Source organism: Ovis canadensis, chromosome 16, assembly GCF_042477335.2.
Source record: "Ovis canadensis isolate MfBH-ARS-UI-01 breed Bighorn chromosome 16, ARS-UI_OviCan_v2, whole genome shotgun sequence".
Lineage (NCBI taxonomy): Eukaryota > Metazoa > Chordata > Mammalia > Artiodactyla > Bovidae > Ovis > Ovis canadensis.
Genome location: NC_091260.1, coordinates 75775971 through 75907526, shown reverse-complemented (window position 1 = coordinate 75907526; position 131556 = coordinate 75775971). Strand labels below are relative to the sequence as shown.

Below are 131556 nucleotides of genomic sequence, written 5' to 3'. Positions count from 1 at the left end.
GTGTTTCTCTGACTCTATACGCTCTTGCTTCCTTGGTGGCTCAGGCAGTAAAGAATCTGCCTACAATGTAGGAGACCTGGGTTCAATCCCTGGATCAGGAAGATCCCCTGGAGAAGGGCATGGCAACCCACTCTAGTATTCTTGCCTGGAGAATCTCATGGACAGAGGAGCCCAGCGGGCTATAGTCCATGGGGTCACAAAGAGTTGGATGCCACTGAGCGGCTGACACTTTCACTCACTTTTCCTTTTCACACACCCCTGGTCCTAGTATCAGGCCAGGTGGCTCTTGTGATATCTGGGAAACTCCTGTGTTCTCCTGGAGCCTGCAGATGGGCGTCTGCAGTTACATAAAGCAATGATGCTCCAAAGGCCAGGGCTCCCGAGGCCGCCAGCATCAGCACCACTTGGAAAACTGTCAGAAAGAGCTTCTCAGGCTGTCCCTGGATTATTCTCCTGCGATTTCTATAACAGGTTACCTGGATGGCTTCAAGCAGCTGAAATGCGTCCCCTAGTAGTTCGGAAGGGCAGAAGATCAAAATCTCCCATGCCTGCCCCCTTGAAGGCTCCACGGGTGGGTACTTCCTTGCCTCTTCCAGCCCCTGGTGGTTGCCAGCAGTCTCGGCTTGCGGCAGCCTCATGACCACATGGCGGCTTCCTTCTCTGAGTCTGTCCACATCTCCCCCTTTATGTACAGCCACTAGTCATTGGATTAGCAGCCACTCACCCTAAGCAAGTGTGGCCTCGTTGCAACTTAAGCGTATGTGCAAAGACCCTATTTCTAGCTAAGGGCACACTCACAGGGACTTGAGTTTGTGCTGACTCCAGGAAACGGTGAAGGACAAGGAAGCCCAGGGTGCTGCAGTCTCTGGGGTCGCAAAGAGTCAGACACGACTTAGCTGCTGAACAGCAACAACAGCACAGGGGCTTGGGGTAAGTCCTTTTGGGGGCCACAGTTCAATCTGCACCACCCAGTGGATGTGTCAGAGATGCTGAAAGCCAGGGTGTTCATCCTCCCTAACTCAGCACCCCGGCTGGGCGCTTCCTCAACACACACACGCTCTGCCGCACCTCTCTGACCACTGGCGCCATGTCGTGGCCATCCTCTCTGCCAACCCCTGCCAGCCCCCACTTACCCCTGAAGGCTAGAAGCAGGTCTCCATCCTGAGAACCATTCTTTGCATCCCTGCCTGGGCACCTCAATGGCCCCTGGCTTTAAACACCAGCTAGAGGCTGCTGATCTTTAGCTGTGACCTTGACCACCACCTCTAGCCTCAGTGGCCCACAGTTCAAAGCCAGCCACCACCTGTTTCTGCAAGTGTGGTTGTACTGAAGCCCAGCTCGCTCACTCAGCGACATGTCGTCTACGGAAGCTTTTATTCTACGGCACAGTGGGGCAGCCATGACACTGGCCAAGTGCCCACAAAGCCTCAAGTTCTGACTCTGAAAGCCTGCCGACTCCTGTTGGGCACCAGTCCAGGTGGTGGGTGTTTCTATCTGGGTGTGGAGTCGGCACTGAAGACCTCATGTACCCAGACAAATTTTTTTTCTTTCTTAAAAATGGAGACATAATTGACATAAAACTTTACATCGCTTTCAGGTGTACAACATAATGCTTCACCATCGTCGTTGTTTAGTCGCTCAGTCATATCCGACTCTTTGCGACCCCATGGACTACAGTGTGCCAGGCTTCCCTGTCCTTTGCTATCTCCCAGAGTTTGCACAAACTCATGTCCATTGAGGCAGTGATGTCATCCAACCATCTCATCCTCTGCCGCCCCGTTCTGCCGTCAATCTTTCCCTGCATCAGGGTTTTTGCAAAACAATCACTACCATATCTAGTTCACACTCATCACTACATACACGTATCTGTTTTTTTTCTTGTGATGAGATTTTTTTTTTCAGATTTACTACCTTAGCAACTTTCAAATATGCAATACAGTATTATTAACCGTAGTCACTGAGCTGTCCATTACATCCCATGACTTACGAGACTTACTATTTTACAGCTGGAAATCTGTATCATTTGACCCCCTTCTATTTCATTCACCCTCCACATCCTGCCTCTGGCAACTCCCAGTCCCTTCTCTGTATCTTATGAGTTAGGTTTTTAAGATTCCTCATATAAGTGAGAATATATATATTTTTCTCTGTCTGGCTTACTTCATTTAGCATAAAAGCTCAGACTCCAAGTTAAGTAAGTAGAGCTCTGAACTCTGACCCTTCTCCTGCCCCATCTCCACACCCACCCATTGGCTTCCCATTGGCTCTGAAAGCTCCTTGACTTTATAGAGGCCACACCCATGACCCAACAAGCCTTTCTATCCGGAGACTAAAAGTCTGGTGACAGCTGAAAAGTGAAATTGTTAGTTGCTCAGTCGTGTCTGACTCTTTGTAACCCCTATGGAGCGTAGCCCTCCAGGCTTCTCTGTCTATGGAATTCTCCAGGCAAGAATAGTGATGAGCAGGACCTGGAGGAAGCTGGAAACACACCCGGGGCAGCCACCCACCCGTTACGTCATCTGCCCAGGCATCGAGGAACAGACCTGCCATCTGTGGCTTCCCATCAGTGAGGGGGCTGGGGTGGGTGGCAACCAGTGCCTCTTGGGACCTTGCTGATTAAGACGCTGTTGATGGGGCACTATTTGTAAGGCCTCCCCAGACAGCCATTTTGCTTTTTTGCATTTCTTTTCCATGGGGATGGTCTTCATCCCTGTCTTGTGTACAATGTTATGAACCTCAGTCCATAGTTCATCAGGCACTCTATCTATCAGATCTAGGCCCTTAAATCTATTTCTCACTTCCACTGTATAAGGGATTTGATTTAGGTCATACCTAAATGGTCTAGTGGTTTTCCCTACTTTCTTCAATTTAAGTCTGAATTTGGCAATAAGGAGTTCATGATCTGAGCCACAGTCAACTCCTGGTCTTGTTTTTGTTGACTGTATAGAGCTTCTCCATCTTTGGCTGCAAAGAATATAATCAGTCTGATTTCAGTGTTGACACATGGTGATGTCCATGTGTACAGTCTTCTCTTGTGTTGTTGGAAGAGGGTGTTTGCTATGACCAGTGCATTTTCTTGGCAAAACTCTATTAGTCTTTGCCCTGCTTCATTCTGTATCCCAAGGCCAAATTCACCCATTACTCCAGGTGTTTCTTGATTTCCTACTTTTGCATTCCAGTCCCCTATAATGAAAAGGACATCTTTTTTGGGTGTTAGTTCTAAAAGGTCTTGTAGGAAGTGAAAGTGGAGAGTGAAAAAGTTGGCTTAAAGCTCAACATTCAGAAAACGAAGATTATGGCATCTGGTCCCATCACTTCATGGGAAATAGACAGGGAAACAGTGGAAACAGTGTCAGACTTTATTTTTGGGGGCTCCAAAATCACTGCAGATGGTGACTGCAGCCATAAAATTAAAAGACGTTTACTCCTTGGAAGAAAAGTTATGACCAACCTAGATAGCATATTGAAAAGCAAAGACATTACTTTGCCAACAAAGGTCCAACTAGTCAAGGCTATCGTTTTTCCTGTGGTCATGTATGGATGTGAGAGTTGGACTGTGAAGAAGGCTGAGCGCCAAAGAATTGACGCTTTTGAACTGTGGTGTTGGAGAAGACTCTTGAGAGTCCCTTGGACTGCAAGGAGATCCAACCAGTCCATTCTGAAGGAGATCAGCCCTGGGAGTTCTTTGGAAGGAATGATGCTAAAGCTGAAACTCCAGCACTTTGGCCACCTCATGAGAAGAGTTGACTCATTGGAAAAGACTCTGATGCTGGGAGGGATTGAGGGCAGGAGGAGAAGGGGAAGACAGAGGATGAGATGGCTGGATGGCATCACTGACTAGATGGACGTGAGTCTGAGTGAACTCTGGGAGTTGGTGATGGACAGGGAGGCCTGGCATGCTGCAATTCATGGGGTCGCAAAGAGTCGGACACCACTGAGCGACTGAACTGAACTGAACTGAATTGATGGGGGCGCTGGTGTTTAACTAGGAAGATATGTGATGAATGTGAAAACCAGCTACATCAGCTCCATAGAAACAGCAACATGGAAAATGCTCTGCGTCATTAGACACAGCCTGGCTCTCCTCCCAGAAAAGCATACGGGGAAGAAGACGCTTGGCTTGCTTAATTAAACCAAACAGAGACAGGCAGGTCCTAAGCTGTATGGGGAAAGGTCTTTGGAGACAGACAGACAGGGGTCTGGTCCTGGCTTTGCGGCATATTCGCTGTGATGCTGGCAGGACAGTCATTTTCCTACAGAACAACAGGTCCCCGTGTGAATGCTCCACACCCTGCCTGGTACCGCCAGGCAGAGGGGTGCTGGGGGCCACTCTGAGCACAGACTGTGTGCTGGTGACCTTGACTGACTGTCCTCAGGCATTCTCTGTCTCTTCTCTGCCTCCATTCCTGATCAGGAATGTCTCTCAGCACCCCAGTGACTCTCCATGAAAGGCAGATCAACATAATCAGGCCTGTGCTGAGGATAAGGTGAGACAGGGGTTTTCAAGGCCTTCTGGGTGCTCATATCCTCCCCAGGGAGAATCAGACCAGAGCCCTTCAGCTCAGACCCTCTGTGAGCCCCAGTTCTGGTGAGCTGCCCTGGACTGAGCATGGTCTCTGAGAAGGTGGAAAGGTGACCCACCTCCTAGTCCCCAGGGCCACACTGCACTCATGGCCTTTGTGGTTCAGTTGCTTAGTCATATCTGATTCTTTGTGACCCCATGGACTGCAGCACATTAGACTTCCCTATCCTTCACTATCTCCCAGAATTTGCTCAAACTCATGTCCATTGAGTCAGTGATGCCATCCAACCATCTCATCCTCTGTTGTCCCCTTCTGTTCCTGCCCTCAGTCTTTCCCAGCATCAGGGTCTTTTCCAACGAGTTGACTCTTCAAATAGGTGGCCAAAGTATTGATGCTTCGGTCTTTCCAATGAATATTCAGGGTTGATTTCCTTTAGGATTGACTGGTTTGATTTTGCAGTCCAAGGGACTCTCAAGAGTCTTCTCCAACACTACAGTTCAAAAGCATCAGTTCTTCAGCCCTCAGTCTTCTTTATGGTCCAACTCTCACATCCATATGTGACAACTGGAAAAACCATAGCTTTGACTAAACAGACTTTTGTTGGCAAAGTAAGGTGTTTGCTTTTTAATATGCTGTCTAAGTTTGTCATAGTTTTTCTTTCATGGCTGCAGTCATCATCTGCAGTGAGCACAAGAAAATAAAGTCTGACACTGTTTTCATTGTTTCCCCATCTATTTGCCATGAAGAGATGAGACCGGATGCCATGATCTTAGTTTTCTGAATGCTGAGTTTTAAGCCAGCTTTTTTACTTTCCTCTTTTATCTTCATCAAGAGGCTCTTTAGTTCCTCTTCCCTTTTTGCCCTTAGGGTGGTATCATCTGCATTTATGAAGTTATTGATTTTTCTCCTGGCAATCTTGATTCCAGCTTGTGCCTCATCCAGCCTGGCATTTTGCATGATGTACTTTCTATATTGGGCTTCCCAGGTGGCACTAGTGGTAAAGAACCTGGCTGCCAATTTAGGAAATGTAAGAGATGTGGAGTTGATCCCTGGATTGGGAAGATCCCCTGGAGGAGGGCATGACAACCCATTCCAGTTTCCTTGCCTGGAGAATACCCATGGACAGAGAAGCCTGGCAGGCTGGAGTCCATAGGGTGTCACAGAGTTGGCCATGACTGAAGCGACTTAGCACGCATGCATGCACTATGCTTATAAGTTAAATAAGCAGGGTGACAATATACAGCTTGAGGTATTCCTTTCCCAGTTTTGAACCACTTCGTTGTTCCATGTGCAGTTCTAACTGTTGCTTCTGCATACAGGTTTCTCAAGAGGTCTAGTGAACTCTATGATCTGGGCTTGGCTTCACTGCTGAGATGTCTGTAGTGCCCAGAATGGTGTCCCATACTGGCTGGGTCACCATCTTTCCAATGATGGTGAAAAGGAAGAAGGATAGTTCCTGAGGATGCCTTTCTCCCCAGAGCCTGTGTGAAGCCAGGCTAGGAGGTCCACCTCTAGGCCTCTGGGAGAATTTAGTACTGGATTTCCATGCATCGAAAGTGAGATCTAGTCTTTCAAGATTTAGTCCCTTTCACAATCTGGTCCAAACACCTTCAGGAGGAATGCGTTTCAAACTTCTCTTAGGGTTACCCATCCTGAAAGCACGACTAAACATCTCTGAGATGCCAAACAGGGTTTGACAAGCAGAGGACCTTACTGTTCCTCCAACTCTGGGGGCCATACTGGCTGGTCAGAGTGTGGGGATGGGAATGAGATAGTGGAGGATGGGTTGTGTAGAAATGACAGTGGAGTGTTCTGCTCTTTAAAGACTGGTGGTGAAGAGCATAGAACTTGGCATTAGATCGATCTTGTCTTTGCCACTTACTGGTTACGTAAATTAAGTAAATTTTGCCTCATCGTGTCTTAATTTCCTCATCTGCATAATAGCAATAATAAAAGCATCTACCAAACAGATTTGCTATGAGTACCTGGTAAGTAGTAAGTGTTTATTAAGGGGGAGAGAGGGACAATAATGGTGGTGATGGTGATGATGGTGATGGTAGTGATCATGATAACTAATTTAGGCTCAGAATCTCTTCCTGTGGGTAATCTGTCTACTTGGATGCTTTTCTGGTTTATGAAAAATAGTAACTTTGATTTAGCTTATATAGTTTGCTGCTGCTGCTGCTAAGTTGCTTCATTTGTGTCCGACTTTGTGCTATCCCATAGACGACAGCCCACCAGGCTCAGCCGTCCCTGGAATTCTCCAGGCAAGAACACTGGAGTGGGTTGCCATTACCTTCTCCAATGCATGAAAATGAAAATTGAAAGTGAGGTCGCTCAGTTGTGTCTGACTCTTCACGACACCATGGACTATAGCCTACCAGGCTTTTCCATCCATGGGATTTTCCAGGCAAGAGTACTGGAGTGGGATGCCATCGCCTTCTCCATTATATAGTTTAAACAAAGTGTTAATAAGTACCCATTTATCATGTCTTCTTATGTTCAGTTTATCTAATTGTCCTTGAAGAAAATAAAACCAGTTTTCATTCTTAGATATTGCAGTTTTGTGCCTGCAAAATAAAAATCTTTGATTTTGCTGTTGTTTCCTAGGAAAGTTTTTTTTTTTTCCCCTTGGAGATCTTTTTGATATGTTAAGAACCTCTATGAGGATAATTAAATAATTTAACATGAAAATGAAAGTGAAGTCGGTCAGTCATATCCTACTCTTTGTGACCCCATGGACTGTAGCCTACCAGACTCCTCTGTCCATGGGATTTTCCAGGCAAGAATACTGGAGTGGGTTGCCATTTCCTCTTCCAGGAGATCTTCCTGACCCAGGGAATGAACCCATGTCTCTCGAATTGTAGGCTGACACTTTACCATTTGAGCCACCAGGGAAGCCCAATTTAACATATGAAAGTAAAAAAACTAAGTATTAAGCCAGAAAAAGCTTTAGCTGTGAAACCAAAACAAAAAGGACATGGGGAACTTTTTTAGTTTTTTTCACTGGCACGATGGGCTTAGCATCAGCCTAGGGATGTTAAATATACATGATGTGACATTCTATGTAATTTGAGGGGGTTCCCTTATTATGCTTTATGGAAACCTGACTATGGTTACCCGAACATGTTTATTAGATTTTGTTTATGGGTTTTTTCTCCTCTTTTTTGGTTATTGTTTTCATTCAGAAATCCTTTCTACTCCTAAAATCTGCCCGACTCCTAAAATCTGCCCGCTTATGTCCACTTTGTACGTGGCCGACAGGTGGCGCTTGTCCAGATGTGGGTTTCTCACGCTGGTCCCATCGGGTGAGGACGGGTGTTCTCCCACAGTGCGCTGGTTCCCAGTCTGCAGGTAGATTGAGAAGATCTGGGAACCACAAGCACTGTGGTAGCCTTTCTGGTTCCGGTGTGATATATTGGGGGCTTGTGGATTTTGGTGGCCAGCATTGAGAGGAATCTCCCCCTAACTGAAAGCGCTGCTCATTCATACTGAGTGGCTGGTGTGGCTCCACGTGGCTTCCTGGGCAGTGATGGCTGCCTGACCAATCGTGCTTTTTGGAAGTGCCTGAACCTGAGAGTTTCTAGCCAACTGATATACAACGGCATCAGCATCCTTAGCACCAAGGGAGAGAGTCTGCTGATAAAGCACGTGACTCTTGCAGACTTGTTGCATCTCATGCAGTGACTTTCTTTCTTTCTTTTTTTTTTTTTTTTTTACATAACTTTTGCTGTACTCTGGCACTCTAGGTACCGGGTGCAGCTAAAAGTAGAACAAAGTGACTGAACGCTTTCAGAACCGAAGGAGGGACAGGATGGCAGCATTCCAGGTCTAGGGTCTAGGTGACGTCGAGTCCTAGTCTAGAATCTAGGCGGCGTGGTAAGCTTTAAGGGGAAAAAATGGCCACGCTCCCAAAAGTGCACACCTAGCCTTAGCCCTTCTGTGAGAGAAACAGGGACTTGTGGGAGGCGCTGCAGAGGGCTGGAGGTGAGAACTATGCCAGGAGACAAGGACACAGGATGAGAACAAAGGCCTGAGCCGAGGCGCGTTTTGCCTCCATGCGGGTCTCCCCTCCCCCACATCACGCTTGGCCGCTCGCTTGACGCAGGCGCTCGCCTTCCTCTTCCGCTTCCGTCTTCCCCTCCGCCGCTTGTAAGGATAACTCTGAGGTGAATCAGCTTGAGACACACACGATCTATTTTGGAAAACAGGCTGCCATGGTTTGGAGAGAAGTTTCTAGACCTCCTTTTGAGGCTATTAAATCAGCTGAGCCAAGAGCCTGAGCATTTGTCTCACCTGTCCTGAGGGAGAGTGCCGGGGAAGCCAACCAGAGACCGTGATCTCCACTCTTCTTTGTATCAATGACTGAGAAAACAGCCATTACAGTGTCGAGCAAGGAAAAAGCTTGCTTTATCTACAATTTTCCATTGCACCCAGGAGTGACTCTGCATCATAGCAATTTGATATCTTTTGCTCCAGGGACTGAAAAGCATACAAGCTTGGGTTACTTCAGCTGCTTCCACAAAACGTGCTCTGGCTCTGACACACATGTACCTCCCCCCTGCCGCATGATTCCAGGATGAGGGGAATCTGCCTTTTATTGTTTACTCGTATTACTATAAGAACAGATCACCGACTCAATGGACATGAGTTTGAGCAAACTCCGGGAGATGGTGAAGGACAGGGAAGTCTGGCTGCTGCAGTCCTTGGGGTTGCTAAGATTTGGACATGATTTAGCAACTGAACAACAAGGAGAACCCAACAAACAGGGTTCCCCAGCCTCCATATTGCTGATGTTTGGTCTGGATACTTTGTTTCAGGGGCTGTCCTGAATATTGAAGGACTTTTATGAGCATCCCTGGCCTCTACCTACAAGATTCAGCTGCTAGCATCTCGGCTTCCTCTCCAGTCCCCTGCTGTGACAACCAAATATATCCTCAGACACCACCCAGTGTTCTCTGGGGCTGACATTGCCCACTCCCTCCGTGAAAACCACTGCCCTTGAGATAATGAAGATCCTTACTAATACTCTAAAGCCTGCAATACATCTCTGTTCAAAGAAAGACCCAAGCAGGTTTCTGTTTAATTTGCACAGAAGCTGAGCCCTTGTGCTACAAAATGTGGAACTCTTTTAGGTGACCCTCGCCAGCACAGAATGACAATGCTTGTCATTGCAATCAAAAAGCTCACTCGGGGCTTCTGGATAGAGTGCTAAATCTTCTCCAGACTGTAACAGGTTATTATATCAGATCCTGTGGGTTCTTTTCCTGTTGACAAATTGGATTTTTTTTTAAAGCATGGCAGTTGGATTTGTAATAATATTTAAGATTAAGTGGGAAGATGAGGGAAAAATTATTTTCTCTTGTCGTGCATGCCCTTAATTGAATTTTAGCATGTCTGTTCAGAAGAGCAATTTCAGTGTTAGATAGAAGGTCACGAGGGTGCCACATGGTCAAAGTAAAAACAGATCCATGATGCTCCAAGAATTCCAAGAAAAATGAACTACCATGAACTCTTGTGATGGTCTATTTTATGTGTCAACTTGACTGGGCCACAGTGCCTAGATATTTGGTCAGATATTATGCTGGATGCTTCTATGAGGGTAGTTTTGGTTGAGATTCACATTTAAACCAGTGGACTCCTGAGTGAAGCAGGTTACCTTTCATAATGTGTGTGGGCTTGAATAGAACTCAAGATTGTCCTTCCCAGAGAAGAGAGAATTCTCCCAGCAGAATGCTTTTGGACTTGGATTGTGTTGGCTCTTCTCTGGGTCTCCAGCCTGCTGGCCCATCCTGAAGATTCTGGACTCATGAACCTCCACATGGGACTTCCCAGGTGGCTCAGTGGTGAAGAATTCATCTGACAATTCAGGAGACATGCATTCAATCTTTGGGTTGAGAAGATCCCCTGGAGAAGGAAATGGCAACCCCCTCCAGTATTCTTGCCTGGAGAATCCCATGGACAGAGGAGCCTGGTCCACCAGGTTGCAAACAGTTGGACACGACTGAGTGACTGAGCACTCAGTGAGCATGGGCCTCCAGAGTCACATGAGCCAGTTCCTTAAATCTCTTTTTCTATCCATCTATCGTGCTGCAGTCCACGGGGCTGCAAAGAGTCGGACACGACTGAGTGACTGAACTGAACGGATCCATCTATCTATCATCTGTTTCCTTACGTCTATTCTATCTATCCTCCATCATCTACATATTTATCTGTATCTATTCTATTTATCAATCTATCATGTACGTATTTCTTTATATCTATTCTGTCTATCCATGTACCATCTATATGTTTGTTTATATCTGTTCTTCCTGTCTATTGTCTATCTATCATCTGTCTACCTGTCACCTATCTGCTGGCACTGTTTCCCTGGAGAACCTCAGCTAATACAACAACTGAGGATATTTCAAGTACACAAAACTTTCTGGTTAACCGCCACCACCCACTCACTCCCCTCTGTGTTCTTCAGGAGCATATGGCTATAGATGTCTCCTGGGAGGATTATGAAATGCCTGGTTTTTAATTTTTTTGTTTGTTGTGTTTTCACTTTTACACTGCGGAGGCAGCAGGATGCCAACTCTTGGGGAAGAAAAGTTTACTTTGGGGTTTGTAGAAGGAAGCATACAACCAGCACAGCAGCTGTGAAGTTAGAAAAAGCTGCAGGGTTGCAGAACCCCGCAGGCTGCTGAGGTAGGAGGCAGATGTTTAAAAAAGAATTCGTTAATTAAAAACACTTTGGGTCTGGTGGTGTCTCCCACCCTGCAGGCTCTCCCTTGAGTCCTGCCCTTTCTCAGGGTGCCTGAGCCCGGTGCCCACTGGGGTCAGGTGGTCCCTCCCTGTCGGCATGGGCTGTCATACCTGCAGCCTTGCTCCTGAGCACACGCGAGCTGCTGGCTTGTGAGAGAGCCAGGACTGGGTCTGGGAGCAGGATGGTTCCAGGCTGGGGCACACTTGAGTCAGCTTTCAGCGGTATAACCTCCGAGAAGGTTCAAAACGCTCATCTCAGAGCCCGGTTGCCTTCGCACCTGCTCTTCAGCTCCCTCCTGGCATTGGCTTTAATTGGGCAGACTCTCACGATGTCTCTGGTCTTGCATCATCAATTAACAACCACCACAATAATGATGATAAATGAACATAGATGGCGTGCTCACACAGCCCCATCAGGGAGGTTCTGGAGGCTTCCTCTTGCGGGTGATGAAGCTGAGTCCAGAGAAGAAAACCCAGCTGCCCAGCTGGGGGAGGAGGGACATGGACTCTGAGGGCGCACTGCCCCTTTGGGATTTCGTCGGGGGTGCTGACCCTGACCCTGGTTTGAGGATGCAGCTGAGTGTCCTCTGAAGCAGATAGGCATTGATGCCACAGACATGGACCTGAGAACCAACCCAAGTTCCTTTCTCTGGCCCCAGACAGGAACTGTCCCAGGGCTTCTCATTCCTTTAGGAGGGCAAGTGCCCAAAAGTGAACTGGTCTTCCCAGGTCAGGCCAGGGAGCAGAGGCCCAGCGGGGACTTGGCACTAGGATGTCTGTTTCTTGATGCCCCAGGTGGGTCTCAGGTTCCAGCGGTGGCAGCTGGGCAAGCTGGAGGCACTGGAAGATGGCATGTTCCCCTCCGGTACCTCCTTGGGGCTGGACTCCCTCCAGTAACACCTGTAAGTTACAAGCGCATTTCTTGCTGAAACCATTCAAGGGCTGAGCTTTCTACTGGGGTGACATGAGCCCCAACAGAGACTGGGGCATAGCATGCAGGAGCCAGGGCAGAAGTCAGTCTGGTCGATCTCGGGGTCACATGGGATCCCCAGGGGGTCCTTTGGTCCCAGGGTGCCCATCCCTGCTCTGCGGGTCACTCGCTGAGCCTCCGGTCTCCTCCGTGTTTCCTTGCTGCTGCTCCCGCACAGCGTCTAGAGTGGCTCTGAGCCAACCATCTCCTTCTGGAATCTTCTCTCCCTGCTAACACACAAATTCAGCATTGCACAGTTCCAGCATGCTATCCATGTTGGAAACCCTTTTCTACTGAAACTGGTTTCCCTATTAACCAGGGGGTTAATGCCTGCAATTTTCTTTTCATCTTTTACCAAACTCTGCCTACACAGTGGCCCAATTAGACAGGTGAAGGACTGAGATCCGAGATGCTGATTGAGAAACTTCTCACCCCAACAGGGGCCAGGTTGGAACCAAGTAGGTGTGAGCCTGCCCCAGTGCAAAGCCAACCACCCTAACCCTTTCTTCAAACCCCTCATCGGAAGTGAAGGTCGCTCAGTCATGTCTGACTGTTTGTGACCCCATGGGCTATACAGTCCATGGGAACTCTTCAGGCCAGAATACTGGAGGGGGTAGCCTTTCCCTTCTCCAGGGGATCTTCCCAACCCAGGGATCGAACCCAGGTCTCAGGCATTGCAGGCAGATTCCTTACCAGAGCCACAAGTTCAGTTCAGTTCAGTTCAGTTGTGTCCGACTCATTGTGACCCCATGAATTGCAGCGCACCAGGCCTCCCTGTCCATCACCAACTCCCGGAGTTCACTCAGATTCACGTTCGTCGAGTCAGTGATGCCATCCAGCCATCTCATCCTCTGTTGTCCCCTTCTCCTCCTGCCCCCAATCCCTCCCAGCATCAGAGCCTTTTCCAATGAGTCAACTCTTCTCATGAGGTGGCCAAAGTGCTGGAGTTTCAGCTTTAGCATCATTCCTTCCAAAGAACTTCCAGGGCTAATCTCCTTCAGAATGGACTGGTTGGATCTCCTTGCAGTCCAAGGGACTCTCAAGAGTCTTCTCCAACACCACAGTTCAAAAGCATCAATTCTTCGGCGCTCAGCTTTCTTCACAGTCCAACTCTTACACCCATACATGACCACAGGAAAACCCATAGCCTTGAATAGACGGAACTTTGTTGGTAAAGTAATGTCTCTGCTTTTGAATATGCTATCTAGGTTGGTCATAACTTTTCTTCCAAGGAGTAAGCGTCTTTTAATTTCATGGCTGCAATCACCATCTGCAGTGATTTTGGAGCCCCCCAAAATAAAGTCTGACACTGTTTCCACTGTTTCCCCATCTATTTCCCATGAAGTGATGGGACCAGATGCCATGATCTTCATTTTCTGAATGTTGAGCTTTAAGCCAACTTTTTCACTCTCCTCTTTCACTTTCATCAAGAGGCTTTTTAGTTCCTCTTCACTTTCTACCATAAGGATGGTGTCATCTGCATATCTGAGGTTATTGATATTTCTCCCGGCCACCAGGGAAGCCCGCTATTCATCACCTTACAATTACTGGTATGTCTGCTCTGACTGGTACCTTCCTTAAGGATCCTGAAAGGAGTGTAAGCGTCCATGGGTCTATCGTAGTCACAGACACATGCAAGCATCCTCTCAGTTGATTTTATTTTTTAAATTAATTCTTTCTGGAGTATAGTTGCATTACAATGTTGTGTTAGTTTCTACTGTACAGCAAAGTGAATCGGCCGCACCTGTCCACATAGCCCCTTTTTCTTGGAGTTTCTTCCCATTCAGGTCACCGCAGAGCACAGAGTGGACAGGGGAGACTGAAGGGCTGCAGTCCTCGGGGGCGTAAAGAGCTGGATGCGACTGGGCGACTAACGCACACAGAGCACTGAGGAGAGGCCGCTGCGCCTTACAGGGCAGTTCTCATTAGTAACCTGCTTTCTACACAGTATCATAGTGCGTACACGTCAATGCTGACCTCCCAACTACACCCACCCCAACTCCTTTCCCCTCCTTGGTGGCCATATATTTGTCTGTCTGTATACTTCTGTTTTGCAAATAAGATCATCTATACCCTTTTTCTTCCCTGGTGGCTCAGACGGTAAAGCGTCTGCCTACAATGCGGGAGACCCAGGTTCGATCCCTGGGTTGGGAAGATCCACTGGAAAAGGAAATGGTAACCCACTCCAATACTCTTGCCTGGAAAATCCCATGGATGGAGGAGCCTGGCAGGCTACCGTCCACAGGGTCGCAAAGAGTCGGACATGACCGAGTGACTTCACTTTCCACCATTTTTCCAGATTCCACATATATGCATTAACGTGCACTATTTGTTTTTCTCTTTCTGACTTACCTCGCTGTGTGTGACAGCCTCTAGGTCCATCCTCTGTTGATTTCAGAACATTTCCATCATCTCAGAAAGAATCCGTTTGCTTAAGCTCTCACCCTTGTATCCTGCCTGCCCCCCGACCCCAAGCCCCGTGCAGTCACCGTCTCTAGATATCTCCCTGTTGTGGACATTTCATGTAAATGGAATCCTATGATACCTGGTCTTTTGTGACTGGCTTCTTTCACTGAGCATAATATTCTCAAGGTTCACTCATATTGTCCCATAGATCAGTATTGCATTCATTTGCATGGGCAAATAATGGAACGATATTTACAGTGGAGTAATATTCCATTTGTGTGTATGTGTATGTGTGTATATAACATTTTATGAATTCAGTCCTCAGTTGCTGGACCTATTTCAGTTGTTTCTACCTTTTGGCTGTTGTATATAATGCTACCCTAAACATCTGTGTACAAATTCTTGCACAGCCATGTGGTTCCATTTATTTGGGGTATATACTGAGGAACAGACATGCTGGGTAACACAGTAACTCTGTCTATTTGTTTGAGGAACTGCCAGCCTGTTTCCTAAGTGGCCTCACCGTTTTTATTCTCTGAATGAGTCACTGTGCACGGGTCTAATTTCCCCACGTCTTCATCAAGGTTCATTATTTGGACTTTTGATCCCTGCCATCTCTGTGGGTGTCAACAGGTATCTCACTGTTTTGGTTTGCATTTCTCTGGTGACTGATGATCTCGAGCATTCCTTGGGTGTCTATTGGCCATTTGTGTATCTTCCCTGGACCAGTGTTGGCTAACAGTGTTTTTTGACCCTGGGCACTGAGCTTCAGTCTCAGTCTTCCCATCTGTGAAATGGGCTGACTACCACCCGTGGAGCACTCTTACAGAAGATAGGATATGTGCTATTGACACACAGTGACTGACCTGAGGATGCATGCAGCAGAGAGCTGCAATCTCAGGAGCTACTAGAACTGGGGGTGGCCGGCCCCCCAGTGGCCTGGGTCACTCATCCCTTGGCACTTCTGCCTTGCTCTCTTCCCTGTCTGTCATCCCCCGCCCCCCCTGCCATCTCCACGGGTGTGAATGGGTATCTCACTGTCTCCATTTGCTTTGGCTGCTCTGTGACCAGCAACACTGTAACAAAATCTGTGGTGGGCAAAACTTTCTCATAGTAAAGCTCAGGAAACCAACTGACCAAATGAACAGCTATTCCAACACTGTGAGCTGGGAGCAGGGTTTCTGGCTTTTCATCATGTGGTTGAGTCCTGAATTGAAGTGTCCCCCCGAGAAGATAGATAGTTCAGGTCCTGATTCCCAGGGTCCATGAACATGACCTTATTTGGAATTAGGCTTCTTGCAGATCTGATCTGTTGAGGTGAGGTCATCTAGGTGGGCTTCCCTGGTGGCTGAGATGGTGAGGAATCTGCCTGCAATGCAGGAGACCTGAGTCCAACCCTGGATCAGGAAGATCCCCTGGAGGAGGGCATGGCAACCCACGCCAGTGTTCTTGCCTGGAGAACCCCATGGACAGAGGAGCCTGGTGGGCTACAGTCCATGGAGTGGCAAAGAATAGGACACAACTAAATGACTAATGCTTCCATTTTTCACACTGGATGGGGGTGGCTCTGGTCCAGTGACAACAGAGGCAGAGACCGGGTTTGTGTTGCAACAAGTCAATGATCACTAGGCGTTGCCAGCAGCCGCCAGGAGTAGACGAGGCCGGGGATGATAGTCACCTGCAGCTTCTGGGGAGGCGGCCCTGCCCACACCTTGACTGCAGACCTCTAAGCTCCAGGACCAGGAGGTCACGCATTTCCATTGTTTCCAGCCGGGGGTCCTTTGTCACGGTGGCAACTAACAAATGCAGGTGACAATGATGTTTGTGACAATGTGGAACGCCCTGGAGGGCAATTCTGCCCCGTTTGTTGTGTGCTTGGTATTTCTATTTGTGTATGTTAGTCACTCAGTTGTGTCCGACTCTTTGTGACCCCATGAACTGTAGCCAGCCAGGCTCCCTCTGTCCATGGGATTCTCCAGGCAATAATATTGGAGTGGGTGGCCATGCCTTCCTCCAGGGGATCTTCCTGACTCAGGGATCAAACCTGGGTCTCCTGCAGCTCCTGCGTTGCAGGCAGATTCTTTACCATCTGAGCCAAGAGGGAAGCCCAAGAATACTGGAGTGGGTGGCCATGACCTCCTCCAGGGGATCTACCCGCCCCAGGGATCGAACCTGGGTCTCCCGCATTGCAGGCAAATTCTCTACGCTCGGAGCCACCAGGGAAGCCCTTCACAGTTGTACAGTAACTGGATATAATCGCGAGTGTAATAAATGGGGGAAGACCTGCGGCTCTGGTCATTCTCAGGTCTGCTTAGACATAGGTTATTTTGAAAGACAATACAGACTTTGGAAGAAGGTAGGCTGCATTCTCTAAGTGGAGGGTCTGGGCCCTAATGAGTCATAGGAAGTGTTTGGTAACCTCCTGCCAACAAATGTCTACACAAACATTTCTCAGAAGGCTACGTGGCCTGGTAAGTCAATGCTATATACCTAGAACAACACTCTACCCAATGCACCCTCATTCTGTCCTCAACTTAGAAAGGGGGGGGAGGTGTGAAGGCAAACAGCAGCATCCAGAGGTGACACCAGGGGCCGGGGGGAGGCCAGGGGTGGGGACACAGACTCTGGCCGTACGTGCCTTCCCCTGGCTCAGGGCCGCCAAGCTGCCCTGTCCTTCTAGGGTGAAAACAGGTCCGGGTCCCTCCCAGCTCACATCTGTAGTCTGACTCTGGATCTCAAAGCTAATAATTAGGATTATTTTCTCATCCTGCTCATAAGGGTTGCAGGGGATCTTTGGATAAATTAGGTGAATGTCTTATTTGTCAAATGCTGCTCACAGCCACCCTTGGGCTTCGTACTAATCATTCTTCCCAAGTCTGTTCCCAAAGGACCTTCCGAGCACAGGGCCAGCTGCTCGGCCCAAGGAGTGCATTTTAATCCACTGTATTAAAGCTTTTCTACTTTATGATATTTCAAAGGAGGTGATTAGACTCGAGGTGCCAGGTGTCCAATAGTTTGGCTTTGTGTCTGGGAAACAGTTTGTGAACATACTCCTTATTTTTGCATGTTCGTATTTCTTTTGAAACCATCTGGCAACCCTAGCGAGATGAGAAAGAACAATCTCTGAGATATAAGAGAAAACAAACCACACAGGAGCTTCATTAGAATGATTATTCTTGAAGTTAACCATTGATAAATTCATTCAGGGGAACAATTTGCTTTCAGTGATCGGGAGCCCACAGATACACACCAAATGTAGCTAAAAGACAAGAGAAATGCACAGCACGGCGCTCCTGGCTGCAGCACTACAAGGTACCAAGGATGAGCCTTCATCTCTGCAGCGGTCCAGACTGACCCAGCGCTGCCTGCTCTCAGGATCCTTCAGAGATGCTGGCTCTGGGAGGTCGCCAGGAGGAGGCCACACACCCAGGTGGCATCTCCAAAAGCCAGCCTCTGTTTATAGGAACACCTCAGCGATTAAGAAATGTATGTGACTACGCACTGCCTTAAGGGTGAGACCCCGGCTCCAGAAGTCAATGAGAGGGGAAACCAAGTCGCCTTTAGGATGTGAAGCAGGGCTGGCTTTTCCCTTAGAGAGGGGCAAAAGCTAGGTCTGCGTCACCTTTACCAATCATGGACGTGGAGTTGGAAGGTGTCAGAAAGGCTGCGGGTGCCTGCTGCCCCCACTGCGGACCTGCTGCAGATACTGCCCTGGCAAGTGGGACAGTCAGGCCACACCAGCTCCCAAAGCATTTGCTCTGGGAGATTTGAACAACTGCTTTTCAGAAAAGCAGGGCACCCACTGCTGTGAGGCAGTAAGCAGTCTAGGGCAGCTCTGGGCAGGAAACCCGGGCAGAAAGCGTCGGGTAATCTGAGATGCCCAAATGAACGGTGCCCTAGGGCAGAGGTTGTTCTGACACTTCAGCTGGCTGACAAACAGGCTTTTCTAGCTCCAGTGGTGGGTGATGCTTCTACTCTTCCCTCAGGGAGCAAGGTCAGGTTTCATCCCTTCGGTCTTTCCCTGTGGTCAATGCTTTTGCTCTAGCGTTCCAGGATTAGCCGTGTGTCTATTCCTCCACCTGGTCAGGGATCACTCCGAGAACTCCAAAGCGATTCTCGAGGTGATCACTGAAAACAATGAAGGTTCGCCTTGATTTCCTGGAGAGCCTGTGTGGATGGTGGGGCCGTGCAGGACTTGGGACTCACACTGAGAAATCTCATTCTGGAAGTATTCCGTTTGGACAATATTTTTCAGCCAGATGACTGCTGGAATAAAAGAGCCTCTTCAAAGTGGTAGGCTCTTTTCTGGCTTTTCTGGGAGAGCTTGGTCGCCCTGTGCTCGGATCCCTCATCACACAAGGGAGGGACATTCAGTGATGCTGCTGTCTACCGAAGTATCCTCCCTACTCAAGTTTTCTATAATTAATGCCTTCATCTCTTTCTCTTCCCTCTAGGTGTTAAGATTTGATTGTCCTACTGCTCAAAAGCATGCAATGATTGAGCTTTCCCCTGACCTTAGTCTAATCCTCCCAGATCTGTGCCTGCTAATTTTTAAGACCACTGGCAGGGCAATTGATGAACCACAACTGAAGCTAAACTGGGAACAGTGTCACTTCACTCAGGTCTTGGTAAGTTCTGCTCAGGGCACAGAGAGAGGCGTGATGGTCCTCGAGTGACATCAGCCAGGACTCCCTGGAAGTGAGGTTTGGGGGTCTGATTCTAGTTTTAGAGCTGGAAATTGAAGGCAAAAGAAGGGGCGCTTTGCTTTGTCTTAGATTTCCCAGTGGGGCAGTGTTTTGAGGAAGATGCCAGTTCTCTTTGCCAGAGGAAATACCAAGTGTCGGGGAACCGAGGTGTGCCTGGTGAGGGCGCTGGGTTCTTGCCGGTCACTTGCGAGGTTGCTGGATGTGCTGGGTCCTCGGGGAGGGGTGCCTGTCTATGGAGGCGTGGGGCTTCTGGTGGGCCACCTGGGCGGCCGCTGGGGGGAAGTCCTTGTCGCCCTGCGGGAAGACACGGAAAGCACTGTCTCATCAACCGTGGACAGCTGGTTGAGTTTATGCACGCCTGTCTGCGCAGTCGCTCAGTCATGTCTGACTCTCTGTGACCCCATGGACTGTAGCCTACCAAGCTCCTCCATCCATGGGATTCCCCAGGCAAGAATACTGGAGTGGGGGAGCCGTTTCCTTCCTCCAGGGGATCCTCCTGACCCAGGGATCGAAAACATGTCTCCCGCATTGCAGGTGGATTCTTTACTGTCTGAGCCACCAGGGAAGCCTGAATAAGTTCATGAGCAAGACCCAAACCCAGCATTCTCTGGCTTCCCTGTGCGAGTGGGTGGGTGGTGGAGTGGAGAACTTGTTGGAAGGTGGAAACCCATCTCCTAGGACTGTGGGGAGGTCCTGAGGCTTTTGGGGGAGCTTAAAGGGGCACAGAGACCCATGTACCTTCCAGAAGGTGAGAAAGCTCGCCATCTCTGCCCCCACACCAGGGGTCAGGTACCACATGACTCACTCAGAACTAAGCTTGGGTGTTGGGGGGCTTTCTTCTGCTAGAGCAGTTCTTGTGGTCGTTTTGAATCCCATGGACAGAGGAGTCTGGTGGGCTATAGTCCATGGGGTCACAAAAGAGTTGAACCCGACTTAGCGATTAACACTTCACAGGTATTGCTGTGTAATTCTTATTTCAAATTTCTTCAACCATTAATAAGTGTAAAAACATTGTCAGCTCACAGATACCCCAGAAACCCGTTGGCCCGTGGACAGGCTGCTGAAGCTGGTCAAGTCTAAAGAGAAAGAGGACAGAAGAGGGTGGAGGAGGGGCAGGCGGGTGCTATGGGCTCTTCTGACCACCACCCGGTCTGTCCCTGACCACAGAAGCAACTTCCGTGGACAGGGGGGCAATTAAGAGCCTCCCCACCCCCCGGCTCCCGCGTGGATGAGTGCGGTGGAGTAAGGACAGGCGGAATCAGGAGATCGAGTGCTGAGACCCTGAAATGACCAAAGGGCTCTTACCCGGGCGATGACTCCGGAGATAAACACGGTCGGCTTGGGTGGACTGGAAGACAAGAAGGAAAAGACATGGACCACCACGATTCACAGAGAGGAACACGTGGGTGAGGCGGATGGGGAGCCCGACTTTGTGACCACTTGACACATAAGGAGCCCCCGGAAGGGGCGGGCGCACGCCTCTTGCCGTTATTTCATCACATGGACCTGATGGCCGCAATGCTCCAGACACCCCGGGGGTCCCCTTCCTCCTGAGGCTGAGCTCAGGCGGAGAGGGAGAACGCTGAAGCAGACAGAGGGTGTGTTGCTGAAAAGCACTCTTTTTGTTTTTGGGCAATACTTCAGCTAACTGTGGGCAAGCCCAGTGGTTTTGGTCTCAGCAGATTGTGGACCTGGGTGATCCCTGGAGCAGGGAAGGGGCAGGGTCACAAGAGAACAGGAGACTCCAGGCAAGGAGCCTCCAGTCCGCTGGGCTGCGAGGCACTCCCCTTGCCAGAGTCTTCGGCTTCCAGAAGCTTCTAACGGGGGAGATTCTCAGAGCCGATCGATGCAAAGCTCCTGGCCTTCCTGGGATGCCAAGTATCAAAAATGTAAGGTCCATGCTTTCACTGCAGGTGGCACGGGTTTGATCCCTCGTTAGGGAACTGAGGGGATTCCCTGGTGGTTCAGACGGTCAAGAATCTGCCCACAATTCAGGAGACTTGGGATCGATTCCTGAGTCAGGAAGATCCCCAGAGGAGGGCATGGCAAACCCCTCCAGTATTGTTGCCTGAGAAATCCCATGGACAGAGGAGCCTGGCAGGCTACAGTCCATGGGGGTCACAAAAGAGTCAGACAAGACTTAGCGACTAACACTTTCACTTCACTGTCTTAGGGAACTAAGTTCCTGCATGTCCCATGGTGTAGCCAAAAAAGAAAAAAAAGAAAAAGTAACATCCTTGTGAAGCTCTTGCTATTTCCTAATCTCTTTCATCATACTGAGCTGACCCACCCTGTCACCAATACTGAGGGAACAGGATTTAGGATGAAAGCAGTACAGGTTCATTGTTCAAAAGCAACAAGCCAAGCACATGAGAATCACTTGTAGTTCTACTACCTGGAGAGAACTACTGTTAACATGTGGGATGTCCTTCTAGCCTTCCTCTTTGTGGATAGAGAGATGCACTTGTTTCCTTATTAAATTTTCTTCTTACCCAAAGAGCCACCTTGTTTTGTAGTCTGCATTCTGCAATTAGCATCTGGTGAGCATCAGTTCAGTTCAGTTCAGTCACTCAGTCATGTCCGACTCTTTGCGACTCCATGAACCACAGCATGCCAGGCCCCCCTGTCCATCACCGACTCCCGGAGTTCACCCAAACTCACGTTCATCGAGTCGGTGATGCCATCCAGCTATCTCATCCTCTGGTGAGCATACTTCTATGATATTATAAACTCTTCTATGGGTTCAATCCCTGGGTTGGAAAGATCCCCTGGAGGAGGGCATGGCAACCCACTCCAGTATTCTTGCCTGGAGAATCCCATGGACAGAGGAGCCTGGCAGGCTACTGTCCGTGGGGTCACAAGAGTCGGACATGACTGAGGTTACTTAGCACTCACTCACATGCCTTTATAAAAATAACTGGACGTGTTATAGTTTAGAAGCATCAGAACACAGTTCCAGGTAGTACCCAGGTATGCACGCCTCTGAAATGTTTCAGTGAGAGATAAGGGGACCCAGAAGCCATTAGGTGAATGCAAGGCCGGTCAGTCAGGGTGGACAGTGGGGTGAGGGCAGCTCTCAGAACCGGGTGGCTTGGCTTAAGGCTGGTCCTGTGGGAAGACAGAGTGGAATCGTCACCTCTGAGCTGCCCAGCCCACCTTCCACCAGCTCTGCTGCACCACCCTGGAAGGAAATCACTCGTTTTAGCTTTCTTTTGCTGCAGGCAAAAGTCCCAGCATTCAGAAAGTTCGCTGTTTACATCGGAAGTTCAGTTCAGTCGCTCAGTTGTGTCCGACTCTGCGACCTCATGGACTGCAGCACGCTAGGCATCCCTGTCCATCACCACCTCCCGGAGTTTACTCAAATTCATGTCCATCAAGCTGGTGATGCCATCCAGCCATCTCATCCTCTGTCATCCCCTTCTCCTCCCATCTTCAGTCTTTCCTAGCATCAGGGTCTTTTCAAATGAGTCAGCTCTTCACATCAGGTGGCCAAAGTATTGGAGCTTCAGCTTCAGCATCAGTCCTTCCAATGAATATTCAGGGTTGACTTTCTTTAGGATTGACTGGTTAGATCTCTGACTAGGGATCAAACCTGGGTTCCTTGCTTTGGGAGCTCAGAGCCTTAGCCACTGGACCACTAGGGAAGTCCCCTCACCACTAATTATTTTATTTTTTGATAGAAGCCAGCCCAGTGGGTGTGATGTGGTATTTCACTGTGCTTAGATTTAGCAACTAATTTTAAGAATAAGCTTTCTTATGGCAGGGAATAATAAACATCTGTATTGATCATTCAAGATCTTTAGAGCATAAAATCCACTGCCCCCAACAAAGTCCTCTCTCCTCTAAAACACTGAAAAGGCCGTAACCGACCATAAGGACACATGGCAACTGCCTGTGCAAAGGTGACCGACTGAAGGCTAGCCCCTCGTGTCTTATCTAAGAGCGATCTCTGTGTTCACATGTCTGTTTGGCAGAGTGTGTGTGCAGTGCTGGTTTTCATCAGACTTGGTCTTTTCCATCTTCAGTTAATAGCATCTCAAACTGGTCAGGGATCGTCTATTCCCTTCCTGTAGTAAAGGCCCTCTCTAAACTCCTTGAGACATGGTAGCTTAAATTCACAAACCGCAGTAAAGCGTGTGCTCTCGAAGCTGTGCTTGCAAAAACACACTTGTTTAAATTCCATTAGGGTTCCACGTGAAGCATAACCTACATTTCCAAGATTCTATAAACTGTGAGAGCGGCTTTGAGGATTTATTTAATCTGATGAGAATCATTCTGACAGATGTTGGTTTGAAGAAGTAACATTACTTTCACGAAACAGAGACAGTGAAAAATATCGTTCCTGCCCTCCCCACATCCTTAGGCCTTTTCAGTCTTTGAAAACCATATTTATTTAAATTTAGGAACCACAAACCTGATGGAATTAGCAGGAATTAGAGCCCCTGTAACTGTCCCATGGAAAAGGCAATCTGCTCCAGCATCCTTGTCTGGAGAATCCTGTGGACAGAGGAGCCTGGTGGGCTGCTGTCCATGGGGTCGCACAGAGTCAGACATGACTGAAGCGACTTAGCATGCATGCATGCATTGGAGAAGGAAATGGAAACCCACTCCGGTATTCTTGCTTGGAGAATCCCAGGGACAGAGGAGCCTGGTGGGCTGCTGTCTATGGGGTCACACAAAGTCAGACACGACTGAAGTGACTTAGCAGCAGCAGCAACAGCAGCAACCCTCCCATACATCAGCAGAAACTGCAGCTCTCTCACACTTGGCCTGTGTAGCTGCCAAATGTTTGATGCATGTGGTTTCCAGTATCCACCTGTCAATACGTGTTAGGTGCTTAGTCGCGTCTGACTCTTTATGACCCCAAGGACTGTAGACCACCAGGCTCCTTTGACCATGGGATTTCCCAGGCTACAATCCTGGAGTGGGTTGCCATTTCCTTTTCCAGAGGGATCTGCCTGATCCAGGGATCGAGCCTGGGTCTCCTGGAATGCAGATGGCTTCTTTACCTGCTGAGCCACCTGGGAAGTCCGTTTTACAGGTGAGGGGACAGTAAATCAGAGAGGTCCAGTAAGTCACCTGATGCCTGCATAGTGGATAAGTACTCTGAGCCAGACTTGGAACAAGGGCAGCCCAGAGCGTTAGCCTGTTGCCCTCATTTCAGGGCTGAGAAATGGGTCAGGGAACAGCCTCTATTTTTAGATTCTGGATTTCACACATGAGTTAGAGATGCAGATTTGTAAAGTAAGTAATCTACATGCCGTCAGAGGATCCATTATCCAGGCAGATAGTACAAGGTATTCAAATCAGCCTTAGCACTTCCTTTCTGACTTGGTAACAGATTCTTTTTCCTTGAAAACCATCATTTATGTCTCTAGCACTTAACTAGGGCATGGAGCACTTCCAAATAAGGTATTAATGCACCTGATGCTCTTCAGCAGGTGTTTCCCTCTGTTACAGGTGAAGGCGCAGCGGCTAAAGAGGCTGAACTTTGTTTGTGGTCCTTGAAAGCACGGCCTGGAGGACGCAGGCCTGGAGGACGCAGGCCTGGACCCCTCAGCTCCGTGCTCTGTGTTGGTTCACGGGCCCCACCACTGCCCACGTCTCAGGTCCCAAGCTTCAGGAGCAAAGCTTGATTTCAAACTATCCATTGAGTCAAAATGCAGTCTACACAGTCTAAGAAGGAGGCCCAGAGGACGGTGGCAGGTGGATGCCAGCTGAGTGTGGGTTCTGATGTCAGACCATCCCAACTCTGCCAGTGATTGGTGGGCGGGCTGGCATCTGACCTTCTGAGGCTCAGTTTCCTCATCTGTAGAATGGGTGTCAGGGGACCTTCTCTCACCAGGAGCTACGCACACACACGCTGCTTGGCACACGGCAAGCACTCCGCAAATGTTAGGTGCTGGGGTGACGAGGACATCCCAGCCCTCCTACGTCTCCACTGCTGATTCACAGCTGGTTCAGATCTGTCTCATCTTCAGATCCCCTGGCCGTGTAGAATAACCCTGCTGATCCGGGACAGAGAAGCTTCCAGGTAAGCAAAAAGAGGATCTGATACATACATAGATGTCACCAAACTATGGACTTGAAGAAAAAAAGCCCTCTGGGTCCTCAGTCTATCTGATTCCTGTTTGACCCGATTGGAAAGGGCTCCTTGTTAGTTTCCCAGCCCACAGAAGACTGGAAGAAAGCCCAACAGTGATGAGACCACTTGAACTTATGGTGGGGCGGCTGCCCTGCTGCGGGCGGCTCCACCCGGCCCACCCGCTCCTCGTCCACCTGCAGCTGTGGTCACAGCACAGGAAGCAAGCTGGCGAGGAAGCTGGTGCGGACGCCGGCAGTGGCGGCAGGAGCACGGTCAAGTCGGCTACGTGAGGACCTGGGAGCCATCATCACGTGACGCTCCCGCCCTTCCCGGTGAGAAAGCGTGAGTGCTCAGAAAGGGATTGTACTCTTAAAATCTCCCTAAAAGTCAAAGCTGCCTGGGAATCGGGCAGCAGGGTTCTGATGAACGCCTGGACCCAGAAAGCTGCATCAGAGTCTCGATTTCATTTTCTGACAAGCGGCTAACACCTGGGTGCGGGGTGCGGGTGGCTGGAGTGGGGGTACTTTGTAGAAGGAAGCCGGAGCAGACCTTGAGAGGTGGAGTTTAGGCTGAGATCTGAGTGTGAGCGTGTGCACACACGTGTGTAACAGGAAGGCTTCATCTGCTGTCATCAGCAGAGTGCCTGGGGTCTAAGCCTCTCATCTCTTAGTGACGGAGGTGGGCCAGTTTGGGCTCAGATCCTGCGACGGACTCCTGGGAAAAGCCATCTCCTTGCTGGGAGGACTGAGCCTTGAGGTGGTCCAGAAGCTGAAGCTGTGGCTATAGTCTGTGACTCACAGAGTTTACTGAGAAATAGATACCTGGGGTGATGTTGAATAGATTTCCTCGTAAGTGGAAGGCAAGCAAAAATCCTTCCTGGCCACTGTTAATTCTTGAAATATCTTTCTGGCTTGGCATTCGCTTATTAAAGTTATTAATCTTCTGGACACCAAAATCCTAATGAGTATGCCTGGTGACCAGAGGGAGCCCTCGCACTTGGCTGTACCCAGGCATTGCTTTGTCTCACTCTTCAAGGCTTGGCAGTCCAGGTTGCCTCCCTCCTTCGGCCTGATGTCAGGCGCTTCGAGAACTCTCCCACAAGATGGCACTGCTGGCCCTCTGAGCTTGCGACATTCAGGCCAGCAAGGCTTTGTCCAGCTTGGCCAAGCCCAGGAAACTTCCCTCACAGGAAACTGGGGGTCCGCAGTGGGCAGGGGACACTGGCACCTTAGGGTGTGCCCCCTTCTCCCTAAGGGTGAGATCATTGCTCAGGGAGTCTGACTACAGGGAAACCAAGTACGACTCAAGTGCTTTAGGAGAAATTCTAGATCTAAAGAAAATGATCAGGAGTCCAACTCCTTCCAGGATTTGGCATTCGGAGTTTGCAAAATTCTTAAAAAAAAAAAGAAAAGAGTCTGCCTCAGGTCTTTGCTGCAGCACTCAGGATCTTTGGGGCTCACGGGGGACCTTCTGTTGTGGTACACAGGCTGCCCTCCAGCTGCGGCGTGTGGGCTCAGTAGCTGCGGAGCTTGGGCTGAGCTGCTTCATGGCATGTGGGGTCTTGGTGCCCCCACCAGGGATCAAACCCGCGACCCCTGCATTTCAAGGCAGATTCTTAACTGTTGGGCCACCAGGGAAGTCTCCTGTACTGTCTTTTTAAGGGCGTGAGCAAAGGTGCTGCTCTGGGGGCAAAGTCTGAGTTTGTGTTCACATCTTCGTTTCAACAAGAAGACCGAGCTTCAGCATCAGCCATGGTGTGTCTAGTTCCCTGACTCAGGCCTGCTGATCCCAGGGGGCCATGACTTTGGGACAAAGCCTAGCCCAGCCTGTTCCTCTGAGTCTGTCCTAGACACGAGTCTCCATGCCAGAAGATGCTCTTTGGAATTCCAAAAAGTCTGCCCTCCAGATGACACTCCGCCCACAGATACTGGACTGGTTGTTGATCCAGATGCCAGCACCTCACCACATGCTTATTTCGAGAAGACTGCCACCCCTAGCGCTGACTGTGTAAGGCGAGGATGGACTATGTATAAACAACTGTCCCACAGACACTCTAGCCACAGTGGCTGCTGCCTTACCAGGACCTCGGAAGCCCCTTCTTCCCTCTAGACACGTATTTTCAGAAAGCTACTCTAAGCTTCCCACCAGTGTCTTTACACATAGGACTGTCTCATCCTGTGATCTGACAGTGTTCTCTCCTCCGTCTTCCCTCTGCTCTCAACTTATTCTCTCTCTCGTTGGATGCAAAGAGGATAAGATGAACAGTACTGATTCTAATTCTTAGCTTGTATCCTAAGGATTTCATACACAGGTGCCATTCCAGGCCAGTGTGTGTGTGTCTGCATTCATCACAATACAAAGTGGTCACCATGTCTGATGAGGGAAACCTAGCCTGGTTGCCTGAGCGTGCTGGGGTGAGCCGAGCATCTGCAGGGCTTAGGAAAGCACTGCCTTCCCCCGCTGTCTCTACCAAGTGCAGTGAGGACTTGGCAGCAGAGAGCAAAGCTGTGTAATGGAGCGTTTGAGGGCTGGGCTTTGGAGACAAAGGGCTCTGGGTTCAAATCTTAGTTCAGAGGAGTAGCCTTCTTGAGCCTCTGTGTCCATCTGCAAAATGGGAGCAATTCCTCTTTTAAAGAACAGTTGTTCAAGTGAAATAATGTATATAAACTGTGCTTACAGAGGATACTGCCTCCACTGGCAAAACCAGCTGGTTACAACAGAGACTTGCTCTGAGCTTAAGCTGAGAACACTTCATGTAACTATCTGACAATCAGTGTAGCAATCATTCATATGTATTAAATATTCTAAATGTTACCATTTCAGTAAGTAGCACTTACAATGAACTAACCCATCTTCGATTCTGAACACATCTGTTTCAGTGCCATGATTTTGAATTCCAATATTGGGAAGTACTGGTGGCTCAGACGGTGGAGTCCGTCTACAATGCAGGAGACCCGGGTTCAATCCCTGGGTTGGGAAGATCCCCTGGAGAAGGGAATGTCTACTCACTCCAATATTCTCGCCTGAACAGAGCAACCTGGTGGGCTGCAGTCCATGGAGCTGCAAAGAGTTGGACATGACTGAGCAACTAACACTTTTCACCAGTGAATAGCTAATGCTGACTGCCGCTGCTGCTGCTAAGTCGCTTCAGTTGCGTCCGACTCTGTGTGACCCCACTGACGGCAGCCCACCAGGCTCCCCGGTCCCTGGGATTCTCCAAGCAAGAACAATGGAGTGGTTGCCATGTCCTTCTCCAATGCTGACTAGACAGGCGCTAAAAATATATATCTGTGGCCTATAGCTTGAAACCAGATCTCATTGGCTGTCTTAGGGGTCAAGGCTATGTTTTATACTGAGCTGGGGGTTCATGGTTCAAAGTACAAAGTATGTATTTTCTAGAAGACAGCTATTATGGCTATAAAAAGGAAAATGATTGTGTAAGTAGAAAAAAACCTGACAAGATGACTGTTAATAGAATTCCTATTAGAAAGAGGTACACACTGATGTTAAATCAAATACAGACACCAAAACCCTCCTCTGATCTGGGTCTACTGCCATCCTGGGAGGTGCAGGGGGCTGGCTCTGCATGGGACCAGCTCTCACTAGGCTGGTTCTGGGAGACCCGAGTCAAGAAAGAGGAGACCCAGATTAACTCTCTCCTGGGAGACTGTTAGCAGGTCTATCTTGGCTGTGGGAGCTTTGCCTCTCACAGAAGTCAAGACATGGCCTGGGAGGACCAGTCACAGCTCAGGTTAAAGTCAAGTACATGGAGAGATGGATGAGAGCTTTTGGATTTCTCTGCTGCTGGATTCCCTAGTAATTACATCCTTAATCCACCCTCCAAACTCACGGCATGGAGGGACTCCGTGAGCTGATAGCGGCCGTGGCTCTCTCCCCAGGCAGCCTGGTGCACATGATAAGTGATAAGCTGCGGTCCTCAGTGGTCTCCGGATTTGCAGATTCACCCGCTGCCTGATTAAAACCCTGCCTCTGTGGACCTCTTCAGATTGCACCATGCCCTCCTGCCTTTTCCAGAATTAACAGAAAAAGAGGCGCCGAGTCAAGTACACAGAAAACTAAATGCACTGCAAATTCTGCTGATTTGAAACAAGCCAACGCGTGAGTTAGGACAGCTTCCGTTCAGGCGGGAAGCTCCCACCCTGTCCCATGTGTTGAGAGCAAGCTCTTTGGAATACCCTGCTAGCACGCAGCGCAGGAGGACAGACCGTGTCAAGGTCACTCCGATCGTGGGGAGTGCACGCTGGGCGCTGGTCAGAGCCTTCACTCTCTCCCTGGTGGTGAATAGTAAGGAAGCTAAGAATCCCTCCACAGTCCAGGCCACTGTCGGGGGTGGAAATCACTGTTCGGGAACCTAAGGTTTAGTCTTTACTCATCAGTTTCATTTGTTGGGTTGTTGATGCATCAGTTTCACTGATTTATTCATTTAACAAGAATGTGTGTGTGTATCCACATACACACTCTAAGTACCAAACACGCCTCAGAATTGGGAAGGCCTCACGTTACATCAGATGCGTCTCCCACTTGCTGCCTGGGCAGCGGCTGCAAGGACCTCCCCCCACCTCTCATCACGGTCTTCCTCTCCTCCAATAACACCCACTGGGCAGCGCTCTGGGTTAGGGGCTTGGGAGGAAGATGAAAGTCCTTGGGGAGCTGGGCCCGGAGACCCCTCGAATGTCATCAGAAGGCCCACAGGGCACACCTGTGAGGTTCCCCAGATGCCAAACCGGAAAACAGGTCATCGCCATGTTCCAGAAATGAGTTCTCCTTATTTCAGAGTGGCCAGTCTCCATGACAACCACAGGGAAACCAAGCTCGTCCTCATTGACAGGAAGGAGGTCCACAGGCTGATCCTCCAATGGGGGTGGGACCCTCCAGGGCTGCTCCTGAGTACCAGCAGGGGGCTAGAGGTTCTCTCCGAACTTGACCAAGAAGGATTCCAAGTGGGGAAGGAAGGGCAGAGCCCCCAAAGCTCTCATCGCCACCCTCCCTTCCAGTGTCCCTTTGGGTACTGCCTTCCTGAAGGCCCTCTGCTTTCCATGGAGGCACCCAGATAATCTCCCTTTGCCACCGATGATGCATTCATGGTACCCGATACTAACATGTGAGGAGGGTAGCAGAAGGAGGCGGCAGAGGATGTTGGGTAGATAGCGTCACCGACCCAATGGACATGAACGTGAGCAAACTCCAGGAGACAGTGAAGGATGGAGGAGCCGGGCTATAGTCCACGGGGTCGCAAAGAGACTGAGAGCCAAACACAACAATAACAAGCATGGGGCTGGGAGAGACGGGCTGGCAGACAGAAAACATCCTCCCTGATGGCCAGGGAGCACCTGAGCCTCAGCGTCCTCATCTGAGATGAGGAGCTCGTCACCCCTGGATCTCCATCGGGGAGCGCCGTTTGTTAGGCATGCTGCATACGAGGTGGGACTCCAGGAGAAAGCCGTCATAAGGTTAGCGTGTGAATGAAAGCCGATTTATCCCCATGTCACCATGTGGATGGAGGACTGGATGGTGGGCATAGTACTCGCAAAAATTAAAGCAGAGAAGCATTCTTGTGGCTGGAGGATGTGTAACCTGTAACCATGAGGCAATACTTGGAGACCACGACGTGGATCGTGCCTGGAGGTTTGGGGGAAGAACTGAAGCTGAACCAGTGCAGCCTGGAGCTTCCTACCAAGCCTAGTTATACCCGGAGAGATGGTCCCACAGCCACAGTCACACAGAGGTCGGCCGTGATGAGACATCGGGGCTGAGCTCTCAGCAGGCTGGTGATGACTGAGCTCCTGGGGGTATTAGGGCTAAATGTAAGCTTGAAAGTGAAAGTATTAGTGTCTGACTCTTTGCGACCCCATGAACTGCAGCCCACCAGGCTCCTCTGTCCATGGGATTTCCCAGGCAAGAGTACTGATTGGAGTGGGTTGCCATGCCTTTCTCCAGAGGGTCTTCCCAACCCAGGGAGTGAACCTGGGTCTCCTGCATTGCAGGCAGATTCTTTACTGTCTGAGCCACCAGGGAAGTCCAAACGTAAACTCAGTGTTTAAGACATCAAAGAAGAACCTATATTTTGAGATGGCAGGCGTGAACACAACCTGCCCAGGGCCTGCCTTCCACCACCATTGGGCAAATAAACCCATACTGATGCCCCATCTATTCTGAGAGGGTGATGGAAACTGTGAGAACAGTGTGGCCACATTTCAGAGGAGCTGAAGGTTGCCCTCAGTCAAGGGCAGTTGTGAGTTACTGTCACAAAGGTAAAGGATTTGGGGTGTAAACTAAGGCTGGGAGAGAGAAAGAGGCAGGAGCCCTTTTCCTTTTTTTTTTTTTAACACTCAGAGGAAAAGGAGTTTCCTTAGGGTTGGGAGAGGCAGGCAGTTCAGTTGAAGAGCAGGTTCTGGCTGAGGAGCTGGACTTGGTGCTGTCAGGATCCAGGGTGGCAGAGATGTCTTGGGTATGGCAGATCCATGCACATGGGTATGTTCACCACCCTCTGTGCCTGGGCTTGTGTGTTGAATAAAACACTAAACAACGCCGGTACAGCCGGAGGGCTGAGTTCTACAGACCCAGCATCACCAACACAGCCTAACTCCGGAGGGTGGTCTGGGGCTCAGGACACATCTGACCTACGGGCAAGTGGACCCAGGGCCCCGGTACCTCTGGGTTTCTCTGGATCATGTGCCACAGGTGAGAGAAGCCTGCCATTGATTTGCACCTTGTTGAAAACTAGGACACACTGCCCAACAAGTAGAAACTCCTGTGTGACAGAGGGAAATAGTGTTTAAAACCAGAGCTCTTCCCGGGAATGTGGGCCACGTGGTCTCTGGAGCAGAGGGTACGAGTTGCCTGGGTTTGCACTGCCCACAGCCTCGGTTACTGCATCTGATGGTGGAGCTGTTATGATGGACATCAGAGGGACGGACCCTAGACTAAGAAATGTGACTCCCAGGGTGCTACCTGGAAGGTGTGGGGCACGGAGTCTGCTGGGGAGTGGGTGCCTGGCTGAGAATCCCTCACCTGGGGGAGTCAGAGGGCAGTGTTCCACGTGAGACCCTCGACCAAATACCCAGATAAACATCAGCGGTATCCAAACGTCTTCTCCCACGGAGGCAGGCGAGGATGGAATGGGAGTACTAACTTGAAACACTGGTTTTTGTTTTCTTTGTGGGTTTTTTGGTTTTTTTTAAATATTTCTGGAGCACAGTTGCTTTACAATGTTGTGTTATTTTCTGCTGTGCAGCACAGAGAATCAGTATATATATACATATATGTATATATATCCCTGTTACAGGAAAGAGCCATTGCTGACTCCACGTTGGAACTGTTTCTTTGACTTGCTTTCCGTTGCTTTTGTTATTATAATCACGCATAAAGGGCTGCCTCAGAGAATCCTGCCCCTCTGCCTGACCTAAGCCAAAGTGCTTTTGTTCACTTAGCACGCTGTCCTCAAAGTGGATGGCAGGAAGAAATTAACACCTCCCCTGCCTGAGGCTTGCCCTTCTAGGGGATATTTGCAAGACTAATGGCCCTTTTACTTCGCTTCCTCACTGCCCCACCATCTCTGATCCATAAAGGAACCTGGCATCCTGATCCTGATAAGACGCTTATTTTGAGACATTAGTCTGCCATCTTCTCCATCAGCTAGCTCTCTGAATAAAGTAATATTCCTTGCCTCAACACCTTGTCTCTGACTTATCGGCCTGTCGTGAGGTGAGCAGAGACGCCTGGGACTTGGTGACACTCTCTGCTTTGGATTTCCTTCCCATTTAGCTCGCCACAGAGAGAGCAGAGCTCTCTGTGCAGTAGGTTCTCATTAGTTACCTACTTTATGCTAAGTCATGTCCAACTCTTTGTGACCCCAAGGACTGTAGCCTGCCAGGCTCCTCCATGGAATTTTCCAAGCAAGGATACTAGAGTGAGTTGCCATTTCCTCCTCCAGGGAATCTTCCCAGCCCAGGGATTGAACTCATGTCTCCTTCATTGGCAGGCAGCTTCTTTTGCCACCGAGTCACTTGGGAAGCCCTATTTTACTCATGGTGGTGGTTTAGTTGCTAAGTCATGTCTGACTCTTGTGACTGTAGCCTGCCAGGTTCCTCTGTCCATGGAATTCTCCAGGCAAGAATACTGGAGCGGGTTGCCGTTTCCTTCTCCAGGGGAGTTGAACTTGGGTCTCCTGCATTGCAGGCAGATTCTTTACCGACTGAGCTAGGAACTCATTGTTCTCCCATAAAAGCCTATTTCATGCCCTGCTGCTGCTGCTGCTGCTAAGTCGCTTCAGTCGTGTCCGACTCTGTATGACCCCATAGATGGCGGTCCACGAGGCTCCCCCGTCCCTGGGATTCTCCAGGCAAGAACACTGGAGTGGGTTGCCATTTCTTTCTCCAATGCATGAAAGTGAAACGTGAAAGAGAAGTCGCTCAGTCGTGTCTGACTCTTAGCGACCCCATGGACTGCAGCCCATCAGGCTCCTCCATCCCTGGGATTTTCCAGGCAAGAGTACTGGAGTGGGGTGCCATTGCCTTCTCCTAGTAGTGTATATATGTCAATTCCAATTGGGATCGAAACACTGATTTAAAAGAAATAATCTGTATCTCCTATAGGAAACCCCAGTCAAAAAGGAGTTCTTCTTAAGCTCAAGATGTTCTGTTACGTTTCCTCAGCATTTGCCTCAAAAAGGCACTAATTTGAATATAAAGGAAAAAAAAAAGCAACATCTTTTTGGTTCAGTAACAGGTCTATGAATTCCTAAAACAATTACTAGTGACATAAATTCAAACATTTTCTGCATCACTGTTTTCAAAATGGATCACAAGGGCAGAAGGCATTGTATATTGTCCTGCTACCCTTTCTTGGAAGAAGAAACAAAGCAGCCACCTCCACCTGCCTGTTCCCTGGCCAGCAGAGAAAAGACCTGGGGACGGTCGCACGTCGCTGACCCCCTAGGATAGTCCAGCCTGAGGCCTTGGCCACAGTGCCGCTGCTACTGGCACCTCCTTTCATGCTGGAAGACACACCAGTCTAAACACGTTGCACGGCTGCTCCAGCCAAGACAGAATTCTAGAAGGATCCTCACCGTTACTCGGGCTCGTAGGAGTTTGATCGTGTGTGTTAGAAATTCTCGAACTCCTGCCCATGTGACCTGAAAGCCTGAGCCAGCTTCAAGGGTGGCTCACGGGTTTTCTCTCCATTGCTTTCCCTGCAATGACCCTTCCCCAGCTGTGTTCCCCTGAGGACTTCCCACGTATCGTGATACCACAAAAGTGCTTACATGCCCAGCGCCCCTGTAAGGTCAAGGTTAATGGTTGAATTTACACTGTCCCCAGCACCTGACATAGTGTCTGGTGCACACAGAGGCTCAACAGATGCCGTCAGCACCAACTGAGTGTGGCAGGCACAGTCTATAGTAGTGGGGGGCAGGGGGGTGAGTTGTGGCTCACGTCTTAGAATGCACAGAGCTCCTCTGGCACCAGAGCCTTGAAGGGCTTGCAAGGAGCAATTCAAAGCTTTGCTTTTGTTACCTACTAGTCTGGCTGGGCCAGATCCACTGGCGAAGGGGGTTGTGGTGGACCTGGTGTTTTCAATCAAATGGGCTCTTTCCCCAGCTTTTGCCAGAATGACCTTGAAGACTAATAAACAGTCTCTCCCTATTAAGACAGGGCTCAGGCTAAGAGGTACCTCTTAAATCATCTCATGCCAAACTGAGAGTGCTGGTGGAACAATGAGTTGAGTCTTAGAGGATAAGAACAGTTAGCCAAGGGCAGATGGAAGAGAAAGAAGGGGCGAGCACCTTACTGAGACCACTTTCCAGAGTCTACAAATTCAATTTCACAGGAAAAGAATCCATCAACTTTTTCTATGGCCATTCCTGGCAGATGTCAACAGATGGGTTGGATTTCTTTGCAGGACTCTCATCACATTTCCCTAAAAGTCTCAAAAAATACAGACCTAAGGCACAGGTTCAAAGGCAGCCAATCTTGTAAAGAAACTGGAGTCTTTTTTTTTTTTATAAAGTGTGACTTCACTTTACTGCAAGAGGGACCATAATGTCCAAGGCATTGTCTCCAGAGCTTGGAGAAGATGAACTTGGACACCTGCTACTCCAACTTACATCATGGACAGGTTCTTAAGTTCCATTTGCCTCTTCCCTTTGGGGCTTTCCCTGGTGGCTCAGACAGCAAAGATTCTACCTGCAATGCAGGAGACCCGGGTTCGATCCCTGGGTTGGGAACACCCCCTAGAGAAGGGCATGGCAACCCACTCTGGTATTCTTGCTTGGAGAATTCCATGGACAGAGGAGCTTGGTGAGCTATAGTCCATGGGGTCACAAAGAGGCAGACACGACTGAGCGACTAACACTTGCCTCTTCAGTTGGATTCTCAAATATGTGCATCAGGAGTAGTTGTCAGGAATTCCATTTTAGAATTTTGGAAGAGTCACCAAGGAAGGAGCCCAGTGACGTTAGCTCTAATAGGGATCTTTCCCCTAACAATTAAAAGAAATACACCACAGGATTATGAGGGCTGAGTAAATCATTGAACCATTAAGAAGTTGCTATAAATAAGAAGTGTTAGTTTGATCACTTAAAACAGACTGGTTCTACAAGACTTCCAAGGCTCATAAAATATTGCTGGCTCTTGGCGATAGCTAGCACCTGGGGTGTGGCTTCCCTGGTGTCTCAGTGGTAAAGAATCTGCCTGCTAATTCAGGAGACGTGGGTTTGATCCCTGGGTCAGGAATATTCCCTGGAAAAGGAAATAGCAACCCACTCCTGTATTTCCATTCCTGGGAAATCCCATGGACAGAGGAGCCTGGCAGGCCACAGTGCATGGGGTCGCAAAAGGGTCAGACACGACTTGGCAGCTAACCAGAAACAATGACGACCAGCACCTGGGGTGCATGCCAACAGCTTCTTTAACCCAGCAGCTTGAGTGTGGGGTACCAGGGAGCCTTCTCCGTAGCTGGCCTCCCAAGGTGTCCCAGCGGAGCAGAGAGCAGGGCCCTGTGCTGTGACGTGGGTCCCTGGGCACTGGCCGGCTGTGACTTTAAGAGGGAGGCAGGGAGGAAGGAGAGAGAGAGGGTCACAGATGAAGCTTCTCGCCAGGTACCGTGACAATGATGATTGTGACAGGGACCACCGATCTACAAGGTGTAGTGACCTTCCACCTGCACCCAGGAACAAGGCAGCCTGCGCTCCATGCCCCTAGCCCACGCGGGTAACGTTCATCTTCACATGGGCCTTTGTGCCTCAGAGTCTCCAGTATCTCCTCTGACCTCAAACCAAAACCCTTGGGGCCAGATAAGTTTCAGAATTCAGATTTTGTTGCAAATATTACAAAGGCACCACACTGCATAAATCGTGATTAATGAATATTCCCGAAGGGGTCGGGGCAGCACCCCTTAGTCAAAACCATTCATATTTTCTACAGCCAAACATGTGGAGGTTCCACCAAGTAGGATAAACAAGAACTATAAATAGCAGCACTTCAGTTTCTGCCACCGTATCAGTTTTACTGTGAAAATACGAAAGCCTCTGCAGTTTTCTGAGCCCCCTTGGAATGTGCACTTTGCTTCTCTGGGGACACTGGGGCACTTTCCGCTCTCTACCTCCTAGGAGGCTCCCTTTGCCACCAAGCAAGAGAAATAGATTTGAAATAAACAAGACAGTACAGCTGTTGAGGGGTAAAAAGAATCGTAGGCATTACTCTGGGATTACACAGAGAAACTGCAGTCAGCTCTGTACATTTATCTATAGACAGCAAAATCTGATTCATGCATTTAAGCCAAACCTTTGTCAAGGCAGAATAAAACAGATGCAACCAGGAAATTCCTCCCAGATTGGCAGCCCGCTCCAGTGTTTTCTGGGTTCAGACAACTTGCACTAATAACCTAGTCTCGCATTGGCAGCTGATCTCAGGGACCACGCTCCAGCCACTCTGCGAGGCGGGCAGGGCGGGCAGCACATGTGGAGCTCGCCCTCTTTCATACAGATGAGGAAGCCCCTAGTGACAGAGGAGACTGTCACCTGTGGTCCCCTGTCTGAGAGGAAGGGGGTCCCGACAGGAACCTGGGTCCTCAGATTCTCTGGCAAACTGTCCTCCTAACACTGGCCACATGCACAACCCTCAGGACTGTGGCCCTCAAACGTTCCAATCACTTCCAGTCTTTTTAAAAAAATTATTATTTATTTTTAATTGAAGGGTAATTGCTTTATAGTATTGTGTTGCCTTCCCTGGTGGCTCAGAGGGTCAACAGTCCACCTGCAATGCAGGAGACCCTGGTTTGATCCCTGGGTTGGGAAGATCCCCTGGAGAAAGAAATGGCAACCCACTCCAATATTCTTGCCTGGAGAATCCCACGGACAGAGGAGTCTAGCAGGCTACAGTCCGTGGGGCTGCCTAGAGCTGGACACGACTGAGTGGCTAACACACACACTGTGTTGCCAGATACCTCTAGTCTTGTAACGTGATTCGAGTAACCTTGGTTAACTAATTCTTGGAAACCCTGCTGCCCATCTCCTCCTCTTGGAGATTTAAATGTCCTGAGCGCATGAGGACCCCGAGATGTCGTAAGGAACCCAGATGAACTTCATTTCACACATATTTCATAAATGCATTTGAATATGAAATCTCTGGGGCAGAACTCCCATCGGCTCTGACACATTCAGGGACGCTGATTAAAGGCAGCTCCAGTTGTATTCCAGGCTGTGCATAGAGCTGAATGCGGCTGATGCACTTGGAAAGTGTTTTACCTCCAGGGTTGGAAGAGAAACCACAGTGATTTATCGGGAGACCCAAGTCTAGGGAACCCATTTTTCCAATCTTCCTTCTTTTCCTTCTCACGGCCAGTAATCCCCGGCCACATGCTGTTGGAGTCCTGGATGGACAACCCAGGCCCCTCTACTGCTGACCACGAGCAAGGCTAGGAATCCTGCTCACAGAGGCTTGAGCACCTTGTTACTCGTGGGGAGACACAGCACCCCGACGAGAGTTGAATGTCCTCACTGCCACACACTGTCAGTGCAAAACCTGGTGGACAATGGGCATTTTTCATGGTGAAAGGGGACCCATCTGTGGTCCAAGCCCCTGCCCTCCTCCAGTGTTCCTTTCCAAGCCAGCATACCCTTTCCTGGGGCTTCCCCGTTGGTGCTAGTGGTAACCTGCCTGCCAATGCAGGAAACATAAGAGATGGGGATTCGATTCCCAGGTTGGGAAGATTCCCCTGGAGGAGAACATGGCAACCGACTCCAGTATTCTTGCCTGGAGAACTGCATGGACAGAGGAGCCTGGTGGGCTGGTCCATAGGCTTGCAAAGAGTTGGACAGGACTGAGATGACTTTGCACACACGAACACACATAACTTTCTTCCTGGCTGAGCAAGGTGACGAGGGCAGAGCAGCAGATTTAAAAGCAAAGTGAAGTTACACTGTTGGCTCTGATTTTTCCTTTGGAATTTATTTGATCTACTGACATGCTGGGAAATTACAGAAATTATGAAATTCTTGGTCAGGTGGGAGAACTAGACCAAGTATCACTGGTGAACATTTGTTCCTGGAGCTGTAACAAAGCGACATTCAGGCGGTCACTAGGAATTTTACTCTCATTTGGGTAATAGTAAAACTGCCCTTGAAAGCATGTGAGATCCCTAGAAACAAAGCATTTTTCAAATATGTGCTATTAGGTGGGACAAGAAAGCAACAATTATTTCCAAAGATAGGATGGGGGAATTCGAGCTTTGCTCAGGGTCAGCACTTGTATCAAACAGTGGGACACTGAAGGGTAAGGGGAAGGTAAGGGTTAGTTGCTCAGTCGTTACCCGACTCTTTGCGACCCCACGGACTGTAGCCCTCCAGGCTCCTCTGTCCATGGGGTTTTCCAGGCAAGAATGCTGGAGTGGGTTGCCCTTTCCTTCTCCAGGGGATCTTCCCCATCCAGGGATCGAACCTGGGTCTCCTGCACTGCAGGCAGATTCTTTACCGACTGAACTTCTATAGAAGGGAAGCCCCGGGGACACTGAAAAGATGCCCTAAAACCTGTGAAGCAGGTGGCAGCGCCTGGGGCAGGGTGGACCACTGTCTCCTGCCAGCCTTTCCTGCAGACAGCATTCCACAGCCAGAACAGACCCCGGCGGCCCCCTGTGCCTTAATGTTCTAGAACAACGAGAGGGATCTCCTTACAGTGGGAGGACTGCTTTCAGCTCTAGGATTTTGGCCGTAAAGTAAAGGAGGTGAAGGGTCTGTTTCGGACATCCTGCTAAGAGCTAATGTTTCTCTGAGTCTGGGCCAGGAACGGATCCAAGTGTGGGTGGTGTGTTAACTCATGCAGTCTTCACAAGGGACCTGATCAGGTAAGCTCTACCATCAGCCACAACTGATCCACCGATGAGGACGCCAGGGCACAGAGAGGTTTAGCAAGCTGCCCAAGGCTACATAGCGAGCAAGAGGGGAAGCGAGGATCCACACTGACAAATCTGGGCCCTTCGGGGCAGGCAGTGCTTTTCAGAGTCCAAACCGCCACATACTTTAAGGTCTTTTGAGGTTGCGACACAATCCTGTGAATTCACCCAAATGTTGCTTATTTGATAAGAAAATCAAACCGTGACTGATGAGTTGCTAAGACTCACTCACTTTACTAATCGATGGCCAGGCATCACTGCAGCTCCATGTAGCAGGTGCCTCTGAAAGGGTGGAGTGTGCCAGGACACAGAAATGACTTGGGGCACAGACAGCCAAATTATAACTTAAGGAGAAAAAGCTGAATCTTCAGTTATTAATTCTCCAGTCTGCCTGATGCGAAGAGCCAACTCATTGGAGAAAGGTTGAGGGCAGGAGGAGAAGGAGGGCAACAGAGGATGAGATGGTTGGATGGCATCACCGACTCAATGGACATGAGTTTGAGCAAACCCCTGGAGATGGTGAAGGACAGGGAAGCCTGGTGTGCTACAGTTCATAGGGTTGCAAAGAGCCAGACAGGACTTAGCAACTGAACGACAAGTCTGGAACTGCTTAAACTACTCTCTATCGGACAGCTTTGATCAAGACCCACGAGAAAAACTCGGGTCATGTAACACCGGGACCCACTGTGCGCACACAGGCACACCTGAAACAAACAGCTCTGACTCTTACAGCCTGGGAGTCACTCACATGTTTTCTGCTTGATCCTAGTCCATAAAAAAAAAAAAAAATGCTGGTCTGTTTCCACCCACTGAACTGACTTCAGGACCTACCAACAGACTACAGCCTGCATTTGGAAAGTATGGTTTCCTCTGAGGAGTCACATGAAACGATAGGCCTTCCTGTGCCTCCATTTTTGTCTGTAATTATAATAATGCCTGAACATCACTGTAGGGTTTCACAGGGAAATGCCTGCCCTGCAGGGCGGTTACAAGAATGGGTTGGCAAACAGCTAAGGCTCTCTGACCAGGACACAGTGTCCTTGGACCAGATGGTGAGGCGCTGGAGGGTGGCTTGAGTGTGTTGTCAGGCGACTGATTTTTCCATTAGAGGAAAACCTTATTTAGTCAGATTTCACTGATTTGAAGTTTATATCCATTAGGAGACAGTCTGGATGAGTAGGCAACATAAACAAGATGGCAGGAAGGATATTAAAACCCCTTACGGAAGAAAGGTCTGGGGAAGAAACCCCAGACACTCGACAGTGAAAATATTATTTGTGTATCATCTATATACACAAATAGTGAATACATTTATTACAAAGAATTCTTACTTAGCCATGAAAGCACGACTCTTCTACGAGGAATTTTACTGGCAACACTCTTAATTAGACAAGCCTGAGTTACAGTATGGTTGCAAAAGCAACAATATCACATTTCTTTCTGTTTTCTAACTTGGAATTCTAAAAAGTGTATCCTGTTGTTGTTGAACAGAATTAATACGCACTGGTAAAGTTCTACTGCATGAGGTTATACTTTATAAGAGCTGTTAGGTTTGCTATTCAGAATACATACACGCATTCCTATAAACAGTCAGGCAGGGGACTGATGGCGCAGTGGCTAAGACGCCAAGCTCCCGATGAAGGGGGCCTGGATTCGGTCCTTGGCCAGGAAACTAGAGCCCCCATGCCGTAACTAAAGAGTTCGAATGCCACAGCTAAAGATTCCACATGATGTAACTAAGACCTGGTGCACCCAATAAATAAATATTTTTTTAAAAAGAGGGAAATTATCTGGGATGGCAGGTGACAAGTAAAAGTCCAATGAATTCCATTTGACCCCACATTAGTCTCCTGGAGGCTGTGTAGCTGTGACCACGGTGCAAGAGCCAAACAGAGCGTGCCCCAGAGAGGAACGAGGTAAACAGGCCAAGGGCTAGAGCCTTTCCACCTCAGAGAAGGCTTCCTCTCCCAGGCTATTGTGAGCTCCCCGCTGCCCCCTGCAGACGGCTGTGGACAGGCTTGGCAGATGTTGAGGCTGTACAGGGTGTGCGGTTTTCTCTATGCAGGGCCTCCCAGGCCAGGTCACGGCTCAGGTGCCCTGGGAATTCCCAAGAGGTGACCACGAAAGGCAGTGCTGAGACTTCTCTGACTGTGGGACTCTTAAAATTTCTGTTTTAAATTTTAGCTGTTTCCTTTAAAATAGAGTAGAAAGCATCGTATACACTCGCACCCAGCTGCTACAGCTCACATGCCAGCATTGCTCTATCACCTGTGCCTCCCCACTGAGCTTTGTCTCGTGGTGGTTTTTAAAGCAAACTCCTGGTGTCATTCCATCCATAAACACTTGAGCAGGTACCTCCAACAGACAAGGATTTTTGACAGAACAAGACAATACCATTTTAGTACACCCAACACAATTAACATTCATTTAAAAAGTAGTATGTAATCAATAATGTGTTCCACTTTCCTGATTCGCTGAAAAAAGATCTTTTTTCCCTTGGTTTGTTTGAAGCAGTAAAAGAAAACGTGGAACTTTAAAACTATTTGTATTAAAAATGCTGTCCTGATTGTGCCCTGTTCACTGGGCGGCCTGCAGGTCATTTCCTGGGCCTACCTTGTTCAGTGTGGGACCCGCTGTCTGCTGGGTAATCAGTGGGTATGGGCCCTGAGGCCACCCAGCGGGCCCCTGGTTCTCAGCCAGAGGTCTCTTGGGAGAGACTGCACAGGAACTCCAAGGGCACAGGAAGATGAAGAGGTGGGGAAATTGGGGCCACAAGACTCTTTTTATCAGGGTCCTGTATGGGGCTGGGCGGCTGGGATGAGCAGGCTTGAAAAATTCTGCACGAGGAATGCACCCACACCTCACAGCATCATCGAGAAACATGGCTAATGTGAAACAAGCTGACAGTTAGCTCCTTGTAACATGTCCCAGGGGGAGTCCTCGAAAGGCAAGCATGGCTGTCGCTGCTCAGCCTAATTTATCATGTGTCCCCTGTGTGCTTCGGGGCAGTGGCTCTAAGCGTGGGCCCCACACGGCAGCGTCAATTCACTGGGAAGGGGCTGGAGAGGCAGACATTTGCCCCCCCACCCCCAGATCTGATCAACCAGAAATGCGGGGTGGGGAGGGGGTGCAGGGCTGGCGATCTGTGTTTCAGCCACTCCCAGGAAATGCTGCCTTGACTCCGGCTGAGAACCAAGTTGTCCCCAAGGTCATGGTGCTCACAGGGAGAGGGGCAGCCCTGGAGGTCCACTCTCCTCCACTTTCAGAAACAACTAGGGGAACACTTGCTCCCACGTGTCGGGGCGCTGACCACAGGACAAGAGTGTGTGCGACGGCCGCTCGGCCGTGTCTGTTTGCGAACCTGTGGACTGTAGCCCGCCAGGCTCCTCTGCCCATGGGGATTCTCCAGCCAAGAATGTTGCAGTGGGTTGCCATGCCCACCTTCAGGGGGATCTTCCCGACCCAGGGATAGAACCCGGGTTTCCCACATTGCAGGCAGATTCTTTACTGTCTGAGCCACCAGGGAAGCCCCAACTAAGACAAGGCACAGGGAAATAAAGAAATATTTTAAAAAGCATTTTGGCCCTAACTCTGCACCCTGTCCCACTGCAGAGGTCGAGGGGACCCTCCAGGGTGCAGTCCCCCAGTTCCAGGTGGGCTTGGGGTGCCCTGCGGAGCAGAAGAGCTGGAGCAGGTGGTGTTGCAGGGAGCCCTGCTGGATGAGGACCAAGGAAGAAGATGGCGCAAGTTCTGTAATGAACCGTGGACAGTGCAGGTGGCTGAGCTGAGAGCCCTCATCACGCTACAGGACGTCTCATCAGTCCACCCTCGTTATGTTTGAAAATGGAGAAGGTACTCAGGACCAGCAGAGCTGCAGACCTGCTGTCCAGTCGCTTCAACTAAGCTGTGGGCCCTCCCCCACCAAACGGAGGCGCATATGGGGTGTAGAACCCTGAGAACCACGCCAGCACCCAGACCTTCAAAAAGTTGTCTGATGTGCCGGAAAATTAAAGTGAATTTGAACTTGAGTGAAAGATGCTTAGTTGTGTCCAATTCTTGGTGACCCCATGGACTGTAGCGGGCCAGGCTCCTCTGTCCATGGGATTCTCCAGGCAAGAATACTGGAGTGGGTGGCCATTCCCTTCTCCAGGGGATCGTCCCCACCGAGGGACTGAACCCGGGTCTCCTGCACTGTAGGCAGATTCTTTACCATCTGAGCCACTAGGGATGTTCTGCTATAACATGGCTCTAAGAGAACAAGGGTTCTTAATCCGAGGGGTCAGGAGATTAAAAAAAATCAGGCAATCCATGAACTAGGTCAGGGGAAAACAAACAAACCAAAACCAAACCGTCTTTTAATTTTCATTCTCTCTCAATGTGAATTCAGACAACAAGCCACAGTGGTGTGAGAAGAACCTGTAACTCTTAAGTCGCTCTTACATAGCAGCTACCTCAAAAAATGGTTTACGGTCATCACCACTTCAAAGTGACAGCAGCAATCATGCAATCTTGTGATTAAATTCTTTAAGTAAATGCAGCCCAGTTTAAAACAGGGCTTCCCTGATGGCTCAGACGTTAAAGAATCTTCCTGCAATGCAAGAGACCCAAGTTCAATCCCTGGGTTGGGAAGATCCCCTGGAGAAGGGAATAGCTACCCACTCCAGTATTCTTGCCTGGAGAATCCCATGGACAGAGGAGTCTGGCAGGCTACAGTCCATGGGGTTGCAAAACGTCAGACATGACTGAGTGACTAACACCCACACAATATTTTGAGAACTGCATTTCATACCTCTTAGCACACCTAAGAAAATTTGTATTAGGAGGAAGCAAAAACAAAATTAGGAAAAATAGAGAGGAAAAAATTCAAAAGGATTTGAAAAACAAGAAAACATAGATGGACAGATGGTAGGCTCTCTGTTAAGAGAGCAGGGGCTTCCTATGTGGGTCCTTCCGATAGCAGGAGTCTCAAATGTGGCCGTAAACTGCCCGGCACCCACTGTGGAGGGAAATAAGCGAATAGTTGCTGAGCTGCTATTTTTAGAGCCGGGAGAAGGGAGGACTCCCCGATCCCCGCCCTGCACCCCAAAGGGCCAATGCTGCGGAGCACAGTGAAAGAATGAAAATGAAAAGACAGGGTTTGGTTTTGGCTTGTTTGTCTTCCCCTGTTGCTGCTGCTGCTGCTGCTAAGTCGCTTCAGTCATGTCTGACTCTGTGCGACCCCACAGACAGGAAGCCCACCAGGCTCCTCTGTCCCTGCCTAGTTCAAATATTAAAAAATTAGATGAATGCCGTAGCCTGATGGCCTGGGTCTGCTCTGTGGAGGGACGCTTCTGCACCTGATACTAGGGAGTGTTTGTGACATGATGGGGATGACTCCAAAGATGGCTCTGAAGAACATGAGGAGTGGACTTCCCGGGTGGTCCAGCGGTTAAGACTCCAGGCTTCCACTGCAGGGGGCCTGGGTTCCACCCCTGGTCCGGGAAGTTCCCCAAGGGCGTGTGGTGCGGCCAAGAAAAGAGACTTACTTTAGGGACTTCCCTGGTGGCCCAGTGGCTAGGACCCTGAGCTCCACAATGCAGGGGGCCTGGCTTTGATCCCTGGTCAGGGAACTCAATCCCGCTTGCCACACTAAGACCCGGTGCAGCCAAATAAATAAATACTAAAAAAAGAAATAAAGAACATGGGAAGTCACCTCCCAGCCCATGGGCTGCCGACACTGCCGGCCCCTCCAGGTGACACTTGGACAAGCTGAGTCTGATGGCTGTGCCCTGGACCCTCTCCCCACAGGACATCAGCAGCAGCCAATAATGCGGTTCCTGCAGCAACAAAAAAACTCAGATAGTGATCTGCCTGTCCTTTAGGCCGTTTAACAGGCAGTTCCAGGGACCCCAGCAAAGGCCCCGGTGAAATGGTTGCTGGGTTATTTCCAGGGGGTGAAGAAGTCCCCTGGAAAGCAATTCACAAGTTTATCTGGGGAGGAAAGTGAAAGTGTTAGTTGTTCAGCTGTGTAGGACTCTGCAACCCCATAAATTATAGCCCACTAGGCTCCTCTGTCCATGGGATTTCTCAGGCAAGAATACTGGAGTGGGTTGCCATTTCCTTCTCCAGGGGATCTTTCTGAGCTAGTTGAACCCAGGTTTCCTGCCTTGTAGGCAGATTCTTTACCTGAAAAGCAATTCATAAGAGTTTATCTGGGGAGGAAGCAACAGACAACAGTGAAGGATTCACACAACTGTCGGGAAAGGAGGGGATTAGTGCAGGTTTCCAGGCAAACGGGGCTGTTTCTCCCATGCTGTGTAAAGAGCTGGGCAGCTGAGCAGGACAGGAGCTCTCCTGCCTTGTCCATCATCTGTGCCCCAGGGCCACGAAAGCTCACCGTGGAATTTTCACCAGGAGGCTGCACCGAAGCGTTTATCACTTTCTTTGCATGTCAGCTTGTCACATGTAACAATTAATTTGATGATCCCAAATTGGACCTGACAAGAAGCCTCTTGGTGATACGGCACGCCTGGTATTCGGCAGAGATGAACACCATTCTAATTTCTCCAGCAGAGATGCAAGGATCAGCCGGGGCCTTGATTCTAATTCCCAGAGCACCTGACTGGGCTCCGGCTGGCGGCTGTGTAGCCCCCTCCTCTGACAGCTGTGGATGATTTTAGGAAGCACCGTGTCCTGGGGTTGCTCAGTTTTCAGGATGTGAGGAGGACAGGCAGAGACTGAGTGCCACCGCTGGAGAATCAGTGGGAAAGCAAGGCTGAATAAACTCAGACAGCAAGTCAGGAAGGAAGAGCATTTGGTTGGGGAACCTGATTAACGATGAACTTTGCAGGAACCCATTAATGGCGCCAGGTAAACGCCCTTTGGACTAGACATCTGTGGGCAGCCATCTCATTCCACCTCCTCCCCTCCAACAAGCAGCCGCCGACTAAACCTGGTATGTGGGTCCCCTGCCCCCACCCCAGCGCAGATGCCCTGGTCCCCCTAAGGAGAATGGTTTAGGGAAAATATGTGTGCTAAGTCACTTTTTAGTCATGTCCAACTCTTTGTGAGCCCATGGACTACTGCCCGCCCAGCTCCTCTGTCTATGGGATTCTCCAGGCAAGAATACCAGAGTGGGTTGCCGTGCCCTCCTCCAGGGGATCTTCCCGACCCAGGGGATCCAGGGATTGAACACACTGTCTCTTATTGGCAGGCGGGTTCTTTACCACTAGCGCCACCTGGGAAGCCCAGGGGAAATATATCAGGGTCTAAATGAAGACACTTGTCCCCTGACAGTGATGCCTCTCAGCTCACACCCACCACCCAGCAATAGGCTTTCATGCTGACTCTTTCTGGAAATCACTATTCCCGACCTCCCTTTAAGGGATGCAGTTAGGAATGAGACCATAGAACCAAACATCAATCACAAAAGCTGCACAGCAAGACATTCAGTGTTCAATGTACTGAGAAACCCTCTTTACACGTCTTGTAGCCCCTGGCTGCTGCAGCCGCAAAGTCCTGGCCGTCAGAAGGTCAGTGGTCCTTCAGAATCACGCCCCTTGATGAAATATCAAAGCCAAAGAAATATGGTCAGACATGCCTTACACAGCTGCCGCCTCACCTCCTTCCTGCTATCATGTGCTTAGTCGCTCAGTCGTGTCCGACTCTTTGCCATCCCATGGACTGTAGCCCACCAGGCTCCTCTGTCCATGGGGATTCTCCAGGCAAGAATACTGGAGTGAGTCGCCATGCCCTCCTCCAGTGGATCTTCTCAACCCAGGGATCAAACCCAGGTCTCCCGCACTGCAGGAAGATTCTTTGAGCCACCAGAGACGCCCAAAGAGCAAGCAGTTTATGAAAGAAAACCAGCAAACTACTTCTCTCATCTGAAACAGTATTTATGACAATAAACTCTTAAGCTGATAGGAAAAAGAATACATTAATAGCTTATTAGATAACAAATAAGAATGTAAAAATAATGGCAATTAATTTAATCCCTTATATACACATCTTCTGTGCTCAGTCACTCAGTTGTGTCTGACTCTTTGTGGCCCTGTGGACTGTAGCCCACCAGTCTCATCTGTCTGCAGGATTCTCCAGGCAAGAATGCTGGAGTGGGTTGTCATTTCCTCCTCCAGGCAATCTTCCAGACTCAGGGATCTAACCCGCATCGACAGGCAGATTCTTTATCACTAGCACCATCTGGGAAGCCTATGTGTCTCCTATCCTATGAACATCGTTTGAGGTGTGCAAGATCCCTCAACTAGGTAGTGGTACAACTGGTCCAAATCAGGTCTTCCAGCTGAATCTTTCTATTCCACCTTGATACCCAATGAGAAAAGTTATGTGGCTACGAGCCCTAGACACAATACTAAGCTCCTCTGGAGCATCATAATGTTTATTGGTAAGGCCACGTCCTTGGGACATTTGGGGAGAAATAACAGATGAGAAATAGAGGTGCTTATAGACACAACTGTTAAGAATACTCAGGCAATTAAAAAAAAAATAACCAGGCAAGAAAGAAAACAACAGTTTTGAGTATTTTTAGTAAAGGAACAGACAGCATGCTACAGTCACTAACATACAGTGCTTTTCAAGGAGAGACTATTTTACAGGCTCTGGGTCAGAATAAAAGAAGAAATGTGTGAAAGCAAGCTCCCGCCTCATTAGAAGACTTGGTTTGAGTTGGCTCTACGTTTTACTAAGTGTCACCATCTTCTAACAGTCAGTCCTAAAGCAACTCCGTCCTGAATATTTACTGGAAGGACTGATGCTGAAGCTGAAGCTCCAAATTTGGGCCACCTGATGCAAAGAGTCAACTCACTGGAAAAGACCCTGATGCTGGGAAAGATTGGGGGTAGGAGAAGAACGGGGTGACAGAGGATGAGATGGTTGGATGGCATGAACATGAGTTTGAGCAAACTTTGGGAGATCGTGGAGGACAAGGAAGCCTGGCATGCTGCAGTCCATGGGATTGTAAAGAGTCAGACACTATTGAGCAACTGAACAATAACATCTTCCTCCTCATTATAATGCAGAGTCATCACAGTGCAGTGTTGATGGGGCTCCTAAGGATGCGTGAAAAGGAGGCTTATCCATCTTGACCTGCATCTGAAGAGGTCTGGCTGCCATCTGAGTGCATCTGCCATCCATCCATTTGGAAGATTATTAAAGAAATGCTGAAATACAGATGTGGCATCGTTCAGGGGCAGAAAGACACATATAGCACAAAAGTAAACCTGAGAGATTTGTTTAATGAGCCATTGAGCACAGGCAGCCCATTTCCCTGTGCTACCCTAAAACTGTCTTACAATAATTTTTAGTAAAAACTTAAAAAGATTTAAGAGCACAGCACCTCTCATCCTGTTTAAACCTGAAATGGTTTATAAATACCTACCCAGGAACTGGGTTGGGAAGATTCCTTAGAGGAGGAAATGGCAACCCAATCCAGTATTCTTGCCTGGAGAATTCCATGGACGGAGGAGCCTGATAGGCTACAGTCCATGGGGTCACAAAGAGTCGGACACGACTAAGCAACTAAGCACGCACAAGCACCCAGGAACTACTCTACCCCTAGGGGAATGCAGAGGACCTCAGTCCTCACTGAGCCGTCTCCCCAAGTTTCTGGAGGACAGAGTTATGTTTTCTCATCTCCTGTCTAGTGGAATTCTAGATACGTGGAAGTATCTCCATAACAACCAGCGACCGATATTAATTCATGCTGTGTTGTTAGTTCTCTCTCCTCAAAGCTTGCAGAGATTCACTGCCTCCTTCCGTTTCACTACAAAAGTCCAGAAAGAGAAATCAACTGGTCTATAAACCTTGTGCTACAGATGAGGAGACAGGCCCCAAAGGCCAGCATTCTACCTGGGACCACACAGGGGCCACGGGCCAGGACACAGGGAGCCACCAACGTCCACCACCTGCCCCCATTTCCTCCTCCCCAGCCAAGATGCTACAGGCACATTTCAGGAAAACGTGGAAACCTGATCCTTGAGGATGGCGTGTACCCAAGTGACTTGACTGCATGGTCATAAGGGTGATCGAGATTTAAAAAGGAAACTGAAAAGACCAACAGATAAACCAACAGATGAAAGGCCTGAGAGGGTTTCAAGGGGACTGTTTCTCTGCTCTGGTTCTGGGTCTCCCTAAGAAGCCCTTGTACTCAGCCCCGCACCTGGGTGTTCAGAACTTCTCATTCAGGATGACAGCCATCTGGACACAAAGCCACAGGCTCTGAGTGTCCAGAGATACTCAGGGTGGGATTCCCTCCCCTTCCCAGGAGGAGAGGTGGGGGTCAACAGACGCTTGCTGGCCTGAGCCTCACTCTGCCCTCAGGCTCCCCTCTGACTCCACGAACACAAAAATAGAGATTTCTCGTAGAAATCCACCCTGCAGGCTCAGCCTTGCAGAAGGTGGCAGCGGTTTGCATCTGTTTCTACCTATAATCACATTCAGAAGCTCTGGCAAAATGAAAACAGCCTCTCCCATTCTTTAACAGTATTTGTTCTGGGTCCATGTGGCACCACCCTTCCCATTTAGGCCATTATTCCTTTTTTCCACTTAAAGTCATAATGAATTTAGGAACCGTGAGTCACTGGTTTTACCTTGACACCAACTTCCTCTCATTTGTACTTCGGTCTGGTTTCCTTTCTTTCGCAGCTGACTTTGGAAACCTTGAATCTATGGCTTCTCAGATAGCGCTGGATCCAGTCTTGTCCAACCAGGGATTGAACCCATGCCCCGCCGTGATGAAAACACAAGGTCTTAACCACTGGACTGCCAGGGAAGTCCCAGGCTCTCTTTTCAATAATTTCTCTCCAACACCTTGTGAAAAGAGGGCCAGTTGCCAGAAGGCAAGGGCTGGGCAGAAAATTAGCAAGTCTTCGTTGTTGGTTTTGATTTTTTTTTTAATGTAATAGGAAAGGACATTAAAAAAAACTTTTTTTTTTATATGTGTGTATAGTTGACTTACAATGTTGTGTTAATTTCAGGTGTACAGCAAAGTGATTCAGTCATACATATACATGTATCTCTTCCTGTTCAAGTTCTTTCCCCATTTAAGTTGTTACATAATACTGCCCGGAGTTCCCTGTGCTGTACAGCTGGTCCTCGTGGGTCCATTTTAAATATAGCGGCGTGAGTCTTTGGAATCATAGGTTTGGGTTCAAATCCTACTTCTGTCAGTTTCTATTGGAATGACCTTGGGCACATCATTAGCCTTTCTGAGCAAATTCCCTCATTCATAAAATAAGGGTCCACCTTTCCTGTACGTTGGGAGGACAAAATAAGACTAAGTATATAAAGCCCTGGTTTAAGAGCGGCAGGTATTTATTATTATTTGACTTTCAGACTTTCTGAATGATGCTGAATTGCTTGTTTGATAGCAGGGACCATCTTCTAAACTTATTCCCTGAAGATTGATTAAGATGAGACATAGTCATAAATGCACCCAGCTGAGTGACAGATGCTTTCTCAATAGATTCAAGTCCCGTAGAAACAGTTCAGTCTTGCTCTCTGGACACTTCTCAGAGTGTCTGGCTCCTTCTCTTTGCAGTACTTATAAATATGGTGACCAATTAGGAAGTTATAACTACTTATGAACAGCCAAAAGGTAAATTGTTCATATAACATTTTCTACCTTTTCTAATACATGGGCTTCTCAGGTGAGAACCTTCAGTAAAGAACTCTCCTGCCAATGCAGGAGTTGTGGGTCCCTGGGTGGGGAGGAGCCCCTGGAGGGGGAAATGGCAGCCCACTCCAGTATTCTTGCCCGGGAAATCCTAGGGACAGAGAAGCCTGGTGGGCTACAGTCCATGGGGTCACAAACAGTCAGACATGACTGGATATACAACCTTTGGCATAGTGTTGATACACTTCTGACAAGCACATAGACTTCATCAGACAGACAGGGATGGGGTCTGACTGCTCTAAGTGTGGTGGGAGCAGGCAGCACCATGCCACCCTCCCGGAACCTTGGGCTCACCTGCCACACCACACCCCGCCCAGCCCATGGCATTTTGGCAAGATTCTCAGGTGATTCACAAGTGCTCTGAAATCTGAGAGGCTCTGTCTGCTCCTGAGGAGCCCTGCTGCTTGGCCGAGCACCGCTGGGCAAGTCCCACACTATCCACGCCTCCTCCCTCCACCCCACCTGTTAAACTGCAACCTGTAAAGGATCTGGGTTTTACTTTACCTGCCAGCCAGCCAGTGTGGGGGAAACAGGGAGATGTCAAGTACAGATATCATATATATATAGTCATATATATATATATGTATGTATGCATATATATGTGTATATATATATGTATGTATGTATTTATGGCTTCCTGATGGCTAAGCAGTAAAGAATCTGCCTGCTATGCAGGGGACTTGCGTTCGATCCCTGAGTTGGGAAAATCCCCTGGAGGAGGGCATGGCAACCCATTCCAGTATTCTTGCCTGGAGAATCCCATGGACAGAGGAGCCTCGCGGGCTACAGTCCATGGGGTCACAAAAGAGTTGGACATGACAGAACAGCACATATACACACACATATACTATTATATAACTTAATACTGTATTAAGAGAGTAGATCTTAAATGTTATCATCACTAAAAATGTTAATTATTTTGAGGGGGTGGAGGTGTCAACTAACCTTATTGCGGTGGTCACTTCACAATGTATACACCTATCAGATCATGTTGCATACCTCAAATTTATGTGTATGTCAGGAATATCTCATTAAAGCTGGGGAAAGATAATAAGAGTGGAAAACCTGGAGGGAATCAGGGTTTGGTGGAAGAAAATGATGTGTTCAAATTTGTAGATAATTTGAAACATTTTTTAGGATCGAGATATTCAATCTCTATATAATAGAGATTTAATAGACAATTACATATAACATTAGGATATTTTCAGTTCACTTCTTTTTAGACACCAGAAAGTGAACTCTGATTTTTTTGTTTACTTTAAATTTTGTTTACTAGTAATATTTGTTGACAAATTTCTACTGTTTTATGAACTGTCTATTCATGTTCTTTTTAATTCCCTGGGACTGTGACAGTTTTATGATCAATATGCTCCACATTCATTTTTGCAGTCCATGTTAGGTTTTTATTTATTTATTTTTCTTTTTTTTCCCCTCCCCCCTTTTTTTCTTTTTTTCTTTTTTTTCTCCATGTTAGGTTTTTAATCATCACTGGGCTGCTGTCTATGGGGTCAAAGAGTTGGACACGACTAAAGTGACTTAGCAGCAGCAGCAGCAGCTATTAAAAAATAAAAAACATAAGTATGGAGTTACTTAAAATGCTGGGGAAAAGGTTTAGACAGCCCAAGGGGCAGGCAAGAAAGACAACACTAGGAACTTTGATGGACCAGCATGCCTTTCCTTTCGCCTTGTTTTTCAGAACTTCAGGGAAATGAAATATAAATAGATATACAGAGTGATAGACTCTGGGCGCAAGAAGTTAAAGCAGTGCTACTGATCTATAACCTGACTGCTCTGTGAGTGTTCTTCAGACGGGTGACCCGCCAAAAGTCCAAGTGAATGGATATCATCAAAATCCCAGGTTCAAATGAACCGAGAGCCAGGAGGAACACATTCTGCCTGAAGGTAGGTGTTTTTGGTCACGACCCGCTGCAGCCGCTGGGAGAGAAACCCCTGTACGTGGAGACCTCAGGCACAGTGTGAGCGAGGAGAGGAGGGCATGGGGAGGAGGAGGCTGTGGGGAGACCCCTGTCCAGCTCACCCTCCAGCAGGAACATCGCTCACCTGACCTGTCCCCAAAAGCCCCTTAATGCTGTTCCCTGGCAGCTGCAGTCTCTCCCTACCTGTCAAAATTTCATATATGCTCCCAGGCTCAGAGTATCAACTCTTCATTGTTAACTCAACAGCAGGTTCAGTAACTACACTCACGAGTTAACCATCTTAGCTTTTCTCTCAACTCCCAGAACTTATCCAATATTGCAGAGTATCAACAGTACTTCCTCCGCAAAAACTGTAGATTTCAAAACTGTCAAAAAACGACTGCATCTGGTCCGCTTTCTACTGAATCCCTTTGTCGTAAAGCGAACTTCAGCAGCAAAGGTCCAGCTATTCCTTAGGCAGGAATGTTGTTAAAGAAAAGGGAACCAGTTAGTCCCCCTATAATCAAACTTAAACATCATACTCCACTGCCATCTTTGAAAACGGGCACCCAAACCAGAACTTGGCTGTCTCTACTCTGTCCTCTTGGCTTTCCATCCTTTCATTTTCAGGCCCCCCATGATGCCCCCAGAAGGGTAAACAGCAATTACTTCTCTAAATTTAGTCAGCCTGGCTGAAGACGCTCTGAATTTCACCACCATCACACTGAGGGAATCAGCTACAAAAGGAGCAACAGATGCTGTTTGGAATCTTTGCTTCCCCTCTTTTCATCTTCAGTCCTGACTTACACAAGTCCAGAGTTAGCCAGAATAAAAAGTTTGTGGTGGCGGTCCAACTTTTGGACAAATTCTTGGGGGTGCCAAGGATATACTCTTCTCGAACGTGCTGGGATGCTCCCCTGTGGGGCTGTGCTCACCTGAAGTGCCGGGAAGGAAGCCAACCACCCCAGCAGCACACCAACCAGCTGGTGAGTAGAACTGTGTAATGTCCGCCCTCTTGTGAGTGGCTTATTCCACTTGTATTCATTGTTTAGTCGCCCAGTCGTGTCTGACTCTGTTCGACCGCATGGACTGTAGCCCGCCAGGCTCCTCTGTCTGTGGGGTTTCCCAGGCAAGAATACTGGAGTGGGTTGCCTTTTCCTTCTCCTCTCCAGGGGATCTTCTTGACTCAGGGATCGAATCCACATCTCCTTTGCAGGCAGGTTCTTTCCCACCGAGCCACCTGGGAAGCCCATTTCACTCGACACAGGTTAATCCGTGCTGTGGCTCTGTGACGGGATTTCCTTCTTTCCTACGGCTGCCTCGTATTCCGTTGCATGTATACACCACATTTCGGCTACCTAGTCATCCACTGATGGACATTTAGGTTGCTCCCACCTCTTGCTTATTGCTAATAATGCTGCCACGGGTGTGCAGATAGCTCTTGGAGACACTGTTTTCCATTCTTTTGCCTATATACCCATACACGGGCAAAGGCTTCTTCTCAACATAAAAATCTCTGTGAATCTCTTCCCAATAGATGTTTTGCTTCTGGTATCTAGACCTTTCTAGGTCTTTAATAAAATCTGGCACCTTATCTGTCAGGAGCTCCACCTGGGAGAATCTGGATTAGGTGACCTCTCAAGTGTGTCCAGCTCTAAATCCAATGATTCTATGAGAATTTCTTGAGTATAATGCCATCCTCATGACTCTGGCCCACATTAATGACTATATGTTCCCCTACAAGACGTACACAACTAGAGATCAAAGTCAATCTCTCCCCAGAGAGAGCTGAGGGCTCAATGGAATATCCCAGAAGGAGGAAGAATTTTCTTCCTTAACACCGACCTTACCTGGCTCACCTCTTTCACCAGCTGGAAAATAAGAGGTAACCAAGTTACGAAGTTAATTAACTATTTACCTTTAAAGAATCAAATTCTAAGCTCATTATTACTGATTTACTAAGCATTTTCTGAGTGCTACGCATTCTAACCCAGTTGAAGTCAACAGAGTTTATTTATTTTTGTTTTCCTCATTCATTCTTTTTTTTTATTTTTTTATTTTTTTTATTTTTTTTTTTGATTTTATTTTAGTTTTTTATTTTTTAAATTTTAAAATCTTTAATTCTTAAGAGTTTATTTAAATAGAAGGCTTAAAAATTTCAGGCATAGTCATTGTAATGTAATAAACTCAATAAAGGGCTCTTGTTTCTATGTAGTTATTTTTCTAGGGAGCATTATTCTATGTCGTTATTATTACATATTGCATTCTGTAAAATCCAGCTGCTGGAGACTTGATTTAAATTCAGTTCCTATGTTTATGTAATAAGGAAACACTCTTGATAAATATTGCAACCCTCTGAGGAGCACCATAAAAACAAAAGAATTATCCGTTCCAAGAGGCTGGCTCCGGTGCAGACGCACAGGGCTGCGTCTGGAAATGGAAGCCGATAGCTCCATCTCCTTTCTCCCCTTCTTCCATCTGATGAAAGGTGGAGGGCAGCATGGCGGTCTGGTCAGGAGGCTGGGGGACTGTGGATGAAGGGAAGCAGATGCTCAGAAGTGCATCAATCACACCTCGTTTCCGCATCCCTTACGGTACCAGATGTTGGGTAAATACTGCCTCCAAGCCCATGACCAGCAGCGCCAGGCGCCAGAGGACAGTGGGGCCTATCGCGTGTCCCTTCTGAGCCTCACCCTGGCGGGGTCGAGCCAGGCTCCCCTGACACACGGATGCCCACATGCTTCCTCCCTCCACTGAACAGTGAGGTTCTGATTCACCACCCACCAGACCCCAGCCTGCTCAGGGCCCATCTAAGGGGAGCTCAGACTCTGAGTTCCTGATGACACCACTGCCCACGACTCCTGGGACACAAAGTATTCTGCATCCCACGCCAGCGGCTCTGTTCATCCCGTAATTCTGGGCAAAACTTCTTAATGTACCTCGTTGTGCTCCTCCCGATCATCCTAAAATACATGTAGTCATGGGTTTTGGAAGACATGGAACTACATAGAGCCAGAGAGGGGCTTCCCCGGTGTCATGGGGGTAAAGAATCTTCCTGCTCAGCGGTACATGGGAAGCCTGGGTAGGAAGATCCCCTTGAGAAGGGCATGGCAACCCACTCCACTATTCTTGCCTGGAGAATCCCATGGACAGAGAAGCCTGCTGGGCCACAGTCCATGGGGCTGCAGAGTTGGACGCGACTTCGCAACTGAGGACATGTGCACAACCAGGGAACTCCTATTGGAGACATCACGCATCAGTCAGTGACAAAGCCAGTCCTTGTCTCCAGAAGGCCACAGCACAGTAGGGGAAAAGGATAAACGTGCTAATTATTTTATTTACGTTTATCCTCTATCTAAAACACTCAAACACAATGAACTAAGCATCAGCGCTCTTCACTCACAGGGACTATTTTGCCTGTCTGCAGCTGACTGCCCCCGCTCCGGCCTCCTGGTCCTTAGGGCTCCAGATGGAGCAGCAGGGTCACCACCCGCAGGGCCCGGTGCCCCTTCCTTGGCTTCCTGTGTCTGACAACATACGCACGACACTGTCTGGTTAGTGGGCTAAGTAAATTCTCTAGTTCTACCTTTGATACATTTCAAGAACCTAGAACTGTGCTCAAATACACAATGAATGAATTTAAACTAACTGTGACAAGATGAGGGGGTTTCCCAGGTGGCACCAGTGGTAAAGAACCCGCCCGCCAATGCAGGAGACGTAAGAGACTCGGGTTGGATCCCTGGGTCGGGAAGATCCCCTGGAGGAGAGGACGGCAACCCACTCCAGTATTCTTGCCTGGAGAAAACCATGGACAGAGAAGCCTGGCGGGCTACAGTCCATGGGGTAGCAAAGAAGTGGACACGACTGAGCGACTTAGCACATACATGACAAAATGAACATGTGGCTTCAAAAATTACTGCAAAAAGAACCCTCCAGAGGCTGAGGTTACCACCAAGATAAGCACAATAAAAAAAAGAGACAAGCTCAAGCTTCTTGTCCTGGTACAAGTATTTCACGAACCACATTACAAACACCGAAGATCTAATTAGACTTGACAGGAAGCCACCCTTTCCCACAAAACCTGAAGTCACCAGGAAGGACATTAGAAATTTAGATTTACATCCTGAATCATTAATGAGAAACACTACCTCAAGGGTATTTGGACCTTGAGATATGAGCTAATGACTAAAAAGTCATAATGGTTGGCAGGACATTTAAGACATTGCTTATTTCACCTTGATCTCATACATTAATATCCATTTTGTATACATTTTACAATGTATATAACAGTAGCAAAATATGCCCAGTATAATTTAAAAATGAATATACAAATATGGGGGTGCAGGCAAACAGCAATTTTTAAATTGATGGGGGGACCTCCCTGGTGACCCAGTGGCTAAGACTCCCTCTTAATGCAGGGGGCCCGGATTCGATCACTGGTCAGGGAATTAGATCCCACATGCCACAGCTAAAGATTCCACATGTTACAACTGAAAGACTCTGCATACCTCAGTGAAAATCAAAGATCCTACGTGCCACAACTAAGACCCGGCACAACCAAGGGAATGAGTAAAATAAATGCTTTTTTAAAAAATTAAAAAAGTAAATTTGGGGGGGTGCACAGTCAAGATTTGGAGCCACTCCCCTGATACAGGGCACCCACCGGGATGGGAGGGGCAGACTGCTGCAGTGCTCAGCCTGGGCAACTGTACATGCTTGCTCAGAAGCAGGAGCCATTTGCCGTGTGAGACTCACAGCTGATAAGTTATTGTGCTGCTGTTCGGATGTCACTGAAGCCGGGCACTGCCAACCGGTGCCTCTTGCCATGAGGTGCTGAAGCTTGTTAACAGTTGAACTGTGTGTCCCTCTGCTCCCCCTGCTTCTTATGTTAAAGTCCTAACCTGCAGTAGCTCAGCATGTGGCCTTATTTGAAAATAAACTTGTTGCATTGTTAGTGGAAGCAGTGACAGATTTTATTTTCTTGAGCTCCAAAAACCACTGCAGATGGTGACTGCAGCCATGAAACTAAAAGACACTTGCTCCTTGGAAGAAAAGCTATGATAAACCCAGAGAGCATATTAAAAAGCAGACATAACTTTGCGGACAAAGGTCCAACTAGTCAAAGCTATGGTTTTCCGGGAGTCATGCACAGGTATGAGTTGGATCATAAAGATGTCTGAGTGCTGTAGGACTGATGTTTTTGAACTGTGGTATTGGAGAAGACTCTTGAGAGTCCCTTGGACTGCAAGGAGATCCAACCAGTCCACCCTAAAGGAAATCAGTCCTGAATAGTCATTGGAAGGACTGACGTCGAAGCTGAAGCTCCAATACTCTGGACACCTGATTTGAAGAACCGACTCACTGGAAAAGACCCTGATGCTGGGAAAGATTGAAGGCAAAAGGAGATGAGGGTGGCAGAGGATGAGATAGTTAGATGGTATCATTGACTCAATGGACATGAATTTGAGCAGAATCTGGGAGAAGGTGGAGGACAGAGGAGCCCAGTGTGCTGCAGTCCATGGGGTCACAAAGAGTTGGACACGACTTAGCAATTAAACAACAAGAATTAGTTAAGATGAGGTCATTGGGGTGGGCGCTGATGCAATATGACTGGCATCCTTATGAACAAGGGAAACAGGCCCCAGACACACACAGTAAGACAGCCGTGTGAACACTAGAGTTCTGCCACCTCAGCCCAGGAACCAGGAGGGGACCTGAAACAGATCCTCCCCTACTACTTTCCAAGGGGGCACAAGCCTGCTAACACCTTATGCACAGTATAATTTAAAATATGTACAGTATAATTTAAAAATAATATAAAAATATGGGGGGTGCAGGCAAACAGCAATTTTTAAATTGATGGGGGGACTTCCTTGGCGATCCAGCGGCTAAGACTCCCTCTTAATGCAGGGGGCCCAGGTTCGATCACCGGTCAGGGAATTAGACCAAAGTCTTTTAGCTGTAACGTGGAATCTTTAGTTGCGGCCTGTGGGATCTCAAAGTTCTTGGCCCCCAGGACTGTGAGACAATCCTGGGTCTGTGGCACTTTACTCTGGAAGCCCTAAGGAAATGAATTCACTGCTTCTTTGAGGGGAGGCAGGCTGCCTGGCAAGAAGGCCCTACTATAACCCAGGTGGAAACGCCAGCAGGTGCCCCTGAGCCTTTGCAGAATGAAGCGGAGAGGAGGGCTGCCTTGAGGAGGGGCTGCAGATGCTGTGATGCAGACAGACGCTCCCCACCCCTTGGCAGGCTCTCCCGCGCTACCCACTGACCCAGGCTGCCATGTGGGGACCCGGGCACCTGCATGAGCTGTTAACCTTCTGCAGCCCGAGCAGCTCCAGGCAAAACAATGACTTTCACAGCTCGCTGGCCGGCATACAAACTGTACCACTTCGTCCATGCCCAGGGGGCCTACAGACACGGAACACTGACCATTGAGCCTCCTGGGCAAACCTGACAGTGAGAGCTGCCCAGTATCAATGAGACTCTCCCCGTGTCCCCCACCAAGGCAGACAGGACTGTCTGTCACTACTTCCTGCTGCCATGACAACGTGCCTCACGCACCTTCTATTTGGAGGATCTTGCTGTACCTTCAAGAAGGCTCTTCCCCGGAGGCGGCATCTCAGTCCCCAAGCAGGTGAATAACCCGTTACCCCATCACAAGGACATCCCCTATAATTCAACACCTTCCTGTGGCTGAGGGCAGGGGTTGGCTGCCACATCATGGGTCCTGCCTGCTAACTGGGGCACCCAAACAGCACAGGAGTGGATGGCTGGCTGGCACTCAGCAGCCCTAGTCCACTGGCAACTCCACACATCATGTGGAAAGGGTTACAGTGTTTCTAAAAGATAGCTGACAACTGGCCTGGATATAAAAGATGATCCTATTGCAAAGTAAGAATGATGCTGAAATTGGCTCACAAGCCTCATTCAAGTTCATACATGAAGATAATGGCTTAAAGATAAAAATTCCCAGGCGCATAGGGTGTGCCATCTCTTAACCTCAATGTTTTCAATTTTCCATTTTCTTACTTAAGAATTAACTTGAACTGAAAGAACCATTAATAATGACCGCAGATTATAATTTGGCATCTATTAGGGATTGACTCGTTCCCCACCCCCAACTATGGGAAGCCCTTACCTCCAGGACCTCAGAATTTAACCTTTTATGGAAACAGGGTCTCACAGAAGTAAATGAGTTCAAGTGAAGCTTTTAGGGTGGGTCCTAATCCAATGAGTGGGGCTTCCCAGGAGGCACTAGTGGTAAAGAACCCCCCTGCCAATACAGGAGACATAAGAGACGCAGGTTCAGTCCCTGGGTCAGGAAGATCTTCTGGAGGAGGAAATGGCAACCCACTCCAGTATTCTTGCCTGGAGAATCCCATGGACAGAGGAGCTTGGCAGTTACAGTCCATAGGGTGGCAAAGAGTCGGAAACAACTGAAGCAACTTAGCATGCATGCATGATGTCCTTACAGAAAGGGAAGAGAGACACCCACAGAGGGAAGGTAAGACGACACGGGGAGAGGGCCAGGTGAAGACAGAGGTGACGTGCCTAGGACTTCCCTGGTGGCCCAGTGGTTAAGACTCTGGTGACGTGTCTAGGACTTCCCTGGTAGCCCAGTGGTTAAGACTCTGAGCTCCCAGTTTAGGAGGTTCATTCTCTGTTTGGGGAACTAAGAGGCTGAGGACTGCACAGCATAGACGAAAAAACGTGATGTTTCGATAAGCCAAAGACGGCCAGCAGAGGAACCAACCCTGAGGAAACCTGGCTCTTGGAATTCCAGCCTCCAGATCTGCGAGACAATACAGCTCCGCTACTTTAAGCCACCCAGTTTGTGCCATTTGCTACAGCAGCCCCATGGTAACTCCCCCTGCATCTAGTAACAACTGTTTCAGGCTGGAGTTATCAGTGACAGTGAAGAACAGGTGAAAGCTTGTTGTGAAACAGATACAGCACTTTCACGGTCATTCACAGACGTCCAAGGAGCAGCAACAAGGAACGTCATGGGTATGCAGGTTCCACCTGAGGTCCAACGGGATGACTCTCTGCCCCCCCCACCTTTTTAAAAACTGTATCCCTTTTTAAAAAAACTTTTAATTTTGTCTTGGGGTATAGCCAAAGAACTGATGCTTTTGAACTGTCTTGTTGGAGAAGACCCTTGAGAGTTCCTTGGACTGCAAGGAGTTCAAATCCTAAAGGAAATCAGTCCTGAATATTCATTGGAAGGGCTGATACTGAAGCTGAAACTTTAATACTTTGGCCATTTGATACCAAGAGCTAACTCCTTGGAAAAGACCCTGATGCTGGGAAAGATTGAAGGCAGGAGGAGAAGGGGACCCCAGAGGATGAGATGGTTGAATGGCATCACCCACTTGATGGACTTGAGTTTGAGTAAGCTCCAGGAGTTGGTGATGGACAGGGAAGCCTGGTGTGCTGTAGTCCATGGGGTCACAAAGAGATGGACATGACTGAGTGAATGAACTGAATTGACAGCCAATTAACAAAGTTGTGATAGTTTCAGATGAAGAGCAAAGGGATTCAGCCATAAATATACACGTATCTACTCTCCCCTCAAACTCCCCTCCCCTCCCATCCAGGCTGCCGCATAACACTGAGCAACTCTCTGCCTTATTTCAGGTCTTCTACTGTAAATGAGTGTCTCTTTCGTGGTCTCCATGTAAAGAAATGCCTTGCTTGGCAATTAATAAGTATATTGGGGGAAACAGACTGTACAAATAGCCCGTTTCTCCTTGAATTTTTGCCCTCTAATTGTAGCATCCCTCAGTGTATCCTGCCAACAAGAATTACCGTGGTGTTTGCCTATTGGTGATATTCTAGTTTACACATTTATTCATTGGAATTCTTCTACAAAGAAGAGCTGCCCCCTCTCATCTATGTATTCAATTATTTATATCAGTACGGACTCACGGCTATCTATTTTACTCTAGGGGTTATAATCCAATACTATCATTATTTATGTCATCACAAACTATTCCAGCTTTGCCACTCGGTGGGTCTTCTGGTTGGTTTCTGTGTTGTTCTGACACATCTCCATCCTTTTGGGGACACTTCCTTGTGTTTTGGCACTATAAGCTGTGCCATCTGGTACTTCTCCAGCCCTGGTTCTGGAATTAACCACTTCTCCAAAATACCTTTAATTGGGGAATGGTGTTTAGAAACCAAGGTCTTGGCACTAAGGGGTGCTCGTGGCTATGTGGTGACAGTTCTTTAATGCCCTGTCAGTGAACACAGCTCGGATGTATGTACCTCTTCCATTATGTTTATTTATGTATGTATGTTCCCATCTATACCTACTATCCATCCATCCATCCATCTATTCATCCAGTTAAGCTATGAGTTCGTACTGAAGCAAAGTGTTAGTCTCTGAGTCCTGTCCAACTCTTTGTGACCCTATAGGCTCCTCTGTCCATGGGATTCTCCAAGCAAGAATACTGGAGTAGTTAGCCATTACCTTCTCCAGGGGATCTTCTTGACCCAGGGATGGAACCTATGTCTCTTGCATTGCAGGCAGATTCTTTACCATCTGGACCACCAGGGAAGCCTGAGTTCATACTAATACCTCTAATTCTAATTAAATATCACAGTTATCTTAGTCTTCCCCTTTCTCTGACTGTGAGAAACTTAACTCATCAGCCACAACATATTTACTTTGTTCACTCTTCATGCACACATAAAGCAATTTCAGAATCACTAACCCAAACTCCTGTATGAAACATTGACTAACTGGAGTGTAGCATTTATGCACAGCTTTTTTTTTTTTTTTTTGCATTTCTTTTTTGTCTTTAGCCTTATAGTATCCAGTCAAAATAATGTTTACTGAAGATACTTAAATTAGGTCATTTTTTCTGCTGTACTCCTTGCAGTCGATAATGGTAAGCATTTGTGTTACACTTAGGGCCATCTGTTACTGTGTGTATTCCATCTTGGGTATTTCCCACATCCTGGAAGATTGGAATTGTTTGCTTATTTTGAGGGGGGAGGTATGTGAACATGAAACAGCATCACAGCCCTAAGTCAGTCCTGTACAAACTGTGGAGCTCAGGAAGGGCTGTTTCCTCCTGACCCCTAACACCCCCTTTCCCCTACCTCACTTCTTCTACCCCTTTCCAACCCACCCCCAGTCCACACCAAGCTTCCATTTCTACTTCACTCCTCCTGCCACCTACCTTTTAAAATACTTTCTACCCAGCTCGATTCATGCTAGGGCCTCAGCGCATGTTCGCCACTACACTGTATGTTAGTGGATTCTAATGACCCCTGAAGTCCATGCTATGTCTGCAGTTTCTCTGTTACATAATGAAACTGGACAGTTTGACTTAATATGCTCAGCAGATGGCTTTGAGAAAAAAATCACAGCTTTCCTTGACTGGGTCAGTTCTGAGATCAAATCTTGCACCCACTCAGGAAAGTATTAGCTCACAACAATGAAGCCTCTTACTTGTCTTGGATACAAAGGGTCGCAGGTAACCAGAATTCAGCCTGATGGGAATGTTTGGAAAACATTTTCAAATTTCTGCTACATTATTACTTTTTTAATAGCATTTTTAAACAATTTGGTGGTGTAAGGAATTATCTTTTTAATATCTGAAAAATGACAGGATTAAGATGTCAGAGTTGGACTGTGAAGAAGGCTGAGCGCCAAAGAATTGATGCGTTTGAACTGTGGTGTTGGAGAAGACTGTTGAGGGTCCCTTGGACTGCAAGGAGATCCAACCAGTCCATTCTGAAGGAGATCAGCCCTGGGATTTCTTTGGAAGGAATGATGCTAAAGCTGAAGCTCCAGTACTTTGGCCACCTCATGCGAAGAGTTGACTCATTGGAAAAGACTCTGATGCTGGGAGAGATTGGGGCAGGAAGAGAAGGGGACGACCGAGGATGAGATGGCTGGATGGCATCACGGACTCGATGGACATGAGTCTGAGTGAATTCCAGGAGATGGTGATGGACAGGGAGGCCTGGCGTGCTGCGATTCATGGGGTCGCAAAGAGTCGGACACAACTGAGCAACTGAACTGAACTGAACTAAAGGGGACAAAGGGTAACATAAAGATTTGCAAAAGAAAAGTACAAGTAAGACTGCTTTGAGGTTTTTTTGGGTCATACAACAACCTCTTTAATGCTCCAGTTGTTCATTTTCTCTGCAATCAGTATTTGATTTTCTGATTGGGAAAGGAAGCCACCAAGATGAGTCAGTAAATGCAAAGCCAGCTTTAAATATCTAGGAAGGAAAGCAGAGAGTTTTGCAAATGCATATCCAAGGAGGAAATTGGCATCTGAGATTATGCATTTATTTTCATATCTGGAGAATGCTTGGCTCAAAACATGATAAAATAGAAAACTTTAGGATGACGGTAATGTGAATTTTGAAGTCACATGCCATGACATTTCCAAAGAAATCAGTATAAAACATTACATGTCTGACTAATTCTGGAAATAACTATGGCCTTTCCATATGTAAAGGAAAACCAGCCCAGTGTCCCAAAAGCTTGTTATAAGCTGTAATTAGGCCACCTACTTTGGTGAGGTTGCATGGGTGGGAACCTCCCATGAGGAATATGGGAAAGGTCAAGGGCAACCCCAGAATCAATGTTTATTTTATAGAGGGATCTAGGACATCTCTCATGGCTCAGATGGTAAAGAATCCACCTGCAATACAGGAGACCTGGGTTTGATCCCTGGGTTGGGAAAATCCCCTGGAGACGGGAATGGCAACCCACGCCAGCATTCTTGCCTGGAGAACTGTATGGATAGAGGAGCCTGGCAGGCTATAGTCCACGGGGTTGCAAAGAGTCAGACATGACTAAGCTACTAATACTTTCTTCATTTTTCTGGATTTACAGTCTATATTGGTCCCAAAAATATTCTGTCAGTTCAGAGGGTTTCTGTACCCTATTAGGGACATGGGATTCCAAGTCAAGACAGAGTAGGGGCTGAATCCTGGCCAGACCACTGACTGGGACAGATAAGCTCACTGAGTCCAGGTTTCTTCATCTGTGTAATGGGTAGCTTTTAGGTGGTGTGAACATTAAACCCAATGGGAAGCACTTACTAAGTGCTCAGCACAAAACAGACACTCAGTTGGTACACACAGTCCAGGGGCTAAGAGTAGGGAGCTCTGGACCCAGCTTCCAGTCTGGGATGCTGGCTCTGCCCCTCACTTGCTGCGTGACTTTGGGAAAGTCACTTAACCTCTCTGAGCGATTGAAGTGGGAGTAGTAATCCAGAATGGGGATAATAATGAAAAGCCAACTCCCAAAGGGGGATTAGAATAGAGCAGTTGCAAGGATCAAGTGAATCAACATGGGCAGAGCCCCCGTTAGAACAGGGCTAGGTTCACTGCACTCTGTAATACCATCAGTGATCACTATTAACTATAATTATTCAATCAGCCCACTAGAAAAATGGAGGCTGCGTGGTGGTGGAAATGGACTATTACACAGAGTGCCAGGTCTGGTGGGGGGAGTTTGGAAGTTGTATTGGCAACATACACCGATAGCTGCAGTGTCTACAGAGGCTTCCTCGCCTCTATCAGTGGTGTTGGCGGGGAGTTTAACCCATAGCAGTGAGGAGAGAAGCTGTTGCTCTGAGGACAAGAGCCATCACCCGGACGAGCAACACGGTGCAACAGTGTGACTGCAGGGAACAAACATACCCTGGCTCATATGCAAACCCTGCCCTGTAGTTAGCCTGATTCAAAAATACCTGGTTCCAGAGCAAACCAGCCTTCAAGGTGGGTGAGAGACTAAAATCTAGGGTTCTGGGTGTCCCCCTTCTTTCTCTTGCAATTGTTCACCCTCTGGAATGTTTATTCACATGGTGCATCTTCCATAAATGCTATATTTCACCTCATGAGAAAACAAAAAATCAATAGAAAGAAAACAAATGGGCTGTTCTGTCTTTATTTCTAAACACGCTAAGAAATGATCAGCTGTCACTGTATTGACACTGCGCTATGCATGGAAGTAGCTATTTGTCCCTTATTCCACTTAAACTCATGCAGAAAAGCATATTTCATTAATTTCCCAGTTCCTCCCCCACCCACCTCGATACAGCTCTCTGTCTCATCCTCTCTCTTCCTTCTTAAGGAACCAGTGGATATGAAGGGAAATGACATTCCAGGTTTCTAGTGGAAGAATGTTATAGGTCACATGCTTTTATCCTCAGTTCCAAGTCCAAGAATGTTCTCAACACCAAACATTCTAACTCTTTTATGCAGGTAAAACTTACCCTGAACTGGTCCAAGTTTGTAAATCTTTAAAATGCATCTCAGCTGGTATGAACATCATACACAGATTCCAACAGGGCTGCTTGAGACCCCACAACAGGTACTGTATGAAATGCATATGGTCTTATTCTGCTAAAACCTGCTTCCTCTCCCAAAACATTAGAATTTCTGAATTCTGATATAAATTGGGCCCCACGGTTTTCAGATACAGGACCGTGGACCTGTAGAATTCCTGATGTGGTTATGTTCCAAACACAAATCTGTGAAAATAGCCAGTGGAAAGAAAATTTAAGACTTTTCTTTAAACCACATTCTTCTTTTCAAAAACCAGAACTTGAGCTGACTTTCCTGGTGCTGATATCTCATGATTTAAAATGGGCAATAATCACTCAGGAACTTCTCCCCAAATTTTGTCCTCCCCTCCAGGGACCACCCTAAGTGACACCCGATGTTTTACAGAAAATACCCAATGGCACAGCATATACATAAGCAGATATGTGGGGTCATCAAAGCCATGCACGTCCTTCTCGGAGGTGCCTGCTGTCAGGAGCTATTCTTTTGGAGCCTGACCTGCTCGGAACCCCAGGCTTGGGGTTCATTCCTACTCAGTGTGGCCAGCTCTGGCCTCTGTGGACTTCAGCCTCCCATGTGTAACCTGGGGAGCATTCCACCTGCTATTTAGGACTTTTGGAATGAAATGCACAAATATGGGCTGGCTGCTCTCCGCACTTCCTTTTCCTCTGGCTGAGACTCGGCTGGAGACGAGTTACATGGTGCAAAGCTCAGTGTTCACCTCCCTTTCTGGGGACACACTCAGAGACAGGTGGGCACTGGTGGTGTGTGGCTGTGTGTTACAGGTAGAAGGAGATGGGCTTGTAACAAGGTCTTTGGACAAAACTTGACATCAGAACTTGCAAGGAAAGCAGGTGTAAACAGAGCTGGTGGTGTTACAGGAAGGTGAGCTGTTGGGGACCTAGGGATCTGGGGGCAAAGACGTCGTTTAAGGGCACTCGGTCACTCATCAGGGTGTGGCCTCGATGATTCAAGGTTTGGCTGAAACTGGCAAAGCCCTAACACTTGTGAACACTATTTAAATTGGTGGTTCTCTGCCCTGACAGCCCAGAGACTCAACTAGAATGGCATTTTCAAAGGTCTGTGGGTGATTTCAATGTGGTGGTGGAGAGCTTCTGCCCAAAGATGGATGTATCCACTTAGATTTATTCGGAAAAAGGGAAGAAGGCGTGCTCTAGCTGTCCTGTTTCTCCTCTGTCTCAGGAACAGAACCCCCTCCTCACTAATCCGGAGAGGAAAAGCTCACAGCACAGGGCCCCAGGAGTCCAGGATTTATCGGAAGCAAGCAGCAGAGAACAAATGTTAATGTGTAACTGAATAAGGGTGACTTGTGAATCCAGAACTTTCTTACCTAGGGCTTTCCCACTCCTGGTCGTCCTTGTCCTTCTCTTCTTTGGTGTCTCCAGAATGTGGGTGTTTTTGCACAATTCGCATCCCACCAGCTTTCACTGAAATGAAGAGGAAGGTGTGTGATCAGTGTGGTCACGCAACCACCAGATGGCAGGGCATCTACTCAAAGGTGTGTGGCTGTCCCAAGGCCAAGTCCAGACCAGCTGGCAGTGACAGCTATTAATCACGGAGAATAGTGCTATTATTGCTGTTCTTGAGTCACTAGGTCACAGCTGGGTCTTTGCAGCCCCGTGGGCTGTAGCTAGCCGGGCTCTTCTGTCCATGGGATTGTCCAGGCAAGAATACTGGAGTGGGTTGCCATTTCCTTCTCCAGGGGATCCTCCTGACCGAGGGACTGAATCTATGTTGAAGCCCCAGTACTGCTGGGGGAGATTCAGTATGACAGGATGCTCAACACTGTCTCGTGCTCTGGAGCCACTTAGAAACTTTCCAAGGCCCATCTGTGTGCCTGGCCTCCTTTCAAGTTGGTAAGAGCAGCGGAGGTACCAGAGTACAAACCACGTGGAGAAAGCAGCCGCCGGCTTTTAGGTTTTGCAGTTTTGTGATGCAGCAACGGCCACTCCATCCCTGCCTGTGACATTTTCTCAAATGCCGGTGGTGCTCTGATGGGGGTACAGCCACAGGCGACACAGGCCATCGGCCGTGTCACAGCACAGAGCCTGCTCTGGTGATGGCCTTTTCCAGACTGCGCTGTGAAACCATGGGGTTGGCAGAAGTTAAATTTGTTTTTAAAAAACAGCCTTATTGACATATAATTCACAAATGATGTTGTCCCCCCAGTTAAGAGTGTACAGTTCAGCGATTTTGTGTATATTCAGAGTCACACAACTGTGGCCACAATCATTGTCAAACAGGATCATCACCCTCAACGGAAACCCATCAAGGGTCCCTCTCCAATCCGTCCTCTCCCCCAGCTCCTAGCAACCAGTCAACTGCACCGGCCTACTCTGGACACCTGACATAAATGGAGTCATAAAATCTTGGTGACGAGATCTTTCTCTTAACGCTTCCAAGGTTTACCCATGTTGCAGCGTGTGTCAGTACTTCATTTCTTGTTTCTTTTAAAGATTTTCTTTTTTGGATGTGGACCATTTTCAAAGTTTTTATTGAATTTGTTACAATACTGTCTTTGTTCTGTCTTGGCCTTTTGACCTCGAGAAACGTGAGATCCCAGTTCCCCAACCAGGATGGAACCTGCACATCCTGCATTTGGAAGGTAAAGTCCCAACCGCTGGACCACCAGGGAAGTCCCTTCATTCCTTTTCATGGCTGAATAATACTCCACTGCATGGATAGACCACATTTTAAGATCCATTCATCTGTGGATGGTCATTTGTACTTTTTTCCATTTTGGCTACTGGGAATAATGCCGTCATGAATGACTGTGTATGTACAAGTTTTGTGTGGCCACACAGACTTATACCCTTATTTCCTTGGTACATATGTAGGAGTGGAATAGTTGAGTGACATAGTAATCCCATATTCACCCTTTTGAAAGATCTTCAAATGCTTTCTAAAGCCATGGCACTGTTTTACACTCCAACCAGCGGAGGTTCTCCACATGCTTACCAACACTTGCTATTGTGTTTCTTTGTAAATATAGTTGTTCTAGTAGGTGTGGTGTCATTACGGTTTGATTTGTATCTCCTTAGTAATTAATATGTTAATACTGTTTTGCAAGAGAAAAAGCAGCAACAAAAATGGGAGATTCTAGGATCTAGCAAGTGTGAAAGAGCTAGGTTGAACAAATTAAGTGGGTTTCCTCAAGATAGATATTCTGCCTTTAGCATGCACTGTCAGCTTTATGTGGGCACACAGAGTGTGCCGTCTTTCCCAAGTGTATTTGAACACAGAATGTCCCTCCTTCCCCAGGAATGCTGGTTATCATCCGTTAGGACTCCTGTATTCCACGGGATAAAGTTTGGAAATGCCAGCCTTATATCCAAAAGCCAGTGTCACACAGCAGTTGACAGCATTGTGTTTTAGGGTCAGCAAGTCCCTCCATGTCCTCAGCTACATGGTCTCAGAATAGTCAGCTGCTCAAAGTCTCAATGCTTCATCTCCAGAAACAGGTTAAGAGCCACATCCTACGTTGGAGGAGTTTAGATGAGAAGAGAGTCTGTAAGTCCTCACTCCCAAAGTGATTCTGTTTGGAGGTGGGGCTTTGGAAAGTGCTTAGGTCATCAGGCTTCCCTGGTGGTTCAGATGGTAAAGAATCTGCCTTCATTGCAGGAGACCATTCAATCCCTGAGTTGGGAAGATCCCCTGGAGAACAGCTACCCACTCCAGCATTCTTGCCTGGAGAATTCCATGGACAGAGGAGCCTGGCAGGCTACAGTCCATAGGGTCACAAAGAGTTAGGCATGAGTGAGTGGCTTTCACTTTCTTCCTTCCTTTTCACTTAGGTCATAAGGGTGGAGCCCTCATGAACTGGATTAGCGCCCTCCTAAAGAGACCCCTGAGAGCTCCCTCACCCTTTCTGCCAGGGAGGACAGAGAATATAGTTGTCTGTGAACCAGGAAGCAGTACATCACCAGACACTGAATCTGCTGTTGGCTTGACCCTGGACTTCCAGCCTCCAGAATGGTGAGAATGGCCATTGTTTATAGCCACCAGTCAGTGGTATTCAATTGTAGCAGCCCAAACAGACTAAGATAGAGGTGCACAGCAGCTTCCCAGCACTAAATGGAAAGCAGAATTTGCTAACTGAGCTCACTGTCCAGGGTTCGTATGTGGGGCTCACAGCACTACCCACCCCTCAATCTACCCACACCCCCTCCCCCTCTACCCCAGGACGGCCACTTCAAGTTCTGCCACAGCCCTGCTCCAATCACAAAGTACAGCCAGCTGGTCAGGCCACCTCCTCCAGTGTTTCAAAGTAAGTTGTTCTTGCTGTTCAGTTGCTAAGTCACATCCAACTCTTTGTGGCCCCATGGACTACAGCATGCCAGGCTTCCCTGTCCTTCATTATCTCCTGAAGTTTGCTCAAACTCATGTCCATTGAGTTGGTAAAGCCAAATTTAAGCTGGACCCTGCTGAATTATGAAAGCTCAGGACGGCTTTCTTTGTGATGCTGTAAACAGGAAGGAGAATGTGAGACACCTTGAGGCTTATACACTTCAGGTTTATTAGTTTTCAATTTCCCTGGGAGAATTCAGAAAGCTGCGGATGGCTGCAGCATGGCCAGTGGTACCCAGAGGCACTCGCTCAGAGGAAGGTAAAGCAGAGGCATGAGAAATAGAAGGCTGTATTTAATGACGCGTCTGCTGGTCTGGGTTTGGGACGAGACTCTCCCTCTGCCACCACCCCTTCTTTTCAGTGTGGATATTCTATTTGTTAAGAAGGAAATATAATCCTGTCCAGTAATTCTCTCAAAAATCTGATTTTATCCTGAAATTTTTTGAAGTAGGAATAATTATCCTGTGTTTGATTCCAATCATTTTATCTTTTCATTTCTAGAGCATACCTCCCCCACCCCTACCTCAAATTCACCTGGTCTTTATTTGAGGGCATTTTACTTGTTTCCCATGTTTTTTATTCTTTTATACATTTTATCATTTCAGGCATACTTGTCTTATGATTGTATATCTAATTTTTTTAGTTTTAATTTTTGGTTGTGCTGGGTCCTAGTTGCTGCCCACAGCTTCTCTAGTTGGGGCTGTGCACCTGTCTAGTTGTGGTTCACGAGCTTCTCACAGGGGTGACTTCTCATGTGGAGTATGGGCTCAGGAGCTGCTGTTTGCAGGCTCCAGAGCTTGGCTCAGAAGTTGTGGGGCACAGGCTCAGTCGCTCCACAGAATGCGGAATCTTCCTGGGCCAGGGATCAAACCAGTGACCCCTGCATTGGCAGGTGGGTTCCTATTCACTGTACCCCCAAGGAAGTCCTATGTAATTATTTTACTATCAGGAGTCTCACTCTCACCGTTCATTTTTCTGAATCTAGCTCGTTTTGGGGGAACGTCTTCAGTGAGCCTCTGCCTGTGGGGATCCTCCGGGGGTGGTCTAGGCAGCACCCCTTGGAGAGATGCTATGCACACTTCTGTCAAACCAGGGGTAAGGGCAGCAGGAAATCCTTTTTCACATCTGATTTCTCAGGACAGGAAAGACCAAAGCGTAAATCTGAGCAGACTGCCCATGTAAAGGCAGATCTGCAGTTACAAATTCTCCAGGAGACTCAGTTCTCCATCTGGAGGCCAGGCTGAAACACACCAGCTTCCTCACCAACCCACTGTGCTGCTGGACACTTTTCCGGCACCCTTGCTCCACGGGTTTGGCCTCTGAGCACCCAGCTTGTACCTGGGGTCTTGAGTAAATGAGGCTGTGTGTGTATGTTGGGCAGGGGCAAGGGATTGCCTAATTGAACATGAGTGAAAGTTGCTTGGGTCATGTCCAACTCTTTTTGACCTCATGGACTGCAGCCTCCCAGGCTCCTCTGTCCACGGAATTCTCCAGGCCAGAATACTGGAGTGAGTAGCCGTTCCTTCACCAGGGGATCTTCCCTACCCAGGGATCAAACCCAGGTCTCCTGCATTGCAGGCAGATTCTTTACCATCTGAGCCTCCAGGGAAGCCCAACATGACTGGTGTTCTTATCAGAAGAGGAGACACCAAGTCACTTCCTGCCTCTCAGGGGCCCAAGGCTCAGGGTAACCGTTCTCAATTTAGTTTCTTCTTTGGGTGTTGCTCCTATAGATCGCCCTCAATTTGGGCTAAGATTTAAAGAAGAAAAAGAAAACAAAAATACCATTTTCAGGTGGCTTCTCAAGATTTCCAGGGTTATGAGCCCTGCCAAACCTTAAGAAATGGAGACTGAAAATTCTACAATTATGTTTACATTATTCTTTACCCACTCTCTTGAAATGTAAGATTATGAATGCTTTTGTTTGAATAATAAGGCTAGAATCATCCCATTAAACATTAAAAAAAAAAAAAGCATTTTCCTGCCCCATTTATCCCACTCCTATCCCATGTCCATAAGAAATGGACCAAAGGTGCTGTTATGAGTCGAACTATGACCTCCCCAAGTTCGTATATTGAAGCCCTGATCTCTGGAACTTTAAACCTGACTGGGTGTGAAGACAGGCCTCTAAAGAGGTGATTAAGGGGACTTCCCTGGTGGGCCAGTGGTTAAGAATCTGCCTTCCAAGTCAAGGGATCTGGATTTGATCCTGGTTTAGGAACTAAGATCCCATATGGTGCGGGAAAACTAAGCCTAGGCACCTCAACTAGAGAAAGCCCCCATGCTGCAACAAAGACCTAGTGCAGCTAAAAAAAAAGAGAACTAACTAAGTGAAAAAGAGGCTGTTAGGGTGGCCCTAGGGCTTCCCAGCTGGTGCAGTGGTAAAGAATCCACCTGCCAGTACAGGAGACATAAGAGATGTGGGTTTGATCCCTGGGTTGGGAAGATCCCCTGGAGAGGAGAATGGCAACCCACTTCAATATTCTTGCCTGAAGAATCCCATGGACAGAGGAGCCTGGCAGGCTACAGCCCATGGGGTCGTAGAGTTGGACACGACCGAGACACTTCATACTTACACACACACCCAGTCACACACTCACACAAACACAGGGTGGCCCTAATCTGATAGGACTGGTCTTCTTATCAGAAGGGGAAGAGACACCCGGGCGCACGTGCGCAGAGGAAAGGCTACATGAGGACAGAGAGGGAAGGTGGCCATCTGCAAACCAAGCAGAGAGGCCTCAGGAGAAACTACACCTGTTGGCACCTTGATCTTGGACTCCTGGCCTCCGTAACTGTGAGAAAATAAATTTCCGTGGATGGAACCACCCAGTCTGTGCTATTTTGTTATAGTAGCCTGCACAAACTAATACAGTTGCCCATTTAAAAATAATCTCTGAATCATTTCAACTTGGCAGACAAAACACCTTGACACTGTAAGTCCCGGGTGTATTCTATCAACTGGCTACAAGTAAAGAGGGTGCGCAACTCACTACAAAAGGAACAGATGATGAATGTCAAGGTGATGTTCAAAATAATCAAGTCTTGGGAAGCTCACAGGGAGCCTGTCCACTCCTCTCTTGAAGTAAGCACATACTCCCAGACCCACACCTCCATTTCAGCACCTCATTTAATCCAGTTTATAAAAACAATTAACTTCATCAATCTCTCACAGTATGGGTGGTGATTAATGCTGCAATAAAGTGGCAATAATAACTCAAGGCTGAGACAGATTCATTTTAACTTGCACGACTGCCAGAAAATATGCCAGCATATATATAAAACAGCACGACTGTTTTATCACCGTCACGGACTCTTCATTGGTCAGAAACACAAAGGGAGAGTTACTTCGGCAGAAACCTTTGCAGAATTATTTGCAAATGCAAGTATTTTCCTGAGACAGTAGTAAAAAACAAAACAGACTTTTGTTGTGATGGTTGTTATTCAAATGTGAGCTTCAAATGTAAATAACAAGCTTCCTCTTGGTAGGAGTCCTGAGTAGAAGTTAAGGTTTAGTTATGAATTCTGGGAGCCAGATCCCCAGGTTCAAGTGCCAGCTCTACATGTGTGTGTGTTTTTGTGTGTATGTTTTTGTGTGTGTGTGTCCGGGCAAGCTGCCGGCACTCTGCCGCAGGGTCCCATCTGTGAAGAAAGGGTGGCAATGCTCTACCCCCAGGGATTTTCTGAGGACTGAAGAGGGAGCCCACATGGAACGCCTCCATCAGGGTCTGACTCCCACAGGTGCTCAACTCCTGGCTACTCTCATTCAGCTCAATCGCTCAGTCGTGTTCGACTCTTTGCAACCCCATGGACTGCAGCATACCGGGCTTTCCTGTCCATCAGCAACTCCTGAAGCTTGCTTAAACTCATGTCAATCCAGTTGGTGATGCCATCCAACCTTCTCATCTTCTGTCATCCTCTTCTCCTCCTGCCCTCAGTCTTTCCCAGCATCAGGGTCTTTCCTAAGGAGTCAGTTCTTCTCATCAGGTGGCCAAAGGATTGGCATTTCAGCTTCAGCATCAGTCCTTCCAATGAATATTCAGGACTGGTCTCCTTTAGGATGGACTAGTTGGATCTCCTTACAGTCCAAGGGACTCTCAAGAGTCTTCTCCAACACAACAGTTCAAAAGCATCAATTCTTCGGCACTCAGCTTTCTTTATGGTCCAACTCTCACATCCATACATGACTACTGGGAAAACCATAGTTTTGACTTTGCTGGCAAAGTAATGTCTCTGCTTTTTAATATGCTGTCTAGGTTTGTTATTAAGCGGGTTCTAACACTGAGCATCCAGCACTCAGAGCACCCTGTGTGTGTGTCCTTGGTGGCTTATCACCTCCTCCCCAGTTTCCTCTGTGTGAAGTAGAGTGGGGGGGGCAGGACCTGAACAACAGATTGTTGAGTGAGCCATGCGCCCTCCATGGTGAGGGACTCCCTGTCCCAGCAGCTGACCACCGCCAGGGCTGTCCTCAGCCCATCACCATCTAAGGAAGCTTTTGGAGAGTCAAGGACCATGGATAACCCTTCCCACTGGATGGCCACGTGCCAGGCCCTGTTCTAACTACTGGCCAGTTACCACCCCACCCACTTCACCCAAACCCTATGGTGCAGACCACCCCCCTCCCCGCAATCCCAAGAGGAGGGGAAGCCACAGTGAGCAAGCTTCTGCCCTCCCCCGGCAGCACGTGCCCTTAATCTCACCCCACAGGCCTTTTCCTGCTTGAACATTCCAGGAAACAGAGCACCAGAGCTCCTCACAGAGATGCCTCCGGGTAGGTTCTAGGCCCAACCTGCCCGCAAAGAAAGTGTGTTTGATGTGGAAAGCTCTCTGTGAAGCAGCTTTTCCTGCCCACAGAGCAAAGCGGGCGGAGGAAACAGCCTCCAGCTCGGACTTTGTCAGGGGAGGACGCAACTGATGACAGTGCCGCCCTGGGGTAGGGCAGTCCCCGAGGTGCTGGGGTGCCTGGCTGTGAAAGGGTCCCCAACAGACGGCTCCATCCCCTCACCAGCAGGCTAGGAAGACCCACAGCTGCAGGCCAGGCAGGGTGAAGAGGAGGGTGTCCCCAGCAGGCTTGAGACAGTAAGAGCATCCGGAGCTAAGGAGGGGCCAGCCCTGGGGAACAGCAGGGCAGGACCCCCGAGCAGAGGCTTCCCTTTGCTCTTGCTGGGAAGTGCTATTGAAATGCGATTCAAAGGAAAGCAAACCCACCTAAAAGAAGCCAGGAAAGGCTTTGAGACTTGTTCCAGCGAGAACAAAAAGCAAGCAAACCAGAGACGCCCAAGGTGCAGATCAGGGGTGAACGAAATCCTCCCCAGGTAGAGCAGCACCGTGGCCGGAAAGCGAAGTGCGCATGAGACCGGACGGCCCTGGGATGGGGAGAGTGGGTAGCACCAAGGCACAGGGAGGCGGTTGTTCTCTGCGAAGAGGAGAGTCCCCACCAGAAGAGGGTTCTCCTTGGCCAGCAAAGAAGCCACGCCCATCCGGGGAGGCTGGCGTCCTGAGCGAGGGGAGCGCTGCAAGGAGTGGGAGAAAGAGGGGCAGCGACTCTGAGTTAAGAGGACCCCCAGAACTCCCCAGCCCTGCGGCCACGTTCAGTCAGTCCCCACACGGGCTTTCCACAACGGGTGAAAGGGATGCTTGCCTGAAAAGATGAGTCCCTGATAAACTGCTGAACTTGCACCCCTGATGGCTTCCTCTCTGAGAAAACAGAGAATGAAAGAAGGGAAGCTGCTATTCTCCGCTTAGAGACGAAAGGTGTTGGGGTGGGAAGGCCCTTAACTGAACCTCGCTCGCTCTCCAGAGGCGGGGTGAGCTTCAGAGACCTGGCGCAGGGGCTGGGACTAGAGAGGCCGGTCCGGCCTCATCCAGAGGCAGTGCGGGCTCCATCCCCCTGTGGCTGTGACCCAGAGGTCAGAGTGCCTGGTCATTGTTCAGTTGCTCAATCCTATCCGACTCTCTGACGCCATGGACTGCAGCACACCAGGCTCCCCTGTCCTTCGCTATCTCCTGGAGTTGGCTCAAACTCATGTCCACTGAGTCGGTGATGCCATCCAACCATCTCATCCTCTGTGGCTACTTCCACTCGTGGCCTCCATCAGAGGCTTTTCCAGGAAGTCAGGTGGCCAAAGTATTGGAGCTTCAGCTTCAGTCCTTCTGATGAATATTCAGGGTTGATTTCCTTTAGGATGGACTGGTTGGATCTCCTTGCAGTCCAAGGGACTCTCAAGTCTTCTCCAGGGCCAGAGTTCAAAAGCATCAATTCTTCAGAGCTCAGCTTCTGTGGTGACAGGGCCAAGACCTGCCAGACAGTGGCTGATCCAAAGCTGAGGAGTGGGAGAGGCAGACGCAGCTGAGTTCAGGGAGGCTGGTTTCAGAAAGCCCAGGGAAGAGCAAGATCCCTGCCTAGAGGTTCTCGGGGACAGGCAGCCTGACAGTGGTCACCGACCACAACCCCAGTCTCCCCTGCAGTGAGAGTGGGGCTGTTTACCTGGGTTGTGGCTGATTCCAGGGGAAATAGACTGCGGTAAGCTGGGTCATGCCCCTCTCCCCACCAAGCTGGCCACACTCTAGTCCCCTGCCTGTGAATACGCTTCGCAAGGAGGAATTAAGGTTGCAGATGATACTGAGGTTGTTAATCAGCTGACCTCAAAATAAGGCTATTCTAGATTGCGTGGCTGGGCAACCTGTGTTCACAAAGGGAACCTGAAATATGAGACAGGGACAGGAGCATCAGCGTGCCTACTGTGAGGAAGGCTGGACCAACTGTTGCAGGTGGAGGAAGGGGCAGTGCACCCAGGAGCGTGGGGGCGTCTGGAAAGTGGAAGTGGCAGAAACGGGGTTCTCCCCTGGAACCGCCAGATGAACCAGTCCTGCAAATGCCTTGATTTCTGCCCAGTGAGACTCAGTTTGGACTTCTCACCTCCAGAACTGTAAGACAATAGAGTGGTGTTGTTTTAACAACAAAGTCTGTGGTCCTTTGCTACAGCAGCCACGGGAAACTAACAGTGACGCATGTCACTTGCAGGTGGCACAAGGCCCCCACACCTCGGCCTGCACTCAGTCCCCTCCAAGGAGTCCACACGCTGGACAGGAGGGGCCTCGCCCTCTGCATTTTTCCGCCCAGGTTGGAGGGCCTCCTGGGAGAGAAACAAACCTTGACTTGTTCAGCCCCTGCAATTTGGGGTTGTCTGTTACAACAGTGAATACAATGTAATACAGCTGATATAACTGTAACTAATACAGGACCTGATACAAAAGTGGATAGTCCCTATAGAAACAAAAGTCGATGAAGCTGGGAAGGGGAGGCCATTCACAAGACCAAGTAAGAGTGTGCAGGCATCTTCTGAAATGAACAGGACACTCACAGAAGTGAGGAGGAGGAGGCATGTGTCAGCCAAAGTCTCAGAGCACAGAGGGGAAATCTTAAACATGTCATAGAAGTGCCTGGTGTACCCTAACTGGAAGCTCTTGAATAAAAAAGAAAAATGCTGACTAAAAGGGTCTCTCTTTTTTCTTGGCATCTCAGGAGCAAAGGTGGGCTTCCCAGCTGGCGCTAGTGGTAAAAAAAAAAACCTGCCTGCCATTGCAGAAGACATGCGGGTTCTATCCCTGGGTCGGGAAGATCCCCTTAAGGAGGAAGTGGCAACCCACTCCAGTATTCTTGCCTGGGAAACTCCGCAGACAGAGGCGCCTGGCAGGTTACAGCCAATGGCGTCAGAGTCGGACATCGGACATGACTTAGCAACTGAGCACACACTCGAAGGAGCAAAGGCAGACACCTCTGTCCTGTATTTTCAAGCACCGATCAGTGACTGGGTTGAGCACACTGGGGGTCGTGATTAGCACACCTGTGACTTCACGGCTACTACAATAAAAACCGAATCAGTCTTGCCTTTCTAGCAACAGAGTGGCCTGGATAATATGAAACTTCCAAAGGGAGGTAATTTAGGGGGAAGTGTCACCCACAACCTTCTAAATGCATCTTGAATGATCAGTAGAACAGAGAACTGAATTATTTTGAAATTACCAAAGAAAAACAAAATGGTCTCTTTTCCACTATAATGAATAGAATTATGTTTGTATTTCCATTTGACTCAGTTCTAGAAGGGACATAAAATCTACTCTTGAAAGGAAACCACACATAAGATTACTAACACTTCAAGCCATCACATACTAGATTTATGAGAACTTTCCTGATATACAGTTCGCATCCCCTGGGGAAATGGGAGGGGACAGGGGCTGGCAAAACGTATGTTATGAAGAGACGTTATTCCCACCACTGCCAGAAACTCACGGAAACAGGCAGGAGTGAGTCACAGTGTGGCTTGTCACCAAGTCCCCCCTTATGCTGGGGATCAGAGTTCTGCTATTAGATGAAACAGAACCTCACTCACTCTGTTCATCTGTTATTTGCAAGGATTCCCAGAAAAGCAGCAGTCTCCTCTCGTTTCTCCACAAATACTTGGTCGCCGAGAGCAGTGGCGAGCTCTCAAATCATGAAGACTTGGCTACTTTTACAGAGGAGCCAGCCACCAGCATATCACAGGATGCCAGGCAGTGCCCACCAGCCCTCAGTGGGTGGACTCTGTATTTATTCACACAGTCCCCTTCCTCTGAGGCTCTTTAGGAACCTCATTAACCTCACGTCCTGGGAGGAGGACCTGGTGAAGAATGGAGCCCCTTTGAGAAGGGCTGCTGAGGTTCCAGGAAGTAAAGCCCCCCACCCCTGCCCAGGGGAGCCCCCCTGAAGTCACTGACTTGGCGGTGTCCGCAACACTCCAGAGGGCTTGGCCAGGTTTAAAAATGGTGTTATCCCCTTGATCCCAACTGCAAGGTGACTGTTCATTAATGCCAAGTGCTAATAACTGACTGGTGAAGGGGAGCAGGCTGCCACCCCCAAAACCTGCCTCTTGGGCAAGTATGATTTTGAGTTGATTAAGAAACAGCACACAAGGAAAAGCTGGACACACAGAAGTCATCCTTGCCGGGAACTTTTACACTCGTAAGGGAGATCTCCACATGTAAGTATCTCTTTTTCTGTGTAACAGGAAGAGAAAGATGACTAAGTCACAGGAGAATCCTACCCTGCATAACGACCTTCCCCTGGCTTACCAGGCATTTCCTGGCTCCCTCCCACAAGGGGAACCTCCTCTCCAGGGCATGTTTTAGGGCATGTTTTATCATTAGTATGTAAGGTGGGGCTTGGGAGTCACTCATGTTTCTTGAGCATCTCCTATGTATACAGGAGAGATATATGTTATCGAACTGCTTCATTTTCATTATTAGTCTGTTCTTTATCATACGGGGGCTCTCAGCCAGAAACCTAGAAGAAAAAAGGGAAAGTGATTTTTCTCCCCTATACCCCACACCCTAAGCATGCACACATACTAAGTTACTTAGTGCTGTCTGCCTCTTTGCACCCCTCTGGACCATAGCTTGCCAGGCTCCTCCATCCATGGGATTCTCCAGGCAAGAGTACAGGAGTGGGTTTGCCATACCCTCCTCCAAGGGATCTTCCCGACCCAGGGATTGAACCTGCATCTCTTATGTGGTAGGCGGGTTCCTTATCACTAGTGCCACCCGGGAAGCACCCCACGCCCTGTAACACTCGGCAAATATGAGTTACGATTTCCATGATGCTGCTGCTGCCTAAGCTGGCTGAGAGTCCCGCCTGCACCACCAGGACACGCTGGAGACAGCTCAGCAGTGGAGGGAAGTTGTGGGCCTCGCATGCCAGGGAGGAAGTGAGAGGCAGTAAGAGGATCTGGAGAAACTCACAAGCTATTTATTAGGTATCACAGAGCCAGGCCCTGCTCATCAGCGGGACCCAGGCCCAGAAGCAAGGGGCACAGGCAGACAGGTAGAGGTTGTGGAGTGCAGAGAAGCATACCTGGTTCAGAGAGCAATAATGAGAAAACACAAAAGAACATGAAGAGAGTCACGGAGGAGAATTTTATTGTTTTCGATTGCAGGCTTAGGCACAAGATTTTGTCGTCCAACTTAAGCACTTAATGAAAGTGTTCCCAACGTTTCAAGGCTGTTATTTTGACTTAGGAACTGGGTTCTGGGCTATCCATGATGATTACCCTTTATTATAGTAGACGCTTTTTTTTCTTTTAACATCTACTCTGCAGAACTGTCTGTTCTCTGGTCATGCTGGAGTAAACAAGACCACCCAGACCTTTCTGCCAGAAAAGGCTTCCAGGCTTCCTCTGTGAGGTACTAAGTGAGAGGCAAGACACTGCAACCGACGAAAGGTCTCTTTCTAACCTGCACCCCTGGGCCAGGATGCCAGGCCCTTCCTCCAGCTCTGGCCAAGTGTGACCACCCTTGCGAAAGCCAGGATGAGTGACGGCTTCCTTAGTGGCTCCTGCTGGACTGGGGTCTCAAAGCCTTAAGAAGTCACTGCCCTGAAGTCACTGGAGTTTACCTGAGGCATTAACTGTTCCTGGGTTCCAATCCTATAGACAGTGACATTAAGCACAGAAAGGCAGCCCTGCCCTGCTACCTCCTCAGGGACCATCTGGCACAAACCTCCCATTTCACGGATTAGGAAAACCGAGCCCTAGAGAAGTAACCAGCCTCAAACTTAGAACTCAAGTTCACCGCTCTGCCAGCACAAATACATTGGTTCCCTTCTCCTTGGACATATTTAAGATACTTAATTCGTGATTCACACAGCTTAGCTGTTTACAATTCAGAAAAACTCAGAGTCCTTCATGAAATTTCTCCCAGGGAGTTAATAGCGACAGTTTATTCCTCCGATCTTAAAAATCTCCATATGGCTGCCTCTGTATGCAATTGCTGCCACTTTGCTTTGGTATCATCCCCACACGGACATTCCACTGCTACTCACTCCCTGGGAACAGGGGAGCCCCAGGCAGACTGCAGCTGCGTGGTTGAGGGTCACCAGTGTAAACAAAGGTGTTCCCTCCTGCCCCACTGCCCAGGTCATCAGGCAGCTGGGCATGAATCCGCAGTGGTAGGACTTACAGGCCAGAGTTATCATGAAAGGAAACGCTTTGAAGTTCTTTTTTAACTTAAAACTAATTCAACACAGAGGCCCCCAAAGTCTATTTTCCATTACAGTGGAAGTGTTTCCTAAAATCCCATGCCTCTAACAGCCCCCATGCATCGGTTAGCCATTTTTCTTTCCTGGTGCCTGTCTTGCTGTTGAGAGCTTGTTTCAGTAATGAAAACTATGATCTACTCTGGAATGCAACATGTTAAGGAACTGCTCTATTCACCGTGTGGAGACAAAGAATTAGTGGCCTATGGTGGGGGCGGCGGCAGGCAGAAATTAGGGAAATCTTTCCTTCAACAAGAAGATGGCATAACTGTTCCACAGAAAGCAGCCATGTTTGGCTCAGGCCTCTGTTACTAGCAGACTGAGTTCATACTCTTCACTGACGTTTGGAATGAAGATCCTAAAAAACCCACACGCCGAAGCGACTGGGAGTCAGTCACCTCTGATTCCCTCAGTGCCCTTCCATATGGACTGATGGTCATTTCAAAGGAGAGGTGAAAAAAGCAATCGACCCGTTGGGGCAGATTCGAAAGAGCAAACAGGAACTGTGCTCAAAAGGGGGAGGAGAAGATATGAAAATAAAGGCTGCTCAGAGTCTCGTTTTCGAAGAAAAAAACACTCCAGCATTTAACTTCCTTGCCTCAGAAGTTTAGGATGTACAGAAGCAAAAAGCAAAACGAAAACAAAAACAAAAACAAAATCACTTTTGAGGAAAAGCAGAATGCGAAAGGAACTGGAGGGCGGAAAAAAAGTCATATTCAGTGGTTAACGAAAGGAAAAAAAAAAAAAAGATTTCCACTCCTTTGGTTCTTTTTTGTAATGCTGTCAGCTTACAATTAATCATCGCCAAGACGCTGAGAACTCTGATTTGTCATTGTTTCGGCTCCTCGTTTTCCTTTCTAAAGCATCTGTGCATTCTAAGGAAGCATTCACCACCCAAACTTTTGGGAACACATTGTTCGGCTGGGCTTCTTTCAAGTCAGTCTACTCTGCACGCAACTCCACGGACTTGCGATGTTTTCGCGTAAAGAAAACAGGTGTCGCCCGCGCGGGGCTGAGTCTACCTCAGACCGCACGAGCGGACCGGCGGGCCGCCGCCTCCCAGCCCGGCGCCCCGCGCGCCCCGCGCCCCCCGCGCCCCATGCCCGCGGGTTCGAGCCCGCCCTCCGGACCCGCGAGAGGAGAGAAAGTGGGAACGCGTCCGTACCGGCGGGCGGGTGTCCAGCTTTCGTCTCCAGCTTCCCCTCGGGAGGCGAAGACATGATGCGAAGCCGGTTTCAGACGGACCTAGGCGGCGGCGGGCTCGGGCGGCCGGGAGGGACGCGCGCGAGGGTCGGCGCGGGGAGCGAGAAGCGCGCGCGTAGCGCTCCGGGGTCGCGCACAGGCTGACTGACCGCGGCCGCCGGGAGGGGGCGCGGCCGGCGCGCGCCGACGTGGCACGGTCCCGCCCACCAGCCCCTGCGCAGTGGCGTCACCGCGCTCGCCCAGCCCAGCCCCGCCCCGCCGGCCCCTCTGAGCCACCGCGCGCCCTGTAGACTGAGCATGCGCAGTCCGCGGAGCCACGTAGGACGCCAACGCTGGAAGCTGAGGAGGAAGAAGGGGGCGCAAGGAGGGCGGGGCATCGGTAGACGCCTGCGGTGCTGGCGAGGCAGGAGCGGGAGACTAGGTGAGCGTAGTCCAGCGGGAGTGTGTCACCCACGTGGGCGGTGCTCCGCCAACCCGGCAGAAGGACTGTGACCGTGGTGGGGTCTGAGCCTCCAGAGCTGGGCGCCCAGGCCGGTGGTGCGTGTTGTCGTCGGGGAACCGACCCGTCTGCCACGTGTCCTCCGCCCAGCCGACATCTGAAGCCGCAGTTAGGAAATGAGACTCCAGCAGGGACCGACCAGGGATACGAGAATAGCCCGGATTTATTGAAGTTCAGTTCAGTCGCTCAGTCGTGTCCAACTCTTTGCGACCTCACGGAGTGCAGCACGCTAGGCCTCCCTGTCCATCACCAACTCCCAGAGCTTACTCAAATTCATGTCCATTGAGTCGGTGATGCCATCCAACCACCTCATCCTCTGCCGTCCCCTTCTCTGGCCTTCAATCTTTCCCAGTATCAAGGTCTTTTCAAATGAGTCAGTTCTTCCCATCAGGGGGCCGAAGTACTGGAGTTCCAGCATCAGCATCAGTCCTTCCAATGAATATTCAGGGCTGATTTCCTTTAAGGATGGACTGGTTGGATCTCTTTGCAGTCCAAGGAACTCTCAAGCGTTTTCTCCAACACCACAGTTCAAAAGCATCAATTCTTAGGTGCTCAGCTTTCTCTGTAGTCTAACTCTCACATCCATACATGACTGCTGGAAAAACCATAGCTTTGACTAGGACCTTTGTTGGCAAAGTAATGCCTCTGCTTTTTAATATGCTGTCTAGGTTGGTCATAACTTTTCCAAGGAGTAAGCGTCTTTCCATTTCATGGCTGCAGAATTTATTGAAAAGATGCTAGAAACAGGACATTCGGAGGTATCCCCCACCCCTGAGAGAGGAAGAGGCAGTGCTATTCTGGAAACCTGGATAAAGGTCTTGGAACTTGAGCGTTTGTGCCCAGATGATGGCTTTGCAATGGGTCTTGATTCTGCCCAAAGCTGAGTTGGTCTCATACCCTGGATCACGTCCTTCTCACCTTCTCAAGCACGTTGCCACGACTCGTATCCTCTCCTGCACAGTCAAGCCCACTGTACTAAGGTAGTGTCCACACGTGTCCAGTGTCGTTTTGAAATGGAAACACTGCCACCTCTCTTGACCGTACGTCTAGCTTTGACAGCACAGCTGCTTGAAGACCACCTCACCCACTCTTACTCCTCAACCCACTATCTGTTTGTCATCCAGCTCCACAGAGGCTGCCACCCACCAGGAAGGTCCATTTATCAAAGTCACTCATGACCTCTCTGCTGCCCAGTCCAGGGCAGCACTTGACCTCACTGCCTGTGCCCCTCTTCCTCAAGTGACATCAGGCTTCGCTATCACTGCCTTGATATCCAGCGTTTGGACTGGGTACCTGCTGCTAACTCTCAGTGGGGTTGGTTGGCTCCTCTTGTAGGTTTCTAAACACTTGAGAATCCCAAGGCTCAATACCAACCCTTTTCTCCGCCTTGCCTTGGCTTCCCTGGCCCATGAGGCCCATTGTCATCTGTGTGCTTGTGGGTCACAAATCTGCAAACCCATCTTTCTACACCTGTCCCTCCACTAAGCACCAGACTCACACTCCACTGCTCCCTCAGCCTCCCTAACCGGAGGTCTCACCCAGTGCTGCCCAGCTCTTTGCTTCAGGGCATGTGTAGAAATGCGTACCCTACAGGTAGATCTGGAACTATCCCCTCATTTCAGTAGCACTACGAGCAAGAGAGCTGTGGGCCAGGCAGCAGTCATGATAGAGTTGTCTTGCATTCACATCCAAACTTGCAGACAGGTGTCAGCAGCTCAGAAGAAAATCCGAAATCAATAGTGGGACACTTTTAAGAGATGCTCCATCACTAACGCTATTGATAGAACATAGTGAGGAATACACAGACACTGACGATCTGGATTCTAAATAGACACTTGAAGGACATGTGACCAAATTAATTGTATGAATCATTTCCGTGAGTGCTATATGGTTAAAAACTTAAGTCTAAAAGAACCATTTCTAAGAAGTACAGGGAAAAAATTCTGGGTTAGAAAACACTGTGTTATAGTTTAACTGGACTCATTTTTTTCCCCTTCAGTCAGTCAATCCAGTCACTCAGTCATGTCTGACTCTTTGCAGCCCCATGGACTGCAGCACGCCAAACTTGCCTGTCTATCACCAACTCCCGGAACCTCCTCAAACTCATGTCCATTGAGTGAGTGATGCTATTTAGGCATCATCCTCTGACACCTCTTTCTCCTTTTGCCTTCAATCTTTCCCAGAATCAGGGTCTTTTCCAGTGAGTCAGTTCTTTGTATCAAGTGGCCAAAGTATTGGAGATTCAACTTCAGCATCAGTCATTCCAATGAGTATTCAGGACTGATTTCCTTTAGGATGACTGGTTGGATCTGCTTGCAGTTCAAGGAACTCTCAAGAGTTTTCTCCAACACCTCAGTTCAAAAGCATCAATTCTTTGGCACTCAGGTTTCTTTATGGTCCAACTCTCACATCCATACATGACTACTGGGAAAACCATAGTTTTGGCTAGATGGACCTTTGTTGGCAAAGTAATGTCTCTGCTTTTCAATATGCTGTCTAGGTTGGTCATAGGTTTTCTTCCGAGGAATAAGCATCTTTTATTTTTTATTTTTGTGGCTGCAGTCACCATCTGCAGTGATTATGGAGCCCAAGAAAATAAAGCCTGTCACTGTTTCCATTGTTTCCCCATCTATTTGCCATGACGTGATAGGACTGGATGCCATGATCAGTTCTTTGAATGTTGAGTTTTAAGCCAACTTTTCCACTCTCCTCTTCCACTTTAATCAAGAGGCTCTTTAGTTCCTGTTCACTTTTTGCCATAAGGGTGGTGTCATCTGCATATCTAAGCTTATTGATATTTCTCACGGCAATCTTGATTTCAGCTGTGCTTCATCCAGTCCAGCATTTCTCATGATGTACTCTGCATATAAGTTAAATAAGCAGGGTGACAATATACAGCCTTGATATACTCCTTTCCCAATTTGGAACCAGTCTGTTGTCCCATGTCCGGTTCTAGCTGTTGCTTCTGGACCTGCATACGGATTTTTCAGGAAGCAGGTAATGTGGTCAGGTATTCTCATCTCTTTAAGAATGTTCCACAGTTTGCTGTGATCCACATGGTCAAAGGCTTTGGCATGGTCTATAAAGCAGAAGTAGATGTTTTCCGGGACTCTCTTGCTTTTTTGATGATCCAGCAGATATTGGCAATTTGATCTCTGGTTCCTCTGCCTTTTCTAAATCCAGATTGAACATCTGAAAGGTCTTGGTTCATGTACTGTTAAAGCCTTGCTTGGAGAATTTTGAGCATTACTTTGCTAGCATGTGAGATGAGCGCAACTGTGTGGTAGTTTGAACATTCTTTGACATTGCTTTTCTTTGGGATTGGAATGAAAACTGACCTTTTCCAGTCCTGTGGCCACTGCTGAGTTTTCTAAATTTGCTGGCATATTGAGTGCAGCACTTTCACAGCATCATCTTTTAGGATTTGAAATAGCTCAGCTGGAATTCCATCACATCCATTAGCTTTGTTCCTAGTGATGTTTCCCAAGCCCCACTTGTTTTCACATCCCAGGATGTCTGGCTCTAGGTGAGTGATCACACCATCGTGGTTATCTGGGTCATGAAGCCCTTTTTTTTGTATAGTTTTTCTGTGTATTCTTGCCATTTCTTCTTAATATCTTCTGCTTCTGTTAGGTCCATACTATTTCTGTCCTTTATTTTGTCCATTTTTGCATGAAATGTTCCCTTGGTATCTCTAATTTTCTTGAAGAGATCTCTAGTCTTTCTCATTCTATTGTTTTCCTCTATTTCTTTGTATTGATCACCAAGGAAGGCTTTCTTCTCTCTCCTTGCTATTCTATGGAACTCTACATTCAGATGGGTATATCTTTCCTTTTCTCCTTTGCCTTTTGCTTCTCATCTCAGTTATTTGTAAGGCCTCCTCAGACAACCATTTTGCCTTTTTGCATTTCTTTTTCTTGGGGATGGTATTGATCCCTGCCTCCTGTACAATGTCATGGACCTACGTCCATAGTTTTCAGGCACTGTCTATCAGATATAATCCCTTGGATCTATTTGTAACTTCCACTGTGTAATCGTAAGGGATTTGATTTAGGTCATACCTGAATGGTCTAGTGGTTTTCCCTACTTTCTTCAATTTAAGTGTGAATTTTGTGATAAGGAGTTCATCATCTGAGCCACAGTTGGTTCTCAGGTGAGTGATTGTTTTTGCTGACTGCATAGAGCTTCTCCATCTTTGGCTGCAAAGAATATAACCAATCTGATTTTGGTATGGCTTTTTTCCCCTTAGTAGCACATAAAGTTGTATGTTAAGAGTTATGGCAGATTAGATTCAATGACCCATGATATTGTGAGGAACCCTGGAGGTAAGGAACCTTCTGAGGAAGGAATTAACTACCCAGGGGCCCTGGAGGCTCTGGTCCCCACTGGGCTGCAATGAGGACTGAGAGTGTCCATATGTTTGCCTGAGACCTGTTTTGGGACTACACTGATCAAGACCTTCTGGTGTAACACCTGTGCCTAGTTTTACACGTTGAACCTGAACTCCTGAGTCACCCACCTACTCACAGAGACTTTCCCATCTAAAGGAGAATCCAGACTATTCATTATGATGGGAGTACCTGCCTAATCCCTTGCATTTTACTGCAGAAAATACTGATATTTAAGGATTCGAGCATGAAAAAAAATACCCATATTTCCCTTGCACCTAGGAGTGGCCAAGAGACAGTTCCGGCCATTGAAATACAAGTGGAGGTTGACTGGGGTTTTCTGGGGAAGTTTCTAGATTTTTGATATGGGGCCCACTCTTCTTCCTGTTGACTTCATTGTTCAGATGCCCTTGAATTCATATAGAAGGTGGAAGCCAGAGTGATTGTACTGCACCCTTGAGGCAACCAAAGGCATATAAGCCTTATGCAAGAGGTGGCAGAGCAGGGAGGCCGATGGCGGTGGGGCTTTGAGATTCTGCGGAGGCTTTGCAGAGCAGCTGACCCTGCCTCCAGACTGTTTTATGTTGTGGAAAACAACCTCCCCCGTTAGATCCAGCCCCTGTGGATGGTGTCTTTACATGCAGCCAAATGCAAACCCTACCCGGTGATGGGGCCCTCCCTGCCTGTCCCTAGAAGCTCCTCTGTAACAGTGACTCTGGACACCGGCCTCGCTGATGTTCCTCCCATGTGACAAGCTAGTCCCTCCCTCTGGGCCTTAACATTAGCTGTTCCCTCCACCTAGGATCATCTCCCCTAGATTCTTGCATGGCTAACATTTCCCCATTCTTGAATGAGGGTTTGAAAGGGCCTAGCCTGACCTAGGGAAGGTCCTGGTCTAGAGAAGGCAGCCCAGGCCCTTGACTCTCACCACTTTGTCTTCATCCTCATCCATAATCTCTCTCCCTGGGCATTGCTGTCTTTCTCCTCTGATGCACAGTCTGTCCAGCTTGCCCGCTGCATTCTCAGCACCCAAAACTAGGATGGGCGCAGATAGACATTCTCCCCCATCATTCTGGAGTGTAGATACATTTACTTTCTCACAACTGTTAGATAAATGAAGAGCAGCAAATGAGGTCTACACACAGAATGAAAACTAAACACAGTCATGGAGGATAGAGGAGCCTGGCGCGCCGCAGTCCATGGGGTCGCAGAATTGGATGCAACTTAGTGATTGAACAGCAACTACGAATGTAGATGGCCTGAATTCAGGTGGCCATGAATCTTTTCTGATACTTTACTTTCACTCATAAGTACATTTGTCTCTCTCTGTGTGTTTATGTGTTCATGTGTGTATTCATGGGTGTGTGTGTCCAGGCACACAAGTCCTGGATCCTGAGGATAAATGTCAGACACAACTCTTTGGAAACTATATGGATGTGCACACAATAACTATGAGAATTCCTGAGTGAATAATCTTACAAGCGCATCATACCTCTGGGAGTAAGATAGACTAACCCATTTTTACCAAGAAAAAAGGCAAAAAAAAAAAAAAGGGGTGGGGGGAGAAAGGATTGTTGGACTTATGTGGGACACAACCCTGTTGAGTGCATCCTGGTACCAGAAACCAGAGCATTAAGCCCCAAATCCATTGCTTCCCACCACTGGCTGCCTTTTGAAGTAAGTTTTGGCAGCTAATTTTCCCTTCCTCTCTGAAGAAGGCTCTCTTGTCATCCCAAATGATTCTGGAGAAAATGGCACTGAATCTAAGACACTACTTAGTATGAATGCTGTAAACATTGGAAAAGTATTCAAAGAAGAAACAGAAAATGCAGATTCTTTCCTCCGTGTGTGTGTTTTGTGCCCTCAGTTACGTCTGTTAAACATTCCGAACCTCAGTTTCCTTATCTGCAAGTTGGAGATGTGAACGCTGCCCTCCTTCAGGCCTGGAGAATCCAGGGCCTTCCCAGTGCCCCCTGCACACCTATATAGCTCTCCATCATCTGATGTCCATAAGATCCTGAGATACCAGAGCTTCTCTGCCCTCAGGGATGAAGGAGTCGAACCTATGAAAGGCCAAACTCGGGCTGGTCCTCAGAGATGTGAAAGGCCAAGCACAGGGACTGGTAGCTAATTGGGGAGACCCGGGAGAGCCCAGCTCTTGCCACAGTCCTGGATGCACCTTTGAAAGTGCTAATTTATAAGTCGAATATACTACAGGATGTACTGCTATTACTGCAGAAGGAGTTCTCGTTGTTGTTGTTCAGTCACTAAGTCATAGACCAACTCTTTGCGACCCCATGGACTGCAGCATGCCAAGCTTCCCTGTCCTTCATCATCTCCTCAGGTTCACCTTCATTGAGTCGGTGATGCAATCTATATGCAGTTCTTATTCAGTTCAGCTCAGTTCAGTTGCTCAGTTGTGTCTGACTCTGACACAACCCCATGGACTGCAGCATGCCACGCCTCCCTGTCCTTCATCATCTCCTGGAGTTTGCTCAGGTTCACCTTCATTGAGTCGGTGATGCAATCTATATGCAGTTCTTATTCAGTTCAGCTCAGTTCACTTGCTCAGTTGTGTCTGACTCTGACACAACCCCATGGACTGCAGCATGCCACGCCTCCCTGTCCATCCTCAACTCCCAGAGCTTGCTCAAACTCATGTCCATTGAGTCGGTGATACCATCCAACCATCTCATCCTCTGTCTTCCCCTTCTCCTCCTGCCCTCAATCTTTCCCAGCATCAGGGTCTTTTCCAATGAGTCAGCTCTTTGCATCAGGTGGCCAAAGTATTGGAGTTTCAGCTTCAACATCAGTCCTTCCAATGAACACTCAGGTCTGATCTCCTCTAGGATGGACTGGTTGGATCTCCTTGCAGTCCAAGGGACTCTCAAGAGTCTTCTCCAACACCACAGTTCAAAAGCATCAATTCTTTGGCGCTCAGCTTTCTTTATAGTCCAACTCTCACATCCATACATGACCACTGGAAAAACCATAGCCTTGACTAGATGGACTTTGTTGGCAAAGTAATGTCTCTGCTTTTTAATATGCTGTCTAGGTTGCGTTCATTAAATACAAGAATTATCCCACAGTGTTTGAAAATAACCCCACCTATCAATCAGTTTGGTGAGCATTGCTTTTTCATTTCGTGCTGACCCATACCTCTATCTTCTTGTGCTGTTGTCTGATGGATGAGAATTTTTATATTCTTACTCACCTCACAGTATTTCTCTTCCATTGTTGATTTTGCTTGGAAGGTGAGGGCAGCAGCCACTCTGAAATTTGCTTTGTAACATCCAAGATGTTTCTCACTATATTATGTTGTGGGGGTTTAAATAATATTTATTTAAGTATAATTTCTTTGACACCCACAAGTCATATACAATACTTGAAGATAGATAACATGTCCCAAAGCCAAATAAGAATGGTGGACTATCTCATTCCCTTCCTCCAGCTCTCTCTCTCACTCTCTCTCACACACACACGGAGTCCTTCAGAGTTTCATTGGACCCCAACTTGTCAGTTAGTCACAGGGTAATTGAAAAGCATTTTGAGGCATTTTGCAAAAGTAATTCAACAGCTGGTAGAGGACCTGAAGTTCAGTTTTCATCACATCTGAGGTCATCCTTTAGCTAAGGATATTTGAAGAAAAAAAACAACCCAGCCCGAATCTCGGCAAAATATCCCTCTTATCTTTATTTGGAAATTGGAAAATAGAAACTGCAGAAAAGATGGGAATACGACAACCATGAATACTGATTTGGCACAGAATTGCAAATGCTATGTAAGTTCTTTATGAAAAACGTGTTTTAGCAAGAAATGGGGGTGGAGGGTAGGGATAATTTCGTTTCTGGCTGTTTCACTGAGTCATTATTTGACCTTGCGCAAGCTACTTCCACATTCTGTGATTATAGTGGAGGCAATAACACACCTTTCAGGCGGGGATTCGAATAGTTACTCAATATTATGTCTTAGCATTTATCCCTTGTATAAAATGTCCTACAAGGGTATATGAATTGCTATAAGTACAAAAAACAAACATGACAAAGACATCAAGAATAAAGAGGCTTTAGGCAGGATAAAATCATCTCAAGGGAGTATGAAATCTGAAATAGAAGAACAACATACTTTTGTTAGCTTTTTTATTTTTTTTCTTTTTAAAGAATCTAGCCAGGTTCCCAGATAGCTCAGTTGGTAAAGAATCCACTTGCAGTGCAGGAGACCCCGGTTCGATTCCTGGGTCAGGAAGCTCTGCTGGAGAAGGGATAGGCTACCCACGCCAGTATTCTTGGACTTCTCTGGTGGCTCAGCTAGCAAAGACTCTGCCTGCAATGCAGGAGACCTGGGTTCGATCCCTGGATTGGGAAGATCCCTTGGAGAAGGGAAAGGTTACCCACTCTAGTATTCTGGCCTGGAGAATTCCATGGACTATACAGTCCATGGTGTTGCAAAGAGTCAGACACAACTCAGCGACTTTCACTTTCATCCAGGTTTAGTGGTACTAGGACATTATTTTACCCTTTTCTTCTTAGTTTGTGTGTGTGCGTGTATGTGAAAGGCTTGTGCGTATGTCACATTTAGAGAGCTTAAGTGAAAGATGACCAGCCAAAGGACACTTAAGCTTCACTCCTGTCTCTTCAGGCCCAGGAGCCTCAACTCAGCTTTCCATGTGAAATCAGTCTGAGGAGGAGAACCTGTGAATGACTGAGGTTTGAAACTCAGCCTTCTCACACACGGAATGTACAAACATCAGAGAAACCATCCGCTGTGTGCCTCAGCTCCCTCACCTAAAGGTGGGGATCGTACATGCCCCTCTAGAATGTTCACAGAAAGTATTATACCCATGACACCACATTGAAAGTGCTGGCTACACTTTAAAGGGCTAAACATGAATTTAGCCAAAGCACATTACTTGTTAGAGATTTTAGATCAACATCCAACTAGGCATTTATTTTAAAATACAAAACAGACAATGAAGGTTCTAGGACAGAAAGGAGATTCCCACAGGTTTGTGGGTGGGTAGGAGTAGTGCTAAGGAACAGGTTTCAGGGGAGGGCGTGTGTGGAATGGAACCTTCCTGGTGACAGAAGGCAGCAGGAGGGCGTTACCTGCTGGTAACGTGGAGGGACCAGCAGCTCACGTGCCAGAGGCCTGGTTCGTCTGGCCTGACTTGAGGTGGGAGTAATGACGGACCAGAAGGTCCTGGTTTAAGTCCTGCTGAAGAGACCGCTGGGTTCTTATCTCTGCCTCTGCATTCAGTCTCTTGAAATATCTCGTCATGTAACCTCTGGAAGGGAGAAGGGCATGGCAGCCCACTCCAGTATTCTTGCCTGGAGAATCCCATGGACAGAGGAGCCTGGTGGGCTGCAGCCCATGGGGCTGCAAAAGAGTCAGACACAACTGAGCAACTAACACACACACAACCTCCGGAAACTTCCTTGTACACTTGAGAGAGAATAAGAGGGGGGAAAGAAAAGCAAATAACATTTCAGTAGTATTTAAAAACATTCGTTTTGACCTCACAGATGCCGTGGATAGATAGAAAACCTCCAGGGACCACATTCTGAGAACTGCTGTCCTAGATCAATCTTTAGACACTTGTTGATTTAACAATAAGAAAAATATTTATGTTTGGATTAAGATACAATCACCACACTGTAGTCAGTGGTAATGTCAACCCCATAACCGGCCAGGATTGCAATGGCTGGGGGTGTTGCCCCCGCTTGGCCCAGGGCAGCAGGGGACTTTCAGAGGCTCCCCTCTTTTAGGCTGACTCACTGGCCTTGAGCCAGCGACGTCAGCTGGGAGGGAAGTGTGAGGATGGCCTCCAGAGACAGAAGCAGCCCCCACTGACTGGGCTTCCCCACTCATGACAGCTGTTTCTGGATTCACACAACTCACCCGCTGTGCTGTTTGCCTTTGAAAAGGCAGTCTGAGCAGTCTTCGAGTTTCAATAGTGTCGCTGACATGATTTTTCAAAAGGGCTGCCTTGCACAGGCTTGAAAAATTGAGATGTAATTGATATACAGCATTGTGTAAGTTTAACACTTATGATGTGTTGATTTCATACATTTATATATCAAAGGATGATTACTACCTTAGCATTAGCTAACACCTCTATAATGTCATATAATTATCATTTCTCTCTCTTTCTTTTTTTTTTTTTGTGGTAAGAGCAATTAAAATGTAGTCTTCTAGGAACTGTGACGTTTAGAATACAGATACTATAATCACTATCCTGTGTGTTAGATCTCCAGGACATTTTATCTGCTAGTTCTGGGGGCTCAGATGGTAAAGAATCCACCTGCAGTGCCGGAGACCTGGGTTCGATCTCTGGGAAGATCCCCTGGAGAATGGAATGGCTACCCACTCCAGTATTCTAGCCAGGAGAATTCTGTGGACGGAGGAGCCTGATGGGCTACAGTTCCTGGGGTCACAAAGATTCAGACATGACTGAGTGACTAACACTTTCACTTTCCAAATTTGTACGTTGAGTAAGATTTCTCCCATTCCCCACTCCCCCCTACCCTCACCATTCTGCTCTGTTTTTATGAGTTTAGCTCCTTTGATTCCGCATGTAAGCGATGTCATACAATATTTATCTTTCTCTGATGTATCTTACTTAGTATAATGCCCGTAAGGTCTTTCCCATTCACAATACCAACAAAAACGATAAAATAGGAATACGGGTAACCAAGGAAATGAATATGAAAACCATAAGACTTTGATGGAAGAAATTGCAGAAAACACAGGTAAATGAAAAGATATTCCATGTTCATAGATTGGAAGGATCAATATTGTTAAAAATGTCTGTAATACCCCAAACCACCTTTGGATTCAGTGCAATCCCAATCAGAATTCTAATGGCATTTTCCACAGAACTAGAAAAACCCGTTTTTCACAGGCTTTTAAGTAAGGAATGGCAAAAACCTCAAAGAGGATACCCTTGGCCACATTTTTCTCTTCCAGACTGCACCGTGTGCTGGCAATCTGAATGTCTTGACTGCTTCCAAGAAATACTTTCTATGAATACATTTTGAAAAATTACAAAAACAATATACCTTGGAAAACCTAAATAGCAGTATTCTCTATGTCAAAAGGAGAAAGTGAATCACTGCATATCAATAGTCCTGGAGGCATTGGAGTCTATCATTTATTCTTTGTATGTTCCCTCAGGCTTCCAGGATAAAATAGATAAGGATTTTTGCTAACTATGTCATCTTGTAAATTATCCTTCAGTTTATGTGTGCTTGTTGTTTCATTGTTAAACAGAGGTTATGAGTTTGGGGATGGAAGGCCATATAGGTGAAGTTTCATTTTTATGTTGATGATGTTCACCCAGATCACCTCCCTGATAGAAAGGGTTTTATTAATTTTTATTTATTTTTGTCTTTTTTGTTACTGGCTTTAAAAAAAGTTATTTACTTTAATTGGAGGCTAATTACAATATTGTAGTGGTTTTTGCCATACATTGACATGAATCAGCCATGGGTGTACATGGGTTCCCCATCCTGAGCCTCACTCCTGCCTCCCTCCCCACTCCATCCCTCAAGGTCATCCCAGTGCACCGGCCCTGAGCACCCTGTCTCATGCATGTCAGCTGGGCTGGCGATCTATTTCACACATGATAATATGCATGTTTCAGTGCTGTTCTCTCAGATCATCCCACCCTCACCCTCTCCCACGGAGTCCAACAGTCTGTTCATCTGTGTCTCTTTTGCTGTCTCGCATACAGGGTCATTGTCACCATCTTTCTGCTGCTGCTGCTGCTAAGTCGCTTCAGTCGTGTCCGACTCTGTGTGACCCCATAGACAGCAGCCCACCAGGCTCCCCCATCCCTGGGATTCTCCAGGCAAGAACACTGGAGTGGGTTGCCATTTCCTTCTCCAGTGCATGAAAGTAAAAAGTGAAAGTGAAGTCGCTCAGTCGTGTCCGACTCTTAGTGACCCCATGGACTGCAGTCTACCAGGCTCCTCCGTCCATGGGATTTTCCAGGCAAGAGTACTGGAGAAGGGTGCCATTGCCTTTTCCTTACCATCTTTCTAAATTCCACATATATGTGTACTGGTGTTTTTCTTTCTGACTTACTTCACTCTGTATAATAGGCTCCAGTTTCGTCCACCTCATTAGAACTGATTTAAATGTATTCTTTTTAATAGCTGAGTAATACTCCATTGTGTATATGTACCACAGCTTTCTTATCCATTCATCTGCCGATGGACATCTATGTTGCTTCCATATCCTGGCTATTGTAAACAGTGCTGTGAGGAACACTGGGGTACACGTGTCTCATAAAGGGTTTTAAATATGGTTATTTTATAGATTTATAAGGATTCCCAGGTGGCCCAGTGGTAAAGAATTCACTTGCCAATGCAGGAGACCCAAGAGATGTGGGTTCATTCCCTGGGTCAGGAAGATCTCTTGGAGTAGAAAATGGCAACCTTCTCTAGTATTATTGCCTAGAAAATTCTATGGGAACAGGAGCCTGGTGGGTTATAATCCATGGAATCACAAAGAATTGGACACAAGTGAGTAAGCACAAATGTTTTATAGATTTAGATTATTTTATTCATGAATTCAGCTCTTTATTAGGGATCAGTGTGAACATACACTAAATTTTTTATACCCTAACCTTGAATTTGCCTAAAAACTGATAATAGTCTATATTAAAAAGTGTATACCTGGCCTTAATTCTGGAAGATAACTTTTGAGCTCTTTCAATTGCAGTTTTCTTCTCTCTCACAGTTCTGGGGTTAAAAATAGCAAGTACTTTCTTCTACAAATTTAAAGCCTATTTTTCCTGCTGGTTACCTTGGTTTCTTTTTAAGCCATCTTTTTATCTCAGCCAAATAATTGATTAGTTATTCCATGCAGGCTAAAGTATCTGTGTGTGATTTTTGTAGACCAGAGAAGTCTGTAAGGGATGACTTTAGCCAGTATTCTAGCTCTTACCATGTTTGCAAGAAAAGTCAGCTCAACTGTTGCTCAATGTTTAAAAAAAGGTCTGAGCTTGGGAAATATGATTGCTACTAATTTAGATAAGAACATACCCTGAGCCCATCCTTCAGATTTGGAGGGACCGCCGGGGCACCATTCAGAACTTTTCACTGACATAAATTAATAAACTGCCACTGATTATAGAAAAGATAAAAGAAAATATACAACTTTCAGTAGCGTGCTGGAAATTTACAATGTAACTGTTCATTTCCCTACCTGGTGGCTCAGACGGTAAAGCGTCTGCCTGCAATACGGGAGACCTGGGTTCAATGCCTGGGTCAGGAAAATTCCCCTGGAGAAGGAAATGGCAACCCACTCCAGTACTCTTGCCTGGAAAATTCCATGGACGGAGGAGCCTGGTAGGCTACAGTCCAAGGGATTGCAAAGAGTTGGGCAAGACTGAGCAACTTCACACACACACACACACACACACACACACACAAAACAAAGAAAAACAAAGAACCATGGAGCGTTTGGGTAAGGAAAAGTTACACTTAAGCTATTCCTTGCAGGGTCCACAGAAGAGCTAAAATGTGGTGTGATGTCACTCTGGCAAGATGGGAGAGTAACTGCTGGGCCACACCTGGGCTGGATTTGGCTTATTCGCTGCTCCCTTTTCACTTAAGGATGTTATTGTTCTTTCCTCTCCTCCCCCTCCCACTTTCTCTCCCCTCCCCTCCCCTCTCCTCTTCCTTTTTCTTCTCAGAAAGAGAAACCAACTCTGAGTATTTACTAGAATCTTGTAGAATACTGGAAGCATTCAGGGAATTAAAGAGAGGGCTCCCATAGCTTCAGGAAGAAACGTGGACCAACACCCGAGCTTCTGTCTCTACAACACCAGCAGAGGATAACTCCAGGCAAAGGCTCATGCTTTGTGTCTACTTGGCTAGGCCATAGCACCCGGGCATTTGGCCAAATAGCACTGTGGATGTTTCTCTGAAGACATGTAAAGAATGAGATTACCATTTAAATCAGTAGACTTTGAGTAAAGCAGCTTACCTTCCATAATGTGAGTGGACCTCCAACCAGTTGAAGGTCTTAATGGGGGAAAAAAAGACCTCCCATAGGTAGTGTACTAGTCAGGGTTCTCCTGTTATTTGCTGCTTACTCATTGGGAAATGTAATCCTTTAACCCCGTTCCTTGTATAACACCAAGTCATGAAATATGTTTAAGAGAATTGCATCAAGTCCTAAACCCACACCTAGTGAGGAGTAGTGTTAGTGCGTAAATCACGCCTACTGTTAGGAACTCAAGCTGCAAAAGCTCCCTGGCTTTGTGTCAATTTAGCTCACCACCATAGATTATATATCTTAAGTCAAATCTCTTGCTTGTTGGAAGATTCTCAGACTTTGGGGTCTAGTTTTTTCTCCTTCCATGCTTGCAGGTTGCAGATAAATAAAAAGTATTGTCTCTAGTGGATCTGTGACATAAATAGAAGGTTTGCCTTATACCCCATTCTTCCCTTAGCCACTCTCTTTTTGATACTACCTTGCTGGAGTTTCTGGTGCTAAAATCTGCCCCATCCCACGAGACACAGTGTTGGTTCCAGGCTCTCCATCAGCTGCCCAAGCTCTCTGCTTTTATCCTGGGCTCCTCCCTGGTGTTCTTCACAAGCTTTTCCAATGTTCACTTACATGGCTGGAGAACTGAATGGTCCTTGAGATTCCAGCAGGATCCTCAGCTACTGTAGCTGAGAAAGAGGAAGGAACCTTGTCCTTATCACCCACTCACAGGGAATGGTCCTGGTACACATATGCTGGGCCCAAGTCCCCCTCCTGAAAGCCCTGTCCTTCCTACTGAACCAGAAGGGAAGAGGGCAAGGCATAACCTTTAAAAGAATGACATTGCTGTTAGGGATGTGACATAAGCTGGTTAGAACCAGCTAGGTCCAAGACGGTGAAAGATCTGACTTCCAATAGCCTATATCCCTTGGACAAGGAGATCAAATTGGTCAATCCTAAAGGAAATTACCCTAAATATTCATTGGAGGGACTGATGCTGAAACTGAAGTTTCAATTCTTTGGCCACCTGATGTGAAGAACTGACTCATTGGAAAAGACCCTGATGCTGGGAAAGCCTGAGGGAAGAAGGAGAAGCAGGCAGCAGAGATCAGATGGTTAGATAGCATTACTGACTCAGTGGACAAGAATCTGAGCAAACTGGGAGATAGTGGAGGAGAGAGGAGGCTGGCATGCTACAGCCCATGGGGTCAGAGCTGGACATGACTTAGCAACTGAAAAATAACAACAAACCCCTGTTATAATATATTAGCATCTAATGACATGCCCGCCAGTTGACAGTTCCAAAGCCAACCATAAAAGGCCAAAGAGCGGGTGATGGTCCAATTCCTGGAAATTCCTGCCCCTCCTTGAAATAGTTGGAATAATCCTCCAATTCATTAGCATATGAAATCACCCAGCCCATAAAAACTAACCATACAGTATTTCAGAGCCTCCTGCCTTCAGAAATGGCCCACACAATGTCTGTGAAGTGTGGTTCTCCCAGGATCACTCTTGCTCTTTTGAGAAGGACCACATTCTGTCTATGGATTGTGTTTTCTCACTAAGTGAACCCATGTACCTATCACTTAGCCTCTCACCAAATTCCTTCTGTGCTGAGACAAAAATGACAACAACAGCAACAGCAGCAACAACGACAAAAACCAAAAAAACAAAACAACAACAAAAACTGAGCTTCATTAAGTCCTGAGATCAGGTGTGTGATTTTAATTAAAAGATGGTGGATTTGAATCCCAGCCTGTGGGTTCAGGTCCCAGTCTGGGTTTTGGCTGGGTTTGAGTCCTATCTGAGTTGTGCGGTTTTGCTACCATCCCAGGGTTATAAGGGCAGGAAGAGGGAACCACAGTCCCTTCCCAGACTCTGAGGACAAACCTAGAAATCTCAAGACTAGAAAGGGGTTTCCTGATTTTATAGACAGACACCTTTGAGGACCTACTCCATGCCAGGCACTTTTCTAGAAATTGAAGATAAATTCTCAGCTTTTGGGGGGCTACTTGTGGCTCAGCTGGTAAAGAATCCGCCTGCAGTGAGGGAGACCTGGGTTTGATCCCTGGGTTGGGAAGATCCCTGGAGAATGGAAAGGCTACCCACTCCAGTATTCTGGCCTGGAGAATTCCACAGACTGTGTAGTCCATGATGTCAGAAAGAGTCGGACACGACTGAGCGACTTTTCCTTTCACTTTTCTCAGCTTTTTTAGAGCTTATATTCTGGATGACTGGAGGCTGAAAGGGTGCAAGGTGACAAGTGACAGAGGTCAGCTTCTGATATTCTCCTCTAAACCAGCTGAAACCCCCACCAACTCCCCAGATCCTGAAGCTTTGAGATGTTAACATGCTGCGTTGTTTGTGCAGATGTACTGAACAAAGAGTTCCTCTGGGACACATTTTAAAAGATAAAATCCAGGTGTGATGGTGTTTCTGGTTCTCTGTTCAGGTCAAGCGAGACCCTTCAGGAAGAAACTGTGGATGTGGAGGGATTTATGCCTTTCAGATGTAGCTCAGACCCTGAGAGCCAGGGCAGGTCTGGTGGTGAGAGTCCCTCCTTCTCTGGGGCAGGGATGGGCACACTGCAGCCCATGAACCAAGTCCAACCTGCCTCTGGTTTTAAATAAAGTTTTATAGACACTCAGCCATGTGCATTCATCTGTGTATTGTCTAGTTACTAGCCATATGCTGCAGTGGTGGAGTTGAGACACGGCAGATATGAAGGAGGATGCAGAGCCTAAATTTTATTATTTGAGCCTTCATAGAAAGTTTACAGACTCCTTCAGAATAATGGATCTGTGCATGAAAAATGTTGCCTGCCATGAGTAAATAAAGGAAGTTGCAGACTTCAAGCCACTGCAGCTGTCCCCAGTGGCGAGCCCTGAGGGCACTCAGGACGATCCACGCAGGCTGCCTCTGTGATTGCAGCCACCACCAGCTGCGCACCCTGAGGGCATCCGGGTGGGAAAGAAGAGGATTCAGGCCCCAGAAGGTTGAGGGCAGATCAAAGGAATGATTTCAGTGAGCCCAGAATCTTTCATCTTTCCATGCACAGTTCAGCTTAGTTCAGTTCAGTCACTCAGTCGTGTCTGACTCTTTGCCACCCCATGAACTGCAGCACTCCAGGCCTCCCTGTCCATCACCAACTCCCAGAGTTTACCCATTCTCATGTCCATTGAGTTGGTGATGCCATCCAACCATCTCATCCTTTGTTGTCCCCTTCTCCTCCTGCCCTCAATCTTTCCCAGCATCAGTGCCTTTTCAAATGAGTCAGCCCTTCAAATCAGGTGGCCAAAGTATTGGAGTTTCAGCTTCAACATCAGTTCTTCCAATGAACACCCAGGACTGATCTCCTTCAGAATGGACTGGTTGGATCTCCTTGCAGTCCAAGGAATCTCAAGAGTCTTCTCCAACACCACAGTTCAAAAGCATCAATTCTTCGGTGCTCAGCTTTCTTTATAGTCCAACTCTCACATCCATACATGACTGCTGGGGTCCAGCCCCCCCAGGATCCAGGGAAACCCGAAGGAGAAACGGCCGCGGCGATTGCGATTTATTTAGAGAGAGAGAGAGATAGTTAAGAATGTTATAGATAAGAAAATAGAGGAGAGAGGAAAAGAGGCTGATGTTCCTTGGTTTATACAGAAAATCAATAAAGTCTCAAGACAAGAGACTTGCACCATCTACATGAGGCCACAGGTGCCCTCCCGGTCTCCCGAAGGAGTGAAGGCACAGGGCGCCTTCCCGTTCAGGTCTTAGAAACCCAGGCAAATAAGTAGACATGGCGGATCTCTGTACTCCAGATGGGAACTAGCCTGAAAGAGAGAGTAAGAGGAGGAAAATGATTGACATGAGGAGATCAAGCTGCTTTGATGAGCGAGATCCATAGCTTTATTTTTAAACGGTGCTTATATACTTTTTTTGTACATAGAGGGAAATGAAAGATGCAAGGTCATACAGAGTCAGCCCAACATTCCAGCAGTTTTGCCCTTATCGAAACCATGATTTTTTCTGCATACCTTTCTCACAAATGATGTTGTGTACAGTATCTCCTGGCCTTGGAGTCCTGTGAACATTTTATGACCCTCTTTTAATAAAGGCTGCTCAACCAGAAAACTTATTTTCTCTCAAAGTGTTTTTTCTTTATATTTCTAATCTATGTCAGCCTCAGAAAATGCCAAACAGAGTTACGTTTTTCACAGAGCAAAGGTGCAGCGAGTTATAAGAAAGAACCAATTAGCTCAAAAGTCCTATATGGTTAAATTCAAGGCTGCACATGTTTTTCTTGCACTCTCACTATGTTAACTAATGCATTCCCAGGTGCACAATGGATGAGAGATATGGGAACTTAGCAACAAGCATTGGCCCAATAATGAAATCCTACACCAGCACAAGCACTACTCTAATAACTTTTAACTCTTTCAAAGGCTCTATGTTTTAGGCTTTCCATGCTTCTCACAGTTGCTGCTGCTGCTACATCGCTTCAGTCGTGTCCGACTCTGTGCGACCCCATAGACGGCAGCCCACCAGGCTCCCCCATCCCTGGGATTCTCCAGGCAAGAATACTGGAGTGGGTTGCCATTTCCTTCTCCAATGCATGAAAGTGAAAAGTGAAAGTGAAGTTGCTCAGTCTTGTCTGACTCTTTGCGGACCCCATGGACTGCAGCTTCCCAGGCTCCTCCGTCCATGGGATTTTCCAGGCAAGAGTACTGGAGTGGGGTGCCATTGCCTTCTCCATCTCACAGTTGGGAAGCTGTAAATAATTGTATGCATAGCTGCAAGAGTCTGGATATACCTGCCAAGCAAGCTAGAATGCTAACAGAGGGGGTTTGATTTGAAATATTCCTCTCATGTCCAGGAGACTTATTAGCTATAGCCCTAAGTTGATTTTCTCCAGAGAAAGGTGGTCAGGGTTAGCCCCCTGTTAATGTCAGAGGAGTTGGTGAAAGTCATGAAACAGTAAAACAGACAGATTCTGATTTGGGGGTAGATGCTCGAGAAAGCCTAGGGAGCCCCTTGAGTTCTGAAGTCTTGCTTAACAGTTCTCTTCCACATGACCTTGTCATAGGTGGGATCTCCCGTGGCAGCTCCTGGCACATGACTACTGGAAAAACCATAGCCTTGACTAGATGGACTTTTGTTGACAAAGTAATGTCTCTGCTTTCGAATATGCTATCTAGGTTGGTCATAACTTTCCTTCCAAGGAGTAAGCATCTTTTAATTTCATGGCTACAATCATCATCTGCAGTGATTTTGGAGCCCCCCAAAATAAAGTCAGCCACTTTTTCCACTGTTTCCCCATTTATTTGCCATGAAGTGATGGGACTGGATGCCATGATCTTAGTTTTCTAACAGAGAAATTCATTAACTCAAGTTAAATTCATTAACTTGAGATGTCTGGTTTTCTTTGTTTAACTGTAACGTTTTCATGTTCCAACTACCTGGTCTCTGTTGCAAATCTCCTTATATATCCTGGCTCTTCCCTTATCTTCCAGAGCAATCACTCAGAGCTGTCTGAGAGGCTGCTTCCCAGGCCTAGGTCCTCAGTTGTGTCTGCCAAACAAAACACAATTCTCAACTTTTAGGCTGTGGATCTTTTCAAGTCAACAGGTTGTGTCAGTTTGGGGGCTTTTCACTTTGCTTACTCCTGGTTTCTCCAGGTGACAATCTTGCCTGCTCTTTTGTACTGTTTAATTCTAGTACCTCGCTCATGAGCACTTGGACACCCCCAAACTCAGGGAATTTAACTCTGTGCAACAAGAGTTTCTTTCCCTTGGAAATCCATGTCCCCAGCTCCATGATGTTTCTTGGGTTCTGTCCCAGCCCCCCAGGCTTACCCTTCATGTGCCCAGGTTCCCAGAGCTCTGCCTTCATGTCCTTCCTGTTCACCCTCTTATCTGTATCATCCTTAATCACCACTTCAGTTAATGTCTCCACCATCAGCACAGTGAGTGGGGTTTTGACTAGTGGATAAATGGAAAGAAAATAAGGAAAGGAAGAGAAGGGAGGTCTCCAAACATTCAGAGATGCAGAATGCTCCTCTAATTTTTATCTTGTGCAATTATTTTCAGTCTACAGTTCTCAAAGTGTGGTCCCCAGACCAGCAAGTGCCTGCATCACCTGAGACCTTGCAAAAATGGAAGCTCTCAACCCTAGAGCTACTCAGTCAGAAATTCTGGGGTGGGGCCCAGCAACCTGTATTTTAGCAAGCCTTCCAGTTGAACCCCATTCATGCTAAAGTTTGAGAACCATCAAACATTTGACTTTTTTTTTTTTTTTAATAATTTTTCCGGACCTACTAGGAAGTCAAAATCCCAAAGCAGTCTTTGAATTCCTGATATACCCTTATTTTTTCATGTGATTGTTAAGAAAGTGAATGCTGCATGTTGAGATGCATTGGCTGAGACATTTTAAGGGAGACATCATATACAGTAATGGCATTACTGATTAAGAACTGTATTCACCACAGAAAGGATCATTAGCTGATTTTATGACACTTACGAAGGCTAATGTTTAGCTCACTGATTTATGAACATCGCATCAGTGTCTCTTTTAAAAGTTAAATCTCTTTAGTTTTTGATCACAGTTGAGGAGAAGACATTGATTGATTATGTGTATTAGTGCTCCGTGACTACAAACAACTCCCCATATTGTCCCAGAAGGCTGTGAATGAGTCTCATTACAGGTTCCCATGTAAAGGCAAAGAGTCAGACATGACTGAGCAACTGAACAAAAGCAACAAGAAAGGGAAGGCAATGGCTGCACCCTTCTTGCCCTGGGTAAGGTTGATGCTGCCCCTAAGGCTGCTGACTCTTGCCCACTATTACCCTCTTTTAAAGGAAAAATCGCCCTGTCTCTTGGCACACTGAGTTTGAATGTTTGGGATTTCCAGAGTGTAGTCTAAATGAGGAAATGGAAGAGTGAGCACTGGAAGACTTTAGACCATTGTTTGGAATATTTCCCTTGTTATGTAGATGAATGATGAGTGAAAATTTTGCAAGAACGAGGACCCCTTCCAGGGTCCGGGAGTGGCTCTTACCTGTTGTTTAGTTGCTAAGTTGTGTCTAACTCTTTGCAAACCCTTGGACTGCAGCACGTCAGTCTTCCCTGTCCTTCACTATCATCTCCCTAAATTTGCTCAAACTCATGCCCATTGAGTTGGTAATGCCTTCCAACCATCTCATTGTCTGCCTTCAATATTTCTAAGAACCAGGATCTTTCCCACTGTGTTGGCTGTTTGTATCAGGTGTAAAGTATTGGAGCTTCAGCTTCAGCAGCAGTTCTTTCCATGAGTATTCAGGGTTGATTTTCCTTTCCAGACCAGCATTGACTGGTCTGATCTCCTTGCAGTCCAAGGGACTCTCAAGAATCTTCCCCAGCACTGTGATTCAAATGCATCAATTCTTCTGTGCTTAGTCTTCTTTATGGACCAACTCTCACATCTGTGTGTGACTACTGAAAATACCATAGCTTTGAATATATGGAAGTCAAGGGCCTTAGGAAGCATCACTATCAACAAAGCTAGAGGAGGTGATGGAATTCCAGTAGAGCTATTTCAAATCCTAAAATATGATGCTGTGAAAGTGCTGTACTCAATATGCCAGCAATTTGGAAAACTCAGAAGTGGCTGGAAAAGGTCAGTTTTCATTTCAATCCCAAAGAAAGACAATGCCAAAGAATGTTCCAACTACCACACAATTGCACTCATCTCACACACCAGCAAAGTAATGCTGAAAATTCTCCAAGACAGGCTTCAATAGCACATGAACAGTGAACTTCCAGGTGTTCAAGCTGGATTTAGAAAAGGCAGAGGAACCAGAGATCAAATTGCCAACATCCACTGGATCATCAAAAAAGCAAGAGAGTTCCAGAAAAACATCTACTTCTGCTTTATTGACTATGCCAAAGCCTTTGACAATGTGGATCACAATAAACTGTGGAAAATTCTTCAAGGGATGGGAATATCAGACTACCTTACCTGCACCCTGAGAAATCTGTATGCAGGTCAAGAAGCAACAGTTAGAAATGGACATGGAACAACAGACTGGTTCCAAATTGGGAAAGGAGTACATCAAGTCTGTATATTGTCACCCTTCTTATTTAACTTATATGTAGAGTACATCACATGAAATGCCAGGCTGGATGAAGCACAAGTTGGAATCAAGATTTCTGGGAGAAATACGAATAACCTCAGATATTCAGATAACACCACCCTTATGGCAGAATGTAAAGAAGAACTAAAAAGCCTCTTGATGAAAGTGGAAGAGGAGAGTAAAACTGTTGGCTTAAAACTCAACATTTAAAAAAAAAGATCATAGCATCTGGTCCCATCACTTCATGGCAAATAGATGGGGAAACAATGGAAACAGTGACAGGCTTTATTTTCTTGGGCTCCAAAATCACTGAAGATGGTGACTTCAGTCATGAAATTAAAAGACTTGCACCTTGGAAGAAAAGCTATCACCAACCTAGACAGTATATTAAAAAGCAGAGACATTTCTTTGCCTATAAAGGTCCATCTCATGAAAGCTATGGTTTTTCCACTAGTCATGTATGGATGTGAGAGTTGGACCATAAAGAAAGCTGAGTCTTGAAGAATTGATGCTTTTGAACTGTGGTGTTGGAGAAGACTCTTGAGAGTCCCTTGGACAGCAAGGAGATCCAACAAGTCCATCCTAAAGGAAATCAGTCCTGAATATTCATTGGAAGGACTGATGCTGAAACTGAGGCTCCAATAGTTTGACCATCTGATGTGAAGAACTGACTCTTTGGAAAAGATCCTGATCCTGGGAAAGATTGAGGGCAGGAGGAGAAGGGGATTTTAGAGGATGAGATCGTTGGGTGGCATCACCGACTCGATGGGCATGAGTTTCAGCAGGCTCCAGGAGTTGGTGATGGATAGGGAAGCCCAGCATGCTGCAGTCCATGGGGTGGCAAAGAGTTGAATAGAACTGGGAAACTGAACTGAACTGATATGGACCTTTGCCAGCAAAATGATGTTTCTGGTTTTTAGTATGCTCTCTAGGTTTGTCATAGCTTTCCTTCCAAGGAGCAAGAGTTTGCAGGCAAATTCTTTACTGTCAGAGCTACCATGGAAGCCAGCTCTTATCTAATGCTCAAAAATGAATTTTCCAAGGAATTAACACACTGACAAAGCAAAAGACATCACTGAGAAGGAACACCGAAGTGGAGAGTAGTAGGGTCAGGGAACCCAGGAGGACTGGTCTGCCACACGGTTCACAGTCTCAGGCTTTACGGTAATTGTCTGATTTATGGCTTGTCTCTGACCAATCACTCTGACTCAGGGTCCTTCCTGGTGGCACATGCATCACTCAGTCAAATGGATTCCAGCGAGAAGGATTCTGGAGGTTGGTAGAACACACACACTGAAATCTCCTCTCTACTCTTAATCTTTCCCAAATTCTTCCAGTTGGTGGTAGCTTGTTAGCTCCACGCTCCTTACCAGGACATCCTGTCATAAGATAACTAATGTAAGTGGTTACTACTGTGCCTGGCCACGGTGGGCAGTTTGGGCCAGTTGTTCCCCTAACAGAAGGATTCCATCAAACTTCCTTGATCTTGTGATAATGGCCAGACTCCTGTTTCCAGGTGCTCAGACTCAAAGGGGCTCCATCACCAACCTTCTTCCTCCGTCTTCACTTTAGGTTTAGTAATTACCATCATGTGCTTTTTCTTTCATCTGTATCACCCAAACACATAGGATTTTCATGGACAGCACAATGTTTTCCTGTTATATCATTAACCAAAATAAATAAATAATACTCCTCTTCTAGTTGATTTCGTAGAAATTCATTATTAGAATGGCAAAGGGAGAATATCAGGTAATTTCAGGTCTTCCCACGCTCACCCTAATGATTCAACTGTCACACAATTTGAAAAACAGCAAGAGAATTCACCAGTTATATGTCCTCTGCTTGCATGGTGATTATCCTTACTGACTCAATATGATTTGCATCTGTTTGTGATGAAGCATTTTATACATGTGACCAAAATACCTTTGTTAGAAATAGGAACATACTAGCGCTACTGTACACTTGCTGCTAATTTTTATTTTATTCCCAATTAGAATGTAGGCTACTCTCAACTGAAGGTTTGGCTGACTACACCTGTGAACAAAATTGTGCCTGATGCCTGCTGGGTAAGTAAACTTTTATGGGAACACAGCTATGCCCACTCTTTTACATATTACTTAATGCTGCTTTTGTGCTCTCATGGTAAGGTGGAATAGCTGGGACAGCTATTAAATAGCCTTTAAAGCCAAAAAAATTTACTGTCTGACTCTTTGCAGGAAGTTTGCCCATCCCTGTCAACTGCATCACTTAATGACACTAAGAGAGACAGCCTCACAGGGTTAGGCAGAGACTGGCTTCTTTATGAGGTGGAATCAGGTAAAGGATGCTTCTTTCCTGTTTCAGCTCTGCCGATGTCACCAAAGTCTTGGCTCCCTGTAACTGATGCTGAATAGAAACACAGAGACAGAGTTTGGAGGGAATGAAAGATGGCTTTATTCCTCTGCCAGTCATAGGGGGAAGAAACGGCAGGCTTTCATCTAAAGAACTGTGCCCCACCCCCAACATGGGCAGTCGGGGGGATCACAAAGGTGGAGCTCACGATCCGGGGTATATGGTAAGGAATAAAGCAGTGAGAGTCTTGCTTTCTTCTTTTCTTGCCTTTTTTCAAAACAGTTAGAGCTGCTGTCAGGTAGCCCAGTAATCAGGTATGTTTGTCTCTGGTTTATCAGCCTGTGATCTTTCTTCTTAAATGTAAAAAGCTACAAGGGGTGGTCGGTTACAAGCGAGCACAGATTCTCTTCCTATATAGGTCATTACAGAATATTGAGTAGATTTCCCAAGTGCTATACAGTAGGTTCTTGTTCATTATCTATTTTATAAATAATAATGTGTGTATGTTAATCCCCAGCTTCTAATTTATCCCTCCCTCCCATGTTTCCTCTTTGGTAACCGTAAGTTTGTTTTTAAAATCTGTGAGCCTATTTCTGTTTTGTAAATAAATTCATTTGTATCATTAAAAAATTAGATTCCACATATGGGGATATCATATGATATTATCTTTTTTACTTTTTTTTTTTTTTTACATCTTTTTCCTTAAATGTAAAAAGCTACAAGGGGTAGGGCTTCCCTGGTGGCTCAGAGGTTAAAGCATCTGCCTGGAATGCGGAGACCTGGGTTCGATCCCTGGGTCGGGAAGCCCCCCTGGAGAAGGAAATGGCACCCCACTCCAGTACTCTTGCCTGGAGAATCCCATGGAGGGAGGAGCCGGGTGGGCTACAGTCCATGGGGTCACAAAGAGTCCAACATGACTGAGTGACTTCACTTTCTCTTACCTTTCTCTGTCGGGTTTACTTCACTTAGTATGATCATCTCTAGGTCCGTCCATGTTGCTGCAAATGGCATTACTTTGTGCTTTTTTAATGGCTAATATTCTATAATATATATGTACCACATCTTCTTTATCCAGTCATCTGTTAATAAGTAGCTACATTATGGGGACGATTTATTATGCAGCTATAGATAACCATTACACAGGAGGAAAAAAAAAAAAAAAACAACTCCAGAGCTGAATGAGGGAATGGTATAGCTTTCACCTTGATAGAACTTGTTCAGTCTGCTTTACTTAAGTTAAATGCAATTGGAGAATATTATGCAGCTATTAATAAATTATCCCCCTGTAGAAGCAGACTGTTAATTTGACATGAGTTCAGGCATCCCCACCTATTTTCAAACACATGCTGGGTCTCTTTGTCCTCTCATAGGTTTGCATAGTGTGCTGGGTCCTCAGCTATCTTTATGCACAGACCTAATATCTTAGCTCCTGCAGAAAAATGGCCTCATACATATGAACTGGCTAATATTCATATGAAAGAAAATGCCAGAAAAATGCCTACTTTGTATTGAGCTGCTGCTATTTCTTTCTTTGAAAATGAAACTATGGCACATCACAGATACAGGTTTGGACTTTGCAAACATTCCCGCTTTGACCCACGTTCACTTGGTGGAACAGCTGTCGTGCTCAGCAGCTTCTAGCACCTGTGCTCTGCAGAGGAGCCGCGCGCAGCAGGCACTGGGCAGCTGCAGCTGGATCCTCTCACCCCACTGCCCCTCAGACCTCTGGCAGCTACCTGGGTGGCTGTCAGCCAGAGCTGTGCAGCCAGCGGGAGCAGGACTCAGCTGCCAGGGCTGCTTGGCCCAAGATAAGCTGCTTCTGGAAAAGACGAATCAACTCAACTCGTATGCTCTACTTTTCTTCGGTCATTCTCACCGGCAGAATCTTGGAGCTATTTTCTGAACATGGGTATATGCTTAGAAAGCACGCAGCCCTGGACACATAGATACACACGCAGACGCACATGTCTGTGCAGACACCTTCATTCTCATGTTTGCTTCGTGTGGATGGTTAACAGAGCTGAAGAGTCCTCTAGAGCTTGTCCATCCGGTGCCTTTAAACTGACCATCCCTTGCTGTACCTTGGGGGTGATTTTTAAATGCAGATTTGGAGTCCTGTCCTGATCTAGTTGAATTAGTTGCTGGTGTTGGTGCCCAGGAGTCTGTATTTATGACAGATGGTGGTTTGTCCATAGCCATCTCCACCCACCAAGCGGCCATAGGTGTTTGGTGAGTGGTGACCTGTTCTAGTTTGTTTATGCTGCTGTTAACAGGCTTCCCAGGTAGCGAGGTGGTAAAGAATCCACCTGCCAACGCAAGAGAAATGGGAGACGTGGGCTTGATCCCTGGGTTAGGAAGATTCCCCTGGTGGAGGAAACAGCAACTCACTTCACTAGTCTTTCTTGGGAAATCCCATGCACAGAAAAGTCAGGTGGGCCACAGTCCATGGGTTGCAAAGAAGCAGACATGACTGAGCAACTGAGCAAACACGCTGTAACAATGTACCACATAGACTCACGGGCTTAAACCAGAGATGTTGAATGTCTTGTAGCTCGGAAGGCCAGCAGTCCAGACTCAAGATGCCTGCAGGCTGGTTCCTTCTGAGGCTGGGAGGGAGAACCTGTTTTCAGGAGTCTCTCCTCAGCTTGTAGACAGCCACATTCTCCGTGTCTCTCACAGGGTCTTGCCCCGTGTGTGTCCAAATGTCCCCTTTTTATAGGGACACCCATCTTATTGGATTGGGACCCACACTAATGACCTCACTTTAATTTTATTACAGCCTTGAAGACCCCCTCTCCACATACAGTCATGGTCTGAGGTACTGGGGTCAGGCCTCTAACATGTCTTTTTGGGGGATTCAGTTCAACCCATTGAATACTTTGAATGGTAAAGGATCCAACTTTTACTTTTTTCCAGAGTTTGGAGTTTTACCCTTCACTTCCTCCAGAAGCTCCCTGCCTCAACAGTCAGTAATGAGGTGTTGAGAAACCATGGGTTGCTGGGTGGCGGTATTATGACTATATGGCCATATTATGACTATTATGGCCATAGCCCACAATAGACAGTATGTCCTCAATTTTCCACAATAATAACATGATCATGGCTATGTTTGTGGGCACTTACTATCTGTGCAAAGTGTCTTACATGCATTATTCTATTTTAACTTTCACAGTAAACTTTGAAGAAATTGCTGTCATGTCTCCTAATTTAAAGATAATAAGACTGAGGCATAAGGAAATTGGGTAATTTGGCCAAGACCTCAGAACTAGGGCTTCCCTTGGGGCTTAGCTGGTAAAGAATCTTCCTGCAATGCGAAAGACCTGGGTTTGATCCGTGGGCTGGGAAGATCCCCTGGAGAAGGGAAAGGCCACGCACTCCAGTATTCTGGCCTGGAGAATTCCATGGACTGTAAAGTCCATGCGGATGCAAAGGGTCAGACACGACTGAGCGACTTTCACTTTCAGAGTTAGTAGATGCAGGTTAGGGCCCCAGTCCAGGTCAGAACAATTCTAGAAGTCATGCTTTTCTCTCTCTCTTTTTTTTTAAGAGTTTTATTTATTTATTTTACTTTACAATACTGTATTGGTCATGCTTTTCTCTGTGGTACATTGTTATAAAGTTCTCAGTTCAATTCAGTTCAGTTCAGTTGCTCAGTCATGTCCAACTCTTTGCAATCCATGGACCACAGCAAACCAGGCTTCCCTTTTCACCAACTCCTGGACCTTGCTCAAACTCATGTCCGTTGAGTCAGTAATGCCATACAATCATCTCATCCTCTGTTGTCCCCTTCTCTTCCTGCCTTCAATCTTTCCCAGCATCAGGGTCTTTTCCAGTGAGTCAGTTCTTTGCATCAGGTACCCAAAGTATTGGAGTTTCAGCATCAGCATCAGTCCTTCCAATGAATATTCAGGACTGATTTCCTTTAGGACGGACTGGTTGGATCTCCTTGCAGTCCAAGGGACTCTCAAGAGTCTTCTCCAACACCACATTTCAAAAGCATCAATTCTTTGGTGCTCAGCTTTATGTTTTAATTGTTACCAAAGCCTCTTTGCATTTAGCTGGTCTTTCTTCCCTATCTCATTGGTCTAACTTTTTTGTCCCCCTTCTGTAGCCTGAGTGACTACATCCTTTCCTTGTTGTCAGATGCTTCCATAAGGCTTCTAGGCCCTTTTGAGTCCTTAGTTTTCCAGGGTCCACACCCCTGTTCTTTCCTTGGGTGCATGCTCAGAGTCATCTGACCACAGTCCACCTCTTGGACCTTCCAGTTTGCTGATACGCATCTTAACATGTTGTCCCAGTGTAGACTGGAGCTAGGTTTACACACAGTCTTGCTATAAATGAGCTGGCTTATTATGCTCAGAGTAAAGAAACATCTCCCAGTCAAGTGTGCTTGTTGTCCCATCAAGACAGATCACACAGCTTCTGTTCCTTCCATGTAAGTACATCAGAATATGGGCTAAGCACACATTGTGGGCCAGGACTCTATGTATACATCACCCTAAGAAATGCATTCCCACTGTGTTGACCAGGGCAAAGTTACAAACCAAGGCAAGTGAGCCTCAGTATTCCAGGGACAAGACCCTACTGTTGGGGCCATTTCTGGGGTTTCCAGCTCACTGAATAGTGCTGACCACAAACTCCCCTCTTAAGTGGGCTTTTCACGGTTGCAATTATTTGGAATTATCCAGGGCTTATTCCAGCCTCTGGAACTGGGAAGGACTCTCCTTCTCGCCCTCTTACTCTCTTTGGTTTATACAGTTGCCCTTTAGGTAACCTTGGAATCCTAGAGATGGTCATTGTCTCACATCCATGGTTTTGTACTTGGCTTGCTGAGTATGGAGGAGATTGATATCACCAGCTTGTGCAGGGATGTTCAGCGTGGTTGATTTCAGCATCTATTATGGGATAAGAGCCAAGCTGCTAGCCCTCCTTCCTCTCCTCTCTCCCAAACAGTGATGAGCTCTGGCTCCAAGGGTTCTAGATTCTGGGGACCCTGCAGCTGAACAAGACACATAACGTTCCTGCTCTCAGAGGCATTCTAATGGTGGATTGACAGGTGAAAAACAAGTAAACCCATGAAGTGTGCTCAGGTTGTGTTAACTGCAACGATGGCAATAAAACAGGATAGCAAAGGGTGTATGCGTGTGTGTGTGTGTGTGTGTGTGTATGAGTGTTCTTCTACCAAGTTTGTCCAAAGCTCAACTTTCCAGCTTCTAATTTTTGCTTTCTTAGCAGACCTACAGTCTCTTGATACATCCTTTGTCAGTACCAGCTCACCTGTCTCAGCCCCCTTCGTTTGTCAAGTGAAGTTCTGCAAAGTGATTTTTGAATTTACCCCAATAGTGGAGTTAAATTAAATATGCAATCAACCGATTTAAAACTACAAGGGGTTCCTGCCAATGTTTTCAGTCAGCCTAGCACGATTCTAAACTTCAGATATGATATGAACTCCTCGACACCACCTCTATTTTGTGAGAGTCAGTGGAAGCAGAGCAGAGCCCTGGAGAAATTGCAGAGTCCAGCAAGATGGTCTTTGTTTCCTGTTCCTCTGCCCTTTCAACTCCTTGGCAATGCCCCCATCCACTTCTCAGCCCTCTTCATCCTGGATCTTCTCCACTAATCAAAACAAGAAACCATTTATTCATGGTTAGGAGGAAAATCAGGGTCACGGTTACCAGGCCTGAGACCCTCTCTTCAGGAATAACGGTGCATTTTTCAGTAACCTCCACAATTCTCATTCTTGAGGACCTCCAGCTTTGCCAAGCAAGTTCTAGGTCAGGGACCCTGGCAGGTCATCACACAAGGAAAGAGGAGCTATGAGGCCAGTGCTGGCCCCGCCTACATCAGTAAGGCCCAGACTAGCAGCCAGGGATGGGATCCATAACAGAATAAACACTGCCTTCCATGGAGGCCAAAGGCCCTCAAGTCCTGGGAGGGAGAGAAGGCTCTTTCAGGCCTTTTTCCTGAGGTTCGACAGGACAGAGCTGATGGTCATATAGAGTGTCCTAGAGCCCCTACTTGGGCTATAACTCAGGGAAAATGATCTCAGGCTGTTTTTTTAAAGTAACATTTTAGGAACCACTCTGTTCTTGTAGAGTGGGAGGTCCTACCCTCTTTAAATGACATCTCAGACACGAGCCACCTAACCTGCCTGTCTGCTGGACACTAGGGGTGAGGTGGGAGTCTGGGTGCTGCCCTGAGCCCAGCCTCCGGGTCTCTGGGAGACCCCGCTCTGGGTTGGAGCAGTTCCCAGGGCGACTTCCCAGCCCGCTTCTGAGCAGTCTATGGATGGGGTCAGGTCATCTCGGTTACTTCCGGGCTACTGACGGCGTAATCCAAGCAGGGGCTGGGGCATCTGGGCTCCCCCGGCTGCAGCCCCAGGCCCGAGTCCACTCCAACTTCCTTGGAGTTCTGCCCTGTGGGGTTACCACCCCTCTTCCTGGCCCTCCCCACTGGCTCCCTGCCTTTGCTGCCTTCACAGAGGCTGGGGCTTCTTCTCCCTTCATCCCTCCCCTTCCTTTAGCCTCTGTTCTTTCCTCCTCCTGCGCAAAGATTTTCAGCTCCACGGAGCTCAGGTCCTGAGTATCATCTGTCCATCTTTGCACTAAGTCTCTGCCTCTAGGCACCGGAATCTTGGGCCAAAACTGGAAGCCGGAAGTGGAAGTGAGAAGCCGGAAGCGGCAAGGGGGGAGTGAGAAGCAGGAAGCAGTTGTTTCTGCTGCTTCCAGATTCCTTCCTTTGGGGCCCAAGAAACTTCATCCTGGTCAAGACCAGTGAGATTAGGGATGCAGAGAATCCTGCCCTTGGGGCTAAACTGTAGAAAATATTCAGGAAGATGGTTAACCAGGATGCTGATTTCAGCTACAAAGCAAGGTGAGATAAGAAAACTTATCAGGGAGCTACTGCAGAAATGATTTCAATAACTATCATATGAATGAGTGACATGATCTACGGCTACTTGTCACGGGGTGAATAAACACTTATGCATATCAAAAAATGTCAACCTAACTTTGAGGCAAGTTTTCATTAATTATAGAGGCAAATCCAGCTGATATATGTCCCACCTTCCTGGTGAATTGCTCAGGTAGAATGGTTTAAAAAACAACTAGAGACATTGGCCTGTAATGAACATGGTGTGGACACCTCACTGTGAACATTTTATCAAATATGCTACTTGGGTTTCCTTCTTTTCAGAGTTGACATGTCATGTAAAAATTGAGTGCAAATAAAACTGTCCTGTCATGTAGTATTTCAAATGCTCTCTAAGATCTGTTTCTAAAGCATGCACTCTAAAGGGGAGTAATTCTGCACTCAAAGGGGGGTGAAAAATCATTTTTTAATGCATCATTTATATAGCTTTTCATGAACGAAGCACAGATATATAATACATAAGTAGATATACAGTATGTCTTTAGTATTAATATTTCATTGGGGAGTGATTAGGACAAAAATATCTAAAAAGAATCTTTGAGGGGTAGAGATGATAAAAAAATGAATTGAGAAACATTACTTTAAATGGATGATACTTTTGTGAAGTATCTCTATTTTAAAGTATTATCTTCTAGTTAATTTTTAAATTAGAGATCCAGATTTTCAGATCTTGAGCTGCTTAAGACAAGACAGATCTATAGCAAGTCACTTACTGCTAGAAGGCAACATCCATCCCTCTTTACCACAGCATGGAGTCCCCCAGGAGAGTCTTCCAGTCTAGAAGTCTGTGCCATGCTGTTCTAAAATAATAAGGCTGCTTATTGTCCACAGCCTGTGAAAGCAGTCTCATTATTGTTTTATGGTCAGATCTCTTTGGTAATAATAGTACTGATAATTACAAAACCGTGTTTCATCAAACCAAGACTCAATTGATGGTAGGATGTGCAGTTAAAGTTTGACACAATGCCAGGATGCTGCAGACTGTCATATGCATGGAAGAAATGTTAAACTGTGGGAGAACTGGATCAGTGAAATGTAGAACCAATAGCTGACAATCGGTGAACCTTCACCACGTGCCTGGTGTATCTCACTGAATAATTTCACAGTAATGCCGATTACATATGATGATACTTATTACCACCTCTATTTTTCAGATGAGGATAACTGAGATTCAGAGAGGTTAAGTAACTTGCCAAGGATTGTACAACTTCAAAATGGTGGAAAAAGGAATCAACTAGAGGACTCCAGGACCCTCATGCCTTGACCTTTGAGGAACACAAGGCCGCATCTTTTCCTGTTCTATCCCCCGTTACCTGGAAAAGCAGATTCACCTCCATTCATTCACTGTCCAAGTTTCTGGAAAAATGTACAAGATAGAATGCTTGTAACTTTCAAATTCAAGAGGTAGAAGTTATTTTATAAAGAAATGTTTTGGAAAGAACGCTTTGATAAGGTGGCATCTGCATGCCCTCCTGACCTAATTTAGCTTGAACTTGGGGTTGGTCCTGACTCCTACCTCCTACAGTGAAATTGTGGCTGGACATTCACCTCCTTGTGTCTGAGTGTCAGTCCTAAAGTTTGAGCCTCATAAATCTAGGCTCTGATAGTCCAACAGTGTCATTAATAAGCTCCTGGAGGATGAGACATTAAGCCCACATTTCTAATAGGTTTACAGTCTTCTGCTTGGGGTTACTATCTGGGGGTGGTGTTCTGTTTCTATGTCTTCTTTGCCTTCATTCAGATTGCTGTTCTGTAAAGGATCCTGGCTGTCCAGAGTATATTTAGCTCATTTGGCAGGGAGACTTTCTTAACAGTATAGAGATAACCAATAGTATAGTTTATATTGAAATTGAGGATTTTGCCTCCCTCAAGAATATTATAATCTTAACTACTGTTTGAGGCTCCATTGCTTTTAGATAAATACAAAAATGTGTTTTCTCTTCCCCTATTCTAGTGAGTGGTTTTTCAAATGGACTGTAACCAAGGCTTTCTCTGTTTGCATTGAGAGTCATCTCAGGTTTATTTTAAAAACCTAATAAAAATGTGAGCTGCAAACAACTAGGCCAAAGCAGAGGAATGAAAAGAATTTGTTTGATGAGGATTTTGCCGAACAATGGGACAAGGCTGTCGCTCACAGGAGGACTTAGTTTTTTTCTCAGGAGGGGGAAGTTTACATCTGCCCACCCCAACTAGTCACTCCAGAAGGTTCACATGACCCTTCACCCTTCATACAAAGCGATCCCACACATCTGAGGCAGAGACTCCTTCCACATGACCTCAGTTAGATTGGGGTGCCTTTCTAGTAAGTTCTTTGCTGACTTTGTGCGTTATAAAGCCTTTTGAAGTTATTTTAAACCAAAACAAACAAAAATTTCCTGAGATGATGTCTCCCTGAGCTTACGCTTACCTGGTGATGTTTATCCTGCCAATTTCTAGACTGAAAAGCATCCCACCTATGTTAACTATTTTTATTGCTGTTCAGTCACTGAGTCACGTCTGACTCTTTGCAGCTCCATGGATGGCAGCACATCAGGCTTCCCTGTCCTTCACTATCTCCTGGTATTTTCTCAAACTCATGTCCATTGAGTTAGTGTTAATTATATATTTTGGCAAAAGTCAAAAGGACTATTTTTCCCCCTAAGGTTGATCCCTGGTTTTTGTTTACTTCAATAAATATTGTCAGTTGAATAAATAAACTTTGGCCAGCAGCTGGGCTGGTGTTTTGGTTCTGTTTCTTGCGAGGGTTGAGTACTCTGGTTTTTTTAACTTGCATTCATATCACCTGTGATTCCCTGGTACCCGAGCAGAAGGGATGCTCATCACAGCTGATGCGAGGAGTCTCTTCCTGACCACGCTTTCAGTGACATCATGTCAGGGCCTGAAACTAGCATCAAGGGAGCATTTACACCCCAGAAATTGGCAAGCTCTACAAATCATGGCAGGTTTCCCTGGTGGCTCTGTGGTAAAGAAGTCACCTGCCAAGCAGGAGACCTGGGTGAGTAGAGATTGTGGACAGCTTGTGGACTTCACGCTCCGCCAGGCCAGCTGCGGCCCTTTGTGAGTACTTCCCTGTACAAGAGGGTACCTCTGGGCTCTGCTGGGGGTGGGGGTGGGTGCGTGAGAATCTTGAAAGGCAGCGGGAGATCACCACTGTCATCCCCCAGGAGTCGCTGCAGAAGGACAGGGCCCATCTGAGAAGAGATGCAGAAATGTCCCAGGTGCCTGGTGGGCGGGGCTGCTTTAGGCCCTGGATGTGTGTCATCAGTGGGCACTGTGTGGGTGTCGGTGAAATGAACTGAAAGCCCATGGCTGCCGGAGGCCAGGTGTTTGAGCCCTCCATCCCCACCCTCACCCCCCAGACCTCTCAGAGCCATCGCAGGGCTAGAGGGAGACATTTACCTCTGAGAGGATGCCTCCCTAAAGTGAAAGTGAAAGTGAAATTTGCTCAGTTGTGTCTGACTCTTTGCATGCAGTCCATGGAATTCTCCAGGCCAGGATACTAGAGTGGTAGCCTTTCCCTTCTCCAGGGGAATCTTCCCAACCCAGGGATTGAACACAGGTCTCCTGCATTGCAGGCTCATTCTTTACCAGCTGAGCCACCAAGGAAGCCCAGGAATACTGGAGTGGGTAGCCTATCCCTTCCCCAGCAGATCTTCCCAACCCAGGAATCCAGGTGCTTAAAACCTCCATCAATTGATGAACAGAGCAAGGAGGGGTAGACAGCCCTGATGGTGGCAGGGGCAGGGGCGGGGAGCACCTGCTTGACTGTCTTCTACGGTTTGTTTTCCAATCTTGCCTCTTCTAAGGAGTCTAACCTCAGCCCGGATTGAATAAAGCCTTGGTTGTGCTCCTTTCCTTAGCTGGAATTGCTTGTTTTGTTTGAGCATGGCTGTCATTTTGCTGCCTGCCTGTGAAAGGGAATATGCTCAAATTTTACAAGTTCATGAATTTCATATAGTTTCGATTTTCAGCAGGGTCTCCAGGCTGATTCCACATCTCCCTCCTGGCGACAGTTGTTCCAAAGACAGCAGTTCTTCTTCTTATTTTTTTTTTTTTGAAACTCTTTGTAATAAAACAAGGGCACTGACATGTCAGGGTTCGTGGAGAGGTGTGTTTTTGTCTCAACCTGTTTACTGTTAGTAGATGTTAGATCAAATCTGATTTTCAGCAGGCCATAAAACATTTGACTGTTGGTATTTTTTGTCGTTGCTTAGTTTGCTAAGTCATGCCCAACTCTTTTTTGACCCCAGGGACTGTAGCCCATCAGGCTCCTCTGTCCATGGGATTCTCCAGGCAATAATACTGGAGTGGGTTGCTGTTTCCTTTGGGGATCTTCCCGACACAGGAATCAAACTGGGTTCTCCTGCATTGCAGGCAGATTCTTTACCACCAAACCACCAGGGAAATTCCTATTGGTATCTAGATAATTACAAAAACATCCATTTCAGATGCTGTATTTTCCTAACAGTTCACTTCTGTTTCAGATAGAAGACTGTCAAGCTTTAAAATATTCTGTAGCCTGGGTGGCCTGGGTGGCAACACGGAGGTTCCTTTTGTGTTACACAAAGTGTAGAAGACTCTTTTTTCCCTTCACTTATGAGGAAGAGGTTTTCTTGTACAGCAGAGCTCAGCCGAACCTGACGTCTGCTCTCTGCCTCCGAGTTCTCAAAGGTGTGCTGAATAAAACTCAACAACAAATCCTAGAATAGTCCTTACTATTAGGTGTTGTGAGGATGACCCACAACAGTGTGTGTGATGTCCTCTTCACACGTGAGCATGAGCCACATCTGGATGTGTGAGCATTCCAAAGTCCCCAAGGGGCACTTCCCAGCTCAAGGTCAAGATTGCAGCCCTGACTAAAGCCACCTCTTGGTCTGTTCTTTCATCTCTTAGGTGTAGGAACTGCTACCCTCTCTCATGCGAAAATATCCCCTTGACCTTGTGATCATCAAAGACACCTCAGCTGATACTTTTCTAAGGAATCCTAGATTGACCTGAAATTGTCTCCACATTGAAGGGCTAAGACAATCTTATGCACCAGTTTCTCTCAGCCCTCCAAATTCAGCCCCTGGGATGGGCCTGCATTCTTTACTCCTCCCTCTTTCCCAGCCTCTTATCAGGGGACTTTGCATCTCTGCTTATCAAGAGGTAACGTGTATTTCCCCACCTCTGCACATGACCTGGCCTTATGTCTGCAGTGACTCAATGAACGCAGCAGGTGAGACCCTGGGTTCAAGCCTGACCTGAGCCTCCAGAGACCATGTGCACTTCTGTTCTCTCTCATGCGTCTCTATGAGAACATGGCCAGGCTAGCCCGTTTAAAGATGAAAGGTCATGTGAAGTAGACCCAAGACGTCCCAGCCCAAGACCATCACAGACCTGCCCGTCCCCAGCCACACTCTCCGCCTATTGCAGATGTGTGAGCATGGCAGCCAACGACACCCAAGCCCATTTAGCTGATTCAGAAATGATAGTAATACATGGCTGTGGTTTTAAGGCACACAATTTGGGGGGCTTTTTGTTACTCATCAGTAACTAACTGATACACCTGGAGCACAATGAGTGTTTGTAAAAATAGATAATATTTTCAGATTTTTATTCAGCTCATCAAATAAGCCCTGGCTCCACCACTGTGAGTCCCCATCCCGTGGGTCTAGTCCTCATTTACTTCTACTCTCTGTGCTAAGTACATGCATCGATCAGCTTCATAAATACTAGACATCATCCACTCTCCACACTTCATTTTCCTGTATAGAGTCCAAGAAAAGAAAAAAGAAAAACAAATCAAAGCGCTCCTTCCTAGTGGGAGAAAGAGGAGAGTATGTTAAATTCCTGGAACCACATTACGTTGACACAAAAGTACAACATGAGTGGCGACTCAATTCCAGGCCCTGCAATTTGGCATCAATTTGACCTCCCTCTATCTCTTTAAAGCAGGAACATCAGTCCTCATTCTCACAATTGTCTCAGGCGAGCCCCCAAATGCTGAGCACAGAGGGAAGACAGAGTAAATACACAGGGAACAAAATTGAATTAGATGGAGAGAAACTGTCTAATTCTGGGTTTGATTTCTGCTAGTGCCAGGTATCTGCCATTTGACTGTGGCCCAACAAGTCATCCTCTGTAAATGTGTTTCTTCTTCCGCAAAATAGGAATAATTCTGTCTGCTCTAGTTATCTCATACATCACTGCAAGAATGACATTAGATGGCACATTGGAAATGCCTTGTAAACTATAGAGAACTCCGTAGTATAATGTGAGGCATTGTTGTGGTTGTTACTATTTCAGGTCCAGCAGGGGAGACTGGATCTGGGAAAAATGGCAGACATCCCAGGGTGGCCCGGCTGGGAGGAGAACATGTTTCTTTATCAGCAGATAAACATAGGCAAAGCATTGTGACTCAGACCAGAAAAGAAGCCTGGCAATAAACACAAAGAAAATAGTCTGGGGAAAGCTGACGACCCCACAGTTGGAATTCTGCATTGGGGTTTAGAAACACCAGCACTGGGATGCTGAAAACATTGGAAGAAGTCCAGGGAAAAGCCATGTGAGTCACTCCAGAATGGAAGATCCAAATCGGGAGGGAGTGGGCGTGTGAACTTTGGCTCCCAGAAAATAGCACTTGTTTTCCCAGGCTCCTCCAAGAGGTGGCTGTTTCCAGGATGTGTGCCTTGCCCTGAAGTGGGGGAAGCTGGTGTACACAGCCCCGCAAAAGGGGTGTCCAAACTCCACCCCTAGTCTGGGCAGAGAAGACAGAGATGCTCCAGAGGAAGAGAAGTTGAATGAACTTTTCCGTGTGGACCATACAGAGTTATACTAATTAGGGCGCTTTGGGCTGCAAATAACAGACAACTAGCAAGGCTCAGGTCATTCATTACCCTTTAAAAAGAAGCCCCGAGATGGGCCAGTGCCAGGACTGATTACATCAGCAGCTCAGCAGAATCATCTAGGACTCACTTTCCTCCCCCTTCTGTCTCTGTTGCCTCTGGTGGCTTGAAAGCGTGTTAGTCGCTCAGTCGTCTCTGACTCTTTATAACCCCATGGACTGTAGCCTGCCAGGCTCCTCTGTGCTTGGAATTTTCCAGGCAAGGATACTGGAGTGGGTTGCTATTCCCTTCTCCAGGGGATCTTCCCGACTTAAGGATCAAACCCATGTCTCCTGCAGAGCAGGCAGACTCTTTATAGTCTAAGCTACCAGGTGGCTTGGTTTGTCCTTTTAAACCAGCTTCCCGCATAGGCCAATGGTGGTTGCTGATTCCCATCATATCACACAGATGACAACATCTCTATCCCTTTGTAAAAGCAGGAAATAATTTCTCTGATATTTCCTGGCAGATTCCTCCCCCCGGTTGCCCTTGACCGTGACTGCATCCCTTTGCCAAACCTACATCCATCATCCACAGGGGAGTAACATGGCATGACTGGCTTGGACCAATCAAGATTGTCCCAGGAACTAGAGTGAGCCTCGCCCACAGAAGCACAGGGCCTTCTAATCCCTGAACACAGTTGGGATTCTGATGACAGGCAACAAGGGAAGCTGCAAGAAAAGAGCTGGCTGGGTATCAGCCAGGGGCCACTGCATCCCTCTGGGCCCTTCACAGGAGATGCTCTTCAAAATGGCATACATCAGCGATAGGATGTTGTCGGTGCCATGGCGACAGTGACATGATGACAGATTGGGCAGTTACTCAGTACCACGTGGGGTGCTTAGCACTTTATAGGTGTCATCTCATTCACCATCTCAATAGCCAGAAGTCCCCCTGTAATGAAATTTTTGGAGGAAGAGGGGTGGACCTTGAGTAACTGAAACTCCTAGGAAGAATCCAAGGTTAACTCTTCTTATATCAAATTACTCTCTCTAAATAACAGTTTTGTTGTGGTTCTGGTGAGTTTCTTCTGCTCTTTCTAGCATCTGGCCTCACCTCTGACCTCGGTGATGTCGTCCCTGGATTGTTGTCTTGGACAATGTTTTCAGCATACATGACCAGGGACCTAGGAGAGAGTCCAGTGATATAAAAAGCCAGACCAGAAGGGAAAACCCTTTGAAGTTCCATAATTATTTTTTTTTTGACTTTTGTTTTTGATATTTTGAATTGACACAATTTTTTTAAAAAACCACAACACAAAAAGTTGTGGTTACTGTTAAAAGTAAGTTTGGTAAACAACAATATCCTACTTTACAACACAGGGAAATATATTCAATATCCTGTGATAAGCCATAATGCAAAAGAATATGAAAAAGAATATATATATATATATATATATATATATATATATGTATAACTGAGTCACTTTGCTGTTTGGTAGAAATTAACACAGCTTTGTAAATCAACTATATTTCAGTAAAATAAATGCAAAAAATAAATTACAGAAAGTAAAAAAAAAAAAAAAGCAAATTTGCCTCCCACACTAGTCCCTGCCCCAGTCTTTTCCCCCGTTATTCCATTTCTTCTTTCCAATTTACTGGTGAATTATACTTTCTGGTGGCTCAGATGGTAAAGAATCCTCCTGTAATACAGGAGACCCAGGTTTGATCCCTGGGTCAGGAAGATCCCCTGTAATAGGGAATGGCAACCCACTCCAGTATTCTTGCCTGGAGAATTCCATGGACAGAGGAGCCTGGAGGTCTAAAGTCCACAGGGTTTAAAGAGTCAGACTTGACTGAGTGACTAACATTATCGTATGCCCATTGCAGGCCGGCCCATGGAAATTCATGAAGTTTCCTTTGGTTTCTTCCCTCTCAGCATTTCCAGCATCCATCAGTGCTAAGCCCTAGGCATCCATTTCCACAATACCTCCTCATTCCTGTCCAGTCATTGCTTCTCCCTGGACCCATGGTGCCAGCCTCCAGTGGCCTCCATGACTCCACTGCCTTCTTGTTCTTTGTCTCCATCCTCTTTAAGGGTATATTTTGCACAGACCACAACACGGACTGAGTTGTACACCCAACCCATCCATTCATATGTTGAAGTCTTGACCCCCAGTACTTCTGAACATGACTATATTTGGAGACAAGGCTTTCAAAGAAGTGATTAAGTTAAAATGAGGTCATTGAGGCAGACCGTAATCCAGTATGGCTGGTGTCCTTACAGGAAAAGGAGATTCAGGCATAGAGGTGTGCACACAGCGGAGACCACGTGAAGAAACCTGAGAGAAGATGGCCATCTGGGCTCAGAGAAAGGCCCAGGGGAGAAGCCACAGAAGAAACTGACCCTGCTGCCCTGTTGAGCTTGGACTTCCAGCCTCCAGAACTCCAGGTAAATTTCAGTTGTTCATGGCAAACAGATGGGGAAACAATGAAAACAGTGAGAGACTATTTTCTTTAGATCTAGAGTGATCTAAATCACTGCAGACGGTGACTGCAGCCATGAAGTTAAAAGACATTTGCTCCCTGGAAGAAAAGCTATGACCAACCTAGACAGCATATGAAAGAGCAGAGATATTACTTTGCCAACAGAGATCCATCTAGTCAAGCCTGCGGTTTTTCCAGTAGTCATGAATGGATGTGAGAGCTGGACTATAAAGAAAGCTGAGTGCAGAAGAATTGATGCTTTTGAAATATGCTTTTGCAGAAGACTCTTGAAAGTCCCGTGAACTGCAAGGAGATCAAACCAGTCTATCCTAAAGGAAATCAGTTCTGAATATTCATTGGAAGGACTGGTGCTGAAGCTGAAACTCCAATCCTTTGGCCACCTGATCCGAAAACTAGTCTAAGTCGCTTCAGTAGTGTCCGACTCTGTGTGACCCCATAGACGGCAGCCCACCAGGCTCCCCCATCCCTGGGATTCTCCAGGCAAGAACACTGGAGTGGGTTGCCATTTCCTTCTCCAATGCATGAAAGTGAAAAGTGAAAGTGAAGTCGCTGACTCATTGGAAAAGACCCTGATGCTGGGAAAGATTGAAGGCAGGAGGAGAAGGGGATGGCAAAGGATGAGATGGATGGATGGCATCACGGACTCAATGGACATGAGTTTGAGCAAGCTCCTGGAGTTGATGATGGACAGGGAAGCCTGGCGTGCTGTGGTCCATGGGATCGAAAAGAATTCGACACAACAGAGCAACTGAACTGAACTGAAACCACACATTCCGTCTTATGGTACTTTGCTGCAGAAGCTCGAGGAAACAAATACAAACAGCTCTGATCAAGTCAGTCATTTGTTCAAAACTTTTTGACAGTTTCTAGTTTCTTAGCATTAAGCAGACTTCCTCCCGGAGGCCTTTCTGGGACCTCAGGATCTGAAATTGACCTGCCTTTACTGTCTCACTGCTTATGCACCCACCTTCTGTGCTTCAGCTCAGAACCAGCCCAGGACTCTGGACTGATTTTCATGCAGGGAACGTATCCTGAGATCTCCTGCCCCTGCGGCCTGGCACGCACACAGGTTGTTCCCATTATGGAAAACACGTTTGCATTCCCACGCCACGCCCCTTCCACCTGTAACTGCCGAAACCATGTCTATTACTCAAGTCTGACCTGAATACCGCCTTCTTTATAAAGCCATTTTCTCTCCCAAACCCACGATTCGGTGGGACCACTCTTTCCCTTGCCTGTACTGCTTTGTAAAATCCTCATGACAGCCATCGCATTCTGCCCTGTGTTCTACTTAGGTGTATTTTGGATCACCTTAATATGCGACTGTGAAATTCTTAAGCACAGCTTCCGCAAGTTGCTCAGCCTTCCCTCTTCATTCAAGGGTAGGTAAATGAATAGCATATTTTCCTAAAGAGAAGTGGGATAAAATAACATTGTTTATAAATTTTTTGCTCTATTTTTTTTTTTAATTAGTCATTTATTTAGGGCACCCAGGATTCGCTGTGGCACACAGGATAATCTGTTGCAATGCATAGGCTCAGTGGCTCTGCAGAGTGAGGGATCTTAGTTCCCCAATCAGGGATTGAATCTATGTACCCAGCCTTGCAAGGCAGGTTCTCAACCACTGCACTACCAGGGACGTCCAATTTTGTTCCATTTTGAAATGCTATTTATTACCACTTAAAAAAAAATTTATGTATTTTAATTGGAGGCTAATTACTTTACAATATTGTAGTGGCTTTGCCATACATTGACTTGAATCAGCCACGGGTGTACATGTGTCCCCCATTCTGAATCCCCCCTCCCACCTCCCTCCCCATCCCACCCCTCAGGGTCATCCCAGTTCACCAGCCCCAAGCACCCTGTCTCATGCATCAAACCTGGACTGGAGATCTGTTTCATATATGGTAATATACATGTTTCAATGCTATTCTCTATTAAAAAAAAAATTTATTTATTTGACTGCCCCAAGTCTTAATGTTTTTTTTTGTTTGTTTGTTTCAGTTGCGACGCCCAGGATCTTTATTTATTTATTTATTTTTAATTTTAATTTTTATTTTATTTTGCTTTACAATACTGTATTGGTTTTGCCATACAATGACATGAGTCCACCACGGGTGTACATGAGTTCCCAAACATGAACCCCCTCCCACCTCCCGCCCCATATCATCTCTCTGGATCATCCCCGTGCACTAGCCCCAAGCATCCTGTATCCTACATCAAACACAGACTGGCGATTTGTTTCTTACATGATAGTATACATGTTTCAATGCCATTCTCCCAAATCATCCCACCCTCTCCCTCTCCGTCAGAGTCCAAAAGTCCACTCTACACATCTGTGTCTCTTTCGCTGTCTTGCATACAGGGTCATCTTTAGCTGTGGCATGAGAACTCTTAGTTGCAGCTTGTAGGAGCTAGTTCTCTGACTGGGGATCAAACTCTGGCTCCCTGCACTGAGAGTGCAGAGTCTTGGCCCCTGGACCATCAAGGAAGTCCCTTGATTCTATTTTGTAATTAGGAGCCAAAATTTTAAAATAATCCCATTAGAAAAGCAAGAAACAGGAAAGATGAATTTGAACTGTGTCCCTTCTGGAATGACCCAGAGGAAAATGTGAAACTCTGGGAGGAGAAACCCTGAATACACAATTTAACTACTTCACCTGCTATTGTAGCTATGTTGTAAAATAGAGGCTACTTAGCACAGCATTTTGCCTGAGTATCCTGGAATGTTTTCTGCGAGAAAAACGTTTGATCTCTGGAGACAATCCTACAGAGGCTTTGCCTCGGAAAGGTGGCTGGATAGGGGGCAGGGTGGCGGGGGGCGGGATTCTGTCTTTTTCCTCTGGAATTAACTTGCCTTTGAGATGCTTCGCAGCGTGTGAGAGCAACAGTATTCAGCAGGGAGCAGGCTGCTGAGTGCAAAGCTACACCCTTAAAACCATCTGCTCTGCACACACATAGGAACCATTAATAAACTGTACGTGTGGGTTGGCCTGGACTCGCTGAAACGTGATCAAAGGGAGAGTGATTTACACCAGCTCTCCCTTCCTATTTAGTTTCTGCGCTGTCATGAGAGTGAAGAACCCAATTAGAGGTAAAAAAAAAAAAAAGAAAAAGAAAAAGGAAAAGGAAAAGGAAAAACAAAAATATTACCTCTCCTCCAAAATGCCTGCAAAATGAGAGGAAAAATGCTTTCTTTTCACTATTGCAGGAAAAAACCGAGAGATGAAACTCTTAACGACGTGAAATCTAATGGGAAAAATGGATGGATTTTTTTTTTCCCCTAGTGAAGCCCAAAAGAGCACCATTTCCACCCTCCGCCTTTATTTTTCTTCCTCCCTCCCTTGTCTGTGCCATTAGTGAGGCCTGCTGGCAGGCCCTGAATAGGATCTGTGATGATACGCAGGCCTTCCCAGAACAGTGACATGCACATGCCTTGAGCAGCTGTGCTCGAGGGGAAGGAGCCAGACAGTAGTTTTTCTCCCCCACTGGGGAGTAACATGTGCTGCTGTCCCTGGGACCCTGAGATGTGGCTCGGTGGAGGGAGGGGGACTTCCTGGCCCTGAGACTCCCTGATGGAGCTAGGTTTCTGGGGTGCCCTAGAATCCCAGCTGTCAGAGCCATGAGGTTTCAGGGAGAAGGGATGGCAAGCTGGAGACACAGATGTGCCTCTGTGCTGAGAAGGGCTGGGGGAGGCTGGGAGGGCCTCTGGCCACCCAGACACCCTGACTCAGATGCTGAGTGTCTTATATCAGACAGTCCAGAGGCAGGGCCTGAGACAGGACGTTGTTCAAGGTATTTGTCGGGACAAGGGCTGGAGGGGCCAGGAGAGAGCAAGTCGGGGGGTGGGGGAGCCAGGTGAGAATGTGGGCTCCACTGGAGACCAGCTTCAGCCCGATCCCACAGGGAACTCCAGAACAGGCCTCGTACCGCATGGTTGGTCCCTTTAGAGGCAAGAAGGCTGGCCCTGGATATCATGTTTGGTCATGGGGTAGGAGTGGAGCAGTTTCTACTGGGGCAAGGGGAATGCTCAGGAGATGAGGCCAGTGGTGCATTACCAGCTGTGTTAGTCCATGCAGGCAGCTGGGACAAAGGACCACAGACCAGGGGTGGGGTGGGGAGTGTGCTTAAACAACAGAAATTTATTGACTCACAGTCTGGAGGCCAGAAGTCCAAAGTCAAGATCCCCAGTGTTCATCACTGCAACACTCTTCACAATGGCCAAGACTTGGAAGCAACCTAAGTGTCCATCAACAGACGAATGGAAAAAGAAGATGCAGTGTGTATATACAATGGAATACCACACACCCATGAAAAGAATAGAATAAGGTCATTTGCAGCAACACAAATGGACCTAGAGATGATCATACTAAGGGAAGTGACTCAAACTGAGAAGGACAAATACCATAGGATATAACTTACAGGTGGAATCTAAAAATAATGATACAAATGAACTTATTCACAAATCAGAAACAGACTCACAGACATAGAAAACGAACTTAGGGTTACCAAAGGGGAAAGGTGATGGGGAAGGGATAAATTAGGAGTTTGGAATTAATGGATACACATGACTGTATATAAAACAGATAAAAAAGGTCCTACTGTAAAGCACAGAGAACTATATATTCAATAACATAACAACCTACTATCAAAAAAATCGAAAGAATCTAAAAAAGAATATTCTTGCTGTGTCTCCTTATGTCATGTTCCCCTAAGTGTCCAAATAAAAGGGGACCTTTCTATAAAGATACCAGCCATAGTGGGTTAACCATCTTTCCCATGACTTCATTTGAACTTGATTGCAGCCATGAAATTAAAAGACGCTTACTCCTTGGAAGGAAAGTTATGACCAACCTAGATAGCATATTCAAAAGCAGAGACATTACTTTGCCAACAAAGTCCGTCTAGTCAAGGCTATGGTTTTTCCAGTAGTCATGTATGGATGTGAGAGTTGGACTGTGAAGAAAGCTGAGAGCCGAAGAATTGATGCTTTTGAAGTGTGGTGTTGGAGAAGACTCTTCAGAGTCCCTTGGATGGCAAGGAGATCCAACCAGTTCATCCTAAAGGAGATCAGTCCTGGGTGTTCATTGGAAGGACTGATGCTGAAGCTGAAACTCCAATACTGTGGCCACCTCATTCGAAGAGTTGACTCACTGGAAAAGACTCTGATGTTGGGAGGGATTAGGGGCAGGAGGAGAAGGGGACAACAGAGGATGAGATGGCTGGCTGGCATCACTGACTCAATGGACATGAGTTTGGGTAAACTCTGGGAGTTGGTGATGGACAGGGAGGCCTGGCGTGCTGCGATTCATGGGGTCGCAAAGAGTCGGACATGACTAAGCGACTGAACTGAACTGAACAGAACCTCTATTCAGACCCTATTTCCAAACAAAGTCACAGTATGAGGTTCTGGGGGCCAGAACATCAACACAGAAATGTTTGGGGCGGCACAACTCAATCCATAACATCAGCCAACATTTTTCAGCAGCTTGGGGTGGGTGCAGCTACAGGCTGGTCAGAAGAACCTGGGTAGAGCACCGCTGGCCTCCAGGCTGCATAGAACTGAAAAGAAAGCGCCCGTGTGAGGTCATTTCAGTTCTCACCACTGGTTTCTTCTGGCACCTTCTTCTCAAATGCAGCAGCCTCTGGAGGAGATAATTCTCAGAAAGCACTAAAGGCTGCTAAACACTCATATCTTAGCACAGATTCCTGTTGAAAAAGCACTTTTCTCCACAAGGAGGCCATGCTACTGAAGAGACGAGTTGAAAAACTAAGGAGAAGGTGAAAGGCAAGGAAAGGGGAAACGTTTTTCTGAGTCCTTGGAGCCTCAGGCAGGCTGGGCGGGTGGGACGGGATCGTGGTCAGGGCAGGGGGCCCGGCCAGAGATGCAAGCGTGCTCCTCCCCCATTTGAATGGGGACAGCATTAGTCTCTGATTGGAAGAAGTGGTGTCATTGTGGAAACAGAATGGTGGGAAACGTAGGATCAGCATCAGAAGTGGAAACAGGAAGCATTGGGTTGGCCAAAATGTTCTTTCAAGTCATCTGTAATTTGTTACAGAAAAAGAATGAATTTTTTGGCCAACCCAATATGACTGCAGAGGCGTCTGGATCACAAAGCCCCTACTTCTCCATGTCATGGAGGGAGGGGACAGGACTGGGGTACCCCCTGAATTCTCCCCACGGCTGTGGCCTCCTCGCTTCCTCTCAGGCCATACCTCCTGTATCCAGTAATCTCAGACCCCAAGGGCGGGACTGAAGGTGTTTACAGAGCTCCTTTCCACCCACGCTTAAAGACCAACACACTTTCAGAAGGCTCTGCACAGGGGACACTTAGTAAGAATAGGACCCTCTAGACTGCAGCCATTTCTGAGGTTCTGAGGGAGGTTCTTGTGAGGCAAGTGGGTTCTTCCAGCCTCCTTGTGTGATGTTGGAGAAGGAGATGGCACCCCACTCCCGTATTCTTGCCTGGAAAATCCCAAGGACAAAGGGATCTGGTAGGCTACAGTCCATGGGGTCGCACAGAGGCGGACATGCCTGAGCGACTTCACTTTCACGTTGTGTGATGTCGAGGAGGGAGAAACTGCATTCCTCTTTGGAGAATGAAAAGAAGCAG

At 47.2% G+C, this 131556-nt stretch overlaps 1 protein-coding gene and 1 non-coding gene across 2 annotated transcripts; one reads left to right on the top strand and one right to left on the bottom strand.

Moving 5' to 3' along the window:
* Nucleotides 1-14322: 14322 nt before the first annotated feature.
* On the top strand, nt 14323-14394 carry TRNAC-ACA (transfer RNA cysteine (anticodon ACA)). The gene has a single exon. It is a non-coding gene; the product is annotated as a tRNA-Cys (tRNA).
* Nucleotides 14395-17803: 3409 nt separating this feature from the next.
* On the bottom strand, nt 17804-83679 carry DAP (death associated protein). Its single transcript, XM_069556074.1, has 4 exons — nt 83352-83679; nt 68102-68198; nt 20658-20700; nt 17804-19646 (listed from the first exon to the last, which is right to left on the bottom strand). Exons 1-4 carry the CDS (start codon nt 83404-83406, stop codon nt 19533-19535), a joined length of 309 nt encoding a protein of 102 aa, XP_069412175.1. The 5' UTR covers nt 83407-83679; the 3' UTR covers nt 17804-19532.
* Between the last annotated feature and the right edge of the window lie 47877 nt (nt 83680-131556).

Coding starts and splice junctions, on each gene's coding strand:
- DAP (XM_069556074.1), bottom strand. CDS start 83,406: ATGTCTTCGCCTCCCGAGGGGAAGCTGGAGACGAAAGCTGGACACCCG. Junction 68,199..83,351: donor AGCTGGACACCCGCCCGCCG/GTACGGACGCGT, acceptor TCTTCATTTCAG/TGAAAGCTGGTGGGATGCGA. Junction 20,701..68,101: donor CAGGAGTGGGAAAGCCCTAG/GTAAGAAAGTTC, acceptor CTTGTCTTCCAG/TCCACCCAAGCCGACCGTGT.